The sequence below is a fragment of the Mobula hypostoma genome, chromosome 2, assembly GCF_963921235.1.
Source record: "Mobula hypostoma chromosome 2, sMobHyp1.1, whole genome shotgun sequence".
NCBI lineage: Eukaryota > Metazoa > Chordata > Chondrichthyes > Myliobatiformes > Myliobatidae > Mobula > Mobula hypostoma.
Window position 1 is genome coordinate 86675672 of NC_086098.1, and position 120408 is coordinate 86796079.

Consider the following 120408-nt stretch of genomic DNA (forward strand, 5'->3'; position numbering starts at 1 on the left):
GGGAATGGGGTTCAGAGGGATAATAAATCAGTCGTGATGGAATGGTGAAGCAGACTCAATGGGCTGAATAGGCTAATTCTGCTCCTATGTCTTATAGTCTAATTCACCAGTAGCCGACTGATGAGAGGCATTTGTTTAACCAATGATCAGGATTAATTTTAGGCTTCTGCAATCTCTAGAATGGTGTCTTTTAATTAATACTCTTTTGAATGTGCAACCACAAATGAAGCATCCTTGCACTGAGTTTCAGTTGTCATCCAGTTAGGGGAAACATGGCTGCAGTTCACCTAGTGAACCTAGGCTTTACCTCATTTTTTTTCTCCATTTGGGTGATGCCATAGCTTGGGGCAATTCTTGCTTTAAGTTCCTTGTATTATCTTGTCCACTCTCGGAATAGAGAGTGAATGTTTGTTAAAGCCAGGGAGCCACTTGTATTTATTGGCAGTAAAAACATTAATTTACTTTATATATTTTGCAATTTCAGTATTATTGAAGTGTAATCACTTTTTCAAAGAGAGGAAATAAAGGATCTAATGAAATACAAAATACTCTGCAGATGCTAGGGTTAAAGCAACACTCACAACACGCTGGAGGAACTCAGCAGGTCGGGTAGCATCCGTGGAAATGATCAGTCAACGTTTCGGGCCGGAACCCTTCGTCAGGACTGTAGAGGGAAGGGGCAGAGGCCCTATAAAGAAGGTGGGAGGAGGGTGGGAAGGAGAAGGCTGGTAGGTTCCAGGTGAAAAACCAGTCAGGGGAAAGATAAAGGGGTGGGGGGGGGGAAGCAGGGAGGTGATAGGCAGGAAAGGTGAAAAAGGAATAGGGAAAACACAATGGGTAGTAGAAGGAGGTGGAACCATGAGGGAGGTGATAGGCAGCTGGGGGAGGGGGCAGAGTGAAATAGGGATAGGGGAAGGGAGGCGGAGGGAATTACCAGAAGTTGGAGAATTGGAGAAGGATCTAATGAGGTGGGTGGGATTTCAGTATGAAGTCTTATCCAAAAAACATGCAGCATTTCTTAAATCTTGACACAGGGAAACTTGGACTATATTTTTGCTCTAAAATGGATCTTGAATCCATTATGTTCTCTAGGTCTCAGCATGATTCAGAAACAAATGTGAGTCACCATTAACCAGAATAACAATTTAATTGCGAAGATATGGCTTTGTTTAGTTGACACTGTCCCTGTGTTGCAGCTTTACTTGGGCTGGGCAATCCCTTTGTTTTTGGAAGTGGTTGAGGCAGATATGTTAACATCATTTAAAAGATAGTTTGACAGGTACATGGATAAGAAAGGCTTGTGACAAATGTGGGCAATTGATGGGAATCAGTCAGCATGGACCAGTTGGGCCTTATTACTTTGATTGTGGAGCCTTATTATATTGTAAGAAATAAAGAAGGTATGAGGAGGCATAGACACTAATTCACATTATGTCCGAATGCCACCCAGGAGGCTCTTTGCACAGTGATTTAGATTTAGATTTTGGTGAATTAGATTTTCAAATCCAGAAGCGAACTCTCAGGCTGCCCAATGAAGGATCCCCGGTACAGCAGAGGGCGCTGTTGCTGGAGGTTAATTTTCCCCATTCAATATCTGACAGGTTGGCACATCGACTCCTTGAGCACAGCGACGTACTGGGATGGAGCCGCGGCGGGCGGCCGGCTCGCTCATCCTGCCCGCGGGGCCTGGCTCTCTCTGTTTCAACAAGGACGAGTTCCTGAAGGTAAAGCTGCCGTGGCCCCGACCCTGGTCAATGGGCGTGCCTGGGTCGGGGGTGGTGGTGGCGGTGGCCCGGGCCTAGGCACTGGCAGCACGGGTGCCGCCTCCTCCCATCAGACCACAGCAGCCTCGGCCAACAACTAGCACCAACTCTGGCTTTAATCCCGTCAACTGCTCTTCTCCCCGGCCCAGATCAACACTCGGCAGCATCGATGGGCTCTCAGTTTAAAGAAACAACACAGAATTCCTTCAGTTCCCTGCACTGGAATCTCGGCTAGAGTCTATCATACACAGCAGAAAACAGTCGGGCAGGCAGCCTACGTGGAAGGAGAAACGTGTTAATGCTTCAGGCTGAAAACACTGGAAAAGAGTGGGGAAATGAGTCCGAAGCTGCAGTAAAGGTGGGAGAGGGATGGCTAGGACAATAGGAATAAATGCATAGGATGAGGTCAGGATTGACATTGGAACAAATTCAAGTTCAAATTTATTGTCATTTGACCGTACATATATAAGAAAATCAAGTGGAAACTGTTCAGCGGACCACGGTATACCCACAAAACAAGTATCACACACAGCACTTAAAGTATGACCACAGTTAAGTTAATAAAATATATTTCAAATTGCATGTAGCGCCGCACAAGTAAGCAGTAAACAGCTCACTGTCCTAGTGACAAGACCTTGGTGGTGGCAGGGTATTAATTAGTCTCAATTTGAGGGAAGAAGCTGTTACCCAGTTTGGCGGTCCCAGTCGTGATGCTTTTGTACCTCCTTCCTGACAGTAGTGGGTCAGAGAGATTGTGGGATGGGTTGTTAGGGATCCTCAACAGTGCCTTGGGCCCTTTGTATTTTATGCTCACAGTAAATGTCACACATTGTAATAGTCCTGTGGTCCTAGGATTAATTACAGGTTAATAAAGCAAAGAGAGCATATGGCATGGACCTATGAATTCAGTCCATTAAGTCTGTGTTGATTACTATCCACCTATGAACAGTAAACTTAAAATTCTCACACATGTATCAATCACCCTGAGTCTACCATTCATCTAAACACCAAGAAGTGTAATAGCAGGACTTACTTCAGCCTAGATTTTTGTTTCAGCCTGAAGTCTCTAAAATGGGCTTACTCCCTTTCCTCAAATTACTCTAGCACTTTTACTATCAACCTGCATTGAAAGTTACAAGTGTTCTCTCTTCCCTGTATGTTCTATTACATTTGGCACGACATCGTGAGAGGTAGCGTAACACTTTATACTGAAGTGTTAGCTTAACACTTTACAGTGTCCGCAATCAGATTAAATTCCAGCCACTGTCTTTAAGGAGTTTGTTCTATCTGTGACTGCATGGATTTCCTCAGGTTTTATCCCACATTCTTATGATATATGGGTTAGGGTTAGCAAGTTGTGAGCACGCTGTGTTGGTGACGGATCTGTGCTGGTCTTTTGATACAAACAACACATTTCACTGTATTTTTCAATTAACATAAAGCTAATCTTTATGCTTATAATCAATTATTCAATTGATTTTAATGATTGCTTCACTCACACCTAGATTTTCCTTTGTTGGCTTGATTTGGAATTCAGCTGTGACGTTGAGTTTTCATTGTGTCTATAGAAAGATCAACTATGCACATTTTCATGAGGCCAGTTGTGATTCTTAATCAACAATGGCTGACAAGGGAAGTTAAAGACAGCATAAAAGCAAAAGAGGGGGCATATAATTTGCAGATTGACACTGTGGTGAGGAAAGCAAATGCAATGTTAGCATTCATTTCGAGAGGACTAAAATATAAATATACAATGATGTTGAGACATTATAAAGCATTTGTGAAGCCTCACTAGGAGTATTGTGAACAGTTTTGAGTCCCTCATCTTAGAAAGGATGTGCTGAAACTGGAGAGGGTTCAAAGGAGGTTCACACAGTGATTCCAGGATTGAATGGCTTGTCATATGAAGAGTGGTTGATGGCTCTGGGCCTGTATTCACTGGAATTCAGAAGAATGAGGGGTGACCTAATTGAGACCTAGTGAAAGATCTTGATAGAATGGATGTGTTGAGGATGTTTCCTGTGGTGGGAGAATCTAAGACCAAAGGACACAGCCTCAGAATTGAGCATCGTCCTTTTAGAATGGAGGTGAGGAATTTCTTTAGTCAGAGAGTGGTGAATCTGTGGAATTCGTTGCCACGAGCAGCTGTGGAGGCCTTTACATATATTTAAGGTAGAGGTTGAAGGGATACGGGGGAGAAGGCAGGAGATTAGGGCTGAGAGGAAAGATTAGATCAGCCATGATGAAATGATGGATAGATAGGTCAAATGGCCTAATTCTGCTCCTTTATCTTATGGTCTATGACATAACAAAAATTAGTGTGGAGTTAGAGGATTGAGAAGCTTTTAAAAACCAACAGAAAGTAACTATAAAAACCAAAAGGAGAGAAAAGATGAAGCATAAAGATAAGCTAGGCAAGTTTTTTCAGCTATATTCATATAAAGAGTAAAAGAAAGGCAGGAGTGGGTATTGGACCACTGGAAAATGAAAATGGAGAGGTAGTAGTGGTGGATAAAGAAATGGCAGATGAACTTAGTATTTTGCATCAGTCTTCACTGTGAAAGACACTAGCAGTATGCCAGAAATTTGAGAGTGTCAGGGGGCAGAATTGAGTGTCATTGCTGTGTTATTACTAAAGAGAAGGTTCTTGGGAAGCTGAAAGGTCTGAAAGTAGGTAAGTCATATGGACCAGATGGAGTGCACCACAGGGTTCTCTGAAAGAGGTGACTGAAGATATTGTGGAGGCATTAGTAATGATCTTTCAAACCTCACTGGATTCTAGAACGGTTCCAGAGGACTGGAAAATTGCAAATGTCACTCCACTCTTTAAGAAGGGAGGGAGGCAGAAAAAAGTAAATTATAGGCCCCTTAATCTGAATTCAGTGGTTGGGAAGATGATGGAGTCTTTTAATAAGGATGAGGTTTTGTGGTCCTTGGAGGCATGTGACTTCCTCTTCCTGAAGTCTACAACCAATTCCATGATTTTACTGACGTTTAGTGCAAGGTGGTTGTTGGGACACCGTTCAACCAGTCGACCTATCTCACTCCAGTGCACCTCGCCAGGGCCATCTGAGATTCTACCAGTCGTGGTGTCATCAGTGAATTTATACATGGCGTTTGCGCTGAGCCTAACCACCACGCAGTCATGAGTGTAGAGAGAGTAGAGCGGTGGGCTAAGCTGAGGTGCATCTGCGTTGATTGTCAGCAAGAAGGAGACTGAACTTACCCCGTCACCTTAAATGCATGCCATCTAGTTTTAGAAAATTTCAACCCTGTGAAAATATACTGTATGTCTATACCTCTCATAATCTTATGAACCTCTATCAGGTCTAGCACTCTGGAGAAAACAACCCAAGTTTGTCCAGCCTCATAGCACATGCTCTCTAATCCAAGCAGGATCCTGGCAAATCTGTTCTGCAACCAAAAACCACCTTTCTGAAAATGGGTGATCAGAACTGAGTACAATACTCCAGATAATTTGATCTGTTATGTCTAAGAAAGACTTCTGACATTTATGCTATCTTTGAGGCACCAGAGTAATGTATCCATAAAGCCTTATTTATTTATGAAACATATACTTTTTATGAATAGTATGGATATAGTAAATGTTCATACTCAGAATTTTTATGCAGTAAAATCTAAATAGCTGTAATTTAATAGTCTGAAAGTCTGGCACCAAAGACTGACGGATGGGGGCCTGGAGGCAGCCTGTCCTGGTGGATGTGTTTGGTGTGCATGAGCATGTGGTGGGAGGGTGGGAAAGGGGCTTCTTTTGCTCTTGTTGCTGCTTGCGCTGTTCTGCTGAACATTGTGAACATGCTGTGTTGGCATCAGGATGTGTGGCAATACCTACCTGCAGGCTGTCCCCAGCGCATACTTGGTTCTGTTGGTTGTTAAGGCAAATGATGCATTTCACTCTATTTTTCATAGTAAATGTGATAAGTGAATTAACCTAAATCTGAATCCGTTTAGTAAACTGGAAATATGACATGTGCTTATTTTGTTTATTTACAGGATAATTTTGATGTGGATCATTTTGTGTCTGAATGTAGAAAACATGTCCAATTGGAGACACTTCGGGATGATTTGGAACTTTATTACAAGCTTTTGAAAACTGCTATGGTTGAACTGATAAATAAAGATTATGCAGACTTTGTCAACCTTTCCACCAACCTGGTAAATCTCTTTAAATGAAGTCTATGTGGTTCTGGCTGGTTTGCATTACCTTCACACTTTTACTAATTTCTTTTCCAGGTTGGTATGGACAAAGCCTTGAATCATCTGACAGTACCACTGGGTCAATTGAAAGAAGAGGTGATGGTATGTCACTATATTTAATCCTGTGTAATTAGTATTGATAGTATTGTGCCACTGACTAACAATGGGTTCTGAACAATAAAAAGTTGAATTTTTGACTGGAAGTATTTTAACTCAAGCCTTTGGATTAAGATACTGATTTTGGCAATGTTTACCTATATAGTTTTTGACAAAGCACATTAAATGTGAGAAATGGAATATTTTATCACCTTCGTTCAAATTATATCAAAAAGCAGATGTAGCGTTAAACCTCACAGTAGTGTGGCAGTTAGTGCAGTTGCTTTATAGGACCAGCTCACTGTTTGGAGTTTGATTCCCATTGCTGCCTGTAAAGAGTTTGAATGTTATCCCCATGACAACATGGTCTTCCTCCGGGTGTTCCACTTTCCTCCCACATTCTAAAGATGTACAGGTTAGGGTTAGTGAGTTGTGGGCATGCTGTATTGGCCCAGAAGTGGAGCAACACTTGCAGACTGCCCCCAGCACAATCTCCAGACTGTGTTGGCCGTTGATGCAAAATGACACATTTCACTGTACTGTATGTTTCAATGTACATGTGACAAATAACGCTAATCTTTATAGCCTCTTAAACTCTGCATCCAGCAGTATTAATTTCTGTATTCCACACACCCATTGGATTCTCTTGGTGAGATCACCAATTTCAGCTTGCTTTGATACAATATTTTGCTCTTGTGTAGTTCTTTAGCTCTTGCTACATGCAGGTATGTACCTTTCTTCTACTAATGTGGTATCAACTTTTATCACTAACAGCTTGCTTCACCAGTCTAAATCACTCAACTTCTTTCACCTCTTCCCTTTGGTCTGACTTAATATGATCCAAAAGCAAAATACTATAGACAAAATAAAAACATAAAGTAGACAATGATGTAACATCATTAGAGGGAAAAATAACCTTAACAATTCAGGTCAATGACCTTAGCCTGTTTCTGAAGACGCTCAGAAATAGGAATTTTATCAAGCAATATTAGTGTCACACAAGTGCCAGGCAACCACCTTTGCACTGAGTACCCTTACTGTTGGCTGGTTACTCATCATAAACATTCTGGGATTTAACTGTTGACCAGAAATTTTATTGAATCAGACAAATACTATCTGAAAGTTCAAGTCACCACATGCTTTAGTGTGCCATTAGTGTCAATGACCAGTACAATCTTAATATATGCTGGGGGCAGCTGCAGGTGTTGCCATGCTTTTGGCACCAAGGCAGCATGTCCTAACCCATACACCTTTGGAATGTGGGAGGAAATCAGGGAACCGGGAGGAAAATCATGCAGGAATGGGGAGAACGTAAATCTCCTTACAGACTGCAATGGAATTGACCTTTGATTGCTAGTGCTGTAATAATGTTACGCTAACTACTGTGGTACCATGCTGCGCCATAGCAGGAATGTCTCAAAACAGAGGCCATAGAATAAGGTGAGGGGATGGGAATTTTTTTTCTCAAGAAGGTGGTTGGAATATGACGCACTTGAATTATTAAGGATTAAAAGGCTATGGGGCAAGTTTTGGAAAATGGGATTACTATCGATGAGTACTCAATGGTTGGTTTGAATTTGTTATGCTGAAGGGCCCATTTCTGCACTGTATGATTACTTGACAAATACTGTGACTAAAGAACAGGCCATTGTGTCTGAATATCTACTTGACTTTCCATTTTCTTTCGACCATTTGCAAGGAATGTAAGGGAATGTGATAGAATAATTGCTGGAATGAATAAGTGTACTTCAACAATAAGCAAAACCTTGACATTGTTCAGAACAAAGTAGATTGCTTCATTGCCACCTGTCCATGACTCTTTAACTGGAATCTGTGTTTGGTTCTTTAATTATAATTGTTAGGTGCTATCAAGCTGCAACCAGGTAATCAGGGAACATAACAGCACAGCATATACCAAAGGGAAATGGTGGGTGGTGATCTCTTTGTGAATTACAGCAGACTGTAAATACAATGGACTAGAATAATTAAGTTAGACATCAAAAGAAGAATATATGTTGGGCGTTCCTGATTTATGTTTTTTCAAGTACTTTTTCAATTTGTCTTGTCCTCTAAGTCTGTATTTTTCTCTTTGGTACTTGCTTTCTATGACTTAATCATTTTTTAGACTCTTGCAATCTCTTGTCAAGCAAGGGATAAAACAGCTTGGAAATAGTTTAGTTCGATGGGGCTCAAAGGGGATGACAGAAACTTAATTGGATTAAAGCTCTCCACTTTCTCAACAAATGACCTGACCAGTTCCGGTCCACCACTGTCTGGTAGAACTGATCCTCGCCTCAAACAATTTCTCCTTTGGCTCCTTCTGCTTTCTCCAAACTCAAGGGGTAGCCACGGGCACCTGCATGGGCCCCAGCTATGCCTGCCTTTTTGTTGGCTACATGGAATAGTCCATGTTCCAAGCCTTCCCTAATAATGCTCCCAAACTCTTTCTGCACTACATTGACGATTGCATTGATGCTGCATCATGTACTTATGCTGAACTGGTCAATTTTATCAACTTTGCCTCCACTTCCAACTGCCCTTAAATTCACTTGTCCCATTTCTGTCACCTCCCTCCGCTTTCTCGATCTCTCTCTCTCCATCTCCGAAGACAAACTGTCTACCAATATCTTTCGTAAAAATACTAATTCCCGTTGCTATCTTGACTAATCTCTTTCTACCGTCTCCTGTAAAAATGCTATTCCCTTTTCTCAGTTCCTTTGTCTCTGCCACATCTGTTTCCAGGATGCGGCATTCCTTTCCAGGACATCAGAGGTGTCCTTCAACAAACAGAGTTTCCCTTTCCACTATTGATGCTGCCCTCACCCGCATCTCCTGCACTTCCTGGACATCCACACTCACCCCATCTTTCTGCTACCTCAATAGGGATAGAATTCTTGTTCTCACCTGCCACCCTCCACGTCCAATACATAATTCTCTGCATCTTCCACCATCTTCAGTGGGATCCTAAATTAAATTAATTAAGTAGGCAAATAGAGAGCAAATGTAGTGAAGTAGTGTTCATGAGTTGGTTCTAGTCTGTTCAGAAATCTGATGGTGGAGGGGAAGAAGCTGCTCCTAACACATTGAGCATGTCTTCAGGCTCCCTGATAATAGCAATCAGAAGAGGGCATGTCCTGGGTGATAAGGGTTACTAATGATGGAATTAAATATAAATTGAATATTTTCTAACCACAGAAATTTTTTTTCTTTATTAATCTTTTTATTGATTTAAAAAAAGCATAAATACAATCGAGGAGAATTAGTTCAAATATATATATCAGTAGCAATATAAACCAAGATTACGATAGATATTGTCAAAATCATAGATATTGTTAAACTAGTATAAAAAAAAATAAAAAAATGAAAATAACAATTCTCCACTTACCAGTTTATGAAGAGAAAGGAAAAAACATTGGGTTTTAAATGAAAAGAAAGAAAAACCCACTACGCTATATAAAAAAACAAAACAAAGGGGACTGGGCAGTCCATTTTGAGGATACAACCAAAAAAGAAGGAAAGAAAGACTTCCTAATCAAATCTAAAACTTTGAAAAAAAGGATTGAAAGAGTAATAAATCAAATTAAGTGAAAATATTGGATAAAAGGTCACCATATTTGCTCAAATTTAAAGGGTGTATCAAATGTCCAACTTCTTATTTTCTCTAAACTTAAACAGGACATAATGGAGGAGAGCCAGTAAAAGACCATAGGTGGATTAGAATCTTTCCACTTCAATAAAATGGCTCTCCTAGCCAGTAAGGTCAAAAAGGCTAACCTACGTTGAGCGGAACCAGGAATATTTCATGCTTCTGATGGGATAATCCCAAAAATGGCTGTAAGCAAATTAGGTTGTAGATCCAGATCCAAAACTTTTGATAGTGTTTTAAAAACGCCTCTCCAAAAGTTATCTAGCTTTGTACAAGACCAATACATATGAGTTAAAGCGGCCAGCTCAGCATTACATCTGCCACAAATAGGATTGATATTGGAGAAAATACGCGCTAGTTTATCCTTTGACATATGGGCCCGATGCACTACCTTGAACTGTTTCAAGGAATGATGGGCACAAATAGATGAGTTGTTAACGGAATGAAAAATTTTACTCCATTGATTATCTGAAAGTGACTCTTGAAGTTCCGATTCCCAAGCGCGTTTAATTTTATCATTAGATATCATTCATGAACTCAATGATCGTTTATAGATTATAGCTATCAACCCTGTTTAAAATGGTTTAAACTGAAAGAGAACATCTGTCATATTACACAAACACAAGGAAATCTGCAGATGCTGGAATTTCAAGCAACATACATAAAAGTTGCTGGTGAATGCAGCAGGCCAGGCAGCATCTCTAGGAAGAGGTACAGTCAACGTTTCGGGCCGAGACCCTTCATCAGGACTAACTGAAAGAAGAGCTAGTAAGAGATTTGAAAGTGGGAGGGGGAGATCCGAAATGATAGGAAAAGACGGGAGGGAGAGGGATGGAGTCAAGAGCTGGACAGTTGATTGGCAAAAGGGATATGACAGGATCATGGGACAGGAGGCCTAGGGAGAAAGAAAGGGGGAGGGGGGAAGCCCAGAGGATGGGCAAGGAGTATAGTGAGAGGGACATAATAAATAATAAATAACGGATGGGGTACGAGTGGAGGTGGGGCATTAATGGAAATTAGAGAAGTCAATGTTCATGCCATCAGGTTGGAGGCTACCCAGACAGAATATAAGGTGTTGTTCCTCCAACCTGAGTGTGGCTTCATCTTTACGGTAGAGGAGGCGGTGGATAGACATATCAGAATGGGATGTGGAATCCCCCCTCTCTCTGCTTTCCGCAGGGATTGCTCCCTACGCGACTCCCTTGCCCATTCGTCCCCCCCATCCCTCCCCACTGATCTCCCTCCTGGCACTTATCCGTGTAAGCGGAATAAGTGCTACACATGCCCTTACACTTCCTCCCTTACCACCATTCAGGGCCCCAGACAGTCCTTCCAGGTGAGGCGACACTTCACCTGTGAGTCAGCTGGGGTGATATACTGCGTCTGGTGCTCCCGATGCGGCCTTCTATATATTGGCGAAACCTGCCGCAGACTGGGAGACCGTTTTGCTGAACATCTACACTCTGTCCACCAGAGAAAGCAGGATCTCCCAGTGGCCGCATATTTTTATTCCACGTCCCATTCCCATTAAGGCCAAATTAAATAATAAAGGGCTACGAGGGCATCCATGTCAAGTACCCTTATGTGATCTAAAATATGGAGATTTTTGATTACCATTTACAACAGCAGCCATTGGAGCATGATAGATCAATTTGATCCAGGAAATAAATCCCGGGCCAAGATTAAATCTTTCCAAAACCTCAAAAAAGTAAGACCACTCCACCCTATCAAAAGCTTTCTCTGCATCAAGAGAAACAACACATTCAGATTCTCTAGATGGAGAAGAGTGAATAATATTTAATAATCTTTGAATATTAAAATGTGAATATCTGTTTTTAATAAATCCAGTTTGGTCGTTGGAAATAACAGTAGGTAAAATATTCTCAAGTCTAGTAGCCAAAACCTTAGAGAGAATTTTAAAATCCACATTCAATAGAGAATTTGGTCTATAAGAGGTGCATTCAGATAAATCTTTATCTTTTTTAGGAATTAAAGAGATTGAAGCTTCATAGAAAGTTTTCGGGAGAGTCCCAGAGGAAACAGAAAATTTTTTATTCTTTATGTAGGCTTTGGAGAGGGTCTAGAGGAGGTTCCTGAGAATGATCCCGGGAATGATAGGGTTAACATATGGTGAGCACCTGATGTCTCTGGGCCTGTATTAGTTGGAGTTTAGAAGAATGGCGGTGGGGGATCTCATTGAAATCTATTGGATATTGAAAGACCTAGATAGAGTGGATGTGGAGTGGATGTTTCTTATAGAGGAGGAGTGTCGGAACAGAGGGCACAGCCTCAGAATCCTTAAGACAGAGATGAGGAGGAATTTCTTTAGCCGGGGGTGGTATTCATTGCCATAGATGGCTTTGGAGGCCAAGTCATTAGATATATTTAAAGCAGAGATTGATAGGTTCTTGATTAGTAAGGGTGTCAAAGGTTATGGGGAGATTGGGGTTGAGGGGATAATAAATCAGCCATGATGGAATAGTGGTGCAGACTTGATAGGCCAAGTGGCCTAATTCTACTCATGTTATTATTTTCTGATTTTACATGAAAGGCGCTTAAATAAATATGAAATCGTGAATATATTTGTTAGTTCTTAAGAATACTAATGAAGGAATATGCGAAAAATATCCAGGGACTAATGCCATTGTTCTTTGACAGTTCCTTGATTCTGTCTGCTGTTTGCCATAGGAACTTTGGCAGAAAACTGATAGCTCACTATTCTTCAGCTCTTACAGTATTGTAGGTAAATTATATTGAATATTTGAAACATAGCGTAATATGTTGCCTTTAATGCAAATGTGAGGGAATGTACACCACTGTCGGATTTTTAACTATATTGATAAATTAGGCACTATTTTGAACAATGTGCTTCAAAGATAATGAATTTGCACCACTTGTATCCATCTACTCGTGTTTCTAACTTGTATGTCTCTTTCTTGGACCATTTTCTGTTTGTAATGCAGAGCCTGAAGCTGGCAGTTAGTGAAGGGATTCAAGCAATAGATGACCGTTTGGCAAAAGAAGATGATATCAGAAAGAAAAAAGTGAGTCGTTTAATATAGAGCCACAAGCATGTAACTGAATGGGCTTGATAGGTTTTCGGGATACACTTGTCAAAAAGTTGGCGTAATAATATTTTTTAATCTTATTCTGAATTAAAACATTTATACATTTTAGATTCTGTTTTTCAAAACTACTTTCAATTTAATAAGCACTACAAACAATGTTCATCTACACTGTAATCCATCTGCATTTCTTTGCCCATTTTGTTCTATCCAAGTCCTTCTGCAGACTCCCTGCTTCCTCTCCCTTCACCTATCTTTGATATGGTAGTCAGGTCTACTGCACCTATGTAAGATATGAAGTATCCAAGGTACATATAGCAAGGATCACAAACAAGAAAGTGATCATAACCATTATCTGTTCTATTGAAATTGGAAGTTGAATACATTTTGACTTAGAAATCAAGGGGAAAGCCATTACTTTTCATTGAAATATTTCCTGTGGGATCAATTATGCTGATAGAGGGCAGACAGTTTGATCCAATAATCCAGCAGTCCTTCAGTGCTGCGCTGGAATGTTAGACTGGTTTTTAGATAAGTGCTATATAAGCATTAGATAAGCACTATATGTACTTGGAATCATATGATCTATTTTACAATGCTTATCTTACACTCGTACAACTTTTTATTGTGTACCTTGGATTATATGTTGATTGAGGTTAAAAGGTTGGCATAAATTGTGGGCCAAAGGGTCTGTACTGTGCTGTAATGTTCTATATAGTTCAATAGTTTCATTTAATATCAAAGAATGTATACAATATACAAATGACAACCTGAAATTATCTTCTATTGGCCACTAAATCAATAGGGTTATATTGATGCAACACACATCAAAGTTGCTGGTGAACGCAGCAGGCCAAGCAGCATCTGTAGGAAGAGGTGCAGTCTCGGCCTGAAACGTCGACTGCACCTCTTCCTACAGATGCTGCTTGGCCTGCTGCGTTCACCAGCAACTTTGATGTGTGTTGCTTGAATTTCCAGCATCTGCAGAATTCCTGTTGTTAGGGTTATATTGATTTTATTTTCCCCATTTCCAGCAGCCATAATTTGTTTGACATATGTTTACCTCATTTCCCACCAGTCTACGCTGAACTCTCCCACCCCTCCCATGAGACAGGGCTATTTTCATGGTCCTCATATTTTACCCCAGCAGCCTCTGCATCCACCACATCATCCTATGATGTTCCTGTCAGCCCCAATGTGATCTTTCCTACTTCCCCCATCCTCTTTCTCTTTTTGCCTGGACCACTTTCTTTGGGACTCCATGGTCTGCTAATCCCTTTCTCCAACTTCTTCTTATCTCCCGGCACTTCCCCTGGATCCAAAGAAGGTGTAACACCCGTCCTTTCAAATTCCCCCTCCCCACTACAATCTGGCAACCTTAACAGCCCCTCCAGGTGAGGCAGAGATTCACATGCACCTCTTCCAACTAGGTCTACTGCATTCAGTGCTTGCAGTGTGGCCTCCTCTACATTAGTAAACATAGAAACACAGAAACATAGAAAATAGGTGCAGGAGTAGGCCATTCGGCCCTTCGAGCCTGCACCGCCATTCAGTATGATCATGGCTGATCATCCAACTCAGAACCCTGTACCTGCCTTCCCTCCATACCCCCGATCCCTTTAGCCACAAGGGCCATATCTAACTCCCTCTTAAATATAGCCAATGAACTGGCCTCAACTGTTTCCTGTGGCAGAGAATTCCACAGATTCACCACTCTCTGTGTGAAGAAGTTTTTCCTAATCTCGGTCCTAAAAGGCTTCCCCTTTATCCTCAGACTGTGATCTCTCGTTCTGGACTTCCCCAACATCGGGAACAATCTTCCTGCATCTAGCCTGTCCAATCCCTTTAGGATTTTATTTGTTTCAATAAGATCCCCTCTCAATCTTCTAAATTCCAACGAGTATAAGCCTAGTCGATCCAGTCTTTCATCATATGAAAATCCTGCCATCCCAGGAATCAATCTGGTGAACCTTCTTTGTACTCCCTCTATGGCAAGGATGTCTTTCCTCAGATTAGGGGACCAAAACTGCACCCAATACTCCAGGTGTGGTCTCACCAAGGCCTTGTACAACTGCAGTAGTACCTCCCTGCTCCTGTACTCGAATCCTCTTGCTATAAATGCCAGCATACCATTCGCCTTTTTCACCGCCTGCTGTACCTCCATGCCCACTTTCAATGACTGGTGTATAATGACACCCAGGTCTCGTTGCACCTCCCCTTTTCCTAATCGGCCACCATTCAGATAATAATCTGTTTTCCTATTTTTGCCACCAAAGTGGATAACTTCACATTTATCCACATTAAATTGCATCTGCCATGAGTTTGCCCACTCACCCAACCTATCCAAGTCACCCTGCATCCTCTTAGCATCCTCCTCACAGCTAACACTGCCACCCAGCTTCGTGTCATCCGCAAACTTGGAGATGCTGCATTTAATTCCCTCATCCAAGTCATTAATATATATTGTAAACAACTGGGGTCCCAGCACTGAGCCTTGCGGTACCCCACTAGTCACCGCCTGCCATTCTGAAAAGGTTAAAATCAAGTTAGATGCAGAGCTTGTTTTGCAGAGTACCTTATGTTCTGCCCTCAACAACCATCTCAAGCTTCTTCTTGTTGCATGTCAGTTTAACTGTCCTTTCGCCCCCAAACAGATCTGTCTGTGCTCCGACTTCTTCATTGCTGCAGAGAGGCCAAACGTAAATTTTCATTGCCTCACATTCTGCTTGGCTAGCTCACAATCCAATAATATGAATTTCAGGTAACACACACTCCAGTGCTGTCCTCACACAAACACTTACTTGAAAATCTGTTGTTTTCTGCCTTTGCTCCTTCCTCTCATTTCATCTTCCCATCTTGTTCTATTTGCTTTTCATCCCCTCCCCACCTGGCTCCACATCGCGCTGATCAGCATCTCTCCCACTCCTACTCCTACCCCCTACCTGGATGCACCTGCCAATATCCCTCCTCATCTGGCTCCACCTATTACCTACCAGCCTCCATTCCAGCACTTTATGTATTGCTGGCAATCTTTCCTTTTCCCTCAGACCTTATGGAGGGACTGTCTCAAAATGTTGACTTAAACCTATTTGTCTTCAGATATGCTGCTTGTCCTGCAAAGTTCTTCAAGCCTTATGTTTTTGTTTCAGATTCCAGCAGCCGCATTCATCTTTGTATGTTGTTACTCAGAATGTTTAGAATAATGAGTAAGACCACAAGGTATAGGAGCAGAGAGGTTATTTGGCCTATTGGGTCTGCCAGATCTTAGTCAGAATTAGTTAATTAGTAGAGATCTGTACTATGCGATTTGCCAGACACAGAATGCTGTACCAGAGAGAGTTTCATCCTGTAAGAAACGTGTTGCTAATACAAAATGATGCTTTAGTTGACTTAGTAGCCTCTTTGTAAAGTAATGGCACCTGACCTAAAATGTGCCAGGTGATAGGAGTTGCCATGTTACACAATGCCAGAGATGAGGGTTTTACCCAGCATCTGATTAAATATAAGCATGTTGAGATCTGACTTACTGACCCTAACACATTATTCAAGTTTTATGTTCAAAGTAACTGCAGCTCTGGACATGTTGGCATTAGGTTACAAACCCACTGCTTTGTGTTCACAAATATTGAGCCAGTGACAAATTTTGATGATGTATTAAAACATGAAAGTATTTTTCATGTGTTCTCGTTCAGATTCCATTAAACTCTATTACTTTGAAAACTCATCTGCATGATTAAACTCCTAGAAGAGATTGGTACGCCTTTAGTATTAGACATTGCCTTGGGACAGGACCTGTGAAAGAACTGAAAGACATGATTGTATATTGATAGCATCTTCCACAACCCTGGGATATTTCATAGAGCACTACAGTAGAGAAATAGGTCCTTCTGCCCATCTTGTCCATGTTGAACTGTCTACCTAGTCTCATTGACCCCTACACCTGGACCACCGACCTCCATATACTTCCCATTCATGTACTTAGCCAAACTTCTCTTAAATGTTGTAATTGAACCCACATCCACCGCTTCTGCTGGCAGCTCGTTCCACACTTGCACCACCCTCTGATTGAAGAAGTTCGCTCTTAGGTTCCCCTTAAATATGTCACCTTTCACTCTTTACCTCTAGTTCTAGTCTCACCCAACCTCTGGAGAAAGCCTGCATGCATTCACCCTATCTATGCCACTCACAACTTTGTATATCTCTATCAAATTTCTCCTCATTCTCCTGTGCTCTGGGGGATAAAGTCTTAACCTATTCAACCTTTCTCTGTAAGCCAGGTCCTCAAGTTTATTTCATATTCATTTATAGCCAATGAAATGTAATCACATTTATAATTTAGGAAGTGTAGTAGATGGGTTGAGGGCAATGTAATAACAACCAGGTAAAATATTATTAAGGGATAAACTTTAGACAGAATATTGAAGGGAAAGACTACCGAGCTTTTCTTTTTGCAAAGTACCATGAGATCTTTTATGTTCACATGAATGACCTGATGGGATGCAAGTTTAATGATCCATACAAAAACCAATCCTTTAAAGAGCAACACATCTTCAGTTCTGCATTAGTGTCAGTCTAGATTATGTGCTTGTTGAACCAAACTCTTCTGACTCAAAAGGAACATAGCCACCCACAGAGCTGCATTGTTAATACCGGTAGATTGATCATAAATTAGAGATGTAGAATATCTATTAACATAGATAGTTTCAGTTATTGATTGATTCTTTTTCAGTAATCCCATCTTTGGAAGTCGGCATTTTACTGCATTTGAGAGTTGCAGAGAACCAAATGAGAATTGTAATGTCTGAATCTTGATGACTAGAAATTGCTTGAACATCAAAAAAAATCAGTAATAAAGATCTCTGCTTTATATGTGTCTCCCTTTGCAGATGTGTGTGTTAAGACTGCTTCAAGTAATACGATCAGTTGAGAAAATTGAAAAGATCCTCCACTCTCAGTCATCCAAAGACATTTCTCCCTTGGAAACAAGTAGGTAAGTGCTAGATTCTCAAAACGTCACAATCATGCATGTGTTAAAGTAGAATAGTGCAGTGGCATGTCGGTCTTGTGTATCGTCTGCTGGCAAGTGAGTTCTATTATGCATAGGTCCAATGTGCTTCTAGGTTTTAGCGCACAATAGAGCAGACCTGGTAAACGTAGGTCTTTCCTGCAATATTGCTGAAATTAGGAGTTGGCAATGGAGATAGGAAGTGAGCGAGTGTACCTATCTAACTCTGTAAAAAAAATCTAACTCTGACATCCACCCTGTACTTTCAGGGTTCAAAAATAGTTTATTTTCTTTCTTCATTACACAAATGTAAAGGAGAACAAAATGATTGTTACTCTGGATCTGATGCTGCATAAAAAGCACAATAAATATAAACAATCCTGTAAAACATAATGTATGTAAGTGAGTATGGCTGTAAATGCATAATATTAACATTAGCTTATATACATAAACTGATTTTATTTTACACCAAGTGATGCTAGGAACAAGAATATCTGAACATAAAAATGATAAAGTGACTAAGTGAGTCTTGGCTAGAGGGACTCTTCTAGGTAGTGGCAGGGCATATGAAAACACAGTAGGGCTTCCAATCACCTTAAAACAGCGGTCCCCAACTACCGGGCCACAGAGCATGTGCTACCGGGCTGTGAGGAAACGATATGAGTCAGCTTCACCTTTCCTCATTCCCTGTCACACACTGTTGAACTTGAACATAGGGTTGCCAACTGTCCTGTATTTGCCGGGACATCCTGTATATTGGGCTAAATTGGTTTGTCCCATACGGGACAGCCCTTGTCCCGTATTTCCCCCGCTAAGGTAGAGCGTTCCTATGAAACCTTTTGTGCTGAAATGGCGTAAAGCGCAGAAGCATTTACCATTAATTTATATGGGAAAAATTTTTGAGCATTTCCAGACCCAAAAAATAACCTAACAAATCATACCAAATAACACATAAAACCGAAAATAAATAACCCTAACATATAGTAAAAGCAGGAATGATATGATAAATACACAGCCTATATAAAGTAGAAATATTGTATGTACAGTATAGTCGGGAAGATGAAGGCAAAACCGATTTGTGGGGAAAAAATCGGTACGTACGTGCATGCGCATGTTATGCATGCGCACACAGGTACTCGCACAAGGCTTCATGGTCATGGTAGCCTTTCTCGGGGTAAACACAAGTGTCCATATTTGACTGCTACTTTTGTCCCTTATTTGGGAGTGAGAAAGTTGGCAACCCTAGCTGTAAAAGACATGTTGAGGTGAGTTTAACCCTACTTGAACACTCCCCCACCGCCGGCTGGTCCACAAGAATATTGTCAATATTAAACAGGTCCGTGGTGCAAAAAAGGTTGGGGACCCCTGCCTTAAAACAATGCCCTCTCGTGGACCCTTGGAGAGAAAAATACAGGTGTCAGGCACATGATCAGATGGTGGGGTTGAAGGGGGTGAGAGTCAGTCATGCAGTTGGGTGGTGGGGAAGAGTGAGAATCATTGTGTTGTTCTGTACAGAAGACAATTAGTTGGATACAGGTTAGGATGCTGCCAATGCGCTGCCTAATTGGAAGGTGTGGCGTCAGCTGTATTTTTAGGTTGTGGTGGGAGTTCACCCACAGGCTTATGAAGAAGAAGTGATAGATGGTAGCGTAGCAGTTAGTACAATCTCTTTATAGCACCAGCGATCACCGATTGGGGTTCGATTCCCACCTCTTTCTGTAAGGAGTTTATGTGTTCTCCCCATGAGTGCGTGGGTTTCCTCCAAGTGCTCCGGTTTCCTCTCCCATTCCATTGACGTATGGGTTAGGGTTAATAAGTTGTGGGCATGCCATGTTGGCACCGGAGACTACCCCCAGCACAATCCTCACTAATTTCAAAGTTCAGAGTAGATTTATTATCAAAATACATGTATGTCACCATATTCAACTTTGAGATTCAATTTCTTGCAGGCATACTCAGTAAGTCCATAATAGAACAATAGCCATAATAGAATCAAAGAAAGTCTGTATCAACTTGGACATTCAACCGGTGTGCAAAAGACATCAAATTGTGCAAATACATAAAGAAAGAAATAATAACAAATAAATAAGCAATAACTATCAAAAACATGAGATGAAGAGTCCTTGCAAGTGAGTCTATTGAGTGAAATGCTTAAATGGCGCATATGACTATATGTTTTGATGTACACGTGACAAATAAAGCTAATCTTTAATAAGATAAATTGGTGGTGGGAGAGTGCTAATGAGGATCTAGATTTAACCTCTTTCTCAGCTATATTCCATCTTAGGCTGTAGTGTACAAATAAGTAAAATGGTGTCTGATTTAATTTGAAGATATCATTGACTTTAATGTGCTTATTGACTTCTTTTCTTTCTTCAGTGCACCCTTAGCTGGTCAGATGCTGGAAAGGATCGGTACAGAGTTTAACCAGTTACATTTTCATGCAGTACAAAGCAAGGGAATGCCTCTTTTGGACAAAGTGAGACCTGTAAGTGTCTCTGCATGTATATCTGGTTTGACAAAATTCAGCAGTGGTTGGGATATCAGCAGGAAACAACCACTTAATTGCACAGCTTCTTTATAAAATCAAGCTAATTTCAACCATAAGGAGAATGTATACAGTATACAGTAGATGCAATTAGTAGAGAACAGTTTGAAGGAATTTGTAAAATTCTGCTGCATGTGGACAATGGAGATATAGTCCATACAACATAGAACATTACAGCACAGAACAGGCCCTTTGTGCCAACCTTTTAACCTACTCTAACTCTGCCTCCTACGTAACCCTCCGTTGTTCTATCATCAATGTGTCCATCTAAGCGATTCTTACATGTACCAGCCACCCTGCTCCTCGCAGGGTGTTCCGTGAACCCACCACTCTCTGTGTGAAGAACTTACCTCCTTTAGTTTCCTTCAGTCACCTTGAAATTCTACCCCCTTGGTCCAGGCACCAATACCTATTTCTTTGTTTGAGTGATCACCATCGCGTCTACAAACAGTTTCATTTGTCACCTAAATGAATGACAAAGTTCCCTTGCTGAATTTCCTCCTGCCCTTTATGATTTTTTTACTTTAATTTATTGCTAATCACCTCTGAAATTTCCAAAGATTTAGAGACTCAAGAATCAGGGTTATCTTAATCTAGCATTGATCATAGAGGGTGGAGGAATCTGGTTTTAAAGAGTCTCGTGGGATTTGGCTGTCATTGCCATTAGTGTTTGTGCTGTGACTGATGGTCCAGCTAGTTTCTTTAAGCTCTCCAGTACACTGGAATGAAGACCTATCACATACACATCCAGCCTGAAATAAATAATAGGAATATATATTTTATTCTACTTATATAATAAAAAGGTACAGAACAATCATTCCACAATCTTGTAACTCATTTCATTTTCCGATCTGTACCTTAACTATCTGTTTCCATAAGACTTAATCAATATTATGGCCACACAAAAGCATAACAACTGCATCTTCTCTGTTTTCATTTGACCCCCTGAGAAAGTGCTTCACATTTCTGCTTCCCTTTGTGTGGAATGATTCCTGATATCATTCCTGACTGAACTATTCCGATGTTAAGCCTAAGTCCCCATGTCTGGGCTCCATTTCCAGAAGAAATAGTTTCTTTCTGTCTCTGGCCTAGCAACTGCTTTAACCAAGTTAAGCACCTCAATTAGCTGTTTGCTAGAATATATATGACTAATCTAATTTTGGGTGTATACTCCTTTAAGAATTATATCATGTGACCAATTACTCTCAATGCACATATTGTTATCTTTTTAGAGTTGAATGGGCTGGAACCAGAGAGCCTGTCTGAGAGTGGTCATTGAGGAAAAAAAGAAATATTCTTTGGTTTAATCAAGTAATTTGTTCATTTAATTTACTGCTAGTAGAAAGTGATAGGCCACCTACCATCACCTTAAGCATATTTTGTCCCTGAGTTTTAGCGTTCTGATCTTTCAGTATTGCACTATTTTTTCAATCCTGAATTTGAGTAGGTATGCTCAACCTTATTTGCAGCGAATAGCTGGGATCACAGCTATGCTTCAGCAGTCTCTGGAAGGACTACTATTGGAAGGTCTGCAGACTGCCAATGTTGAGATTGTTCGTCCCTGTCTACGGACCTATGCCACCATAGATAAAACGAAGGATGCAGAAGCACTTATTGGCCAAGTACTTGTGAAACCATATGTGGAGGAGGTGAGTGAGTGAATTATTATTCCAAGTAACTGAGGAAAAGTTTCATATTTCACCATAAATCTGACTTTTTTTACACACACTTCTGTTTCTATGCTAAGCAAAGCAGCTACTGTGTTTACTTGGAGGTGCATGATAAAGTAGGCCAAAGTCAGCATGGTTTCCTTAAGAGGAACTCTTTAAGGAAATAACAGGCTGTATAGACAAAGGAGAATCAGTGGATGTTGTTTACCTGGATTTTCAGAAGGTCTTTGACAAGGTGCTGCACATGAGGCTGCTTAACGAGGTATGAGCCCATATTACTACAGGAAAGATACTAGCATGCATAGAAGATTGCCTAACTGGCAGGAAGTAAAGAGTTAGAATAAAGGGGCATATTTCTGCTTGGATCCCATTGACTATTGGTGTTCTGCAGGGGTCAGTGTTGCAACCACTTCTTTTCATGTTATATGTCAGTGATTTAGATTACGGAATTGATGGCTTTATGGCCAAGTTTGCAGATGATAGAAAGATAGGTGGAGAGATAGATAGTGTTCAGGAAGCAGGGAGTCTGGAGAAGAACTTAGGCAGATTTGGAGAATGGACAAAGAAGTGGCAAATGGAATTTTGTGTAGGGAAATGTATGATCATGCACTTTGGTTGAAGGAATAAAGACATAGACTATTTCCTAAATGGGGAGAAAATTCAAAAATCAGAGGTACAAAGGGACTTGGGATTCCTGTTAACTTTCATGTTGAGTCAGAGGTAAGGAAGGCAAGTACAATGTTAGCATTCATTTCTAGAAGACTAGAATATAACAGCAAGGATGTGATGCTGAGGCTTTATAAAACATTGGTCAGATCACCCTTGGAGTATTAAGAGCAGTTTTGAACACCTTATCTATGAAAAGATGTGCTGGCATTGGAGAAGGCCCAGAGGAGGCTCGCATGAATGATTCTAGAAATGAAAGGGTTAATACATCAGCATTTGATGGCTCTGGGCCAGTACTTGCTGGAGTTTAGGAGAATGAGGGGGTGAGGGATCTCATTGAAACCTATGGAATATTGAAAGGCCTAGATTGATGTAGAGAAGCTGATATATTCTTTAGATCTTTAGCATAATGTAATTAGCAGGCTAAAGATATTATAAAACAAGGCTCCTGGCTAGGTCAGGAGTTCAGTGGTTCTCTCTCCTTCACTGCTCCCACTGGATGATCTCTGTGACTCTTGGACCACGTGCTCACCCTGACCAGCTACCACTTCCTGGGAATCACCTTGTACTTCTTCCTCCCCTCCTCCGAATTTCTTACTCTGACTTCTCATCTTTTTTTTCTAGTCCTGCTGAAGGGCCTCGGCCTGTCCTGGCCTGCTGAGTTCCTCCAGCATTTTGTGTGTGTTGCTTTGGATTTCCCGCATCTGCAGGTTTTCTTGTGTTTGTGATTATACTACTGGTTAGGAATCTTAAACTAGACAGCAGAAACAGAAGTACTCAGTTGGATTACTTTACATAGTTTAGTAATCTGTGTGACGCATTTCAGAATTCCCAAGCTGTGTGGGTTTAGAGGAGATACTTACATTTATTTTTGTAATTACCTTTCAAAAGGTTGGCATCCAAGTAAAAGATGAGATGTTATATGGCAAGTAATGTGTTTATCGGAAGATACTTATGAAGTATCTTTATTTACAAAATTTACTTCCATAGGATTAAAGTGGCTATTTGAATATAAAATTGCCTGAGGAATCTTTGACTTCAGAAGAACAAAGACTACTAAAAGTGCAGACATTTTCCAGGGAGTGTCTAATCTTGCGGTGTGGATTTTAATGTATTTTGGAAACAGAAGTGGCACCATAAGTTACATTGTACATTTTTTAGATGTTTTAGAAATAAATGAACATTGGCATGCATGTACACATTCTTGAGTCAGTCCAGGACATGATCTAAAAAGAATTAAGATATTTGACAGGATTTCAAATTTTGAATAATTCTGGGGAGAGAAAAAATTAGTAATGGAGTAAATTCTCCACAATGACATTTGAAATCTAATTTTGCTCTGACATGAGGTGTGACTATGGGAGACTGATGACGCAAGATAAGTTGAAACGGCTGTTTGAATGGCATACATAGTGCTTAGTTTTATAGATAAAACATTGTCTTAAAATTTAAGAAATCATGTTTTATAAAATAATGCAGTTGTGTTTAATATCTGGGAAGAAGGTGGCATAAAGTGGATAAATGTGGAAAGGTGTAAGGTTACTCAGTTTGAAATAAGGAAAAATCAACACGTGAGTAAAGTTAGTAATTTGAAAGGAAAATTCTAGGTGGGTTTTTACTCCAAGGGTGTCAGAGTATGAGGGAGGATGTCTCACTGGAAATGCAGGGAAGTACTGCTCCATTCCTGAGGGAAGGTTTTGCTTGGTTTGAAAACAAGTCAGCAAAAATATGCTAATTTGAATTTTGGGAGTGAGGGAGTAATATTGCTCATTGTTGCCTGGAGTTTTGAAGAATTAAAGATGATTTGATTGCAATATCCTCAAGCATCTTGATTGACAGTGGATTCTAACGGGCTACCGAAAATTTTAGAATTAATGGATAGAGTCTCAATATAAGGAGCTGGCATTTCTAGCTGAGTTGAGAAGTGCCTTCACTCAGGACCGTGGATGTTTGGAATCCATGATGGTAGTGGGCAGTATGTTCAAACCAGCGTAAAATAATTTTTTGGCAAGAGTAATAGGGAATGTGGATCTGAGGTATATTCCGTCTGGGTAGCCTCCATCCTGATGGCGTGAATATCGATTTCTTCTGGCAAGAAGTTTTTCTCTCCACCCCACCCCCTTCTATTCCCAACCCTGGCCTTTTACCTCTCCTCGCCTGCCTATCACTTCCTCCTGGGTCCTCTCCTCCTTCCCTTTCTCCTGAGGTCCACTCTCCCCTCCTATCAGATTCCTTCTTCTCCAATCCTTTACCTTTCCCACCCACCTGCCTTCACCTATCACCTTCTAGCTTGTATTCCTTCCCCTCCCCCCATCTATATATTCTGGCGTCTTCCTCCTTCTATTTCAGTCCTGGAGAAGGGTCTTGACCCGAAACATCGACATTTCTAATGACACTGTCTGATCTGCTGAGTTCCTCCAGCATTTTGTGTGTGTTGTTTTGGAATTGCAGCACCTGCAGGCTTTCTCCTGTTTGTTATCTGTTATCGGTGGAGTAAATGCAGCAGAAGAGTAGTGCACTGCACAAATGACCCATGTTCAATTCCTGCTGCTCTCTGTAAGGAGTTCATGCGTTTCATCCCATGACAGCCTGGGTTTCCTCTGGGTGCTTTGGTTTCCTCCCACGTTCTAAAGACGTACAGGTTACCAGGTTAATTGGCCACATGGGCGTAATTGGGCAGCGTGAGCTCGTTGGGACAGAGGACTTGTACATCAAAATAAATTCGAGGAGCTGTATGCTGCTGCCTGATTCTGTTTCCTACTTTAAAATGTACTGTCTGAAAGGATGGTGAGAGCAAATTAAAATAATTAGTTCAGATTTGGGGAAACAAATCATTGTTTGTTTTCCCAACCTGAACTAATTCCGTTTTTCATCAAGTTGATGGTGCAGAAGACTGTGGTGCAAGGAAGCTCTGTAGTTTACAACAGGAATTATCTGTAGATCAAGCAAGATTGCTTATTGAAGTGAAGCAGGTTCAATATTACAACAATTGTAAGAAATCAGAGTCAGGTTTAATATCACTGGCATTTGTCATCAAATATGTTGTTTTGTGGCAGCAGTGCATTGCAATACGTAATAAAAACTATAAATTACTGTATATATGTATATATATATATACTGTGTGTTAGATATATAATGAAATAAATAATGCAAAAAGAGAGCAAAAAATAGTGAGGTATTGTACATGGGTTCATTATCCATTCATAAATCTAGGAAGAAGCTGTTCCTAAAATGTTGAGTGTGTGCCTTCATGTTCCTATACCTTCTCCTTGAGGGCATGTTCTGGTTGATGGAGGTCCTTCAAAGATTAGGCACATTTATTCATATTTATGGGAAGGATGTGGAAGCTTTAGAGAGGGTGCCAAGGAGATTTATCAGAATGCTGCCAAGATTAGAGGGCATGTCTTATGAGGAAAGTTTGGCGAGCTAGCGCTTTTCTCTGGAACGAAGGAGGATGAGAGGTGACTTGATAGAGGTTAACAAGATGATAAGAGCAAAGGTTTTATTTATTTGGTAAAATAGTGGGGAGTAGATCCTTCTGGTTCTTTGAGCCCTGCTGCCCCAGTAACCCCTGACAAACCCAATTAACCCTAATCTAATCACGGGACAATTTACAATGACCAGATAACCTCCCTGCTACATCTTTGGACCGTAGAAGAAAATGGGAGGATGTGGAGGAAGCCTACACATCCCACGTGGAACATGTACAGATACTCCTTACAGAGGATGCTAGGATTGAACTCCAAGCTCCAGAATGCACCAAGCTGTAATAGCGTAACACTAATCACTACGCTACAGTTGCGCTCGATTGTGGACAGCTAGGGCCTTTTTCCCAGGAAGGCAATGGCTAATATGAGAAGGTGTAATTTTCAAGTGATTGGAGGAAAGTATAGGGGGTGGGCATGTCTGAGGTAGGTTTTTTTTTACAGACAATGGTAGGTACGTGGCACGCGCTGCCAGGGGTGGTGGTGGTAGAGGCAGATACATTAAGGACATTTAAGAGACTCTTTAGATAGTCACATGGATGAAGGAAAAGTGGAGGGCTATGAAGGGTTAGATGTACCCTAGAGTAGGTTAAAAGTCTGGCAGAACATCATGGGTCGAAGGGCCTGTACAGTGCTGTACTGTTTAATGTTGTATGTCTATGTTTTATTTACAAATTTATTGCCAGTAGACATTATAATTAAGGACTAGTGACCTTCAAGACACTATAATTTCTCACTTCGTTATATAACTGATTGTTACTGTTTCATGTAAGGGCACCCAGTAGGTGGCTAGCAAACACCTTGAAAAATCCAAAATTCCTGTGGCTTACTGAAGCACATTCTTCACTGTATCTTTCCAGCAAACTTGCTTTTCTTGTCACCATATGTGAAGAAGTTGCATCTGTTTAACTTTATTCTCTTCAGAATGAAATATTTCCTAAATGTAAAAAACACATTTGGAGAGCTGATGAAAGTTATCTACTGAATGTGGATCATTGAACAGTACAGCATAGTTCAACCATTTAACCTACTGTTAAATCAATCTGACCCTTTCTTCCCACATAGCTGTCTATTTTTCATTAACTATTTCTAATGTATTTGTCTCTACCACCACCCATAGCAACATGTTCTACGCTCCTGCTACTCTCTGTGTAAAAAAACGTACCTCTGACACCCCCACTATATTTTTCTCCAAACACCTTAAAGTAATGCCCCCTTATATTAGCCATTTCTGCCCTAGGAAAAAGTATCTGACTATCCACTCAATCTGTGCCTCTTAACATCTTGTACACCCCTGTCAAGTCATCTCTCATCCTCCTTTGCTTCAAAGAGAAAAGACCTAGCTCTCTCAACCTATCCCCATAAGACATGCTCTCTGGGTGGCCATTTAAATAGTTTCCTTTAATTTTGTGACTTGATGTCTTGATTCACGTTTAATTATTTTAAAAGTCGCATGGCAACTGGAACTTGCCTACATTTGTATTTAATTCTGAAGAACCATTTTATTTTTAAAAATGTAGCCATATTGTTGGATTCGGTAGCTTGTTAACAAAGTTTTTGTTAGCTTAAAAGTTAAGAATATTTCTACTTCCAGGTAATCAGTGAAGAATTTGTGCAATCTCCGGCAAATGGTCTTAAAAAGATGTATAGCAAACTGCTGGACTTCATTCCCAACCATTGTCGCCTCCTCCAGGTGGTGACTGGAGGAGCAATAACTGGGTGAGTTATCTGGAAATAAAATGCTCCTTTGAATCCTTACATAATTTGATAAGATGAGCTTCAGGAAAAAAACTGGTGACGTAAAATGCTGCAAATGCTAGAATCTGGAGCAACAAATTCTGGATGCTAAATGAACTCAGTCTGCACATTTGTTTCTACTACCAAAGTGCATGACCATGCATTTTCCAACGTTGTATTTCATTTGCCACTTTCTTGCCTATTCTCCTAATCTGTCTAAATCCTTCTGCATCCTACCTGGTTCCTTAATGCTACCTGCCCCTCCACCAATCTTCATATCATTTGCAAACTTGGCAACAAAGTCATCTATTCCATCATCTGAAAATTTGATATACAGCATAAAAACAAGTGGTCCCAACACCGACCATTGCGGAACACCACTTCTGGCAGCCAACCAGAAAAGGATCCTTTTATACCCACTCGCCGCATCCTATGTATCAGCCAATGCTCTAACCATGTTAGTAACTTTCCTGTAATACCATGGACTCTTAACTACGTAAGCAGCCTCATGTGTGGCACCTTGTCAAAGGTCTCCTGAAAGTCCAAATATGTAACATCCTCTGCATCCCCATTATCTATCCTACTTGTAATCTCCTCAAAGAATTCCAACAGGTTCGTCAGGCAGGATTTTCCCTGAATGAAACCATGCTGACTTTATCCTATCTTGCCCTGTGTCACCAAGTACTCCATCACCTCATCCTTAACAATTGACTCCAACATCTTCCCAACCACTGAGGTCAGGCTAACTGGTCTATAATTTCCTTTCTGCCGCCTTCCTCCTTTCTTAAAGAGTGGAGTAACATTTGCAGTTTTCCAGTCCTCTGGCACCATGCCAGAGTCCAATGATTTTTGAACAATCATTTGTAATGCCACCACAATTTCTTAATGCTACCTCTTTCAGAACTCCAGGATGCAGTTCCTCTGGTCCAGGTGACTTACGTACCTTTGGGTCTTTCAGCTTTTTGAGCACTTTCTCTCTTGTAACAGTAACTGCACCCACTTCTCTTCCTTCACACATTCCAACATCAGACGTACTGCTAGCGTCTTCCACAGTGAAGACTGATGCAAAATACTCATTTAGTCCATGGTCAAGGGTTTCCAGTTGTTGTTCAAACCAAACATGAGAATGGGGAAGAAATGTGATCTAATGACTTTGACGTGGAATGATTATTATATGGGGATGGTTTGAGTATCTCAGAAACTGATAATCTCCTGTAGTTGTCACACACAACAGCCTCTAGAGTTTACAGAGGATTGTGGGAAAAAGGAAAAAACATTCAGTGAGCGGTAGTTATGTGGGTAAAAATGCCTTGTTAATGAGAGAGGTCAGAGAAAAATGGCCAGACTTGTTCAAGCTGACAGGAAGGCAATAGCAACTTATGGCAGTGTTGTGTGTAAGAGCATCTCTGAGCACACAAGACAAGAGTCTTAACCAGAGTCTAAACTGGTTATGTTTCGACACTAGCAGGAAGCTGCACAGTAGTTTCTGATAAATGGTTTGATCATTCATATTGGGGTCAATTCTAACTGCACCATCTTTGGTGCCCTTCTAAACGCAGCTCCACATTTTTTACCTCAAACACAATGTGGAAGAAACTAGCCCTGTGCAAATGTGGCACAAATGTGGCTTAAATTTCTGCTGTGTTAGCAATGTTTTGTGTGACTAGAATTAATCATACCTTCAGCTGCACACAAGAGGAAAATTAATCCTGAACTATGCAAATAGGACCTTTGTTTAAATGCCACAAGTAATCATTGTATGCATAATTATCATAAAAAGATATTCTTTATTCCAATGCCTGACTGCATATATTCTGTCTTCCAGTGATAAGAACAAAGTGATTCCAGGATATGATTTTACAGTGAATTCTGTCTGGCCAGAAATGGTGCGAGGTTTAGAGGAAAAATTGCCATCATTATTTAACCCCGGCGATCCAGACACATTCCATGAGGTAAGCAGCTATCTACAACTGTTCCTATTTCAGTAGTAAAGAAAGAAGCTTGCATGTACATTTCTGGTTTCTCATTGTCATAAATAGAGTGGACAGGCAGAGACTTTTTCAAAGAGCGAAAATAGCTAATATGAGGGAATATAACTTTACAGTATTTAGAGGAAAATATAGAGGGGATATCAGAAGTAGATATTATATAGAGAGAATGGTAGGTGTGTGAAATGTGCTGCCAGGGGTGGTATTCGGTGCAGGTATGGGTGAGAAGGGTGAGATTGGTCTTGGAGAGGGTGACAGGATCGGCACAGCATTGTGGGGTGAAGCATCTGTACTCCGCTGTACTGTTCTATGTTTAATGATTTTGAATGTCCTTAAGTGCTTTACAATTGATTCGTAGGATTGCCTAGCACTTTTGGGCATCAGCTCCGTGCTAACCAGATCTCTTGGCATCCAATAATGCTAATTCGGTTTTGTTCTCCCCACATTCCCATCATCTACTCTGATTCTACTGTTCATCCACATATACTGAGGCAGTTTACAGTGGCCAATTAACCTACCAATCCGTGGGTTGTGAGAGGAAACTCATGTTCTTACAGGGAGGAGTAACTCTACATAGTCAACACTGGAGGTTAGGACTGAACAGGCAGTGCTGGAACAGCTGGCTGGAGCACCACCACCAGCTACACTGTGCCGCCCTCATGCTCTCTATAGTGTTGTTGCTATTATAATAATGGGAAACATGGCAACTAATTGGTGCTCAGTTAGGTCCCAAATCTTGAGGAGCACGCGCATAATACTTGGCACTTTGTGTGTGTCCCACAAGTTGTCATTGTGATACAAGAAGTTGTTCATCAGTTTTAGTGATGTTGGTTGGTCATCAGACCTTTATGGCCTTTGTTTTATTTCTATTGGAGATGCAGATTTGGCCTTTTGTATTTTATCTGATCTGACTCTGTAGCATTTCCCCTAGTACTGCCTCAGTAATATAATGTGAAATTTTGGTTTCAAAGCTGAAGTAACAGGACTTTTATCCATTGAGCTAAGGCTCGTGTCCATGTAAATGAAAGAAGTTTCAGTGGAATATTCACAGTTGGTTTGCTGAACATTATGCTTATACATCATGGTTCCTTCTAGAATTATTAATATGTGATTTTTTTATTATTAGTCACGTATACCTGCTGACATATACAAATAAATACCTATTAGACAGACGTTAATAAGGATAAGTTTGATATATCAGGTAGTGGGATCTTTCCTACAATACAACAGTGCTTCAATATATCTCACTGGGTATAAAAGCAACTTATGTATTTTGAGGTTATGATGGGCACCACTGTACTTATTTCTTGCTCTCCACCTTTTCCTTTTTCTCCTCATTTTTAGTTATCAAGCATCATCTGCAGTCTTGTGGTGAGACATGTAGTGAGATTGTGCGAATGACTTGGCAATCGTTCATGCACCTGTTGTATCCTTGCCTCTCTCTATTATTGTTACTTCATCCGATTAATTTTCCAGCTCTCTCTGCTTCTCCTATTCCGTCCTCATTCACATCCCTGCTTTCCATTGCTCCACCATTGATGGGTGTTCTTTAGGGCACTGAGGCCACAAGCCTGTGAAATTCCCTCAATAAACCTCTTCACCTTGCTCCTCCTTTAAGACACGGCCTAAAACTTACCTTTTTGATCTCTTTTGACTTGACCTTGTGGGCATGCTATGTTGGTACCAGAAGCTCGGTGACAATTGTAGGCTCTCCAGCGCAACCTCTCTGATTTGATTTGATGCTAACAGTGAATTTCACTGTAATTTTGATGTACATGGGACAAATAAAGCTCATCTTTATCTTTATAAACACTTTGTTTAATATTGTACCAGTAAAGTTCCTGGGTCCATTTTTTTTTTACTAATTCAAAGTTATTTCATAAATGCAAGTTGTTAGAACCCCCCTCTAACCATTCCCTATATTAAATGTTCCAGAAATACACAATTACAATGGAGTTTATTAGAAAATTTGAGTGGCAGTGTGCATCTCAAGCAAGTGTTAAAAGACTACGTTCACACTCAGCATACCAAAGTTTCCATGGCAAATGGAACCTGTCTGTCTATTATCAGATCCGGTAAGTCTGTGTTAGTGGATTACTTTCAATCGAGGTAAATGTCATAAATGAATCTTCTGTTTTCTGTGAACTAATACTGAACATTTGAAGTAGTTTAAGCTAAGGAAATTACATTATATAGAGATATGATATAGGTAATTAAATGCATTTTATGAGGTATTTCAGTTTTGAAGTGAATGTTTAGCTGATTTTCACAATACGAGTCATATTGTAAAAGTGTATTTGATATGGTTGTCTGTTGTATCCAACAATGTCAGGAGATTTTTAAAGTGGGAAAGTTGTTGCACTGGGGCATTTCCACTCTCTTGACCTCGGAAGTTCATGTCCTGTGGTATGAGTGGTTGTTACAACTGGGGCCTTCCTTGGTTTCAGTGGATGACCATGATTGCTTCTGTGCTTCGTCATGTCCTTCGCTTGCCACAGAGCGTTGCAGAACCACCTTCCTAGTTGATGGACCTTACGGTTGATTTCATCCGTACAGCCCATCAGAGCTGACTTCACATGCTAGGATAGGCATGTATGTCCCTACCTCACTGGGGTATGAGATTGGTTTAGCCCGCACGTTGAGGCAGTGTATCGGGGTGTGGCCACTGTTACATGCAAACAGCCACTTGTAGCCACAGGTGAGAGCTGAGTGTCTGGTGGGGACCAAGGGTAGGTGAGCTGCCCCAGATAGGGCATGACAAGCCCTTTACCAGAGGTGCTACCCCTCCCTAGACACCCCATACGTGCTTTAGTATGTTCTGGGCGCTGCCACTTTGAACAATATGTTTACCTCAGTGGTGCGACAGATAATGCTGTCTATACGGAGTGTCTGTGTTATCCTTGTAATCACATGGGTTTCCCCTGGGTGCTCAAGTTTTCCTCCATGTTCCAAAAATGTAGTTGGTAGATTAATTGGTGACTGTAAATAACTGTAGTGAGGGTGGCCAATAAGGGAACTAGGAGGGAGTTGATGGGCAGATGAGAATGAATGTGAAATGGGTGGAGAATGGGATGGAAGGGATTGATTTGAGAGCTGCGTAGACAAGTTGGGCCTCCTGTGCCAATAGAATACACAAATATGAATCTTGAGAATCAAACCAGGACTAAAGATCTAGCCATGGTGCTGGATTGCGTAAAGTTGTTTTGTAAGTGCTGGAGTATAGATGTGAACTAATCAAGGCTATTTCCACAAAGAACAGTGAAAAATCACAACTAAGTCCTCAAAAGGTAAAGAAGGTTGTAGTCAATTGAAATGAGCAGGGCTGAGATAGGTTTACTTTTTAATTAGACAGTGTTATTAGGATTGCATAACCATAGTACATAGAACATTAAACAGTACAGTATAGAAAAAGGCTCTTTGGCCCACAAGGTTGCACTGAACCAAAGAAATTACTATTTAAAAAATAATTTGGGTCAGTACATCATGTGTCAAAGGGCCTGTACTGAGCTGTACTGTTCTATGTTCCATGCATGTTTTAAAAGACAACTAAATTAGTCCCTTCTGGCTACACAAGTCTATATCCTTTCATTATTTACACATTAATATGCTTATCTAAGAGCCTCTGAAAATTCACTGTTGTATTTGTCTCCACTACTACCCCTGCCAGTGCATTTAAGTAATTTAGATTGTTTAATGTTATTTCCAGCCCTTAAATGTAAAGGAGAACAAAATTATTCCGGGTCCAATGCAGCGCAAAAAAACCCACAATTAGATAAAGGACGCAATAATAAAAAACCACAGCAAGTAGTCTTTAAGTACATAAGATAGCTTTTTTATGTAACCCTCAGGTCCAGCCAGCATATGTTCGCCTAGGGGAAGACAGCTTCTGGCCCCACCAAACTGAGAAAACTCGTTTGTGTGGATGCTGCTTGATGTGTTGCCCGGTTACAAATCCGAACCGCAAAGTATCAGACGGTACACCATATGCAATTAAACTTTATAAGTCCTAATTTGAGTATAGGGTTAGTAAAGAAAAGAAAAAGAAAAAGGGCCCATTTTGCAGAAAAAAGTCAAATGTGCACATTGGAGTTTACTGTTTGTCCACCATCGACCTCCTCCGAGCGTCGGTGACCTTCCGACCCTTGCTCCCCGTCCACTCCGTCCGGTGGCCTACCTGCTCTTTCCACATGCATCTTGTCTCTTCATCTCTTGCCGACAAAAGACTGCAAAATCCCTGCTTCCAGACCCACAAGAAAGAACAACATCCTGCTCATTGGCTAACATACATTCCAAAGGCCCCGTTATCTCTAGTCATTACCCAAACATTGCTGCTACAGGGAAACCATGACCTTAGCAGTGGAACATCACAGAGCAGCCATTACATTAGCAGTGAAACCTTACAGCGCGTTACAACTACACAGATAAATTGTACGTACGTAAAGTGACGGTAGGCACAGGAGTGTCTGTGCATAAGGTGACTGACAGGAAATGATAAAGTAGTGGTGGTTGGGGGTGTGGAGGGGTGGGTTAGTGGGTGGAGATGTTGATCAGCTTTATTGCTTGGGGAAAGTAACTCTTTTTGAGTCTTGCAACCACCACACGTGTGTGTAAAAAGAAAAAAACCTTGCCCTGCATATTTCCTTTGAACTTACCCCTTAAAATCTCTAGTACTGGAGTTTTTGACTCTGGGAAAAAGAAACCGACCCTCTATTCTATCTGAGCTCCTTGTAAACTTAGAAACTTAGAGATCAGATTTTCCCTCTGCCTTCACAGCTCCAGAGTAAATAATTTATCAATCAGCCACAATCTAATTGAAGGGCAGAAGGTAAAGCTTTCCTCTGCTCACATGGTAAGAATGGGCGTTAAGAATAAATTCTGTGGCTTGCACTTAATAGACATCAGGAAACTTGTCAATAGGAAAAATATGGAATGAAAGAGAAACCTGACCACTGTCAAAAAGCATGTATATACTGAATATTTTTTCATGTTTTTTTCGTTGAGTCGATACACAGTTCAAGAAACATTTGATCTTGTGGCTATTTCTGTTTTATCTAATCTTTTCATAGATTCAAAGAAATTGCAGGAAATTTGGAGGCGGCTTTGTCTGAAGGTTTGAAGGAAGCACCAGGTAATTACTTTAGTTCCAATGGAAGTATTTTAAATGAAGAATAAATGGAGTTAACCTCTTCAAAACATAACAAAACCAGTTCAAAGGTTTGTACTAACAATGTTTGATTTATTTGACTTAGATGGAAGCGATTTCAGGCTTCAGGTTACTTGCATTTTGTGGCAGAACCTTATGAAATGCTGGGATGATGGTATCTACCTTCCTCCACTGGCTCACCGTTTCTGGAAACTGACACTGCAATTGCTAGCACGTTACGTTAAGTGGGTGGACGAGGTGAGTGGCCCTTTTCTTTACCCCTTCAAGTTCCTGGAATCACAGAAAGGAGGTGGTACAGGAGCTTGAAGACACACCCTTGACATTAGGAAGAGTTTCTTCCCCTCTGCCATCTAATTTCTGAACAGACATTGAACCCATGAACACTACCTCACTATTTTAATTTTGTTTACTTTCTGTACTAATTTAATTTATATATAGATAATAGTAAGAATATATTTCCATATTGCACTGTACTGCTGCTGCAAATTTCACGACATATGTCAGTGATGATAAACCTGATTCAGATTCAGATTTGGAAACATCCTGTTGTCACGTGGTTATAGTTCAGATTGGCAATGTTCTTGACGGAGGAGTGAAGTTACTCAATTTAAATGTAAATATGGTTAGTCATTTATTGACACAAGCATCTGATACTCAAATTTTTGAATTGACCAGCTGGTTGTTTAAATTCTGTGAAGATCCAGTGACTGCTTTTGCAATTTCTTATCAGTCCACGCTTAGATTAAAGCAATAACTTAGATTTACATGGAGCTTGTAGAATATCCTTAGACAAATAGATTGATCTCAAATTACTTGTTGAGAATAAGGAAAACAAAAGTGATTTATTCATTTGTTGAATGGGTGTGGATGTTGTGGAAGTTGCCCATGAGTTTGCCATTTCAGAGCAAGACAACCATATTAGAGGTTTATAGTTGCCTGTATTCCACACTGGGTAAGGATCACACATTCCGACTGTGAAAGGGCATTAGTGATTGTTACAACGATCTAGAAGTTTTGTGGTTGAAGTCATTGATACTAGCTTTCTGTAAAATCTGCTTCATTTATTAACTGCCATGGTAAGATTTTTCTATCTGCGTCAGTTGTCCAGGCCTATGGTTGTGAGACTGGTAATGTAACCACAATAGAAATTTTTAAAAATACAGATATTGGAAATCCAAACCATGTTCTACAGGACAAGCAGCATACAGGGAGAGAAAAATAGAACTGAATATTTCAGAACTGTAGTCCTTCTATCAGCATTGTGATAGCAAATTACTGTTGTTTTCTGTATTATAGTAGCAGAGGTACTTCAGAGAATACAGCATACAGCTTTTAATGCTGCTGCCTCACAGTTCATGTAACTTCTGCTCAGTCCTACCCTCCAGTGCTATCATTGTGTAGTTAATAAGAAAAGGATTTAAAGACTCTCTATACCCTTGGTACAAAGTTTGCTTTATTTAACATAGAATGGAATGTTTGCAAAGATCAGCCCTTCTGCAAATGTTCGTTTGCTATAATTCTTTGTTATATATTATATCACTATAATATTCTATATATTCTGTGGCACAGAATGGAAGGGGGAGAAGAGGCGAGCTATTATGATAGGGGATTCTTGGCTAGGAGAACAGAAAGAAGGCTTTGTAGATGAGAACGAGATTCCTGGATGGTTTGGTGCCTCCCGGTGCCAGAGTCAGGGATGTCTTGGATTGCATCCACAGCATTCTTAAGTGGGAGGATGAGCAGTCAGAGGTGTGGTCCACTTTGCTACCAATGACATACATGGTCAGGGTAATGAGGTCCTGCAAAGTGAGTTCAGGGAGTTAGGTGCTAAGTTAAAGGACAGGACCTCCAAGGTTGTGACCTCAGGATTGCTACTCTTACCCTTTACCACGTGCTAGTGAGACCAGAATTAGGAAGATCATACAGTTTAATACATGTCTAAGGAGTTAGTGCGGGAGGGAAAGATTCAGATTTTGGATCATAGGCTCTTCTGGGGAAGGTGGGACCTGTATAGAAGGGATGGTTTGCACCTGAACTGGAGGGGGACTATTATTGGAGAAAGAGCAATTTTGATGGTATCAGAAAGGATCTGACAGGTGTTGATTGGGACAGGGTTGTTTTCTGGCAAAGGTGTATTTGGTAATTGGAAGATCTTCAAAAGTGAAATTTTGAAAGTACAGAGTCTGTATTTTTCTATCAGAATAAAAGGCAAGTTTAACAGACTTATGGAACCTTGGTTTTCAAGAGATATTGAGGCCCTGGTTAAGAAGGTGGTACATCGCAGGTATAAGCAGGTAGGAACAACTGAGGTTCCTGAGGAGTATTAGAAATGCAAGAGAAAACTTAATGAAATTGGGAGGGCTAAAAGGAGACATAAGGCTGCTTTAGCAGACAAGGTGAAGGAGAATCCTAAGGGCTTGTATAGATATATTAAGAGCAAAAAGATAGCAAGGGCAAAAAATTGGTCCTCTGAAAGATCAGAGTGGTAATCTATTGATGGAACTGAAAAATGTAGGAGAGATTTTAAATTGACTTCTTGCATCTGTATTTACTCGGGGTGCAGACACAGAGTATACAATTGTGAGGAAATGCAGCAACTCTATATAGATTACAGAGGAGGAAGTGATTGCTGTCTTGAGGCATATTAGGGTGGATAAATCCCCGGAGCCTGAGAAGATATTCCATCGGACCCTGTGTGATGCTAATGCAGAAACTGCAGGAACCCTAGCAGAAATATTTAAAACATTCCTAGCCACGGGTCAGGTGCTGGAGGATTGGAGGATAGATAATGTTGTTCTGTTTAAGAAAGGCTGTAAGAATAAGACAGGAAATTACAGGCTGGCGAGCTTGACATCAGTAATGGAAAAGTTATTGGAAGGTATTCTAAGGGATTGGATATATAAGTATTTGGATAGATAAGGGCTGATAAGGGATAGTCAACATGGCTTTGTGCATATTAGGTCATGTCTAACTAATCTTATACAGTTTTTCAAGGAGGGTACCAGGAAAGTTGATGAAGGAAAGGCAGGGTATACATGGACTTTAGCAGGGCTTTTGACAAGGTCCCGCATGGGAGGTTGGTCAAGAAGGTTTAGTCGCTTGGCACTCCAAATAAGGTAGTAAATTGGATTGGATATTGGTTTTGTGGAAGATGCCAGAGAGTGGGTGTAGATGGCTGCCTCTCTGACTGGAGGCCTATGAATGGTGGTGTGCTGGGTCTGTTGTTTGTCATCTATATCAATGATTTGGATGATATTGTAAACTGGATAACAAGTTTGTGGATGATACCAAGATGGGGTGTGTGGTGAACAGCGAGGAAGACTTATCAAAGCTGGCAGCAAGATCTGGACTAGCTGGAAAAATTAGCTGAGAAATGACACATGGAGGTTAATGCAGACAAGTGTGAGGTGTTGTGCTTTGCGAGGACCAACCAGGGTAAGTCATACACAATGAGTGGTAGGGTACTGAGGAGTGTGGTAGAGCAGAGGGATCTGGGAATACAGATCCATAACTTCTTGAAAATGGTGTCACAGGTAGATAATGTCATAAAGAAAGCTTTTGCACATTGGCCTTCATAAATCAATGTATTGATTACAGGAGTTGAGATGTTATATTTAAATTACATGAGACGTTGATGAGATCTAATTTAGAGGATTGCGTGCAGTTTTGGTCACCTACCTATAGGAAAGATGTAAATAAGATTGAAAGAGTGCAGAGAAAATTTACTGGGATATTGCCGGGACTTGAGAATGTGAGTTATAGGAAAGGTTGAAAAGGTTAGGACTTTGTTCCCTAGAATATCGAAGATTGAGGGGAGATTTGATAGAGGTATACAAAATTATGAAGGGTTCAGATGGGGTAAATACAAGCAGGCTCTTTCCACTGAGGTAGGGTCAGAATACATCTAGAGGTCATGGGTTAAGGATGAAAGGTGAAATATTTAAGGGGAACATGAGGGGAATCTTTTTCACCCAGATGAGAGTGAGAGTGTGGAATGAGCTCCCAGTGCAAGTAGAAGATGTCGTGTCAATTTCAACATTTAAGAGAAATTTAGATACATGAATGAGAAGGGAATGGAGGACTATGGTCTGGAAGCAGGTCAGTGGAAGCAGATTAATGGTTCGGCACAGTAGATCAGGGGTCCCCAACCTTTTTCGCACTGAGGACCGGTTTCATATTAACAATATTTTTGCGGACCGGCCGGTGGGGGGGGTGGAGGGGGGGATAGGGTTGCCAACGAACAAGAGTAGCTGTCAAATACGTTGGGTTTACCCCAAGAAAGACTACAATGACCATGAAGCCTTGCGCGGGCACCAGTGCGCATGCGTGTATGTGTCGATTTTTTTTCTACAAATCGGTTTTGGTGATTCTGTCGGGGGGGGTGTTAATCATGAACGCAATATAAATGATAAGTGGCTAATACACTCAATTTCGTTTCTAAAAGGGTTTATCTAATGAATTTAATATTAAACACACAGTGCATATTTTCCTCGCATGAATATAGCGATAAGTCAATTATCAGGGGAGCTTGAAGTAAGTGTTGAACGAACTTCCAGTAGAAGTGGTAGAGGCAGGTTTGGTATTACCATTTAAAGAAAAATTGGATAGGTATATGGACAGGAAAGGAATGAGGGGTTATGGGCTGAGTGCAGGTCGGTGGGACTAGGTGAGAGTAGCGTTCGGCACGGACTAGAAGGGCCGAGATCGCCTGTTTCCGTGTTGTAATTGTTATATGGTTATATAAGTCAATAGCATCATAACATTTTAAGTAACGTTTGGATATTAAACACACAGCACATATTTTCCCCATATGAACATATAAAATTATTGCAACACACCAATATCGCTGAATCAGTGGGAGCCCTGGGCTTGTTTCCCTGCAACAAGACGGTCCCATCGAGGGGTGATGAGAGACAGCGATACTCGAAGGGGGTTCCTTATGTCCAGTCTATTCCGCAATTTAGTTTTCATTGCATTCATTGCAGAGATATGTTGGAAATGGAAGCAACGTTTTCAGTGCTTTCGTGGCTATCTCAGGATATTCAGCCTTGACTTTGATCCAGAATGCCGGCAGAGGTGTTATGCCATACATGCTTTTCAGCCCGCAGTCATTTGCAAGCTCGAGGAATTGATCTTCTTCCCGCGCTGACATGGATGACGCGCGGGTCATGACCTCGCATGCATTCAAGCTCAACAGTAGGTGTGACAGGGAATGAGGAAAGGTGCAGCTAACTCATATCGCCAAATCATATCGTTTCCTCGCGGCCCAGTGGTTGGGGACCGCTGCAGTAGATGACCCGAAGGGCCTGTTTCTGTGCTGTTGTATTCTATGATACTATGACTCTTTAAGGTCAGAGTGAATACAAGAATATAGTGTAACTGCAATGCTTTTTAATTCTTAACATCAAATACTTTGCCTCACAGGTTGTTTTGCTTATTAAATACACTTAGTTTTTGATTTCACATTTTAATTATCTGATATAAAAAAATTTCAGTGTTATATAAATTTCAGTTCTGTTATCAAGCATCTTCCCCCACATTGTCAGCTTGCTTTCGGCTTGCCATCTGTCCCATGACTTCCAACTGTGTTGATTAATCATTCCTGTAGCACTCTATCAAAAATCTTTCTGAAATCTAAGCATACTGTGTGCTTTGTCAACAAAGTCTGGCATTTCCTGTGGAACACCAGTAAATCTGTTAGGTAAGCGCGTCCTGGCAATCTCTTGCATGCATTCACCACCCGACACACAGTGCATTTATATCTCAACAGCTCTGTAAACTGAAGAGCTGTTGCAATCGCATATATTAAACAGTTTGATTTATTTGCTTCCTCAAGAACCTTGGAGTGGAAAATTGCTAACTTGTTCTCTGAGCCTTTTCTCCAGAATTACTTGGACTAGCTCACTGCCCTCTCTCAAATGGTCAGACCCCTTTCATTTGCTCTTGAACCCATTTTGGTTTCTAGCCAGGTTTCATTTCGCTTTCCATTCCTGCAGCACACTTCCCTGTGTCATTTCAGATTCTCACCAAGCATACTACTCTGTTGTTGCATCCTTTATAGACCACCAACTCAATCTGTCCAGACCCCTTTGAATTTGTAAACACAAGAGATTCTGCAGGTGCTGGAAATCCAAAGTAGCACACACAAAATGCTGGAGGAACTCAGCAGGTCTGGCAGCACCTATGGAGAGAAATAAATGGGATGAAGGGTCTGGGCCTGAAATGTTGATGGTTTATTCCTCTCCATAGATGTTCCCTGAAATGCTGAGTTTCTCCAGCATTTTGTGTGTATTACCCTTTGAATTTGGTTTGCTATTTCCTGTTTTTTCAAATTTTATTTAGAGATTCAGCACGGTAACAAGTCCTTCTGGTCCAGTGAGCATGTGCTGCCCTTTTACAGCCATGCCACCAATTTAACCGACTAACCCTTATGTCTCTGGAATGTGGGAGGAAACTGAAGCACACAGAAAACCCATGCAATCACGGGAAGAATGTACAAATTTCTTACAGATAGTGGCTAAATTGAACTTAGGTGGTTAGACTGTCATAGTATTATGCTAAACACTACATTACTTTGGAGCCTCTATTGCTTAGGGTTTTCCACAGCCGCTGTCAGTGATGCTCCTTGTAAATTAATACAGATTTAAGCCTTTCTGCCCAGCTCATTAACATTCAAGATAAACAGCAATAGCTTTAACATTGGTCAAGTTGGCACCCTGCTGGCCACTCCTTGCCAAATTAACACAGTTTGAATCACAACCACAAACTTGCTTTCCCTGGTTTAATCATATTTTCAAGTGCTTGAATCCCAATCCATAACCATTGCCTTTGTTAATTAATCAGCCATGTCAAAATCTTTACTGGAATCTAAAGATATAATTGGTGCAATCTCAACAAGGTCTGGCATTTTTCCAGAACTCTAGTTAATTTGTTGGACAAACTCTCGTTTTCCTAAATGTAAGTGGACTCACACAGATTATATTGATTCAGCTTTTGAATACTTTTGACATATAATAGGGAAGTAATCTTTTAAATTAGTGGTGACTTTTCAGTGAAACTTGCTTGATTTTCATTTCTTTATCTACATTCAGCACTACAGTTGAGATAATTGTTAAAGGATAATATCAAAGAAACATGGATAAATTTATGATTTATCTTTGAACAGGCAAAATAGGAAAATAATCTCTCCTACATCAAAAAAGCAGATTGTGTAAGTACATTTTAGCATTGCAAGACATTAAGCTCCCACATGTGAATGGGAGATACAGTGGCATAGACCTACATGGGAATGGGAGGTTCATAGGTCTAGACCCACATGGGGACGGGAAGTTCATAGGTCTAGACCCACATGGGGATGGGAGGTTCACAGGTCTAGACCCACATGGGGATGGGAGGTTCACAGGTCTAGACCCACATGGGGATGGGAGACTCACAGGTCTAGACCCACATGGAAGCAGGAGGTGCACAGGTCTAGAACCACATGAGGATGGGAGGCTTACTGGTGTGCATCAGCAGATCATTTCAATACAGCGCTTACTTCACTCTCCTCATTAGGAGGAAAGCCTATCCCAAGAATTGGTGTAACCATATTAAAGTAAAGAGCAGAGCTTCATTTCCTTCAGCGCTGCTAATCAGGACTGTTGCCATCCTTTATAATTTACTAATGACAAACAAAATAATCTCTTGCTAAGGCAGAATTTTTACATCACTTATTTGATTTTAAAAATCTTTTTCATTCTTTTATTGTCACATTGCAACAAAACAAAGAAAGAACGAATTTCTCTATCAAATATGTACTTAATCCTTACAGAGTATGAACTCCACTGTAGCATAGTGGTTAGCACGACGCTATTACAGCTCGGTGTGTTGGAGTTCACTTCCGATTTCTTCTGTAAGGTTCTTGTGCGTTCTTCCCCCTGAATGTGTGGGTTTCCTCTGGGTGCTCTGGTTTCCTGGTTCAGTCCAAAGACATACTGGACTAGGTTAATAGGTCATTGTAAATTGTCCTGTGATTAGGCTTGGGTTAAATAGGGGGGTTGCTGGGCAGTGGGATTTATTGGGCTGGAAGGGCCTGTTCTGCACTGTATCTCTTTTTTAAAAAAAGTAAACTAACTCGAAAGGCAAATGCTTGTTCCGATAATTAAATATGTATTAATCTCAGCCTGTCACTGGGCACAGCTGAAGCTTATTTATATTGGGCATTCTAAGCATGAACATGACTGGAATAAAACCTCCAACCAAAACCAATGCAGCTGTTCACAGTAACATATAACTTCTTAATGGACCTCACACACATCTCACACGCACACTCTTTTAAGTTTACTTGCACTACAGTAACTGTGCAAGAGTTTCTTCACATTTTTAAATTCCAAGAATTATATACTTGATGGAATGTTATGTTGAAATTAAAGGGTTATCTGGATTACTTTTCTACACAAATGAGAAATCCTAACTAGTTAGGCCATGGTCTGGCATGGAAACACCAATGTTCAGTAACAGAAAAGTCTACAGAAAGTGATGGATACAGCCCAGTCCATCACAGGTAAAGCCCTCGCCACTATTGAGCACACATACGGTGCATGGAGCACTGCCACAAGAAAGCAACATCCATCATCGAAGATCTCCACCATCTAGTTCATGCTGTCTTCTCACTACTACCATCTGGCAGGAGATACAGGAGCCTTAGGTGCCACATCGCCAGGTTCAGGAACGGTTATTACCCTACAATCATCAGGGTCCTTAAATGGTGTGGAGAATTTTAATCACAACTCTGAACTGATCCCACAACCTACAGACTCACTTTCAAGGACTCTGCAATTCATGCTGTCAGGATTATTTATTTTTTATTTGCACATTTTGCCGCCTTTTGCACATTGATTGTTTGTCAGTCTTTACTTATGAATAGTTTTTCATAAATTATGTTGTACTTATATGCAGGAAATGAATGTCAAATTTGCATATGGTGCCATATAAGTTCTTTGATAATAAATTTACTTTGAAATTTGGAACTCTTTAAGATGGCTGTAGTTGTTGGAAATTGAATGGAATTGTTCAGATTGGATTTGTTGGTTTCATGTTCGGAAAGCGTAGGAAAGCAAAGGATGAAAAATTACTTTTAATAAAGTTCAGCCACAGTTTGGTTTTTCTGTGGTGCTGATTGAAAGGCCTGTCCCAAATTCCCATCTAATTGGTCACTTTTCAGAGTCACTGCACCCATCCAACATACTATGATAGAGACTATTTCCCATCCAGCTTAAAACAGAGAATCCACTGCAGCTCTCATCCTTTCACAAAGTATTTGCAAATATTCACCACTTTTAGCTATGTGAGATCTTTTTTCAATTCATTCATTTTATTGGGATGTGAATTTTGCTGCAAGAGTGAGCATTCATAGCCCAAATCCGTTTGCCCTTAAGGAGATTGTGGTGAGCCAATCACATTTTATTTACTTGTGCACTGCCACCACACTGTTCTAAAGTTTGAACAAAGAAATGCCATTTTTATACAGTAATGACTAGAAGTTACGGATATTAACTAATTGGTAACCTTGTATAAATTCCTTATTTGCGTAATCAATCACCAATCACACTATAATAATACAATTATTAATAGCCAATAGATTCTCCACATTAAAGGCCAATAATACTCCTGAATAATTAAAGTAACTGACCAATAGTAAGTATAGGAATGAAAGGGTTACTGTTTGAGGAATGTCTGACAGCTCTTGGGCTGTATTCCCTGGTGTTCAGGAGAATGAGGGGGGATCTCATTGAAACATTCCGAATGTTAAAAGGCCTGAACAGATTAGTTATGGCAAAGCTATTTTCCGTGGTAGGGGAGTCTAGGACAAAGGGCATGACTTCAGGATTGAAGAGTGTCCATTTAGAACAGACATGCAGAAAATTTACTTTAGTCAGAGGGTGGTAAATCTGTGGAACTTGTTGCCACGAAGGGCTGTGGAGGCCCAGTCATTGGGTCTATTTAAGGCAGAGATGGACAGATTGTTGATTAGCCAGGGCATTAAAGGGTATGAGGAGAAGGCAGGGGAGTAGGGATTACTGGAAGAATTGGACCAGCCCAAGATTGAATGGCAGGGTAGACTCGATGGGCTGAATGGCCTACTTCTGTTCCTATATCTTATAGTCTTATGGTATCACCCTAGAATCTTCATTTTCATCTTTTATCTTGTCTCAGTATGCCAAATTGCTCCAGTCCAAATCTTGAGTTGTTTAATGTGTAATATGGTCTCATTGTACCCCTTTCTGTCGTTCCTCTGTGTTTTTCCCCTTTGGTTGTGGTTGATTTAAGCTTTTAAGAAAAGATCAAGATGAAGAATGATTGCATCACTGGCACAGGAAGTTCAGCAGTATTCGCAAAGCAGATATGGCTTCTTGCATATCTACACAGATTGTTCAAAAGATGCAGTGACAGGTCATTCAGGTGTTTCTGTTTATGTCCAAATCTTTCAGGTGGCTTAAGAAAAGATTATCAAACAAAGTATCGGTTTTCATGTCTGAGTGACTGCTATCATTTTAGGCTTAGAATCAGTCAAAGAAGTACGCAATGATTATATACTTTGGTGCTCTGATTCATTCTTGGTCTTGCCATCTATTTAAAAAAAACAGGTATTTCAGATTGTAGGCCAGACATTCTCCTTGAGATTGGACAACAGCTGTTGAGGCTGCAGAGTCTGGGCTTGTGTGTTCATTTCTTATGGGTTCCTTCCTATGTTAGGTTTGAAGGAAATAAAGTGGCCAACATTGTAGCCAAGCAATCACTTAAAATTAAGGATGTAAATGTTGTGAAGCTTTTACATAAAGGGAAGATGAAAGTCACAATTAAGAAGTCTATTCGATCACTGTGGCAACAAAGTTGGAATGAGGAACAAAAAGCGTGGCATTTGCACAAAATTCTGAGATGGTGGGAACTCAACTGGGAGAAGGGAAGAAGTTATACTTGCATGCTTACATATTGGACATACTAGGCTGAATAATTCCTTGTTCAGAACTAATATGCATGATATGAGCATTTGGAGGGATTGCACTTGTCAAGAAAGTGTAGCATAGATCATTTTAATGTGGTTCCCATGAGGTGCAAAGAAAACATCTAATTGCTAAGTTGAGATCTCTGTGACAGACAAAGTTTGACATGAAAAGTGTGTTAGGATATCACTGCCATTGTATATAAGTGTACATTTGACTTTATGAAAAGCATTAGACTTATTTGAGTTTTTTTGGGGGGAGGGGGAATCTAGTGGGTATACTTTCTGTCTCTTTGCTCACACTCAAACTCAGTAGGTGACGGCGACGCACTTTATGTTGGTCTGCCAACTGCCATTAAACTTTACTAGAAAATGAAGAAGATGGCTCTGGTCCCTTGCTGTGCAACTGGAAGCTATGCTCTTCAAAGACCTCTCTTACCAGAGCTGACTGCACACTGTCAGTAAACTAGCCTAGCCTAGACATTACCTTAACCCTTGCCTTGCTGCAGCTTCCACAACTCTTCCAACTACTTCAGTCTTCTGGTGAAGATACTTAGTGCATTTGGGTAAGGTTTTCCAGGATTTGGAGCTGACAACACTGAAGGACTAATGATGTATGTCTGTCTGAAGGACACAGCTACTAAGGGTTCCTGTAGGTGATGGTAATTCCATGTCCTTGAAGCCCACATTCTTGCTGATGGTAGAGATTATGGGTTTGAAAGGTGCTGTTGGCGTTGCCTTGAAGAGTAACTGTGGGCAGTTTATAGATGATACAAAGGGCAGCCGGTGAGGGAGAGAATGAAGCTGACTGGGTTTCTTTCAAACTTTATGTTGGGTGAACAGAATTGGAGCTTTGTTTACCCGGAAAATTGGAGATAATTTAATTGCGCTCGGAGGTGTCAGAAGATGAATCACTCACTACAGGGTGCCCAGTCTCTCACCTGTTCTTCTAGCTACAATACTTATGAGGCTAATAATAAAAAAACTGCAAATGGTGGAAATCTGAAATAAAAACGGAAAATGTTGGAAAATCTCAGCAAGTCAGACGACATGTAGAAAGAGAAACTGTTAATGATTTTTAAAAAAATATTTATCTGGCTGGTTAAGTTGAGCTAATCAGTAAATCAGTCAGGACTTTGTAAGTGTGGGACTTGATAAAACCAGTTGAAAGTCAAGTGTTGGTGGTTACACTCATCTTATTTAAGATATCCAATGTAAGGCTTCTTTTTGTACAAGTGTTACTTGCCACTTGAATGTTAAACACCTAAAAATTAGCTTTATTTGTCACATGTACATTGAAATTAGAAAGGTACAGTGAAATGCGTTTTTTGCTTCAAACGCCCAACGGTCTGAGGACAGCAGAGGAAACCCATTCGGTCATAGGGAGAACGTACAAACTCCTTACCAACAACGGCGGAATTGAACTGGGAATGCTGGTGTTCTAATGCATTGCCCTAACCACTATGAGATGTGCTACAATTGATTCAAATGATACTAAGCTCCACATCTGTCCCCATTATCTATCTTTCTGACTTTATCCAATTTGCTCTCAATGGGTATAAGCCCACCCTTTTCTTCCCTTTGGAGCAACCTTTTTTGATTTCAAAGTGTGCTTTTGTATCATAGTGATTCAAAGTTCAAAATAAGTTTATTATTAATGTACCTGCGTTTATCACCATATACTGCTCTGAGATTCATTTTCTTGCAGGCGTTCACAGTCGGTCAAAGAAATACAATAGAATCAATGAAAAACTACAAAGACTCACAAACAACCAATGTGCAAAACAGGTTAAACTGCAAATACAAAAAAAAACAAGTAATAATAAATAAATAATACTGAGTACCTGAGTTTTAGAGTAGTTGGAAGTAACTCCATAGGTTGTGGAGTCAGTTCAGTGTTGAGGTCAGGGAAGTTATCCACACTGGTTCAGGAGGCTAATGATTAAAAGGTATTAACTGTCCCTGAACTTGTTGGTGTGGGACCTAAGGCACTTGTACTTCCTGCCCAGTGGTAGCAATGATAAGAGAGTATGGCCTGGATGGTGGGGGTCCTTAGGTGATGGACGTTGCTCTCTTGTAGAATCATTAAATTCTCAGTTTCCCTTTCCTACCTAACATTTGGTTGCATATATTTTCTTTTTCCACAGTTGAAAACTGCATCATCAGACAAGGACCTTACTCACCATGGGATCAAACCTATGCCAACCTTTAGCAACAGTGTGTCATCCTCTTCGAATGGAAGTGGTGAGGAGCTGGGAAATGGGCAAGCTGCTGATGTGAAAACTGTTCCACCTCTCTCTGTGAATCAACTTGTATACCTTGTTGCTGATTTGGACAAGGTTGAAGAGCAGGTATGGGAAAACTAATTTCATTGTATTTTCGAGAAGCGTGCTTTCAGTTTTAGAACTGTCAGAAACTTACATTGTCCTTGAAAATGACTTGTTGACGTTAAAGTGCATTTATATTGGTCACCACTCCTCCATCAAAAGTGAGATTAGCCTTTGAATTCATTTTTTCCAATTTACTAAATTGGTACAGTCAAATCTGAATCTTTATCTCCGGCTGCGGGTCTTCTGTTTGGGCGTTGGGGAGGCAGTGAGTCCTGTATGCCCTTATTGGAATATAGTTAACTCTGCTGCATTGTAGACTGTAAAAATCACCCCAACTTTATGTCATTGACAAGAAAGGAGAGTGAATTGAGTCAAAGTTTCTATTGCTAATTGTGGACTCTTTGTAGTGCCCTCCATGGCCAATTGGCATTTCAACTTTTATTCCTTGGATAGATACATGAGCAATGGTCACCGTGATATTATACTGTAGGTACAGTCCTATCAGGGTCTATATCTTCTTGGGGTGGGAGACAATGTATGTGCACAAATGCAGAAAATGTCTTACTTTGTCATTAAAATTTTTTTTTCAGCTTCCTGGCCTTTTAGATCTGATTAACCCAAGACTAGAAAATATAGGGTTTCAGAATTTCCCTCTCATTTCTGGTAAGACCTTTTAAGAAAAAATCGAGACAATTGTTGAGTGATGTGGGGGAATGATCACTTTCCTTCATGATTTTGATCTGCTTTGTACTACCATATTGTTTGAGGTTGACCAGGGAGAAAATCTGTGAGGATTTCAGGGTTTATTGAAGGGTTGGATTAGTGTCTTTCTGTATAAGACTTTGCTTGTCTCTTTCTGTCTAATTTAATGATTGATTGATTGATGGAAACATAATCATATGGCAAAATTTCAGTGATTTTGTTTCAACGTTTAACCGTGCTTCCAATTATTAAATAAAGAAGAATATTTGTGTATTGTAGTTTACAATCTTAGGGTTGTATACCAAATAGCTTTAGAATCAATAAACTGCTTTTGGAATGTAGTGGTTTTTATAGTTTAGGGAGTACAGCTACCAATTTGCACATAGCCGTGTTTTTGGTAGTAATTGAAGCATACACTTTAGAAAATCAAGCTCTTTGCATAAGACCGTGGAATCTTTTGCACCAAAATGAAAGTCTGAACAGGGCCATGTGATAAGCTAGATGGGTATTTTTTCCACAAGATGTTTGCTCTAAGCAGGGTGGAGCTATTTCTTTGAAATATGGCATTTCTCACCTTGTTGCTGCCCTCAGTATCATAATGGTAATTACAGGTAATCTGGTCAAACCCTAGACTTGTAACCATAGGTTCCTAATCTAACCTAATCCTATGCTAACCCAACCCAACCATAATTGCCTGTTTGCTCGGGAAATGCAGTTCCTTTCACATGTATAGGTAGAATAAAGACTTAGCTTGATTAAGTCTTTAAAAAATATTATAACACTTTTGCAAAGTGTCTTCTGTAATTTAAAGTGACTATTCTTTCAGCACACAAAGATACTTCACAAAGCTATGTGAAGTAAGCATCTTCAGAACAGTTGGTGATCTCCCTTCTCTTGGCCAAATAGTACCTTCGGGTTTTTAATAGTCAGCTAAACATCTAACCAATAGGACAATGAAAAATGGCATCTGGAAGAATGTGGTTTCCTCAGTGCCTCTTTCAGGTGTCAAGCTAAATTATACCCAGATCAGGAGATATTAAGGAGAGAGAACCCAATCCTTTATTTGTTTTATTTTCTGCAACAACTTGCTTTCTTAAATCTTGACTCATGTTGCCTCTGTAATCCCATGTGAAAAGAAATTTATTATTTCTTTTTACTAAGACCATAGTTAGACCCCACTTGGAGTACTGTGTTCAGTTCTGGTCACCTCATTACAGGAAGGATGTGGATACTATAGAGACAGCACTGAGGAGATTTACAAGGATGTTGCCTGGATTGGAGAGCATGCCTTATGAGAATAGGTTGAGTGAACTTGGCCTTTTCTCCTTGGAGCAAAGGAGGATGAGAGGTGACCTGATGGAGGTGTATAAGATGATGAGAGGTATTGATCGTGTGGATAGCCAGGGGCTTTTTCCCAGGGCTGAAATGGCTAACACAAGGGGGCATGGTTTTAAGGTGCTTGGAACTAGGTACAAGGAGGATGTCAGAGATAAGTTTTTCACACAGGGAGCGGTGGGTGTGTGGAATGCACTGCCTGCAACAGTGGTAGAGACAGATTCAGTAAGGTCTTTTAAGAGACTCTTAGATAGGTACATGGAGCTTAGTAAAATAGAGGGCTATGAGGTAGGGTAATTCTAGGCAGCTTCTAGAGTAGGTTACATGGTTGGCTTAACATTGTGGGACGAAGGGCCTATAATGTGCTGTAGGTTTTCTATGCTTCTATGTTTCTATTCCTGGTAGCGAACTCATAGACCAAAATCATATCCTGTCCTGACGAAGGGTCTCGGCCTGAAACGTCGACTGCGCCTCTTCCTATAGATGCTGCTTGGCCTGCTGCGTTCACCAGCAACTTTGATGTATGTTGCTTGAATTTCCAGCATCTGCAGAATTCCTGTTGTTTCCTGTCTCTTGTCACCACTTTAAAAAAGGCTGTGAAGAAAGCAGGGATCAAGTTATCCTTGAATTAAATATTGGCTAATTGATTATTCCCCAACTGATGTTAGTGTGTAATTGTGTTTATATTCCTCTCCCTATCAGAGGCACTGGCAGACTCTCAGACTTCTGTGAAAAACACTATACCTGCATTAAGTGATAAGATTGTTGAGGAAGTGAGCGAAGCCTGTTTCAGTTATCTTAAAAATGCTTCAGAAGTTCCCCGGCTCTACCGGAGGACTAACAAGGTGAGTAGTTAACAATTGTTTTGGCTTGTCATCCTTGTTTTTATTTTAAGTGGAAAAAATAAACATCAAAAGATGAACGTTATTAAACAAGGAACAATTACAACACAACCCTTAAGGACCGGATGATCGATCTGGGCTCCAATATGTAGTGACTTATCATCACAACTATTTTCTTGCCCGTAATTGCAACAATAAAATCAAATCCTGTAGTTAGCTGTAATTATGGCACATAATTATTTAAATTCACTAATGTTGATATTCTCTCTACTTAATTTCTGAATTTCTACCAAAGGTGTAATTTTCAGTTCCCAAAGGATCCTCCTTATCTCAAATGTTCTTTGAATTTCCAAAGGCCCTTCCTACAACATTTTATGCCGATTGTTGCTGCAACACTTGCACCTACAATTTTAATTGTAATCCCTCTTGGACTCCATTTCTTCCCCTTAAATGAGAGCCCCCTCACTAAGTTACTGATGATAGGTTATTAACCTGAAATATTAACCACTACCTCTGCTGCCTAAGTGTCTCCAGCAGACAATTTCAATATGTCCAATATGTCTTTAGCAGCAAAATATACCATAATTTTTACAGTGCTAAAGGGTACTTGGTGGTGCCATTCACCGGATTACTCGCAAGTTGAGAATATTTTTCAAATTGGGTGTTGTTTGTGAATTATAAACAAGGGGTGGGAGGACTGGGTAGGAGAGATGATGATAATCTCAATGCACAGGCTAAAGACCACCTTGATAATTTAAATTATTAGATGGTATATGGAGGAAGAAAGATACAATCAAACAGCTTAAGAGATGAAGTCTCAGAATGATGATAGTAGAGTTTCTTTATTGAGGTCATTTTGTGTTCTACCTATGAATTGATAGTTAATTCAGTGTAATTAGTTATTAGAAATTTCCAATGCACAAAAAATTAAATGCATGTCTAGTCTAGAAGTAACAATTGAGTGAAAGTGTGGTTCTTTCAGTCAAGAAGAAAAAAAATGCAAAGAAATGGCTGAGACAGTAGAAACAGTGATACTGTGGGATCAGACAACATTCCATCCTCAGTATGCTCCCCAGAACTTGCCATGCCTCAGGCTTACCCAGTTCCAGTATAGTTACAGCATTGATATCTGTTAACAATGTGGAAAATTGCCCAGGCACCCCTGTCACGAAAGGCAGGAGAAATCCAATCCACCTATTTACCCTTTTTAAGTCTATTGATTATCACAGAGTGATGAGAGCCACCCTCAAAGCACATTCACAAATACCTTACTTAAATTTGAACAGGAAGTTAACTGGACCACTTGCATGTCTGCTATTGATACAAGCATTGTCAGAGATTGGGTTTTCTGTGACCATTGTCTACTGTGGGGCACCACGGTAGCGTAGTGGTCAGCACAACGCTAACACACCTCAGAGTGTCTGAGTTCAATTCCGATGCCATTTGTAAGGAGCCTGTACGCCCTCCCCCTGTTGAACGCATGGGTTTTCCCCAGATGTTCCAGTTTCCTTCTACAGTCCAAAGAGGTATCAGGTGGGTTATTTGGTTTTTGTAAGTTGTCCTGTGGTTACGTTAGGGTTAAATTGGGGTTGATGGGTGGTGTGGCCAGAAGGGCTGATTCTGTGCTGTATGTCTGAATAAGTAAATTCACTGCCCTTCCTGACTCTCAAGACATAATTGTCCCAAGGCACAGGTTAGGAATGTGAAGGAATGCTCACCACTTGCTTGGATCAGTAACTCCTAAGAAACTTGACATTATCCAGGTTAAAGTAGCCCTCTTGTTTGGCACCCCATCAACCACTATAAACTTTCGTTCCCTCCATTACCAGTAAACCTGTAATATATACTATACCACCCACAAAATGCACTGCCTCTGCTCACCTAGGCTACTCCAACAGCTCTTCCCAATCTCAGGACCTCTACTACCAAGAAAAGCAAGGGCAGCAAACACCCAGGCACACCATCTTTTGCAGGTTCCCTCCAAGTCATACACCATCCCTCTTTGAAAATATATAGTCTGTCCCTTGTTGCTGGGTCTAAATCCTGAGAGTACCTTTATTAAGGAGGTTCAAGTAGGGAAGCTCATCACTGAAATCTTCAAATCTTGAAAAAGTGAATAGGTGAATTAAAAGAAACATGCACTGATCTGAATGGAGGAAGATTGATCAGGGCACCAATAGACAGTACTGGAAATGTTATCATTTATGTTCTAATATTGTGGTATTAGCTGCAGCATGGTTAGTGACATCACGCTGGTTGGAGTTAGCGTTGAATCCCAGCCCCACTCTAGACACTTGACCATTTAATCTGAATTGGCAGCTCCACTGCTGGTACTGACAGAGTGTTCTTCACTTGAGTGTAAAGTCTTTCGGAAGAGTAAAAATAAACCACACCTAAGGAGGATGTAAAGGATTCCATAACATTATTTTAAAGAAAATTGAGAGAATTTTATTTGCTATTTTTGCCAATATAATCCCTTAGCTAACATCACAAAGATGAGTAAACTAACAAAAACATTAATGGATTACTGTGCAGATGCTTTCTGAATTTACCTGGCTTAAACCTATAATCTCTCCACCATGTGATAAGGTCCATCCTTTTTGTCATGAAGTTTGTGTCTAAAGATGTTTCATTGTGTTTTGTTTTGGTCAGGAAGTGCCCACCAAGGCTTCCCTGTATGTAGAGAATGCTTTGAAACCTCTGTACAACCTTCAGAGTCAATATAAAAGTGTCGTAAAAGAAAACAGGATACAGGAGTGGTTATCGTGTGCTCTTAGAATTAGCACGGAAAGGTAAGCATTTCATGGTATATTGTCTCCTAAGTAGTCCACTTTATAACACTGCTACAGTATATGTCCTTCTGAATATCCAAAGTGCAGTGCTGAGGAAGCCTTGTACATTGGAAAGGTCCTTTTGATGTGCTGAATTGTATTCAATTGTATTCAATGTGCTGAATTGAATGTTCGGTGGATGTTAACAGTCATACTTGATGGGCTGAATCGCTTGATTCTTCTCCTATGTCGTAATCCCATGACAAATTTGAGAAGAGCACTGAGCTTTTCTGGTTATGAAATCGCTTCTTCACATTTCCACCAAGAATTCATTTCATTGCTGTTTCTGAACATTTATGGTGTCCACCTTTCAATTAATAAGGCACACAGCTCTGAATATCCCTCCCTAAATCAGTCTGCTTTTCCACCAACTTTTAGAACATAGAACAGCACAGCACCAGACAGGCCATTCGGCCCATGATGTGATACGAATCATTATACTACTAAAACTCTCATGCTCTGTCTGTCTGTTTGTCTGTTTGTGACCTCCAATCAGCGCAAACGCTGCATTACAGCGGCACTTTTTTTGGCTACATCGAATTAAAATGCGCTAACTTACAGCGTGTAGGCAAAGTTCAGGGTTATATATCCGTATAAAATTGCTCATTCGCCAAAAATCTACAGGCTGGCTTTCACCCGAGACCCAATCAGCCATCATGGAAATCGGGATGCCACAGCCTGACGCATGCGCACGGCCAGCCTCAGCAGCTTAGAGGCTTTGGTGTTACTGCTTCCTATCTTCTATCAAGCATTAGGGTAAACATATATGGATAGCCTAATTATGCCGCGTGGAAAGAGAAGGGGGAAATTATGGTCAAGAGATGATGCCAAACGTCATTGGGAAGCGGCAAGGAGAGGGAGAGAACAACAATCGGATGAGGCCAGAGCCGCACGACTCCAGGATCAGAGTCAGGACAAAAAAGGTGAGAGAAGACGAGACAGAGGAGGACAGACATGCACGTCTCCAAAATGACAACAACAGGCACAGATGGAGGAGAGAGGAAGAGACACAGGAGAAAAGGAAAGATCAACTCGAGAATATGCGACATAGAGTAATTATTGCGAGAGTTGCTGAAGACGACAATGGCTGCTTTCGACGACAATACCTCGACAGAGAAAGAGCAAGGTAAAATGCACGACGCGCATGCCGTCACATTTCTGCTGATGTTGGTTTGATGACCAGGGTATGCCCTCACTGTCATGCCTTCCTATTCACTGGAGAAACCGCACATTTCTGCTGTATGAAGGGACAGGTCAGGATAGGCAATTTGCAGCCTCTACCTAATGAACTCCTCAATTTGTACAGTGATGATGAACCTATTGCAAACGAGTTCAGGAAGAACATCAGACAATACAATTGCCTCTTCCAAATGACAACCTTTGGTGCCAAAGAAGTCATTCCAACTAGGAATCGATGGAATCCTTCTGTGATTATTCAAGGCCAAATCCATCATTACATCGGACATTTAATTCCAGACCCAACCCAGCAAGCCCGATTCCTTCAAATTTACTTCATGGATACTTAGTGCTCATTCTGGTCACATATTTGTCTTGCTATGCATCTTTCTTCTTTAATAAGCTGAGTTTTTCTTCTTTAATTTCCAAATCAAAGAGATAACAATAGCATTCAGGAAAATTTAATGTTCATTCTGGTCACATCAGACCGCACTACCCTTCTCTCAAAGGGTGCACCAACGGGTCACCCGGTTGTCTAGTTTATACTAAATGTGTTTCATCACGATGGCCTCCTCTACTGTAAAGATGAAGCCACACTCAGGTTGGAGGAACAACACCTTATATTACATCTGGGTAGCCTCCAACCTGATGGCATGAACACTGACTTCTCAAACTTCCATTAATGCCCCACCTCCCCCTTGTACCTCATCCGTTATTTATTTATTTATATACACACACATTCTTTTTCTCTCTCTCCTTTTTCTCCCTCTGTCCCTCTCACTATACCCCTTGCCCATCCTCTAGGCTTCCCCCCCTTCCCCCTTTTCTTTCTCCCTAGGCCTCCTGTCCCATGATCCTCTCATATCCCTTTTGCCATTCAACTGTCTAGCTCTTGGCTCCATCCCTCCCCCTCCTGTCTTCTCCTATCATTTCGGATCTCCCCCTCCCCCTCCCACTTTCAAATCTCTTACCAGGTGTTCTTTCAGTTAGTCCTGACGGAGGGTCTTGGCCCAAAACGTCGACTGTACCTCTTCCTAGAGATGCTGCCTGGCCTGCTGTGTTCACCAGCAACTTTTCCAGCATCTGCAGATTTCCTCGTGTTTGCCTCTGTAATGGCAACAACGTAGTAACTCAGTGTACTAGCAACGACATTGTAATTCCATGTGCATAATCCCACTCTACTGGACAATCTGAAAAGCCCACCTTTTTCAAATTCAGTCCTTGGGCTATTTTACTATGTCAAGTGCTAAATAAATGCAACATTCTTTGTTGTATCAGAAGGAGATCTGATCTTAGATTGAATATATTACGGCTATTGAGAGTTTGTTTTTGGTCTGAAAATAGCTAACAATAATAGCAGAACTGATCCTTTATGTTCTTTTTTGAGTGAGTGAGTCGATATAGACACAGTTAGGTAAACATGTACACCTACTCATTAATGCAACTATCTGAAGAGCCAAGCATGTGGCAGCAACTCAACGAATAAAAGCATGTAGACATGATCAGAGGTTCAGATGTTCTTCAGACCAAATATCAGAATGGTGAAGAAATGTGATCTAAGTGACTTTGTCCATGGAGTGATTGTTGGTGCCAAGCAGGGTGGCTTGAGTATCTCAGAAATTGGTGATCTCCTGGGATTTTCACATACATCTATCTCTAGAGTTTACAGAGAATGGTATGAAAAACAAAAAACATCCAGTGAACAGCAGTTCTGTGGGTGAAAACACCCTATTAACAAGAAGAATGGCCAGACTGTTTCAAGATGTCAGGAAGTATGCTGATAGGGAATAGATCAGCACATGGAATTATGACATTGTAGCCATTAGTGAGACTTGGTTGCAGGAGGGGCAGGATTGGCAGCTCAATGTTCCAGGGTTCTGTTGTTTTAGATGAAATAGAGCGGGAGGGATGCGGATGGTATTACTACTCAGGGAAAATGTCATTGCTCAATCAGAACAGACTGGAGAGCTCGTCTAGTGAGGCTTTATGGATAGAACTGATGAGTAAGAAAGGTATGAAAGGTAGGAACAAATGAGATACTTGGGGAATGTAAGAAATGCAAGAGAACACTTGAGAAAGAAATCAGGAGGGCTAAGAGAATGTTTGAGCTTATTCTAGCAGAAAACGTGAAGGAGAATCTTAATGGATTCTACAGATATATAAAAGGATTGAAAGGACAAAATTGGTCCTCTGTAAGAACAGAGTAGTAATCTATGCGTGGAGCCATAAGTGATGGGGGAAGAACTGAAGTGGATATTTTGTATCTGTATTTACTTGGGAGACAGACACAGTCTACAGAATTGAGTCACAGCAGCAGCGAGGCCATGGACCCTATACAGATTACAGAGGAGGAGGTATTTGCTGTCTTGAGGCAAATTAGGGTGGATAAATCCCCAGAGCCTGACAAGGTGTTTTCTTGGACTCTGCTGGAGGATGGTGTTGAAATTGCAGGGGCCCTAGCAGAGAAATGTAAACCACACTTAGCCACAGGTGAGGTGCCAGAGGGTTGGAGGATAGCTAATGATGTTCCATTGTTTCAGAAGGACGCTAAGAACAAGCCAGGAATTTTTAGGCCGGTGAGCCTGACACCAGTCGTGGGAAAGTTATTGGAAAGTATTCTAAAGGACCAGATATATGAGTATTTGGATAGACAGGCACTGATTAGGGATAGTCAGCATGATTTTGTGGTGGTAAGTTGTGTCTAACTAATCTTAAAGAGTTTTTCGAGGAAGTTATCAGGAAAGTTGATGAAGGAAAGACAGTAGATATTGTCTACGTGGATTTCAGCAAATCCTTTGACAAGGTCCCACATGGGAGGCTGGTCAAGAAGGTTTAGTTGCTTGGCTTTCCAGATAAGTTCATAAATTGGATTAGACATAGACTTCACAAAAGAAGTCAGAGAGTGGTAGTAGAGAGTGGTAGTAGATAGTTGCGCCTCTGACTGGAGTGCCACGGGGAATGGTGCTGGGTCTGTTGCTTATCATCTATATCAATGATCTGGATGATAATATGGTAAACTGGATCAGCAAATATGCAGGTGACACCAAGAATGGAGGTATAGTGGACAGCACGGAAGACTATCAAAGTTTATAATGGGACCTGGACCAGCTGGAAAATGAGACTGAAAAATGGCAGATGGAATTTAATGCAGCCAAGTGTGAGGTGTTTCACTTTGGGAGGACCAATCACAGAAGGTCTTACACGGTGAGAGGTAGGGCACTAAAGAGTATGGTAGAACAGAAGGATCTGGGAATTCGGGTCCATAATTCCTTGAAAGTGGCGTCACAGGTAGATAGGGTTGTAAAGAAAGCATTTGGCAACTTAGGCCTTCATAGATAAAAATAACCAGTACAGGAGTTGGGATGTAATGTTGAAATTGTATAAGATGTTGGTGAGGTCTAATTTGGAGTATTGTGCACAGTTTTAGTCATCTATCTGCAGGAAAGATGTAAATAAGAGTGAAAGAGTGCAGAGAAGATTTACAAGGATGCTTAGACCTGAGGTACAACTAGAGGTCATGGGATAAGAGTGAAAAGTGAAATATTAAAGAGGAACTGGTGTGGCAACCTCTTCACTCAGAAGGATAGTGAGAGTCGGAATGAGCTGCCAGCACAAGTGCTAGATGTGGGTTCGATTTCAACACTTAACAAAGATTTGGATAGGCACATAGATGGGAGGGGTATGGAGGGCTATGGTCCAGGTGCAGGTGCAGGTTGATGGGACCAGGCAAATTAATTGTTCAGCACAGACTAGATGGGCCAAAGGGCTTGTTTCTGTGCTGTAGTGTTCTATTACTCTATGAAGGTGACAGTAACTCAGATAACCACACATTACAACAGTGGTGTGTGCAGAAGAGATCTCCGAATGCACACGTGAAGTGAAACTTTGACATGGATGGGCTACAGTAGCAGAAAAGTACATCGCCCTCCACTCCTGTAACTAACAAAGTGGCCACTGAATACAGTGGCTTGAAATAGGGTTTAGAAAGTCTTACTGATAACTGTTAAAATAACCATTCCTTTGATGAACAGCAATGGTGGTACTTAGAATAGATGATTTGTCAAAGGGCAGTTGTTTTAATTCACAAAATTGCAATTAGTTTGAAGGCACTTGGTTTCTGTTTCCCAAAGTCATAATTATTGAAGAAACAGTGGTAATTAAGACTGGTCCTAAAGTGAAATCTAGATGAAGGGAGGATGATTAATCATGATTAATGTCATGATTAATCAGTGGCACTTTTAGAGCACAATGTCAAGGGAACAGTTGATCAATAAACTCATGCTTCTGCTTTTTTTCTCAAGGTATTATGAAACGGTTTCTGATGTCCTAAGCTCTGTTAAAAAGATGGAGGAGAGTCTCAAACGACTGAAGCAAGCAAGAAAATCTGCAGCTCCAAGCAACATGGGAACAAACAGTGGCATCAGTGACGATAACAAAATCAGGTTGCAACTTGCTCTGGATGTCGAGTACCTGTGGGATCAAGTAAGTCACCTATGATTCCCTAGTCCAATTAGGTTAGAAGAAAATTTTATAAATCCGATTACGTGGTATAAGATCGTAATACTTAAGTACTGGTCGGTCGTAGGGAAAGAGGTGCTGATTTTCAGTTTTGTTAGACTTTCGCAGTTTCATTTAAACTAATTCAAAAGGCATGTGGTTTATAAGTACAGCTCACTTATTAAGAAAGTTACATCTAGTACAAAGAAGTCGTACTTAACAAAGGGGATTGTGATGCTGAATCTGTTCTGAAGACCATAGAACTCCTGTACTCCTGCAACACCACCCCAGCCCTAGCAGGGGAAGGAGGATATAAGCAGCAATAATTTGTGAATTTCATTAAATGCAAATTTATGTTACCCCAAACTGCTGTAATGTTGGGTTACTGTTTAACCCCTCATTTGTGGTGTTCTGGTGATAAGAGATGGAGATGCTGCCCTCAGATCAGGGATAAGACAGGCCTCAGGTTAGGAAGCGTTGTGCCTTCCTGTGCCATCAGGAAAGCAAAATGAGATTATTCACAGAGAATATACAGTCACTTCTATGACACCAGAAACATGAGGCATTCAGACCTAATGGACTACAAGTCCACGCTGCATGTCAACAACAGCAACACTTCTCTATCTAATAGTCTGAATGTCTTTTACGCTCGGATTGGTGCATGGAACGATGTTCCGGCAGGGAAGGCCTCCTTGCCCCTGAGAAGCAGGTACACGTCTTGTAGCAGCGGATACAAGGAAGACCCTGCCAGGGTCAACCCATGTAAAACTGTGGGGCCTGATAACATACCAGGTCAGGTGCTGACGGACTGTGCAGCCCGTTTAACTGAGTTTCTAACATCTTCATCATCTCTCTGGAGCGATCCATTGTCCTCTCAGGCTTCGAGGTGGCTACCATCATCATAGTGTCCAAGAGGGCAACAGTAACCTGCCTCAGTGACTACCGTCCAGTGGTACTGACCTCAACAATAATGAAGTGCTTTGAATGACTGGTTATGGATCACATTAAATCCCATCCTCCTGCTTCATTGGATCCTTTCCATTTTGCCTATCACTCAAATCAGTTCACTGATAATGCTATAGTGTCTGTACTGCATTCCTGTCCCACCTGGAAAATCGTGCCTCATATGCCAACATGCTGTTTATTGACTTCAGCTCAGCATTCAGTACGCTCATATCTCAGAAGCTGGTGGGTGAACTGTCCTGTTGTGTATCAACACCTTTCTCTGTAACTGAACTTGTTGACAGAATGGCCACAGCCAGTCCATGTTGGCAGAAATATATCTACCTCTATCACGCTGAGCTCTGGCGCTCCCCTGGGCTGCATGCTCAGCCTGCTGTTGTTCACACTGCTGATGCATGACTGCATTGCTGGATCCAGTTCAAACTAAACCAGCAAGTTTGCTGATGACAAAACTGTGATTGGCCTCATCAACAACGATGACGAGAAGATGTACAGAGAGGAGGCAGAGCGGCTGGTAGAAAGGTGCGAGCACAGCATGGACAGCACCAAAGAGGTGATTGTGGACTTCAGCAAGGTGCAGGGTGACCGTTCCTCACTGCACGTACACGGCTCCTCCATGGAGAGAGTTAGGAGCACTAAGTTTCTGGAAGTGCACATAACGGACAATCTCGCCTGGTCCCTCAACACCACCTCCACTTCTGGAAATGATGGAGGCGAGTGACATTCCTTTCACCCCACCCCCCACCACCAGTTTTAACAGTATTTACCGGGGCACCACTGAGAGAGTCCTGACAAGCTGCATCACTGTCTGTTACGGCAATTGCAAGGCACCTGACCACAAGTTCCTACAGAGAGAATCCTCGGGGTCTCTCTTTCACCCATTAGAGATATTTATCAGGAGCACATTAGCATTGTCAGTGATCTTTTCCATCCGTCCAGCAATCTCTTTGACCCCCTATCATCAGGCAGGAGGTACTGTAGCATTAGTACAAGATCTGTTAGGATGGGAAACAGCTTCTTTCCCCAGGCTGTAAGACTACTGATGGGGTGTATGGGGTGTCAGGGAGGGGTAGCACCTCTGGTGGGGGAACATGTCGCATCCTTTTCAAGGCGGTTAGTCCACCTTTGGTCCCCACCTGGCACTCAGCTCTCACCTGTGGCTCCCTATAGCTGTTTGCATGCAGCAGTGGCCACACTCCGGGCAACAGCTTCGACAAGCCGGCTAAACCAGGTGAGGGTAGCCGACAGGTCTCAACCCTCGGTGAGATGGGGAGTTGTCTATCCCAGCACGTGAAGACAGACTCCGGTAGATTGAGCGGATGAGACCAATGGAAGGTCCAGCAGTCAAGAAGGCGGTCTTTGCAAGTGTTGTGGAACGTGTAGAGCAGGACAAGACATTGCGCCTAGCCCCGTCTCCAGCCGTCTCGACTCTGTCTTGCCAGTGGATTCAGATGGGAATTGGGAAGAGAAAGTGAGGCTGACGCTGCACAACTCTCCCTCACTTAAATCCAAATCACGCGCTAGTCTCGACACCATCTGATGTCAAGGTCTGCATCGACGTCGGTGATGGACTAACAAGACTACTGAACTCCCTGCCACCACCCAGATCTCAACTTGTATCATGTATGCACCTTAATATTTGTTAATTTATTTGTGATAATATTATGTAATAAGGTCTGGAGGGATATTGTCTCATTTGATCCTATACACGTGTACGCTTAAATGACAGACAACAACGGACCCAGCACCGATCCCAGTGACACATCACTAGTCACAGGCCTCCAGTCAGAGAGGCAACCATCTACAACCAGATTCTAGCTTCTTCCTTGAAGCCAATATGTAATCCAGTTTACTACCCCATCTTGAATGCCAAGCACTGAACCTTATTGAGCAACGTCCCATGCAGGATCTTGTTAAATGCCTTGTTAAACTCCATGTAGACAACATCTACTGCCTTGGCTTCATCAACTTTCCTGGTAACTTCCTTGAAAAACTCTTTGATTGGTTAGACACAACTTACCACACACAAAGTCATGTTGACTCGCTAATCAGTGCCTGTCTATCCAAATATTCATTTATCCAGTCCTTTAGAACACCTTCCAATAGCTTATCCATTACTGATGTCAGGCCCACCGAACTCTAATTTCCTTGCTTATTCTTAGAGCTTTTCTTAAACAACAGAACAGCATTAGCTATCATCTAATCTTCCAGCGCCTCACCGTGACTAAGTAGGTTTCAAGTGTCTCCACTAGTGCAATTCTCCGCACAGCAGTTTCTGCACTAACCTCCCACAGGGTTCGAGGGAATACCTTGTCAGGCCCTGGGGATTTATCCACCTCAATTTGTCTCAAAACAGCAATTCCTCTGTAATTTGTATAGGGTCCATGACATGCTGCTTCATTGCCTCTCTTCTATAAACTCGGTGTCTGTCTCCCAAGTAAATACTGATGCAAAAAATCCATTTAAGATCATACCCATCTGCTTAGGCTCCACGCATAGATTACCGCTGTGATCTTCCAGAGGACCAATTTTGCCCCTTGCTATCCCTTTGCTCTTAATATATCTGTAGAAGCCCTTGGGATTCTCCTTCACCTTGTCTGCTAGAGCAACTGCATGCCTTCTTTTAGCCCCCTTGATTTCCTTAAGTATTCTCTTGCATTTCTTACACTCCTCAAGTACCTCATTTGTTCCTTCCTGCCTATACCTGCTAAGCACTTCCTTTTTCTTAACTAGGGTCTCAATATCTCTCAAAAATAAGGTTCCCTAAATCTGTTATCCTTGTCTTTTATTCTGACTGGAACTTACAAACTCCGTACTCTCAAATTTTCGCTTTTGAAGGCCTCCCACTTAGCAAGTACACCTTTGCCCGAAAAGGACCTGCCCCAATCCGCATTTGCCAGATCTTTCTGTTACCATCAAAATTGACCTTTCTTCTTCAACCCAAGGATGAGACCCATTCTTTTCCATAATTACATTGAAACTAATGGCATTATGATCATTAGATTAGATTATGAAGACACGTAGTCCTCTTTTATTGTCATTTAGTAATGCATGCATTAAGAAATGATACATTATTTCCTCCGGTGTGATATCACAAAACACAGGACAAACCAAGACTAAAAAAAACTGACAAAACCACATAATTATAACATAGTTACAACAGTGCAACAATACCATAACTTGATGAAGAAGTCCATGAGCACAGTAAAGTTCAAAGTTTCTCAAATATCTCACATCTCACGCAGATGGGAGAAGGAAGAAAAACTCTCCCTGCCATGCCGACCACAATCCGACTCTGAGTCATCCGACAACTTGGAGCTCTGATTAGCTGTCTGACACCGAGTACTGAGTGCCATCCCTGTCCGAGCGATTCGACCACTTTCTCGGTCGCCAAAAGCAGGCAAGGCCGGGGATTTTGAGGCCTACCCTCTGAAAGATTCCCAACTGCGCAGTAACGACAGCAGCGAACAAGCGTTTTAAGAATTTCTCCAGATGTTCCTCTGTGCTTTCATGTCCATTCTCCATCAAATCAGAATTGCCCACGGCCCCTGTTTAACAGATACAACATCATTTTTCACCGGAGAGCTGCGCACGCGTGGTGCACTGACATCTTCTCCTCCCGCCATTAGGTGCTAAGTATTCCTCTACACAAACCTCTGTCACCTGCCCTTTCTCATTCTCTAGTAGGAGATCTAGTATTTCACTCTGTCTAGTTGGGACTTCTATGTACTGATTAAGAAAACTTCCCTGAACACACTTGACAAACATTTTCCCAGCTCCTTTACAGTTGGGAGTCCCTGTCAATATGTGGAAAGCTAAAATCTGCTATCACAGCCTTTTATTTCTTGAAATGATCTAGTTCACATCCCTCTGCAACTCTAGTTTAAACCACACACATCCCCCCACCGAGTCCAGAACTAGTAAATCTTCCTGCTAGGGTATTAGTCCCCCTCCAGTTCAGGTGAAAACCTTCCCTTCCATACAGGTCCCACCCTCCCTGGGAGAGAGCCTAATAATCCAAAAATCTGAAGCTCTCCCTCCTGCACCAACTCCTTAGCCACCTCTTAAACTGTACGATCTTCCTATTTCTGTCCTCTCTAGCATGTGGCATGTGTAGCAAACCTGAAATCACAACTCTAGGGTCCTGTTCTTTAACTTAGCACCTAATTCCCTGAACTCACTTTGCAGGACCTTGTCACCCAGACTACATATGTCATTGTACCGATGTGGACTATGACACCTGTCTGCTGTGGACTCAGTCCAAGATGTCCCTGACCCTTACGGGAATCTTGTTCTCATTTACAGAACCTCCTTTCTGTTCCCTAACCAATGAATTCCCTATCATTACAGCTCATCTCTCCCCCCACCCTTCCCTTCTGAGCCACAGAGCCAGACTCAGTGCCAGAGACCCAACTGTTTTTCTCTGTCGGGTAATTCCCCTCCCCCACCTACCGAATTCTTTCCAAAGTAATATATGTTTTGTTGAGGGGAACACCCACAGGGCTACCTATCCCCCTTGGATGCCTATCCCCTTTCCTCTCCTGGCTGTCACCCACTTACCTTATCCAGCACCTTGAGAGTAGCTACTTTCTTGTTCGTTCTGTTTATAGACCCCTCAGTCTCCCGAATGATCCAGAGTTCATCCATTTCAAGCTCCAACTCCGTTACATGGTCTGTTAGAAGCTGCAGCGGAATGCACTTCTTGCAGTTACAGTCATTAGGACACCAGAGGTCTCCCTGCCTTCCCACATCCTGGAAAAGGAGCATTGCAGTATCCTGTTTGGCATCCCCTCTGCTCTGAATGTGCAATAAGGAAGATACAAAGGAGAAATAATGAAAAAGAAATCTACCTACTGCCTCAATGAGCCAAAGTCACAACTCCCCACTCCTAATGCTAGCCCATTCACACAATGGCTACTCTGCCTAACTTTTATTGGCCTTTGCCAAGTGCCTAATTATGCACAATCCAATTTTTCCTAGGGAACTGTTGCACCCAAAATGTGCCAACTGTCCACACTCGTTACTTTTACCTCTTCCGCTAGGCAATCCACTGACTCTTCAGGACAGCGCTGTGCAAAATCTGCTGACTGCACCATTCACTTCTTTTAACCCCTCTGTCCCTCTGTGCGTTCCAATGACTTCTGGGGACTGAGGCGCGCAGAATGAGCATTTTGCACATTGCTTGTTCTGTAAGTATTTGTATATGTATACTTTTTCATGAATTTATTGTATTTCTTTATTTTCCTATAAATACCTGCAAGAAAATGAATCTTAAAGTAGTATGTGGTGGCATCCGTTAGTCTCACGAGACCATGGATCTGTGCCTGGAAGGTTTCCAGGGCATAGGTTTGGGCAAGGTTGTATGGAAGACCGGCAATTGCCCATGCAGCAAGTCTCCCCTCTTCACGCCACCGATGTTGTCCAAGGGAAGGGGAAGGGCAAGGGCCGATACAACTTGGCACCAGTGTAGTAGCACCGTATGTATATGGTGACATGTACATACTTTGATAATGAACTTTCTTTAATTCTCAGAAGTTCAAAGCTCAAAGTACGTTTATATGCTACCCTGAGATTCATTTTCTCGCAAACATTCACGGAGAACGAAGAAGTATAATGGAATCAATGAAAAACTACACACAAAGATTGATAAGCCCCCAAAGTACAAAAGAAGGTGAACTGTGCAAATGCAATAAATAAATAAATAATGCTGAGCACATGAGTTGTGTAGTCTTTGGAAGTGAGTCAACAGCTTGTGTTCAGTGATTAGTTCAAGTGTTGAAGAGAGTTAAGTTATCCATGTTGGTTCAGGACCCTGATGATTGTAGGGTAATAACTGTTCCTGAACCTGGTGACCCAAGGCTCCTGTACCTCCTTCCTGATGGTAGCAATGAGAAGAGAGCATGGCCCTAAAGGTGGGGATCCTTGATGATGGATGCTGTTTTCCTGACTTGACTTTGATCAATAATATTTGCCTTTCTATTTCCCAGGTGCAGAAACTGGGCTTGCAGATGTCATCCTTCACACAGTTTGCAGCTCTGCTGGATGTAGTTCAAGCTGCGAAAGCTATGGCTACAGTGGAGCCTGTCTGACAGACTGCCAAAGCCAGGAGGAAACAACAACTTCACCATCCAGTGCAACTTCATAACAAATGGTTCTTTGGACCTGCTGCCTTACTACCACAGTTTACACCTCTAATTCACACCGTGGGCATGTTTTAATCTCCCCTCTCCCCCCCCCCAAAGTCAGAGCTGTGGTAAAATATTCATGAAGGTGGACTGCAGCTTGTAAATCTCTGAAGAATGCTTGTGGAGTTACTGAATGATAATTCTTTCTTGTACTTGTAAGTATCTGGAGATCTGGACAACATGTTGAGGATACATTGTCTGCATCAGGCGAGTGCAATTTTTTATTTTCACACATTATAAATGTGATTGGAATCAAATCACCAAACACGAGAACTGTGGTTATTTTACCAAGAGTTGAGAAAAATGTAAAGCATAATTGTAATTTCTGCTATATCAGTGATTTACCAACATATTTAAATAAATTAACAAGGAAATCTGGAGCAATTTCTTGTCTGAGTAATGGTTTAATGCCAAACGTGGCTGAGCCATATAGTAGATAGGTATTTGAAATACTGAGGTGTTATTAAGGGAAGCTACACTCAGTGGCCACTTTATTAGTCCTAATAAACACCATGTTCATGGTGTTCTGCCTCTGCAGTGCATCCACTTTAAGATTTGACATGTTATACATTTGATATGCTCTTCTGCACATCGCTGTCATAATGCATGATTATTTGAGTTACTGTCACCTTCCTGTCAGCTGGAACCAGTCTGGTCATTCCTCTGACCTCTCATTAACAAGGTATTTTCACCCACAGAACTGCTGCTCACTGGATGCTTTTCGTTTCTGCACCATTCTCTGTAAGCTCTAGAGAGCGTTGTGCATGAAATTCCCAGGAGATCACAGTTTCTGAGATACACAAATCACCCCGTCTGGCATCAAAAATCACTCCATGATCATAGTCACCTAGATCACATTTCTTCCTCCATCTGATGTTTGGTCTGAACAACGACTGAACCTCTTGACCATGTCTGCTTGTTTTTGTGCATTGAGTTGCTGCCACATGATTAGCTGTTTAGATAATTTCATTAACAAGCAGATGTACCTAATCAAGTCAAGTCTTTTATTGTCATTTTATTATGTACATGTAGGTTTCAATAGGTACATTTAATGTCAGAAAAATGTAAATAATATACAACCTGAAATTCTTTTTTGCATATATAATGTATATAGAAGTGAGACAACATTTCTTCAGACCAGGATTTAAAGCATAACACAACTTATGAAGATGAGGATAAAATCTACAGATGGATCACACATAAAGAACTAAAGTGTATTAATAATAAATTTTGTAAGCTACAGAACAGATTAAGAAAAAAATGCATTGAGTATATGCTATGTAATTCTAGCTAATATTAAAAACAGATACTATATAACTGGAATCATCTGGAAGGGAAGGTTTTGAAACTGGGGTTGGTAGCAACTAAAAATTGCAGGCTGCCCCTGGTGGAGTTAGCCCAAAGCTGTCCTAGTCACAGGGTGAATTATGTATAACTCTGAGCCATCCAGTCCCTATGTTCTGACTCTTATGGGGCCTACCAAGCAGCAATGGAGGTACAGAGGTCACAGGCAGTATGACACTTAGTACTGTCAGCTATAAGGTGGCAAAGCTCAGCCACTTCGGGGACCCAACTATCTGATGGGTCAAGCTCCCTGTTATAGCAAACTGAAACAACCAATGTCTATTGGTTAGCTGACACAGATTCCCAAGCTGACTTTCACTGATTGGTCTTTTACTATCAATATCTTGAATATTCTTGGGTAAACTATTTAAATAGCTATTCTTTGGGATGTAATGTTGAATTCTGAGATTTTTGTAGTTGTGTGGTTTTAATGAATAAAGTTTGATTTTGAGTTCCGGCTTTGTCTATCTCCTGGCTTTGGGTCTCAGTAGTTATAGGCGAGCGAACACAACAAATTGGCGATGAGGTCCTGTGTTATATTGACATGGCAATTTCAGCAGAAGATTTGCACGCAATTCGGCAACAGCAGTAAGCTCAATTTGAGCTGGCCTAGCTGAAGTTTAACCAGCTTGACCGGGTTATTGGTGAGTCTGGAATTCAAATGAGTCAGTTGTTGCGTCCATTCCCTACTTCCAGTTTGACGCTGGATGTTTGAATCATGGTATGAAGATATAATTCTGGGCTGAGTTCATCAGTAAAGACGACTCATGGAAGACACGTGCTTTACTCCAAAAATTGGGTACTGCTGAACATGAGCGCTCTTTCAACTTTGTCTGCCTAAGAATCGTTGTGGCTTATCAAATTTGAGGAAATTGTCCAACAACTAACAAGCATTTTTGGAGAGCAGTCATCTCTCTTCAGTGTTTGCTGCCGTTATTTAAAACTCATTAAACACAACGCCGATTATTTCATCTCATATGCCAATGTGATCATTCGTGAATGTGAAGAGTTCAAGCTGGGTAACGTGACTGAAATACAGTTCAAATTGCGGACTTCAGGCACTTATAGACATTCACAAACGCCTCCTGGCCAGACTGGAGCAAGACCCTGATAGGACTTTACAAGCTGTCTGTCACTCAAGAATGTCAACACTTGATCAACCTGAAACACGATTCCAAACTGGTCAGACAGAGTCATGTCAATGCAGTTTCCAATGGCCCAGACATCATCACTCAGCAGGTCTCCAAACAGCTTATTGGAACTGTGGTGCGTGACATATGCAAGAAACTGCCAATACAAGAAACACATTTGCAGCAAATGCCAATGCTGTGGTTACAAAGAAAGCTTTTGCCATCCTTCACTGCCTTCTAGGTCAATGAAATACAAGGACAAGAATTTTCAAAATCTATCTAAAGCTACAAGGAGTTTAATGATCATGTTCAAAGTAGACTTCGGCTCCAGGAGGTAGTACACCAACATATTTATCAACAATCAGTTGGTCAAGCTACAACATGATATGGCATCAGACATCACCATTATGTCCAAACTCACATGGTGGGCACTTGGGTCCCACCAGTCAAATCAAATCATTGAGTGCCTGCAGTGTATCGGGAGGAGCCCTCCAGCTGATTGGTGAACTGTACTGCCTGGTGAAGCTGAATGATAATCAAGTCAGTGATGTGTGTTACTAACAGACCAACAAGATCCGAATATCCTTGGCATTGACTGGATGGACAAGCTTGATCTCTGGAACGTCCCTCTGGATGAGGCCTGTATGAAGACACTGGCTGTTCAAGTCATTCAGTTGACACCATACCATCATCAGTACGTGAGAGCATACCACAACAATTGCAAAAGCGCTGTGCAGCAATGTTTCAAGAAGGTTGAGGTTGCTGCACCAAACTGCAAGCAGAATTCCATTGCCATCCAGACACAGACACTGGTACTATATGCAGCCTTACCAATCTTGGAGCAAGAGTTAGATGACCTGCACAAGCTGGTGTGATCAAAGCTGTCAACTACTCACATTGGGCAGCTCCAACAGTCATCATCATGAAAACCAATGGTATGGTGAGATTGTGTGCAGACTTCAGAGCTAGTATCAAAGCAATCCTAGAGACACACTAGTACCCATTATTGATACCAACAGATCTTTTCGCAAAATTAAACAGTAGTTGCTACTTTGCAAAGTTGGATTTGGCTGGAGACTACCTCCAGGTAAAAGCAGTGGAAAATTCACAGGAGCTTTTCACCATTACAACATATAAGGGGTGGTTTTTAATTCCTTTGCTTGCCTTACCGGGTAAAGACAGCTCCTTCAATTTTCCAACAGCTTATGGTCACCATGCTATGATGACATCATTGTGATGGGCATGGATCAGACAGAACTATGCCAATACCTGAATAACATTTTGAACAAACTGACAAGACTTTGGATTGCAGCTTTGGACAGAAAAGTGCAGCCTTCTAATGTCTTCAATCAAGTATCTGGGATTCATCATAGATGAGCAGTCATTGCTGAGATCCCAAAATCATAACTGCTATCTTACAGATGCCTCTATCATCAGATGTCAGCACTGTATGATCATTTTTGGCATGATCAGTCATTATTCAGCATTTCTTCCAAGAATGCACTGGCTGAGGGAGCCACTTAATGCTGTACTCAACAAGGGTGCCATGTGGAAATGGTTCAAGTAGTGCCAAGAGACCTTTGATCAGGCGAAGAATATGCTGTCATCCAACCTTCCCTTGATGCATTTCAACCCAGAGCTGCCAGTCATTGTTGCAACGGATGCTTCCAACTATGAGGTGAGAGCTGTCATATCCTATATCATCCCTGATGCTTCTAAAAAAGCTTTCATGTATGCAGCCAGATCACTGATTGCAGCAGAAAGGGACAATGGACAAATGGAGAAGGGTGCCTTGGGAATCATCTTTGCTGTGAAAAAATTCCACAGGTTGCTTTATAGCAGATGCTTCCTTCCTTACTGATCACAAGCCACTGTTGTTCATCTTTCTAAGAAAGGCATCCTAGTGGATACAGCTAACCTTTACAAAGGAGAACAATGATGTTAGTAGCCTATGATTTTGAAATCAAGTACACATCAATCCAGGAACTTGGTCAGACAGATGTCCTCTCCAGACTTGTGAATCAGCAGGTCACTGAAAATGAAAATGCAGCCTTAGCTGCGATTTCAATTGATTGCAAAGGCCACCATGTTGTATTGGATGTTGCTGAAGGTCTTCCAGTCGGGGTTGACAAGATCTGAGCAGAAATGGCTGCAGGTCCTCTTCTTCAGCGCACTTGCAGGTGGATCGCCAGTCAAGGTTGAGGAAGATGTCGTACCCTTCTACTGATGTCAGACCCACCATTGCTCTCAACTGTGGACTCGTGCCTAGGGTTCGGAGACAGAATAAGTGATTCCACAAACACTTTGGACAGAAGTACTGAAACAATTCCATAGTGGTCATTGGGCATCAATCAAAGGAAAGCCCTGGCAAGAAGCTTTGTGTACTGGCTGGGCATAGACAAAGACCACGTCTGTATGCAAGCCGTGTACTCAGTGCTCCATGGCAGCAAAGAATCCAAGGAGAGCCCATCCGCAACCATGGCCTCAGGATACCACACTTTGGCCTTGAGTACATATTGACTTCATTGGCCCAATCAGCGGGTGTACCTACCTTGTCCTGGCTGTTGCCTGTTCCAAATAGCCAGAAGAATTATCTATGAAGTCAATTACAATAGAGGCTACCATTCAGCTGCTGCTGCAAATCTTTAGCCACTTTGGGATGCCAGAAATGCTTGTTTCTGACAACAGCACTCAATTCAGTTCACAACACTTTGCTGCATTCTGCCAGAACAGCAGAATTACCCACATCTGCTCACCCCTGTATCATCCACAGTCCAATGGCAAAGTAGTGAGAGGTTTGTGGATACCTTCAAATGGTTGTGGTCGCTTCTGAAATCAAGAGGGGAAGGAGCATTGGCTGAGGCTCAAAACACATTTCTGCTAACATATCGAATTATGCTGCATCCAGGCCTCGCGGGGGTGGGGTGGAGTTGGTGGGGGGATTTCTCCAGCTGAAGCACTTTTGGGAAGAAAATTGTGCACAGGTTGGATGCAATGCTGCTATAGTGTCTTAACATCCAAGACAGCAGATGGTCAGGTGCATAAAGCCAGCCACACAGGCCTTCATCAGTAGATGAAGTCATTCAAGCCTGGAGCTGCAGAGTGGGGCATTCAGTATCACAATGCCAAGACTCCTGTCAAATGAATGGGGAAAGTGCTTTATGAAGTTATCGTAGACGGAGATCACTGGCGTTGTCACATCATCCATTTGCAGCCACGTGCTCTCGAAGGCACAACAAGTTCATTGGGCAGATCATCAAACATAGAGCTGGACCTTTAAACAGGGTTCGATTTACCCAGACTATACCAACCACCAGCACCAGCACAGCTGCAAACAGCAGCGCAACAAGAAAATGACAGCCTGCAATCACTAAGAAAGACTGATCGCCAGTGTAAGCCAGGTGTTCTGTTCCAAGTCAACCCCCAGCTCAAATCGTACAGGTATTCATCTTCAAAAGGGGGGGTGTTCTGGCGAGCCTATTGGTCAGCTGACAAACAATTCCAGGCTGACTTTTACCGATTGGTCATTATTCCTATCAATGTTTCAAATGTTGGGTAAACTACTTAAATAGTTATGCTTTGGGATACACAGTTGAGTCTTAAAATTTTTATAGTTGCATGGTTTTACTGAATAAAGGTTTATTTTGATTTCCAGCTTTGTTCCATTTCCTGGCTTTGGGTCTCATTACTGGTTAGAGGCTCGCAAACACAGCACTCCCGTTGGCACATGCACACACTTTGTGTCCCTTCGACTCTTAAGGGTGCAAAATGATCTGGAGTTATAATCTTTCTGGTTTTATGCAGCAGCTTTTGAAAGTTTTTCCCATCTGGGATTAATGTTGAGTGGATATTGACGTAATAAGCACAAAGTCCCAGCCTAAAATCCAGCTAATGTATTATATAAGGGGCTAAACACCATAGCTTGACAACCATGTGGGGAATAGGAGGTGCTCTTCAGCACCTGTGATCTTGCAACCTGCAGCTTTGGTCCTGGTTTTCAGCATCAAACTAGCTAGCTGTGCAGGGGTCCAATAAGACACTCTGAATTTCAGCTTCTGAGCAGAGGGCCTCGAAATCATCAGATCCTCTTCACTCCAAGATATTATGCTTGACTCTTAAATGTGATTTGAAACAGACGGGCATGCCTTTCTTTCATGGCTAGTTAGGGAAAGTTAACAAATGTATGGATTTTGGTTTCACTAACATCTGGTAATTTTTCTCACCTCTCCTTTCTTTTCCCATTCCCCATTCTGGATACTTTCTCTTCCCACACCTGCCTATCACCTCCCCTGGTGCCCCTCCTCCTTCCCTTTGTCATATGCTCCACTGGCCTCTCCGATCATTTTCCTTCTTCCACTTATCACCTCCCAGCTTCTTTCTTCATCTGTCCCTCCCCCTCCTTCCTATTCTGGCTTCTGCTCCTGATGAAGAGACTTGGCTTGAAAAGTCTGTTGTTTATTCCTGTCCACAAGGTGCTGCCTGGCTGAATTCCTGCAGCGTTTTGTATGTGTTGCTCATGTAGGGTTCTCAGTAATATTAACTGTAATGTTAACTGTTAACTGCTAGTTATAAAATGGCTCCTCTGAAGTGTAATAATGAAATGGCTTCTTTGCAATGTTAACGATGGGGTAATATTCTCTGTAGCTGAAATGTTTGGGTTATAGTTATAGATAACGGAGGAACTAACCAATGGAAGCTATGTTATTCTATCTGTATGTGTGGAGGAGAACTGAAGAGGAAGGACGTGCTGGATGCGCTGTGCTTGACCACTGTGGGTGGTCCCAGGCAGCGGGTCAAGGTCGGAGGAGATCGACTAATGGATGGAAGATCCCGTTAATTGAGCTCCAACGGTTGTGCACGAAGTGGTTGAACTCTGATAAGTTTGGCACCTTTTACTTTCCTTTTATATTGTATCTCTATTAGTTACATAATTCCAATAAGATCTATAAAGTGTAATCTGTAAATCGTTCGTTGTGTGCTGCCTGATATTTGATGTGAGTTTGTACCAGGGTGCATTACACAGCAAATACGCAAACGTGAGAGACACGGTTTGGCGGGCGGACGGGGTTTCCCCGAGATTGGCACGAGCCGATAGCCCTGGGCATTACTCTCATAATTTCCAGAATAAGACATGAGTGGGATTAGGCCATTCGGCCGGCCCACTGAGTCTGCTCTGCCATTTAATCATGGCTGATCCCTATCAATCACATTCTCCTACCTTCTCCCCATAACCTTTGAAACACTTACCAAACAAGAACCTATCAACCTCTGCTTTCAATATAACCCAGAATTTTTGGCCTCCACAGCCTTCTGTAGCAATGAATTTCACAGATTCACCACCCTCCGACTCTACAGAATCTCTTGTGTTTATGAAATGCTGGCCTTGCCAACAATGACCATATCTCAGAAAAAGATGAATAAATAGCAAAACGAAATCCCTCAAAATATTCCACAAGGTCAGGCCCTGAAAATTGACAACTACTGCACTCCTGCCCTAATCACTCTCCCTCCTCCACCATACCTCCAGACCCTTCCTCTGCATTATCAAATCCTCCACTGATATAGTGTTGAAATGATTGGATTTAGATATAGGAAGGCTTCCAAGATTGTATTTTCTCTCTGTCTAATGCACTTAAGTGATGACTAGATTTTAACTTACAACGGCCAAATAAGTACATTGATACTGCTTGTTCAGCGCCTTGCTGGAGCCCTTGTTTATGCTTATATGATGTTGAGTTTTACATGTTTGGAGGATGATGTTTAAGGCAGTTTTTGAGGTACCAATAGGATTAATTTAGCTTTATAGTGCTCCTTACCAGGAAATCCCTCCAAATCATAAACACTGTCATAAGCATATGCCCTTTCCACTGGTGCCCCACTCCCTTCCCTTTCTCCCATGTCACTCTCCTATCCAATTCCTCCATCTTCAGTCCTTTTACTTTTCCCACCCTTTGCTTCTCAGATTCTTACTTTATTTCCCCCTTTCCCTACCCACCTTCCCCCGCTTCATATTCTGACTTCTTCCCCCTTCCTAACCAGTCCTGATGAAGGGTTTCTGCCTGAAACGTCAACTGTTCATTTCTCTCCCTAGATGCTGCCTGGCCTGCTGAGATCCTCCAGCATTTTGTGGATGTTATTCCAAATCCCTGCTTCTGCAACTTTTGCAGTTAGGCATTTCAGGAAAACCAAGGTCAGAGTCTCAGGAAGAAGACTATGTTCACCACCATATTCTCTTGACAGATTAATTTGTTCACAAGTTTTCAAATAATAACGTTCTTATTTGAAAACTAAGAAAAGGAATTCTCCTTCAACAGTGATCGTTCACAAAGTTATATTTTTTTGCGAAAGTTCTTCCAGATGTTCCTTTGATTTAATGTCCCTAATTTCTTGGGTATAACCTCTCATACTTAAATAATAGCACAGAATTCAAAATTCTTCTCCTGATCTAATCTGATCTTGTCCTGATAGAAGGTCTTGACCGGAAATGTCACCAATGTATTCCTCTTCATATATGCTGCCTGACTGCTGAGTTCCTCCAGCACTTTGAGTTACTCTGGATTTCCAGATCTCCTGTGTTACAGAATTTGAAATGCTTGGATCTAGTATTCAAAGCTCTCAAACGTTTTAAAATTGGGTTGATTGATGTATGGAACTGATTTGCTGATGGCCTTTGAAAGCAACGATGAGGAAACATTGCTGATCTTGACTGTTTCTGCCTGGAATTCCTGGAGCATAGGTGAATGGCCTTGAGAACAGGCAGCGTGTACTCACATGGTTTATATTAAACCGGATTGTCTACAGCTACTCTGGAACAAAATTAGACTCCAGTGCTAACTATAATATCCTTTTACTTAACAAGAAATGCAAAAAATTATGCAAAATACCAGGCTTAGTTTACACTAATCACAAAGTTGGAGATTTAAATATATGATTCAGACAGGCCTTCACTGAAAGGATGCTGTGCTGTCACCAGCACCATTATTCAGACAGGACCTTTAATCTGGACAAGGTCTGTTCTCTTAAGTGGACATAAAAGGCAAAAGACTCATTATCAGCACGTGTCATAATTCTGCGAAAGTTGCCTCACAAAATGCTGGAGGAACTCAGCAGGTCAAGCAGCACCTCTGGAAAAGAATAAACAGTCAACATTTTGGGCCTTCGCCACTTCCAACCCTCCCAGCTTCTTACTACATCCCCCCCCCCACCTACCCATCTTTATGAAAATAATCACAAAGAAAACAATTAAACAATCCTATAAAACACAATATACAAGTAGCTGTTATATACATGTAGCTGTTATATACATGGACTGATAGTATGTACATAAAGTGATACTAGGTGATGTGTATGTAGTGATGGTGGGTTAATGGGTGTAAGTGTTAATCACCCTGTCAGCTTGAGGGAAGTAACTGTTTTTGAGTTTTTGAGTTCATGAGACTGAGACAAACAGTCCATGAGCAGGGTGGGTGGGATCCTCCATGATATTGCTGGCCTTTTTCCGGCATCTTTCTGTATATATGTCCTTGACAGTGGGTAGACTGTTGCCAGTAATGCATTGGGCAGTTTTAACTACCCATGCAGAGCCTTCCTGTCTGAGACTGTGTGCAGTTCCCATACCACACAGTGGTACCTTCTGTCTTCTATTCATTAACCAATTCTTAATCTGTGCCAGTATATTGCTGCCATAGTGCTCAAGAGATTAGATGGGGTGATATGTGTTGCAGGTTGGGATTCTGCTCTAAGGCAGAGGAGGCTCAGGGTTGACATTATAGACATTTATAAAATTATGAGGAGCATACACATTGTGGATGGTTCTAGGTTAATGGAGTCTAAAACTAAAGGGCATAGGTTTAAAATGAGAGGGGAAAGATTTAACAGTGATCTGAGAGGCAAGTTTTTCCACACCAAGGTGGTGGGTGTATGGAACAAACTACCAGAAGAAGTGGTGGAAGCAGGAACAAATACAGCATTTAAAAGGCATTTGGACAGGTGCATGGATAGGAAAAGTTTAGAGGGATGTGGGACAAAGGTGACAAGGTTCCACACGGTAGGCTTGTTCAGAAAGTCAGAAGGCATGGGATCCAGGGAAATTTGACCAGGTGGATTCAGAATTGGCTTGCCTGCAGAAGGCAGAGGGTCATGGTGGAGGGAGTACATTCAGATTGGAGGGTTGTGACTAGTGGTGTCCCACAAGGATCTGTTCTGGGACGTCTACTTTTGGTGATTTTTATTAATGACCTGGATGTGGGGGTAGAAGGGTGGGTTGGCGAGTTTGCAGAAGACACAAAGGTTGGTGGTGTTGTAGATAGTGTAGAGAATTGTCAAAGATTGCAGAGAGACATTGATAGGATGCAGAAGTGGGCTGAGAAGTGGCAGATGGAGTTCAACCCGGAGAAGTGTGAGGTGGTACACTTTGGAAGGATAAACTCCAAGGCAGAGTACAAAGTAAATGGCAGGATACTTGGTAGTGTGGAGGAGCAGAGGGATCTCGGGGTACATGTCCACAGATCCCTGAAAGTTGCCTCACAGGTAGATAGGGTAGTTAAGAAAGCTAATGAGGTGTTAGCTTTCATAAGTCAAGGGATAGAGTTTAAGAGTCACGATGTAATGATGCAGCTCTATAAAACTTTGGTTAGGCCACACTTGGAGTACTGTGTCCAGTTCTGGTCACCTCACAAGGATGTGGAAGCATTGGAAAGGGTACAGAGGAGATTTACCAGGATGCTGCCTGGTTTAGAGGGTATGGATTATGATCAGAGATTAAGGGAGCTAGGCCTTTACTCTTTGGAGAGAAGGAGGATGAGAGGAGACATGATAGAGGTGTACAAGATAGTAAGAGGAACAGATAGAGTGGATAGCCAGCGCCTCTTCCCCTGGGTACCACTGCTCAATACAAGAGGACATGGCTTTAAGGTAAGGGGTGGGAAGTTCAAAGGGGATATTAGAGGAAGGTTTTTTACTCAGAGAGTGGTTGGTGCGTGGAGTGCACTGCCTGAGTCAGTGGTGGAGGCAGATACACTAGTGAAGTTTAAGAGATTACTAGACAGGTATATGGAGGAATTTAAGCTGGGGGCTAAAATGGGAGGCAGGGTTTGAGGGTCGGCACAACATTGTGGGCTGAAGGGCCTGTAATGTGCTGTACTATTCTATGTTCTATGTGAGGAAATGGGACTAGCTCAGGTAGGCACCTTGAGGTAACATCTGCAAGTTGGGCCGAAGGGCCTGTATCCCTATTGTACAACTTTATTACTCCTCTGCCAGTACTGTGTATTCTAATAATATCCAAGTGGTGTCTATGTATAACTCCCACTAATATACAAGTGGTGCCTAAGTATAACTCCCACTAATGTCTCTGACTATCTTCTAGCACCACCTTTGCTGCTTCATGTTTTTCAGAACTAAAATCCTTTCTTTCTACCTGCCATTATCCTGTTCTTTACTGTCTGAGTTTACTTTGACTGTATTTCCATTTTATTCTTGTCATCCACTTGTCTCTGACCAATGAGGATAAGTGAGTGAGCTGGGGCTTTCCTTTTTCGAGCAGAGGAGGATGAGAGGTGACTTGATGGAGGTGTATAAGATTAGGTGAAGCATAGACAGAGTGGATAGTCAGTGCCTTTCTCTCAGGGCGGCAGTGGCCAAGACTGGGACATCCATTTAAGGTAACTGGAGGAGGTTAGTTGAGATGTCAGACATAGGTTTTTACACGGAGAGTGATGTGTGCCTGGAACACACTGCCACGTGCAAGTGAGCATAAGAATAGGATGATTCGGCAGGTGAAAGTGTGGCTGAGAAACTGGTGCAGCGGGCAGAGGTCAGATTTATGGATCACTGAGATCTCTTCTGGGGAAGGTATGACCTGTACAAATGGATGGGTTACACCTGAACCCGAGGGGTCCAATATCCTTGCGGGCAGGTTAGCTAGAGTTGTTTGGAAGGGTTTAAACTAATTTGGCAAGGGGATGGGAATCAGAGTGATAGTGCCGAGGATGGGGCAGTTGGATTACAGAGGCAGTGAGACTCCTAGCAAGAAGAGGCTGATGAGAGGGCAAAATTGCAGCGATCAGGATGAGTGGCAATGTAAAAGGTGGACAGAACCAATAAGGGTGAATACATGACTGAAGGGGTTATTTTTAAATGTACGCGGTATACAGAATAAGATAGATGAATTGTAGCACAGTTACAGATTGGCAGGTGTGATGTTGTAGGCATCACTGAATCATGGCTGAAAGAAGATTATAGCTGGGAGCATAATGTCCAAGAATACACATTGTATCAGAAGGACAGGCAAGAAGGGAGAGGGGGTGGCGTTGCTCTGTTGGTAAAAAAAATAAATAAATCATATCATTAGAAAGAGATGACAGGTTTTCCAGAAGGTGTTGAATCATTGTGGATAGATCTAAGGAAATGCAAGGGTAAAAAAAACCCTGATAGGAGTTGTATACAGACCCCCAAACAGTAGAACGGATGGAATATGAAAGTAAGCTAGCCGATATATTAAAGAAGATACCAAAAGTTGTTTCAGATACATAAAGTGTAAAAGAGAGGCAAGAGTGGGTATCGAACCGCTGGAAAATGATGCTGGAGAGGTAGCAATGGGGGACAATGAAATGGCAGATGAATTGAATAAGTAATTTGCATCAGTCTTCACTGTGGAAGACACCAACAGTATGGTGGAAGTTCCAGGTGTCAGGAGTCATGAAGTATGTGAAGTTACCATAACTACAGAGAAAGTTCTTGGGAAACTGGAAGGTCAGAAAGTAGGTAAGTCACCTTGACTAGATGGTGTACACCCCAGAGTTCTGAAAGAGCTGGCTGAAGAGATCATGGAAAAATTAGTAATGATCTTTCAAGAATCACTAGATTCTGGAACAGTTCCAGAAGACTGGAAAATTGCAAATGTCAGTCCACTCTTCCAGAAGGAACCTTCTGGGGCAGGTGGGACCTGTCCAAGAGAGACGGGTTACACCTGAACTATAAGGGGACCAATATCCTTGCAGGGAGGTTTGTTAGTGCTTTTGGGGAGGGTTTAAACTAGATTTGCAGGGGGATGGGAACCAGAGTGCCAGAGCAGATAGTGGAGCGGGGGTGAAAATAAATGATGTTAAAAGTTCATGCAAAGTCACAAATAGAAGGGTTGTGTGTGGTGGTAATAATCTTCTGAGGTGTTTCTACTTCAATGCAAGGAGTATTGTGGGGAAGGCTGATGAGCTGAGGGCATGGATTGACACATGGAATTATGACATTATAGCCATTAGTGAAACTTGGCTACAGGAGGGGCAGGACTGGCAGCTTAATGTTCCAGGGTTCCGATGTTTCAGACGTGATAGAGGCAGAGGAATGAAGGGTGGTGGGGGGGAGGGGTGCTATTGCTAGTCAGGGAAGATATTACAGCAGTGCTCAGGCAGGACAGATTAGAGGGTTTGTCTACCGAGGCCAGATGGGTGGAGCTGAGAAACAGGAAAGGTATGACCACATTAATGAGGTTGTATTATAGACCACCCAATAGTCAGTGAGAATTGGAGGAGCAAATCTGCAGAGAGATAGCAGACAACTGCAGGAAACATAAAGTTGTGATAGTAGGGGATTTTAATTTTCCACATATTGATTGGGATTCCCATACTGTTAAAGGTCCAGACAGGTTAGAGTTTGTAAAATGTGTTCAGGAAAATTTTCTAAATCAATATATAGAGGTACCAACTAGAGGGGATGCGATATTAGATCTCCTATTAGGAAATGAGTTAGGACAGGTGACGGAAGTGTGTGTAGGGGAACACTTTAGTTCCAGTGATCATAACACCATTAGTTTCAACTTAATCATGGATAAGGATAGATCTGGTCCTCGGATTGAGGTTCTAAACTGGAAAAAGGCCAAATTTGAAGAAATAAGAAAGTATCTAAAAAGTGTGGATTGGGACAGGTTGTTCTCTGGCAAGGATGCGATTGGTAAGTGGGAGGCCTTCAAAGGAGAAATTTTGAGAGTGCAGAGTTTGTATGTTCCTGTCAGGATTAAAGTCAAAGTGAATAAGAATAAGGAACCTTGGTTCTCAAGGGATATTGGAACTCTGATAAAGAAGAAAAGAGAGATGTGTGACATGTATAGGAAACAGGGAGCAAATAAGGTGCTTGAGGAGTATAAAAAGTGCAAAAAATACTTAAGAAAGAAATCAGGAGGGCTAAAAGAAGACATGAGGTTGCTTTGGCAATCAAGGTGAATGATAATCCAAAGAGCTTCTACAGGTATATTAAGAACAAAAGGATAGTAAGGGATAAAATTGGTCCTCTTGAAGAGCAGGGTGGTTGGCTATGTATGGAACCAAAAGAAATGGGGGAGATCTTAAATGATCTTTTTGTGTCTGTATTTACTAAGGAAACTGGCATGGAGTCGATGGAAATAAGGCAAACAAGTAGTGAGGTCATGGAACCTATACAGATTGAAGAGGAGGAGGTGCTTGCTATCTTGAGGCAAATCAGAGTAGATAAATCCCCAGGACCTGACAGGGTATTCCCTCGGACCTTGAAGGAGACTAGTGTTGAAATTGCAGGGGCCCTGGCAGATATATTTAAAATGTCGGTATCTACGGGTGAGGTGCCGGAAGATTGGAGGATAGCTCATGTTGTTCCATTGTTTAAAAAGGGCTCTAAAAGTAATCCAGGAAATTATAGGCCGGTAAATTTGACGTCGGTAGTAGGTAAATTATTGGAAGGAGTACTAAGAGATAGGATCTACAAGTATTTAGGTGGACAGGGACTTATTAGGGAGAGTCAACATGGCTTTGTGCGTGGTAGGTCATGTTTAACCAATCTATTAAGAGTTTTTTGAGAAGGTTACCAGGAAAGTGGGTGAAGGGAAGGTAGTGGATGTTGTCTGCATGGACTTCAGTAAGGTCTTTGACAAGGTCCCGCATGGGAGATTAGTTAGGAAGGTTCAGTCACTAGGTATACATGGAGAGGTGGTAAACTAGATTAGACATTGGCTCAATGGAAGAAGCCAGAGAGTGGTCATGGACGATTGTTTCTCAGAGTGGAGGCCTGTGACTAATGGTGTGCCACAGGGATCAGAGCTGGGACCATTGTTATTTGTCATCTATATCAATGATCTGGATGATAATGTGGTAAGTTGAATCAGCAAATTTGCTGATGTTACAAAGATTGGAGGTGTAGTGGACAGTGAGGAAGGTTTTCAAAGCTTGCAGACGGATTTGGACCAGCTGGAAAAATGGGCTAAAAAATGGCAGATAGAGTTTAATACAGACAAGTGTGAGGTATTGCACTTTGGAAGTGTAGAACATACAAAGTAAATGGTAGGGCACTGAGTAGAACAGAAGGATCTGGGAATACAGAGACAAAAAAATTCCCTAAAAGTGGTGTCACAGGTCGATAGGGTCTTAAAGAGAGCTTTTGGTACTTTGGCCTTTATAAATCAAAGTATTGAGTATTAGAGTTGGAATGTTATGGTGAGGTTGTATAAGGCAATGGTGAGGCCAAATTTGGAGTATTGTGTGCAGTTTTGGTCACCAAATTACAGAAAGGATATTAATAAGGTTGAAAGAGTGCAGAGAAGGTTTACGACGATGTTGCCGGAACTTGAGAAAGTGAGGTACAGAGAAAGGTTGAATAGGTTAGGACTTTATTCCCTGAAGTGTAGAAGAATGAGGGGAGATTTGATAGAGGTATATAAAATTATGATGGGTATAGATAGAGTGAATGCAAGCAGGCTTTTTCCACTGAGGCTAAGGGAGAAAAAAACCAGAGGACATGGGTTAAGGGTGAAGGGGGAAAAATTTAAATGGAACATTAGTGGGGGGGGCTTCTTCACACAGAGAGTGGTGGGAGTGTGGAATGAGCTGCCAGATGAAGTGGTAAATGCGGGCTCACTTTTAACATTTAAGAAAAACTTGGACAGGTACATGGATGAGATGTGTATGGAGGGATATGGTCCAGGTGCAGGTCAGTGGGACTAGGCAGAAAAATGGTTCGGCACAGCCAAGAAGGGCCAAAAGGCTTGTTTCTTTGCTGTAATGTTCTATGGTTCTAAGGATGAGAGGCGGAAGAAAGGAAACTATAGGCCAGTTAGTCTGACATCAATGGTTGTGAAGATGTTGGAGTTAATTATCAAAGATGAGGTCTCAGGCTACTTGGAGACTTGTGATAAAATAGTTCATGGTTTCCTCAAGGGAAAATGTTGTCTGACAAATCTGTTGAAATTCTTTGAAGAAATAATGAGCCTTTTCTGGCTGACGCTGGTGACTATTGGTATTCCACAGGGGTCTGTGTTGGGACTGATTCTTTTTACGTTATATATCAATGATTTGGATGATGGAATTGATGGCTTTGTTGCAAAGTTTGCATACTATATGAAGATAGATCGAGGGGCAGGTAGTTCTGAGGAAGTAGAGAGGCTACAGGAGGACTTGGATTAGGAGAATGGGCAGAGAAATGACAGTTGGAATAGTGTCAGGTAGCGTATGGTCATGCATTTTGGTAGAGGAAATGAAAGGGTTGACTATTTTCTAAATGGAGAGAAGATACAAATAAAACTGAGGTGCAAAGGGACTTGGGAGTCCTTGTGCTGGATTTCCTAAGGTTAATTTGCAGGTTGAGTCTGTGGTGAGGAAGGTAAATGTGATGTTAGCATTCATTTCAAGAGGACCAGAATATAAGAGCAAGGATGTAATGTTAAAACTTTATAAAGCACTGGTGAGGTCTCACTTGGAGTATTCTGAGCAGGTTCGGGCCCCTTATCTTCGAAAGGATGGGCTGAAACTGGAACTGGAAAGGGTTCAAAGGAGGTTCATGAAAATGATTCCAGGATTGAATAGCTTATCATATGAAGAGCGTTTGATGGCGCTGGGCCTGTATTCACCAGATTTCAGAAGAATGAGGGGTCACCTCATTGAAACCTATCAAATGGCGAAAGGCCTTGATAGAGTGGATGTGGAGAGGATGTTTCCTGTGATGGGAGAGTCTAAAACTAGAGGACACAGCCTCAGAATAGAGGGGCATACTTTTAAAACGGATGTGAGGAGGAATTTCTTTAGCCAGAGAGTGGTGAATCTGTAGCATTCTTTGCCACAGGCAGCTGTGGAGACCACGTCTTTATGTATATTTAAGGCAGAGATTTATAGATTTTTGACTGGTAAGGGCATTAATGGATACAGGGAGAAGGCAGGAGATTGGGGCTGAGAGGAAAAGCAGATCAGCCGTGATGAAAGGGTGCAGCAGACTTGATGGGCCAAATGGCCTAGTTCTGCTCCTGTATCGCGTGATGTGTGGTAGAGGCTTTTAAAATAGGGACGTATAAAACTCTTAGATGGGCACATGGATCTGAGAAAGATGGAGGATTGTGGACAGTATAGGAAGGGATGTATTGATCTTGGAGTAGGTTTAGTTAGATCAGTACAATATTGTGGGCTGAAGGTCCCATACTATGGCTGTACTATTCTGTGTTCAATGAGAAGGAATGTGGAACAAAACAGGCCCTTTAGCCCACAGTGTTGTGCCAAGATCAATCTTACTCTTCCCTCCTGCATAGTCCCCCATTTTAATTTATCTATGTACCTCTCTGTGTCTTTTACATGTCCCTAATGTATCTGCCTCTACCATCATCCCAAGCTGTAGGTTTCATGCACCATCACTCTATTTAAAAAAACCTGAATCTGTCTCCCCACCCCCCAAACATCTTAAAGTTATGCTCCTTCGTATTAGCCATTTCCTGCGGAAAAGTCACCGGCTGTTCACTCTGTCTATGTTTCTTATCAATACACCTCTATCAGGTTACCTCTTATCCTCCTTTATAGTAGTCATACTTTATTGATCCCCGGGGGAATCACTTCAAAGAGAAAAGCCCTGGCTTGTATAACCTGTCTTCATAAAACATAGAACGCAGTACTGTACATAGGCACTAGAGAAGCATATTCAACCTCTAGCTAGCTGTACCTTGCAACTTTATAACAGCAGGCTTGTATCTTATCTGATTCTTAGTTTAGTCATCTTTAACTGTTTTGCATGACAGAGGTCTTCCCACCACCACCCACCATGCTCCTGAGATCTACCCTTATCTCCACGTGAGACGGTGTCTTTTGAGGGTGAGAGGCTCTGATCCATTGGGTTGCTGAAGAAAACCACATTGTCTTCCATACCAAAGGCAACTGGTATGTGCTAGCACCTTTCTGGTCAGGGTGTGATTTCAGCTTAAGCTGCTTATGTGGACAGCCATTATAAGTGAGGAACTTGGTCCCATTGGCAAATGTTTCTGCATGTAGATGTAATAGTCTCAATATTAGATAATCTTGGTATATCAAACACTGAGTATCTCATCTTCAGATTACGGGTGCACATTCCTTTATCTGAAATTCTGGAATCCAAAAAGCTCCAAAAACCGAAGCTTTTTTCGCCAACAGCTGACGTGACTCAGGAATAACGTGGCAGCACTAGCAGAGGCCGCCAGACGTCAGTTGTGGCTCAGCGCTCGTACTGGTTACACGTGCATTTGTTGTTCGCTGATATTTTGTGTTCACTGTTGACTTTGTGTTTAATTTCGCTGTGAAAATGTCAAAAAGAGCTGCAGATACCCTATGGGTAACAATGAGAAAAAGAGAAGGAATCTTCTCTATCAATAAAACAGAAAGTAGAGTTATTGCAGAAGCTTAATCGTGGTGTGTCTGTGCGGCGTGTTACTGAAGAAAATAGTGTCGGAACTACCACTGTATATGATTTAAATAAACAGAAAGACAAGTTACTGAAGTTTTACAGTGACAGTGACGTTCTACATTTATTCCAATAAGTCATTTACCATGTGTTTGATTCGGTTCGTTTGAAGCTGTATATTTTTATGTTTTATTGAATGTTTTTGTTGGAAATAAAATTTCTTCTTGTCATTATTCCCTAAACAATACAGTATAACAATTATTTACATAGCATTTACATTGTATTAGGTATTATAAGTAATCTAGAGATGATTTAAATATACAGGAGGATGTGCGTAGGTTTGGTGCGCCGCTGGGTCCTAAATTCCACCACACTGAGGCAGGTTAAATAAGGGACTTGAGCATACGTATTTTTTGGTATGGGGGGGGTGGTCTGAAATCCGTAAAATTCTGAATTCCGAAATGCAACTGGCCCCAAGGATTTTGGATAAGGGATTGTGGACCTATTACTTTTTTTCATATCTCTGAGGACAATTTATTTCATTTAGTCTTAAAATGTTATGTTAATAGTATCATCTATCCTGATCAAGAAACACAGAAGATGTATTTGGTCCATTGCTCTTAAACTAGCTCAGAAAGAACTACCTGCTTCTTTCCCTAGATTAGTTTATCAACTAAACAGGAATACATTATGCATTAGAAGTTCTTTAATTTAGATTTTAAGGGAAGTTCCTTTACTCTTCCAAGAAACAGCAATGCGTTCAACACTCCATCATAAACTTGGAAAAAGAATGGCTTGTTAAATCTAATCTCTGTTGTGGTTGTGTTGCCAACAGCAAGATTTTCTGCAGTGATCTGCTCTTCCTCATCTTCCGTAACTTCAAAAATAACGCTGTGTAAAACCTAAAAAAAAATATACAAGACTTTTAATGATGTGAGGAGAAACAAATGGAAATCCAATTTGTGTATCAGCCTTGATGTAGCAAGTTTTCCAGGTGTTTCACATGAAATTTTCAAACAAAATTTGAAACTAAGCCACATGAAATGTTAGGGCAGTTAGCTGAGATTGCCAATTGAATAGGAGATTTGTGCAACGGGGGAGAGATGGGAAAATTTTAAGGGTGTTTGAAGATAAGCTTTATTTGTCACTTATCGATCGAAACATACAATAAAATGTTTTGTTTGCAACAATAACCAAGACAGTCCAAGATGTGCTGGGCACATCCCACAAGTGTTACCATGCTTCAGGCATGCTGCCACTCTATATCTTTGGAATGTGGGAGAACCCAGAGGAAACCAGGGAGAATGTACAACTCCTTATAGACAGCGGTGGGAATTGCATCCCGATCTTACAGCTGGCACTGTAAAGTGTTATGCTAACTGCAACTAAAAACATCACTAAAAATGTATTTTCTGAGGAAAATTATGTTAAATTATCGCTGCAAATGGTGATAGGGAGAGTGATGGCAAGTCAAGTTTAGGGGAGGAGCTGAGATGGTGTGTTGCAGAATCGTTGCAGATGGAGTTCCGATACCCGTACAGCTGGCCGGGGAGCGAGGATGGATCACTCTGGGTGCCAAAAGGAGAAATTGGGGCCCTGGCAGAGAAGTTCCGATGCTCATTCAATAGACCCAGGTGTGAGGATGGATCACTCTGGGCACCGAGCTGACGTGAAGAGCTTTGGGCTGGGTGACAAAATCAGGGTTTAGAGAGAGTTGCTGGGTGGCGAAATCTGGGCCCAGAACGAGTCACTGGGTGGCATGGTCTAGGCCTGGAGCCATTAGCAGCAGCAGTGCCTAGGTCCTTGTGCGAGGTATGATTACGCTGATTGGACAACTTAAATACTGGCCCAGATCAGAGGTGAAATCCGATTTTGCTCGCTCTCTGCACTCTTTACTCCTCTCTCCAGGGCACTGAAATCTTGCACTGCTCTGTTGTTTAGTCAATTTAAACACCGGCCCAGATAGACTGAAAAGTTGGGATCCAGAGCAAGAGCTGATTTTGCTCACTCTCTGTGATGGTCATCTCCATGGCACTGAAGCTATGATGGCTGTCTCAGCTGCTGTGCTCCATGCCCGCTAATTTGATGAACTGATAAGCGAGACTTTGGGCCTACCCCGAGTTGCTCCGGGGTTTTGATCTGAGGACTCAATTTTGCTTGGAATGTTGTTGTTTGCTTCAATTGTTTGCATGATTTGTAGTTTTTTTTTTCTTTTTCTTGCGCATCAAGTGTTGGTCTTTTATTTTTATTACTTTTCTGAAAAATTGGGTTCTTTCGAGTTTCTTGCTTTGTGGCGACCTGTGAGCAAACAAATCCCAAGGGTGTACAATTTATACATTCTTTGATGATATATTTGATATATTTATCATAATTGTATGGCTAAGAGAGTTGTAAAAGAGCACCTGAAGGCTTTATGTGTCAATGCAAGGAGCATTCGTAATAAGGTGGATGAATTGAAAGTGCAGATTGTTATTAATGATTATGATATAGTTGGGATCACAGAGACATGGCTCCAGGGTGACCAAGGATGGGAGCTCAATGTTCAGGGATATTCAATATTCAGGAGGGATAGACATGAAGGAAGGGGAGGTGGGGTGGCGTTGCTGGTTAAAGAAGAGATTAACGCAATAGAAAGGAAGGACATAAGCCAGGAAGATGTGGAATCGATATGGGTAGAGCTGCGTAACACCAAGGGGCGGAAGACACTGGTGGGAGTTGTGTACAGGCCACCTAACAGTAGTAGTGAGGTCGGAGATGGTATTAAACAGGAAATTAGAAATGTGTGCAATAAAGGAACAGCAGTTATAATGGGTGACTTCAATCTACATGTAGACTGAGTGAACCAAATTGGTAAAGGTGCTGAGGAAGAGGATTTCTTGGAATGTATGCGGGATGGTTTTTTGAACCAACATGTCAAGGAACCAACTAGAGAGCAGGCTATTCTGGACTGGGTTTTGAGCAATGAGGAAGGGTTAATTAGCGATCTTGTCGTGAGAGGCCCCTTGGGTAAGAGTGACCATAATATGGTGGAATTCTTCATTAAGATGGAGAGTGACATAGTTAATTCAGAAACAAAGGTTCTGAACTTAAAGAGGGGTAACTTTGAAGGTATGAGACGTGAATTAGCTAAGATAGACTGGCAAATGACACTTAAAGGATTGACGGTGGATATGCAATGGCAAGCATTTAAAGGTTGCATGGATGAACTACAACAATTGTTCATCCCAGTTTGGCAAAAGAATAAATCAAGGAAGGTAGTGCACCCGTGGCTGACAAGAGAAATTAGGGATAGTATCAATTCCAAAGAAGAAGCATACAAATTAGCCAGAGAAAGTGGCTCACCTGAGGACTGGGAGAAATTCAGAGTTCAGCAGAGGAGGACAAAGGGCTTAATTAGGAAGGGGAAAAAAGATTATGAGAGAAAACTGGCAGGGAACATAAAAACGGACTGTAAAAGCTTTTATAGATATGTAAAAAGGAAAAGACTGGTAAAGACAAATGTAGGTCCCCTGCAGACAGAAACAGGTGAATTGATTATGGGGAGCAAGGACATGGCAGACCAATTGAATAATTACTTTGGTTCTGTCTTCACTAAGGAGGACATAAATAATCTTCTAGAAATAGTAAGCGACAGAGGGTCCAGTGAGATGGAGGAACTGAGCGAAATACATGTTAGTAGGGAAGTGGTGTTAGGTAAATTGAAGGGATTGAAGGCAGATAAATCCCCAGGGCCAGATGGTCTGCATCCTAGAGTGCTTAAAGAAGTAGCCCAAGAAATAGTGGATGCATTAGTGATAATTTTTCAAAACTCGTTAGATTCTGGACTAGTTCCCGAGGATTGGAGGGTGGCTAATGTAACCCCACTTTTTAAAAAAGGAGGGAGAGAGAAACCGGGGAATTATAGACCGGTTAGCCTAACGTCGGTGGTGGGGAAACTGCTGGAGTCAGTTATCAAGGATGTGATAACAGCACATTTGGAAAGCGGTGAAATGATCGGACAAAGTCAGCATGGATTTGTGAAAGGAAAATCATGTCTGACGAATCTCATAGAATTTTTTGAGGATGTAACTAGTAGAGTGGATAGGGGAGAACCAGTGGATGTGGTATATCTGGATTTTCAAAAGGCTTTTGACAAGGTCCCACACAGGAGATTAGTGTGCAAACTTAAAGCACACGGTATTGGGGGTAAGGTATTGGTGTGGGTGGAGAATTGGTTAGCAGACAGGAAGCAAAGAGTGGGAATAAACGGGACCTTTTCAGAATGGCAGGCGGTGACTAGTGGGGTACCGCAAGGCTCAGTGCTGGGACCCCAGTTGTTTACAATATATATTAATGACTTGGATGAGGGAATTAAATGCAGCATCTCCAAGTTTGCGGATGACACGAAGCTGGGTGGCAGTGTTAGCAGTGAGGAGGATGCTAGGAGGATGCTAAGAGGATGCAGGGTGACTTGGATAGGTTGGGTGAGTGGGCAAATTCATGGCAGATGCAATTTAATGTGGATAAATGTGAAGTTATCCACTTTGGTGGCAAAAATAGGAAAACAGATTATTATCTGAATGGTGGCCGATTAGGAAAAAGGGAGGTGCAACGAGACCTGGGTGTCATTATACACCAGTCATTGAAAGTGGGCATGCAGGTACAGCAGGCGGTGAAAAAGGCGAATGGTATGCTGGCATTTATAGCGAAAGGATTCGAGTACAGGAGCAGGGAGGTACTACTGCAGTTGTACAAGGCCTTGGTGAGACCACACCTGGAGTATTGTGTGCAGTTTTGGTCCCCTAATCTGAGGAAAGACATCTTTGCCATAGAGGGAGTACAAAAAAGGTTCACCAGATTGATTCCTGGGATGGCAGGACTTTCATATGAAGAAAGACTGGATGAATTGGGCTTGTACTCGTTGGAATTTAGAAGATTGAGGGGGGATCTGATTGAAACGTATAAGATCCTAAAGGGATTGGACAGGCTAGATGCAGGAAGATTGTTCCCGATGTTGGGGAAGTCCAGAACGAGGGGTCACAGTTTGAGGATAGAGGGGAAGCCTTTTAGGACCGAGATTAGGAAAAACTTCTTCACACAGAGAGTGGTGAATCTGTGGAATTCTCTGCCACAGGAAACTGTTGAGGCCAGTTCATTGGCTATATTTAAGAGGGAGTTAGATATGGCCCTTGTGGCTACAGGGGTCAGGGGGTATGGAGGGAAGGCTGGGGCGGGGTTCTGAGTTGGATGATCAGCCATGATCATAATAAATGGCAGTGCAGGCTCGAAGGGCCGAATGGCCTACTCCTGCACCTATTTTCTATGTTTCTATATGTAATTGAATCATGAACTGCTACACCACTGTGTTGCCCTAAAGACAGAGCAGTCATTCATGGAATGCTGAACACTGCAGGTGGGCAAGGAGTCAGAATCAAAGCAGTGAAGGTGTTTAGGCAGACTTTAGGAATGGAGAATTCTTTAGAAAAAGTGGGGCAAGGATGTGAAGGGATTTGAAAACTTCCGTGACCACTAAAATTCAAATGTGTTGCCTTGCTGGAAACTGACATCATGGCTTGCCTTTGCAAATGAAGATTTAGGAAGGGGGCTGCCCATGTCTGCTGCAGGCATGCTGGAGGCTGACGAGGCCAATACGGGACAGGCAGGTCTGGCCACAGCGGCTGCAAGGGAAATTCTGTTCTGGGTTTGGTGCTGCTGTGTCACAGTTCTTCCTCCTTCTCCCTTTGTCCTCAGTGTCAGCCTTGCGTGCGTTCTTGAAGGAGGAGACAGACTGGTGAATGGTGTGTCACCAGACCTCACGATCGAAGGCTAGATTAGACCACTGGCGATGGTCAATGTGACAGGCACCAAGGGATTTCTTCAGAGAGTCCTTGTACCTCTTCTTCGGTGCCCCTCTGTCACGGTGGCCAGCGGAGAGTTCGCCATACAGCACAATCTTGGGCAGGAGATGATCCTCCATCCTGGAGAGGTGCTCTGCCCAGCGCAGCTGCGTCTTCAACAACATGGCCTCGATGCTGGTGACCTCCGCCTGTTCGAGGACTTCAATGTTGGTGACGAAGTCCCTCCAGTGGATGTTGAGGATGGTGCGGAGGCAACGCTGCTGGAAACGCTCAAGGAGTCGTAAGTGGTGATGGTAGGTGACCCACGACTTGGAGCTGTACAGGAGGCGGTCAGTACAATGGCTCTGTACTCCCTGATCTTCAAAGGCTTGTTGTTCCAGACTCTTTTGTACAGCCTGCCGAATGTGCTGTTTACCTTTGCCAGTCTGTTGAGATGGTGCATCCCAGGTAGCTGAACTGGTGGACTGTCTTCAGCTCTACCTCACCGATGGTGATGTGGGGAGGGTGGTAATCTTCCTGAGGTGCGGGCTGATGGAGAACTTCTGTCTTCTTCAAGCTGACTTCCAGTCCGAAGAGCTTGGCAGCCTCTGCGAAGCAGAATGTTATACGCTGCAGGGCTGTCTCTGTGTGGGCAACAAGGGCAGCATAATCGGCGAAGAGTAGCTCTCGGGTGAGTTGCTCCAATATCTTGGTATGGGACTGTAGTCGCCTCAGGTTGAACAGACTGCCATTGGTGTGGTATCGGATGTAGACACCGTCCTTGTCATCAAGGTCTTGTGGCCCTTTTGAGCATCATGCTGAAGAAGATGGTGAAGAGAATCAGCACGAGGACGCAGCCTTGCTTTACTCCGTTGCCTATTGGGAAGGGTTCTGAGAGCTTGCTGTGTCTGACTTGGCCACTCTGATCTTCGTGTAGCTGGATGACCATGCTGAGGAACTTTGGGGGACATCCCAGTCGTTCCATAATTTGCCACACACCTTCCCTGCTCATGGTGTTGAACGCTTTGGTAAGGTCGACAAGCATCACGTACAATCCCTTGTTCTGTTCCCGACATTTCTCTTGGAGCTGTCTGAGAACAAATACCACGTCGGTGGTGCTCCTGTTGGCTCTGAAGCCACACTGGCTCTCTGGGAGGTGTTCTTCTGCAATGATGGGCACCAATCTGTTCAGGAGTACTCTTGCCAGGATTTTTCCTGTGATAGAGCAGGGTTATCTCCCGGTAGTTGGAGCAGTCAGACTTTTCCCCCTTGTTCTTATACAGGGCGATGATGACTGCCTCACGGAGGTCCTGTGGTAGTTTACCTTGTTCCCAGCAGCGGACAAAGAACTCGTGGAGTTTGGTGTGTAACACTGGGCCCCCATGCTTCCAAATCTCAAGAGGGATTCCATCAACTCCCGCTGCCTTGTCATTTTTCAGCTGCTCTATGGCCTTGAATGTCTCTTCTAGGGTTGGAATCTTGTCCAGTTCTATTTTCTCTGGGTGTTGTGGGATACAATGAATTGCTGAGTCTTGGACCATGCGGTTGGCGCTGAAGAGAGTCTGGAAATGTTCCGACCGCTGGTTCAGGATGGACGCCTTTTCTGTGAGGAGCGCCTGACCTTCTGCACTGCGCAAGGGACTCTGGACCTGGTGTGAAGGGCCGTGCACTGCTCTCAGGGCTTCATAAAACCCTCTGTAGTCACCGGTGTCTGCGCAAAGCTGAGTTCTTTTTGCGAGGTTGGTCCACCACACGTTCTGAATCTCTCGAAACTTGCGCTGGAGGTTGCTGCGTACAAGGCGGAAGGCTGCTTTCTTATCAGGACAAGACGGCTGAGCAAGGTGCGCCTGGTGGGCGGATCTCTTCTTCGCCAGCAATTCTTGTATGTCCTGGTTGCTTTCATCAAACCAGTCCTTATTCTTCTTTGTGGAAAACCCTTCTTCAGAGGTTTGCAAGGTGGTGTTTTTTAGGTGTTCCCAAAGCACTTCTGGAACTGACATAGGTCAGGAAGAACAGGACAAGTTAGAAAAAAGATAGCAGAGCTTTGAGTGAGGGCAAACTTCATAGTCTGGCTAGGAGAGTTTTGAAAAAGTTACATCTGAAAATCAAAGATATCAGCAGCAGATGAGCTGAGAGAGGCCGGTTGGCAGACTTAGAGTGGGGTTTGGTTCTGGAGGGCAGAAGAATATCTCCACATCAGAGAGCATACATTGATGACAGTTTGACTCAGCCTTGGACATCAACCAGGGATGCAGTTTACTAAGATGAACTTTTTGTTGCACTTTCAGGGTCACCTTGTGTTCTGATCTCTTCTTGGATGTGGTTGAGGGGTTGTCCCTTACCTGTTCTGGCACCACATTTTGGGCCCTGCTTAACCTGGAGAAATTGGCTTCAGCACCCAGCGTATCTGGAATCTGGCTGAATTGCTCCTTCACATTGTAAGTGCTTTTCCACGCAATCTGTGGCATCACGAGCCTCACAAACCTGCAGCAAAAGAACATTGTCACAGATATCAAAAATATTGATCATACAGCACATCCAAACTTCGGTGTGAAATTGGACTCGGAACACAGGGCAGAGTAGACTGAGGTTCTTTGGCCATGAGGTAATGTTGCAGATATATTAAACCCCGGTTTGACCAGACTTGGAATATTGTGTTCATTTCTGGCTGCCTCACTATAGGAAAGGTGTGGAAGCTTTAGAGAGGATGCAGAGGAGATTTACCAGGGTGCTGCCTGGATTGGAGAATGTGTCTTATGAGGATTGGTTAAGTGAGCTAGGGCTTTCCTCTTTGGAGAAAAGGAGGATGAGAAGTGACTTGATAGGGGTGTACAAGATGATAGGAGGCATAGATTGAATGGACAGCCAGAGACTTTTTTCACCAGGGGAGAAATAGCTAATACGAGAGGGCATAATTTTAAAGTGATTGGAGGAAAGTATCGGGAGAAGTCGAAGGTAGATACAGTGAATGGTGCTGTAGTGTTCTATGATTTTTATTCACTGTTGCCCTTCCATTCCATGGAGTTTGATATCAGACCCTGGCTTAACAGAGGGAGTCAGTTCAACTTCAACAGTTCCACCAATATCCTTCTCACGTGATTCTGAAAACCTTCTAAACTTGGATATTTTGTAAAATGAATGTGATCTGGAGATAAAAATATAGCAGACTAGGTTAATGTGACATAAAAAAACAGCAGAAGAAACAGAAAATGATGGAAATTCCCAATAGGTTAGGCAGCATCAGTGGAAGGAAAATACAGTTAATGTTTCAGTCTAGGACCTTCTGTTAGAGCTCTGTGTTATGAAATGCGAACTCTGTTTCACCTTCTTCTGATGCAGCCTGACTTGTTGGGTGTTTCTGTTTTTATCTCAGGTTATTTTGACCTTCACCTGAAAACAAACTAAATACGTATCTCACAGAGATAGAACTGATAACAGGAAAATTATATGAAACTTGAAAAAATATATAATCTTGAAAAACTGTATTGAGTCTGATCTCTATATTATCAAAAGGATTTTCCAACCTTTTTTATGCTTTGGATCCCTATCATTAACCGAGAGGTCAGTGGACCCTAGGTTGGGAATCTCTGATCTAGAAGCACAAGAAAGTTCACAAGGATGATGACTGAACTGAATTAACAGGGTGAGGCATTTTTATCTCTCAAGGAGAAGAACTTGTGCTAATCTAATAGAAAGAAAGAGTGAGATGTATTTACATATCACCATTCATAAGTTTAGGTCCTTCTACAGCACAACAGTTTCTAAGTAATTCATTAGATAACAGCTTAAATTTTTGGCTGATTTCTAGCATTACATTAGGACCCACAGCTTATTTAAAAATAGTAAAGGTACTGAACAGCTTTGATAAAGTTAAGATACAGAAGATATGTCTATTAAGAGACTCTTAGATAGGTACATAGAGCTTAGAAAATAGAGAGCTATGCGGTAAGGAAATTTTTGGCAATTTCTAGAGTAGGTTACATGGTCGTCACAACATTGCGGGCCAAAGGGCCTGTAATGTGCTGTAGATTTCTATGTTCTATGTCTTTACTTTGAAGGACTACAAAACTAGGAATCATAAATAAAAAGTGATTATAAGAGCCAATGGGGAAATTTCTTCACCCAGAGTTGGTAAGAATATAGAACTCAGTACTACAATTGCGATTGAAGCTGAATTCAAAGAAAGCCTCGTAAACATTTGACAGAGATGGGAGTGGATGAATATGCTGAAAGGGAAGATGAAGAAGACAGGAAGAGGCAGGTGTGGGTTTGTTGGGCCCCTTCTGGATCCAATTGTGTGTATCTGAATAAATCTATAAACACATGTATTTACGAGGAATACTGCAGATGCTGGAAGTTCAAGTAACACACATCAAAGTTGCTGGTGAACGCAGCAGGCCAGGCAGCATCTCTAGGAAGAGGTACAGTTGACGTTTCGGGCTGAGACCCGTCGTCAGGACTAACTGAAGGAAGAGCTAGTAAGACACTTACTAGCTCTTCCTTCAGTTAGTCCTGTTAAAGGGTCTCGGCCTGAAATGTCGACTGTACCTCTTCCTAGAGATGCTGCCTGGCCTGCTGCGTTCACCAGCAAATTTGATGTGTGAACACGTAATTAGTTCTGATTACCCAGTCTGAAAACGCTTCAAGGTTTTGTAGACAATCAGCGTTTTTGCCATGTTCTCCACCATGGCTGGTTGGTTTGTCTGAATTAGCATCATATACATTGTCTCACTCAGTGGGAGTTTAACCAGTGTGTATACAGGAGTAGTCTTGTACTGAAGCCAGCCACACCAAGTTGTCATAGGAACTTGGGCTTTGTCCCCTGAATCGTTGAAGAAATCGTGAAGTTCTGTCCCATGGCATTGAGATCTGGTTTTCCATTTTCCTGAGGGAAGAAAAGTTATTTTAACACATTAGAGAAAGGACAGTGCCATTTCTGTAGAAATACTGGCCCTCTGTTCCAAGCTGATCTGACTGAAAGACCTTCACCACTGTTCTCATTACTACCATCAGGAAGAGGTATGGGAGCCTGACAACTCACACTTGGTATTTTAGGAACAGCTTTGCCATCAGATTCCTGAACAGTCCATGAACCCTCAAACACTATCTCATTATCCCTTTTTTAGCACTGCTTCTTTTCTAATTTATACTATTTTTATGGCATGTCCTATAAAATCACGAAATGTCATGGGCAGCACAATAGCGTAGCAATTAATGCATCATTTTACAGCGCCAGTGACCCAGGTTCGGTTCCTGCCGTTGTCTGTAAAGGGTTTATATATTCTGTCTGTGACCATGTGGGTTTCCTCCGGATGCTCCGGTTTCCTCCCATGTCCAAAGATGTATGGTTTAGTAGATTAATTAATCATGTGGGTGTAACTGGGCACCACAGGCTCGTTGGGCCAGAAGGGCCTGTGTCTCCGAATATAAAAAACAAAATAAACAAATAAGTAGGTGATAATAGACCTGATTCTGAATATTGGATGGAGAGAAATATTTTGTATTGTGCTTTCATACCCTGAAAGGGTAAAGTTTTGAATGGGACAATAGGGAAACTTCTCTGCACTTCTTAAATAATGCCAGGAGCGCTTTAGTCTCCACTAAATAGGGAAAGGTTGACATTGGATGTACGTGTTAGCTGGGGAATGTATGATGATAGCTTCCCAGCATTGTAAAAGTTCATCATCACATGTTCCTAGCATAATTAGTTTACTGTTAACTGTCAATGGCATTGCAGAACTTGCCACTTAACTTCCCAGCACTGAACCAATCCATGATGGATTCCCAGCAGAGGAGAGTGAGGGTGCCTGGGAGAAGCCAGGTCCTTGGATCTCCAAGTGCTAGAAGTATGGAAGGGGAGGGCCGAGGCACCCATCTCTACACAATCTCACTGTGACTGTCTGAACACTATCTGAGGAAGCTTCGCTAGCTATGGAGGAACAAGAAACTGAGTGTAGAAAAGACAGGAGACTTTGTAAAGGGAAAAAATGGAATTGAACAATTCCTCGGTGACAGTTTTGCAGAGCTGCTGCTTCACAGCACCCAGAAACCTGGGATTGACCCTGACCCCTGACCTCTGGCACTGGCTGCATGTCCTTCCTGTGATTGGGTGCTCCGGTTTCCTCCCACATCCCAAAGACGTGCGGGATAGTAGCTCAAATATATCTAGTAGTTTAGTGAACTACCTGCAAAACGTCGTTGCGAATTGCCAACACCATCTTAGCATTGTAGGACAGTAAGCTGCTGTAAATTTCCCTTGATGATGTTTAGACAAATGGTAGAATGTGAAACTGTTGATGGGAATGCCAATTCCATCATGGGAATGCCATCCCAGTATCCAGAGTACCTACTAAAGGTGATCCCTCAAAAAGGCAGCATCCATCATGAAGGATCCCACATCACCCAGGACGTGCCCTCTTCTCATTGCTGCCATCAAGGAGGAAGTACAGGAGCCTGAAGACACACACTCAACATTTCCGGAACAGCTTCTTTCCTTCCACCATCAGATTTCTGAATGGGTAATGAACCCATGAACACTACCTCAGTTCTTTTCCCTCTCTTTTTGCACTACCTATTTAATTTTCTTATGTATATATATTTATTGTAATTTATAGTTTTTATTATGTATCCCAATGTACTGTTGCTGCAAAAATGTCATACAATATGTCAGTGATATTAAACCTGATTCTGATTCTGAATGTGGGGAGAATGAAAATGAGATTAAATGTAGGATTAGTGTAATTGAGTGTTTGATGGTTGACATGGTCTCACTGGGCCGAATGGCCTATTTCTTTGCTATATGACCCTACAAATTTAATATTATGAGTTCCCAAGTGAAAAACAATTCCTCATCTCTCCTTCCCAGTACTGAATCAATGTAACAACTGGCTTCCTAGCAATGTCCCAACTCATTAACGTAGCTTCCAAGCAAGATAATAGTATAGCATTTAATAAACATATTACATGTTGGATATCTTGAGGAACACACACAAAGTGCTAGGGGAGCTCAGGAGATCAGGCAGCATCTATGGACTGGAATAAAAAGTTGTCAGTTTAGCCCTTGAGCTCTTCCAACTATCCCTCCCAAGCTTCTTACTTCATCGTTCTCTGCCTCACACACCCACCTTCCTCCTCACCTGGCTTCACCTATCACTTGCCACTACTCCTTCTTCCCCAACCCCCACCTCCTTATTCTGGCTGCTTCTCCCTTGCTTTCCTGTCCTGATGCAAGGTCTTTGCCCAGATCATCAACTGCTCAGGAATAGGCAGCATCTATTTCTCTTCATAGACGGTGCCTGACCTGCTGAGTTCCTCTAGCAGTTTGTATGTGTTGCTCAGTATAGAGTTTTAGATGCTTACACTATATTAACTAATCATCAACTTATCATGATTCTCAGCACAGAATCAACCAATCATTATATTTGAAGAGTCCGACAACTTCTCACCATAGATCCTTAACACCATCAATCTAATATTATTAGTTCACAGCATTTACTTGATGTATTGCCGTAGTTTCCCCGCATTTAAAATCTGTTATCATAGGTTGGAGTGCCAGACCCATGTAGTACTGTAGTAGCTGCTCAGCATTGAACTGATTTATTGCTATAGGTTCCCAGCGTAGATCTCAAGTATACAGCCCTGGTTCAAGTTATCATGATAGATTCCCTGTACTAAAGCAACTTGTCACCACGTTCCGTCAGGATAGGTTTCTGACACCGATATGGTTTGCTAGGGGTGAATATGTGTACATTGCAAACACTAAACAACTTACACACTCTAAATAGTACAGTGCTTAGCGTAACACTATTACAGCACCAGTGATGTGGGTTCAATTCCACTGCTGTCTGTAAGTATGTTCTCTCACGTTCCAAACACCTACGGGTTAGTAGGTTAATTGGACACATGGGTGTAAATGGGTGGCGTGGAACATTGTTACCTTGTTGTGTATCCAAATAAAAATTTAAAAATAAGTTTCCAGCTCTATTCACTCTCACAAGCCTCATCTATCACTGTAGGGCAGCATGGTAGCATAGCAGTCAGTGTAACGCTTCACAGCGCCGGGAAACCAGGCTCAATTCCCACCACTGTCTGTAAGTTCTGCCCATGACCACCCGGGTTTCCTCCCACATTCCAAAGATGTATGAGCTGGGGTTAGTAAGTTGTGGGGATGCTGGGTTGGTGCCAGAAGTATGGCAGCATTAGTGGGCTGCCCAGCACATTCCCCGGACTGTGTTGGTCGTTGACACAAACAACACGTTTCACAGTATGTTCCGATGTTTTGGTGACCATGTGACAAATAGAGCTAATCTTTCATCTTTAATCATGACTGACCTCTGACTGCACCCATGACTCGTTACCACTTAGCTCTATCAAATTTTAAACATTTTGAGGGAGCAGGTTCCTGATTTTCACAACCCTTGATGTGAAGAAATTAATAACAGCACGGCTCAATCCAATTTTTATTTTTAGTCCCCACTGTTAAGTGGTCCTCTTGAAGATCAGAGTGGTCGGCTTTGTGCGGAACCAAAGGAAATGGGAGAGATCTTAAATAGGTTTTTTGCGTCTGTATTTACTAAGGAAGCTGGCATGAAATCTATGGAATTGAGGGAATCAAGTAGTGAGACCATGGAAACTGTACAGATTGAAAAGGAGGAGGTGCTTGCTGTCTTGAGGAAAATTAAAGTGGATAAATCCCCGGGACCTGACAGGGTGTTCCCTCGGACCTTGAAGGAGACTAGTGTTGAAATTGCGGGGGCCCTGGCAGAAATATTTAAAATGTCGCTGTCTACGGGTGAAGTGCCAGAGGATTGGAGAGTGGCTCATGTTGTTCCGTTGTTTAAAAAAGGATCGAAAAGTAATCCGGGAAATTATAGGGCGGTGAGTTTAACGTCAGTAGTAGGTAAGTTATTGGAGGGAGTACTAAGAGACAGAATCTACAAGCATTTGGATAGACAGGGGCTTATTAGGGAGAGTCAACATGGCTTTGTGCGTGGTAGGTCATGTTTGACCAATCTGTTGGAGTTTTTCGAGGAGGTTACCAGGAAAGTGGATGAAGGGAAGGCAATGGATATAGTCTACATGGACTTCAGTAAGGCCTTTGACAAGGTCCCGCATGGGAGGTTAGTTAGGAAAATTCAGTCGCTAGGTATACATGGAGAGGTGGTAAATTGGATTAGACATTGGCTCAATGGAAGAAGCCAGAGAGTGGTGGTAGAGAATTGCTTTTCTGAGTGGAGGCCTGTGACTAATGGTGTGCCACAGGGATCAGTGCTGGGTCCATTGTTATTTGTCATCTATATCAATGATCTGGATGATAATGTGGTAAATTGGATCAGCAAGTTTGCTGATGATACAAAGATTGGAGGTGTAGTAGACAGTAAGGAAGGTTTTCAGAGCCTGCAGAGGGACTTGGACCAGCTGGAAAAATGGGCTGAAAAATGGCAGATGGAGTTTAATACTGACAAATGTGAGGTATTGCACATTGGAAGGACAAACCAACGTAGAACATACAGGGTTAATGGTAAGGCACTGAGGAGTGCAGTGGAACAGAGGGATCTGGGAATACAGATACAAAATTCCCTAAAAGTGGCGTCACAGGTAGATAGGGTCGTAAAGAGAGCTTTTGGTACATTGGCCTTTATTAATCAAAGTATTGAGTATAAGAGCTGGAATGTTATGATGAGGTTGTATAAGGCATTGGTGAGGCCGAATCTGGAGTATTGTGTTCAGTTTTGGTCACCAAATTAAAGGAAGGATATAAATAAGGTTGAAAGAGTGCAGAGAAGGTTTACAAGGATGTTGCCGGGACTTGAGAAACTCAGTTACAGAGAAAGGTTGAATAGGTTAGGACTTTATTCCCTGGAGCGTAGAAGAATGAGGGGAGATTTCATAGAGGTACATAAAATTATGATGGGTATAGATAGAGTGAATGCAAGCAGGCTTTTTCCACTGAGGCAAGGAGAGAAAAAAACCAGAGGACATGGGTTAAGGGTGAGGGGGGAAAAGTTTAAAGGGAACATTTGGGGGGGCTTCTTCACACAGAGAGTGGTGGGACTATGGAATGAGCTGCCAGACGAGGTGGTAAATGCGGGTTCTTTTGTAACATTTAAGAATAAATTGGACAGATACATGGATGGGAGGTGTATGGAGGGATATGGTCCATGTGCAGGTCAGTGGGACTAGGCAGAAAATGGTTCGGCATAGCCAAGAAGGGCTAAAAGGCCTGTTTCTGTGCTGTAGTTTCTATGGTTAAACAGGAATAATTTTTGTCCTCCATCCACCCTGAATTGTTCATTCATTTCATACAGGAAAGAAGGGGTGCTGAGCTGTTTATTTTTACCCAGAAGTACAGTATTATTTAAGTAAAAAGGGGATGAAATTTTACATGGAAACCTCATTCAAAATTTTAAATTCCTGAAGTGTTTTTACTAGATTCGTGAAACATCCAACCTGTAAACCTGTTCAAGTGCCAGGTCAGATTAATCACCATGCTGTGTTACTATCAATAATGGTCTTTCAAGCCCTTGAAGTTCAAGTTTTTCACAAGTACAAGGACAACAATGGGTACTTTTTAAAAAGATAGTTACTAGTAAATGGATCTACACATTTCATTTACTTAAAGTAGGGTTATACACTGTTGGTGAATTTCAATTCCTATGGTTAAAATGTTGATTCTTGTTTCAAAACCCCATTTTTAGTTTCAGCAACAAAAGTGATCAAGTGCAATAGACTTAAGAGCAAGAAAAGTATCTAAAGAACTGCCCCACTCATAAAATGCTGGAGGAACTCAGCAGGTCAGGCAGCTTCTATGGAGAGGGATAAACAGTTGATATTTTGGGCCGAGACTCTTTGTCAGGACTGAAAAGGAAAGGCATGAACATAATTTTTTCAAACCTGGTAATTACTCTCTCCTCCCTTTCTCTATTTTTCTATTCCCCTCTTACCCTTCCCTTCACCTGTCCATCACCTTCCTTTTGGATCCCTTCATCCTCTTAATTCCATGGTCCATTGTCCTCTCCTATCAGATTCCTTCCTCAGCCCTTTACCTCTTCCACTTATCACCTCCCAGCTACTTACTTAATGCCCCAATGCCACCCACCTTCCCCCTCACCTGGTCTCACCTGTCACCTGCCCAGCTTCTTTCATTTCCAGTCCTGGTGAAGGATGAAACGTCGACTAATAATTCCCCTCCATGGATGCTTCCTGTCTTGCTGGGTTCCTCCAGCAATTTGTGGACATTACTCAAGATTTCCTGCATCTGCAGAATCCCTTGTCCCTGCTCAGTTTGCTGCTTCCTGTGAATTTACAGTTTGGGTAAGAACAAGACAAGATTGACTTCTGCAAGCCACAGGAAATTCTGGGCTCAGTTATTTGCCTGGTTTTCTGATTGTGCCCTGGAAACACTTGGCAGTCGGTTGGATCATCCCCTAATCTTCAGCTCAAGGTCAGTCCTTGTAACTGTCCTTGAGCAGAATTATCTGCAGCTTAATGTGAAAAAGACTAAGGAGCTGGTGGTAGACCTGAGGAGAGCTAAGGTACCGGTGACCCCTGTTTCCATCCAGGGGGTCAGTGTGGACATGGTGGAGGATTACAAATACCTGGGGATACGAATTGACAATAAACTGGACTGGTCAAAGAACACTGAGGCTGTCTACAAGAAGGGTCAAAGCCGTTTCTATTTCCTGAGGAGACTGAGGTCCTTTAACATCTGCCGGACGATGCTGAGGATGTTCTACGAGTCTGTGGTGACCAGTGCTATCATGTTTGCTGTTGTGTGCTGGGGCAGCAGGCTGAGGGTAGCAGACACCAACAGAATCAACAAACTCATTCGTAAGGCCAGTGATGTTGTGGGGATGGAACTGGACTCTCTGACGGTGGTGTCTGAAAAGAGGACGCTGTCTAAGTTGCATGCCATCTTGGTCAATGTCTCCCATCCACTACATAATGTACTGGGTAGGCACAGGAGTACATTCAGCCAGAGACTCATTCCACCGAGATGCAACACAGAGCATCATAGGAAGTCATTCCTGCCTGTGGCCATCAAACTTTACAACTCCTCCCTTGGAGGGTCAGACACCCTGAGCCAATAGACTGGTCCTGGACTTATTTCATAATTTACTGGCATAATTTACATATTACTATTTAACTATTTATTACTATTTTCTATTACTATTCTATTACTATTTGTTATTTCCATGACTATTACTATTTACTATTTACTAACAGTAATATTACTATTGCTATTTCTATTACTATTTATTAGTTATGGTGCAACTGTAACGAAAACCAATTTCCCCCGGGATCAATAAAGTATAAAGTAAGTAAGTAAGTAACTTACTTAACTTTTCAACTATGTTTACAGTATGGTGAACTCACAGATCAGCTCCAAACCAACCAACAAGACTGGGGGCTTCCTCAGGTGTCCTCAATTGTTGAGAACACAGACATAGAATACTACAGCACAGTACGTGCCCTACGGCCCACAATGTTCTGCTGACCTATCAACCTACTTTAAAATCAATCTAATCCTTATGTCCTACATAGCCCTACATTTTTGTATCATCCGTGTGTCTGCCTAAGACTCTCTTATTCACCCCTAATGTATCAGCCTCTATCACCACCCCTGGCAGGGTATTCCACATATCCACCAATCACTGTGTGAAGAACCTGCCTCTGACAACCCCCTATATTTTCCTCCATTCTCCTTAAAATTATGCCCCTGGTATGGGAATGTTGGGTGCTTTTTGGACAAGACATTTCATTCCTTTGAAATCTTCTCATTCTCTAGAGCCTAACCTTTAAAGTGAATGAAACTGGCTACCACCAGTTTAGTGCTGGGGCTCAGGCCGGTCACCAGGCTGTCCAGCCGGCCACCCGTCACTTGGTGGATGACGTTGTTGATTGACTCCTCTGCCAATGGGGGCTGGCTGAAGTTGGTGGCTCCCAGCCATACCTCGGGGTGCAAGAGCCGGAGGTGCTGAGTGAAGGCCCGCTGGAGCCATATTCTGTCCTGGAAGATCATCCAGGTGCCGATGGACAATGAGTCACGATGCTGGGCAAGGACATCCCGTAGGAGCAGCCAGAGCTGCAGCTGCATGCCCAGGGAGTGCCGACTGCCGCTGCTGCCATCTCCACACTGGCTGTGTGAGAGGCCCGAGATCATCTGAAGGTTTTCGAGGGTTGATCCGTCTGCACCCAGGGACAGTGCAGCCAGGACCACCTGGAGGTACATGGGCGATAGTACCGTCACCCCTGACCCTTCCTGCGAGGTCCAGTAGGACAGCCAGGATTGGCCTAGAGAGGCCTGGAGATCGTTTAAATAGTTCCATGTCTGGAGGCTGGGCTTCACCTGTTCCTTCTCCTCCTCTTCCCACCACATCCTCCAGGAGCCATTCACCAGGGTCTCGTTATTTCCAATCAACTCGGGCAGGAAGTCAGCTTCCCCATCCACCTCCAACGGCGACATCGATTGATTGCAGACAATTAGAAAAAATGGGTGGATGTAGGGCCGGACTCTTGCCTCTACTTCCATGAGGGTGCCGATCCAGAGGAGGGTGAGGATCCATATCATAGTCATCTTCTTCTCAACCAGCACTGGAACCCGAGAGGAGAAACATCCATTAATTAATTCACAGCTTTACCATAGCTCAAACACAAGAGATTCTGAAGATGCTAGAAATCCAGGGCAACACACACAAAATGCTGGAGGAATTCAGCAGGCCAGGCAATATCTATGGATAAACAGTTGAAGTTTCAGGCCAAGACCCTTCATTGGGACTGGAAAGGTGGGGGAAGGAAGCCAGAATGAGAAGGAGGGGGGGGAGGGTTAAGAGTACAAGCTGGCAGGTGATAGCTAAGATCAGATGAGGGGGCAGGATTGGGGAGAGGGGATAAAGTGAGAAGTTGGAAGGTGATAGGTATATGAAAACCTAATAATATCAATTGGCACTTGGTCTTTTTTTGACATATGAGTAAGAAGAAACTATTTTATGTTTGTATTTGTTGTAATCTTTTCTTTACATTTATAGTAATTGTTTTTTTACTTTTTTGACCACGGGTGGTGTTTTTTAAGAAAAACATATTTCTTTTGGTTTGCCTTCTGGAGAGATGGGGGTAGATTTAGCATTGGCCACTTTCCGGCTTTTTTCTGGTATTTTTGTTCTTACTTTTAATTTAGATTTTTTCTTTAAATGGGCTGACTTGAAACTTCCAAAATGTCTGAAATGTCATGACTTCCGGTTCCTCTTTGAACCTTTCTTCCTCTTCTGGGGTCATGAGTTTGTATTCTGGTTAACCCTTTACATACCTTCTGCTCAATTTCAGTACTATGGATAAGATTACTAATTTGGTTTCTTGGAATACAAATGGTTTAAACCTCCCGATTAAGTGGAAGAAAATTTTTAAAGTATTCCATAGGATGAATGTTCATATTATTTTCCTACAAGAAACTCAAGTGCGGAAAGAGAATAATCAGCATTTTTTTTTAGGATTTGGAAGGAAAAACAGTACCATTCGAATTCACAGGCCAAAGAGAAAGGCATTTCTATTTTTATAGCTCCTTCAATTTCGTTTGTGCTTTATGAGACTATTTCAGGTCCGAGTGGTAGATTTTTATTATTTACTGGTCTGTTATTTAACAGAAAAGTTGCTATGGTTAATGTTTATGCTCCAAATGTTGATTGTCCTGAATTTTTTAAACATCTCTTTACATCCCTTCCTAACTTAAACAATTATATGCTGATTATGGGTGGAGATTTTAACTGTTGTTTAAATCCTTTGATGGATAGATCTATGTCTAACCAGGCACTCCTGAACAAATTGGATACTCTTATTTACTCTTTTATGGTTGACTCTGGAATTTCAGAAATTTGGAGATTTCTACATCCCAACGATAAAGAGTTTTCATTCTTTTCGCATGTATATCATCGTTATTCTAGAATTGATTACTTTCTTATTGACTCTCAATTAATACCACTTGTTACTGACTGCAAATATGACTCCATTGTTGTCTCCAATCATGCGCCATTGAAACTATCTATGAAGATAGAGCTCTTAATGATAGCGGAGTCAAGGGATATGGGGAGAAGGCAGGAACAGGGTACTGATTGTGGATGATCAGCCATGATCACAGTGAATTGCAAAGCTGGCTCGAAGGGCCGAATGGCCTACTCCTGCACCTATTGTCTATTGTCTATTGTCAATGGATACATCTTCTAGTACTAGACAATGGCGAATTAATACCACTCTGCTCCAGAACTTGGACTTTGTTAATTTTATTGAGGAACAGATTAATTTTTTCTTCACAACGAATTTTATGGAGCGAATTTTCTGCGGGGTACTATGGGACACTTTTAAAGCATATATTTGTGGACAAATTATTTCATATTCTGCTGGATTGAAAAAGCGAACTAATGATGAAATACTTAAGCTGGTTGACAAGATCAAAGAAATACTCTATTACTCCTATTCAAGAGCTTCCTAAAGAGAGAGTCGAACTTCAAATAGAACATAGTCTATTACTATCATCTTCGATTGAAAATCAATTAATTAAAACTAGGAGTCAATTCTATATATAATAGGCATCCGTTAGTCTCACAAGACCATGGATTTGTGCCTTGGAAAGTTTCTAGGGTGCAGGCCTGGGTAAGGTTGTATAATTCTATAAACATGGTGATAAAACTGGGAAAATACTGGCTAATCAACTGAAATCGGCTTCGGTTAAATGCCAGATTGTTAAGATTCGTAAAAATGACGGTACTCTGACGGTTGATCATGTTGAGATAAACAAATCCTTTCAAGAATTTTATACTTCTTTACACCAATCAGAATTTCCTGATGACTCCACTTTAATGCTTGAATTTTTAAAGAACTTGAATATTCCAAAATTACCACCTAATGAATGTTTAAAACTAGATGTACCTATTACGGTAGAAGAAATAAAAAATGCTATTTCTTCAATGAATTCAGGTAAAGCACCTGGTCCAGATGATTATACAGTAGAATTTTAAAAATTCTTCTCTACTATACTTTCGCCTTGGTTATGTAGAATCTTTAGGGATGCAGTATCTATAGGTAAATTACCTCAATCTTTTTATCGAGCTTCTATTTCCCTAATTCTTAAAAAAGATAAGGATCCTACTGAATGTGCATCCCTATAGGCCTATATCTTTGTTGAATGTGGATTCTAAGATTTTTTCTAAAATATTGGCAACGAGACTGGAGAATATATTACCTCAAATAATTTCTGTTGATCAGACTGGATTTATTAAAAATCATTACTCCTTCTTTAATACTAGGAGATTAATGAATATTGTTTATACTTCTTTATCTAGAATTCCAGAATGCGTCATCTCATTGGATGCTGAGAAAGCTTTTGATAGAGTCGAATGGACATATTTGTTTAATTTACTTGAGAAATTTAATTTCAGTCCGATATTTATATTTTGGATTAAATTGATATATATCTTACTCCTTTGGCTTCGGTATTTACTAATAATCAAAGATCTCCCTTTTTTCAGTTATTCCCTGGTACTAGGCAGGGTTGCCCTCCTAGTCCATTATTATTCGATATTGCCCTGGAACTGTTAGATATTGCTATTTGTGACTCTCCTAATATATTTGGTATTACCCGTGGGAATAAGACACATAAATTATCACTATATGCAGATGATTTACTATTATATATTTATAACCCTGAGAAATCCATTCCGGCAGTATTATCTTTGCTTGCTCAGTTTAGTAGTTTTTCTGGTTACAAATTGAATCTTGGTAAGAGCGAACTTTTACCATTAAATATGTAGGTTCCATTTATAGATATTCACCATTCAGATTGATTACTAACTATTTTACTTATTTGGGGGGTTAAGATTGCTAAGAGACATAAGGACCCATTCAAGCTTAATTTTTCACCGTTAATTAGTCAGGTTAAACAATCGCTTACTAAATGGTCCCCATTGTCTCGATCACTGATTGGCCAAATCAATGCTATTAAAATGATTATTTTACCTAAATTTTTATATTTATTTCAAGCGGTACCAATTTTTATTCCTAAATCTTTTTTTGATACTATTGGTTCTAAGATTTCCTCTTATATATGGCAGAATAAAAATCCCAGGTTAAGTAAAAAATATTTGTGGAAGTCCAAGAAAGATGGTGGTTTAGCATTGCCAAATTTAAGATTCTATTACTGGGCAATTAATATTTGATATTTAATATTTTGGACACAAGATTGGGATATAAGCCCACAATGAGTAAACCTTGAAGGATATTCTGTATAAGGGCTGTCATTGGTTTCTATTTTAGGAACTTCACTTCCCTTTGTATTTACTAAATTGAATAAACAATTGGTTAATCCAATAATTAAACATACATTATAAATATGGTTCCAATTTCGTAAATGTCTTGGTTTGAACAAATTCATATAATCAAGCCCTATTATATCTAATTTTTTTCCAACCCTCGGATATGGATCAAGCCTTTTTAATATGGAAAATGAAAGGTATAACATGTTTCCGTGATTTATTTCTGAATAACTGTTTCATGTCTTTTGAACAGTTATCTAATAAATATAAACAACAGGAATTCTGCAGATGCTGGAAATTCAAGCAACATACATCAAAGTTGCTGGTGAACGCAGCAGGCCAAGCAGCATCTATTGGAAGAGGCGCAGTCGACGTTTCAGGCCGAGACCCTTCGTCAGGACTAACTGAAGGAAGAGTGAGTAAGGGATTTGAAAAGTTTTGAAAACATTTTCAAATCCCTTACTCACTCTTCCTTCAGTTAGTCCTGACGAAGGGTCTCGGCCTGAAACGTCGACTGCGCCTCTTCCTATTGATGCTGCTTGGCCTGCTGCGTTCACCAGCAACTTTGATGTATGTTGCTCTAATAAATATAACTTGCCCAGATCCCATTTTTTTAGGTACTTACAAATAAGAAACTTTTAAAATACCATGCTGCCTACGTTTCCGATTTCACACTCTACTGATATCATAGACAAAATTTTAGGTTTAAATCCTTATCAGAAGGGATTAATAGCAATTATTTATGATGCAATTATGAAAATACAGCCAGGTATATCTGATAAAATTAAAAATGAATAGGAAAGGGAACTTCAACTTCGCCTACCTATAGAGAAATGGGAAAGAATCTTTCAATTAGTTAGCTCTTCCTCTATATGTACTAAACATATGCTGATACAATTTAAGGTAGTGCATAGGGCCCACATGTCTAAAGATAAACTAGCTGGTTTTTACTCCCATATAAATCCTATTTGTGACAGGTGTCACCCTGGGGTGGCTTCTTTGTCTCGTGTTCTGGTCCTTCCCTCTCGGAAAAATTTTGGAAAGATATTTTTGACATTATTTCAACAGTTTTGCGTTTTGATTTACAACCCCATCCTATTATGGCAATTTTTGGTTTGCCAATGACAGAACATAGAACTTTATCCTCCTCAGCTTGTTGGATGATGGCATTTGTTACACTAATGGCCAAAAGATCCATTTTATTGAATTGGAAAGAGACCAACCTTCCTACTACATTTCAATGGTTTTCCCAAACTATATTATGTTTAAATTTAGAAAAAATCAGAAGTGTCATTTTTGATCCTCCGGTTAAATTTGAAGAGACTAGGAAGCCATTTATTCAACGTTTTCATATGATGTAGTTTGACCTTTTTCGAATCCTTTTTACTAACTTAGAATATATGAATAGAGGAACACACATCAAAGTTGCTGGTGAACGCAGCAGGCCAGGCAGCATCTATAGGAAGAGGCGCAGTCGACGTTTCAGGCCGAGACCCTTCGTCAGGACTAACTGAAGGAAGAGTGAGTAAGGGATTTGAAAGCTGGAGGGGGAGGGGGAGATGCAAAATGATAGGAGAAGACAGGAGGGGGAGGGATAGGGCCGAGAGCTGGACAGGTGATAGGCAAAAGGGGATACGAGAGGATCATGGGACAGGAGGTCCGGGAAGAAAGACGGGGGGGGGTGACCCAGAGGATGGGCAAGAGGTATATTCAGAGGGACAGAGGGAGAAAAAGGAGAGTGAGAGAAAGAATGTGTGCATAAAAAAGAGTAACAGATGGGGTACCACCGCTTTATTTTCACCATGGATGTCCAGTCCCTATATACTTCCATCCCCCATCAGGAAGGACTCAAAGCTCTACGCTTCTTTTTGGATACCAGACCTAATCAGTTCCCCTCTACCACCACTCTGCTCCGTCTAGCAGAATTAGTCCTTACTCGTAATAATTTCTCCTTTTGCTCCTCCCATTTCCTCCAAACTAAAGGTGTAGCTATGGGCACCCGTATGGGTCCTAGCTATGCCTGCCTTTTTGTTGGGTTTGTGGAACAATCTGTGTTCCGTGCCTATTCTGGTATCTGTCCCCCACTTTTCCTTCGCTACATCGACGACTGCATTGGCGCTGCTTCCTGCACGCATGCAGAACTCGTTGACTTTATTAACTTTGCCTCCAACTTTCACCCTGCCCTCAAGTTTACCTGGTCCATTTCCGACACCTCCCTCCCCTTTCTAGATCTTTCTGTCTCTGTCTCTGGAGACAGCTTATCCACTGATGTCTACTATAAGCCTACTGACTCTCACAGCTATCTGGACTATTCCTCTTCTCACCCTGTCTCTTGCAAAAACGCCATCCCCTTCTCGCAATTCCTCCGTCTCCGCCGCATCTGCTCTCAGGATGAGGCTTTTCATTCTAGGACGAGGGAGATGTCTTCATTTTTTAAAGAAAGGGGCTTCCCTTCCTCCACTATCAACTCTGCTCTTAAACGCATCTCCCCCATTTCACGTACATCTGCTCTCACTCCATCCTCCCACCACCCCACTAGGAATAGGGTTCCCCTGGTCCTCACCTACCACCCCACCAGCCTCCGGGTCCAACATATTATTCTCCGTAACTTCCGCCACCTCCAACGGGATCCCACCACTAAGCACATCTGTCCCTCCCCCCCTCTCTCTGCATTCCGCAGGGATCGCTCCCTACACAACTCCCTTGTCCATTCGTCCCCCCCATCCCTCCCCACTGATCTCCCTCCTGGCACTTATCCGTGTAAGCGGAACAAGTGCTACACATGCCCTTACACTTCCTCCCTTACCACCATTCAGGGCCCCAAACAGTCCTTCCAGGTGAGGCATCACTTCACCTGTGAGTCGACTGGGGTGATATGCTGCGTCCGGTGCTCCCGATGTGGCCTTTTATATATTGGTGAGACCCGACGCAGACTGGGAGACCGCTTTGCTGAACATCTACGCTCTGTCCGCCAGAGAAAGCAGGATCTCCCAGTGGCCACACATTTTAATTCCACATCCCATTCCCATTCTGACATGTCTATCCACGGCCTCCTCTACTGTAAAGATGAAGCCACACTCAGGTTGGAGGAACACCACCTTATATTCCGTATGGGTAGCCTCCAACCTGATGGCATGAACATTGACTTCTCTAACTTCCGCTAGGCCCCACCTCCCCCTCGTACCCCATCTGTTACTCTTTTTTATGCACACATTCTTTCTCTCACTCTCCTTTTTCTCCCTCTGTCCCTCTGAATATACCTCTTGCCCATCCTCTGGGTCACCCCCCCCCGTCTTTCTTCCCGGACCTCCTGTCCCATGATCCTCTCGTATCCCCTTTTGCCTATCACCTGTCCAGCTCTCGGCTCTATCCCTCCCCCTCCTGTCTTCTCCTATCATTTTGCATCTCCCCCTCCCCCTCCAGCTTTCAAATCCCTTACTCACTCTTCCTTCAGTTAGTCCTGACGAAGGGTCTCGGCCTGAAACGTCGACTGCGCCTCTTCCTATAGATGCTGCCTGGCCTGCTGCGTTCATCAGCAACTTTGATGTGTGTTGCTTGAATTTCCAGCATCTGCAGAATTCTTGTTGTTTGCATATGAATAGAGGAGTTGAGCTGACGATATTAATGAATGTATTCGATCTAATATATTGGTTCAGCGTTGTTTTGTTCTGTTCGCCTTTTTTTGGGTTTAGTCATTAGTTCTATTTTTTTTAGGTTTTTTTCTGGGTTTTTTTTGGGGGGGGTTTCTTTGCAATATCCTTTTCTTTTTTTTTCATGATTAACTATATCAAGAGTTTGGAAGCCTATTACACTTGTACTATTTGTAGTCTTTTTTTGTGTATGTTTATTAACAATAAGGTAATTCCAATCTCTTTGTTTCACTATTGTTATTATGTTTATGAACTTGAAAATTAATAAAAAGATTAAAAAAGAAAAGAAAGAAAAGGTAACAGGCTGAAGAAGAAGGAATCTGATAGGAGAGGACAGTGGGAGAATGGGAAGCAGGAGGGACACCAGAGGGAGGTGTTGGGCAGATGAAGAGAAGGATTAGTAGGGGAGCCAGAATGGGGAATGGGAAAAGAGAGAAGGGGCAAGGGAAAAAATTACTGGAAGTTGGAGAAATCAGTGTTCACGTTATCAGGTTGGAGGCCAGATAAAATATAAGGTGTTGCTCCTTCAACTTGAGAGAGGCCTCATTGTGGCCGTAGAGGAGGCCATGGACTGACATGTCGGAATGGGAATGGGAAGCACAATTAAAATGGGTGGCCACTGGAAAAACCTGCCTGTTGTGTTTTCCATAGTTTCCATTTCTCCCATGGTCCACCATCCTTGGCTACCAGACTCATTTCTACTTCAACCCTCCTCTTCCTCCTATCACCTCCCAGCTTCTACTCAATTCCCTTGTCCACTCATCCCTCCCCATTGATCTCCTTCCCAGTACGTAACCTCCCAAGAGGAACAAGTGCTACACCTGCCCCCTACACCTTCTCCCTCACTACGATTCAGGGCCCCAAACAGTACTTCCAGGTGAGGCAACACTCCCCCTCTGTGTCTGTTGGGGTTATCTACTGTATCTGGTGCTCTCAGTGTGGCCTCCTGTATATCAGTGAGCCCAACATAGATTGGGAGACCGCTTTGCCAAGCACCTAGACTCAGGCAACCAGAAAAGCCAGATCTCCAGTGGCAACTCATTTTAATTCCACTTCACATTCCCATTCCGACATGTCAGTCCCATACTGACTGTCGCAATGAGGCCACACTCAGACTGGAGGAACAACACCTTATATTCCATCTGGGTAGCCTCCAACCTGATGGCGTGAACATCAATTTCTCAAACTCCTGGTAATGGCACCCCTCCCCCTCCTTCATCATTCCCTATCCCTTTTTCCCCTCTCTCACCCTACCTCCTTACCTGCCTGTCACCTCCCTCTGGTGCTCCTCCCCCTTTTCTTTCTTCCATGGCCTTCTGTCCTCTCCTAACAGATTCCCTCTTCTCCAGCCCTGTATCTCTTTCACCAATCAACTTCCTAGCTCTTTACTTCACCCCTCCCTCTCCCGGTTTCACCTTTCACCTTGTGTTTCTTCCTCCCCTCCCCTCCACCTTCTTCCTCTGACTTCTCATCTTTTTTTTCTCCTCCTGCTGAAGGGTCTCGTCCTGAAATGTCGACTGCTTACTCTTTTCCATAGATCTGCTAGGCCTGCTGAGTTCCTCCAGCATTTTGTGTGCGTTGCTTGGATTTCCAGCATCTGCAGACTTTGTCTTGTTTGTGACTAGTCCTGATGCTCCTGTACCTTCTTGCTGATGGTAGTGGGTCAAAGAGATTAAGGGATGGTTGGTAAAGATCAACAACAGTGCTTTGGGACCTTTGTGTCCCGGTAAATGTTAAAAATAAGGGTAACATTGTTCTCGGTGATTCTCTTGGCAGATTTTACTATCCTCTGTAGGGTCTTGCAATCCGATACCTTGCAACTTCCATACCAGACATTTTCGATGGTGCTCCTGTGGAAAGTTGTTGGAATGCAGGTGGGCAGCCTTGCATACTTAGATCTCCTGAGAAAGTGTAGATGCTGCTGTGCCTTCTTCACTAATGAGATGGTGTTGTGGGTCCAGGTTAGATATGTACACACCAAGGAATTTTGTGTTCTTCAGAGCCATTGATGTGCAGTGAAAAGTGTTCGACCTGCGCCTTCCTGAAGTCCACAATCATCTTTTTTGTCTTGTCCACGTTGAGACTCAGGTTGTTGTTCTCGCACCATTTGACAACCCTTGTACCTCCTCTCCATAAACAAACTCATCATTGTCACCGATGATGTAGTATCATCAGTGAAATCAATGATGTGGTTTGACCTATTGTTGCCAACTCAGAGTGACTGGGGTCTTTCTGCCAAGAAGTCCAACATCCATTTATAGAAGAGGGTGTTGAGTCCCATCAAGGACAGCTTGCCCACCAGCCTTTGAGGGCTGATCGTGTTAAACGCTGAACCTAAGTAAATGAGCAATATCCCAGCATATGATGGCATCGTTTTCTAGGTGGGATAGGATGGGGTGGAGGGCCAACTCCATCCTCTTTCCAAAGTTCAAAGTAAATATATTGTAAAGTACATATATGTCACTACAGCTGGCTGGTGGCGTAGTGGCATCAGCGCTGGACTTCGGAGCGAAGGCTCCTGGGTTCAAATCCAGCCGCCTCCCTTGCACACTTTCCATCCGTGCTGGGTTGAGCATTGAGCTAGCAACTTGGCCTCGTAAAAATAAGAAAACCTGCTAAAAGAAACCACCGTCATGATGGCGTCCTGATGACTCCACTCGGAGTTAAGGCTTTCTTCTGTTCTTCTATGTCACTACATACTACTCTGAGATTCATTTTTTCCCATCATTCATAGAAAATCAAAAGAAACACTATAGAATCAATGACAAAATTCACACACGACGGAGACAGACAAACAACCAGTGTGCAAACTGTCCAAATACAAAAAGAAAAGGAAAAAATAATAAATAAATAATTATAATAATAAATAAGAGAATGTGAGTTGTAGAGTCCTTAAAAGTGAGTCCATAGGTTGTGGAATTGGTTCAGTGTTGGAATAATTGAAGTTATCCTCTCTGGTTCGAGAGTCTGATGGTTGAAGGGTAATTAACTATCCCTGAACCTGGTGGTGTGAGACATGAAGCTCCTGTACATCCTTCCTGAAGACAGCAGTGAGAAGAGAGCACGGCCTGGGGTTGTAGGGATCCCTGAAGATGGTTGCTGCATTCCTGCTGTAGCACTCTTTGTAACGTGATCAGAATTGGGAAGGGCTTTACGTGTGATGGACTGGGCTGCATCACTAGTCAAGGGTATTGGTGCTCCCATGCAAGGCCTTGATGCAGTTAGTCAATACACTCTCCACAGTGCATCAATAGAAGTTTGTCAAAATTTTAGACGACAAGCCAAATGTGTGCAAACCTATTAGAAAGTAGAGGTGCTGCCATGTCTTCTTGCCATGGCAGTTGCATGCTGGACCCATGACAGCTCCTCTGAAACGATGACGCTGAGGAATTAAAAATTGCTGACTCTCTGGTAATGCTGTAGGCAGGTGAGCAGAATTGCTCCAAATTCATTCTCACCAATGTCTTACACAACTTCAGCATAACATCCAAACTACTGAATACAAGACATTCTGTAGATGTTGAAAATCTTGAACAACACACAAAAATGCTGGAGGAACTCAGTAAGTCGGGCAGCATTTGTGGACATTTTGGGCTGAGACCCTTCATCAGGACAACTCCTGTACTTTATAAAGACCAATGTGCCAAAAGCTCTTTTATGACCATATCTTCCTATGATGCCACTTTCAAGGAATTATGGATGTATATTTTCAGGTCCTTTCATTTGACTGCGCTCCTCAGAGCACTACCATTCATTGTGTATTTCCCACCCTTGTTTGTCCTGCCAAAATGCAACACCTTGGACTTGTCCGCATTAAATTATATGTCACCTTCAGCCCATTTTCTACGCTGGTACAGATCAGCCTGAAAGCTTTGATAGTCTTCCTCACTGTTCACAACACCCCCAGGTTATCCACTTAGGACAGGGGCAGCAAATTATTTTTATCTTTTACTGCTTTTGTGAGTCTTTGCAATTCCTCTTCAAAGGGCAGTGGAACCTTTGGGTATCTTAGGGCAGAGTTAGATAGTATTTGATAATTAAGAAACAGGGGTCAAATGTGGTGGTGGGGTGGGGAAAGTTACAATTGGCTCAGCTGTGATCTTACTAACCGGTGAAGAAGGTTCAAGGGCCCAGATGACCATCTCCTGCTCCTGTTGTGTCTGTACTTACGAGCTGATACTGGCAGACGGGTGCCAAGCCCATCTGGTGGTGATGAATGTGTTAATCAGACCAAATCCAGTCCAGGCACGCCTGGTAGCTTCTGGGGTCATGTTTGTGCCTGGGTGTCCTTGGAGAGGGAGTATGAGGTTTCTGTTTGGACAGTGGTGCGTTTCTGAGAACAGTGGCCCTCCCCAGGGAATTGAATGATCATAACTGTATTTTAATTTGAAATTGTAAATAGTATTGTAAATTCCTGCTCATTGTGTGTATTTTATGCGTGATTAAACTTTTGTAATTTTGTAAAATAAAAGCAAAGTGAGACTTCAGGACCAGGCAGTTGAAGGTGCACCCACTAGTATTTGGGTTAAGGGGACTGAGAATACATGGGAATGTTTGGAGGCAAGTGCTTAGGGAATTGTTTAGCTGGACGGAATCACATAGAGTATGTAGGAAGGAAAGTTATTAGAAGGCAATGATTTTAAATTTAATGTGTTGCCAGAGAATCAAAGATTATCATATAACCATATAACAATTACAGCACAGAAAGAGGCCATCTTGGCCCTTCTAGTCCAAGCCGAACTCTTACTCTCACCTAGTTCCACCGACCTGCACTCAGCCCATAACCTTCCATTCCTTTCCTGTCCATATAGCTGTCCAATTTAACTTTAAATGACAACATTGAACCTGCTTCAACCACTTCTGCTGGAAGCTCGTTCCACACAGCTACCACTCCCTGAGTAAAGAAGGTCCCTCTCATGTTACCCCTAAACTTTTGCCCTTTAACTCTCAACTCATGTCCTCTTGTTTGAATCTCCCCCATTCTCAATGGAAAAAGCCTATCCACCTCAACTCTATCTATCCCCCTCATAATTTTAAATACCTCTATCAAATCCCCCCTCAACCTTTTACGTTCCAAAGAATGAAGACCCAACTTGTTCAACCTCTCTCTGTAACTTAGGTGATGAAACCCAGGTAACATTCCAGTAAATCTTCTCTGTATTCTCTCTATTTTGTTGACATCTTTCCTATAATTCGGTGACCAAAACTGTACACAATACTCCAAATTTGGCCTCACCAATGCCTTGTACAATTTCAACATTACATCCCAACTCCTATACTCAATGCTCTGATTTATAAAGGCCAGCATACCAAAAGCTTTCTTCACCACCCTATCCACATGAGATTCCACCTTTAAGGAACTATGCACCATTATTCCTAGATCCCTCTGTTCTACAGCATTCTTCAATGCCCTACCATTTACCTTTATGTCCTATTTTGATTAGTTCTACCAAAATGTAGCACCTCACATTTATCAGTGTTAAACTCCATCTGCCATCTTTCAACCCACTCTTCTAACTGGCCTAAATCTCAATGCAAGCTTTGAAAACCTACTTCATTATCTACAACTCCACCTATCTTAGTATCATCTGCATACTTGCTAATCCAATTTAACACCCCATCATCCAGATCATTAACATATATGACAAACAACATTGGACCCAGTACAGATCCCTGAGGGACACCACTAGTCACCGGCCTCCAAACTGACAAACAGTTATCCACCACTACTCTCTGGTGTCTCCCATCCAGCCACTGCTCAATCCATTATACTACTTTTTTTACTTCCACAATAACTTCCCTCAAGGTCCTAGGGAATATCCTGTCAGGACCCGGAGACTTATCCACTTTTATATTCCTTAAAAGTGCCAATACTTCATCTTCATTAATCATCATAGTTTCCATAACTTCCCTACCTGTTTCCCTTAACTTACACAATTCAATATCCTTTTCCTTCATGAATACCGAAGAAAAGAAATTATTCAGAATTTCCCCCATCTCTTTTGGCTCCACACATAGCTGTCCACTCTGATTCTCTAAGGGACCAATTTTATCCCTCACTATCCTTTTGCTATTAATATAACTGTAGAAACCCTTGGGATTTATTTTCACCTTACTTGCCAAAGCAACCTCATATCTTCTTTTAGCTTTTTTTAAGATTCTTTTTACATTCTTTATATTCCTCGAACACCTCATTTACTCCATACTCATGCTCATCCTGTCTTTCAAGATTATCTGGGAAGATTTTTGTTGTTCACAGAATAACATAGCACAGCATGGCTATTCAGCCCATTGTGGCCACACTGACTACTTGGAGAGCTATCCAATTGGCTCAGATACATTACTGATATCTAAAAGACTCTTAGGCACATGGACAAAAGAAACATAGAGGGCTGTGTGGGAGGGGAGGGTTAGATTGATCATGAAGTAGATTAAAAGGTGGGCACAACCTTGTGGGCTGAAGGGCCTGTACTGTTCTGTACTGATCTATGTTCTAGGCTCTAATTCCATTCCTTCCATGTCCTTCACCTTGGCTTTCAAGTGCTCCGTTTTGCAAATTATTGTTTAATTCACCTCCATCATGCTTTCTGACAGTGACTTCAGGATCAGAGCTGCACACTCTGTTTTCTCTGTCACAAACCCATGTCCTCTGGTTCTTGACCCTTCCACCAGTAAAAACAGATAATCTTTATTTGCTTGAATTTCCAGCATCTGCAGAATTCCTGTTGTTAATCTTTATTTACTTCATCAAAACAATTCACTTTGAAATGGCATGTCTTACTTCAGATCAGAGAAGGCTTTTATTAAGTCCCTACAGCTCTTGGAGAGACATCCCACTCCCCTGCATTTTCTCCAAAACTCTACAGACTATTTCACTTCAAAATACTCCCCGTGACCGTGTTAGTTTCTTCGAGGTGCTCCGATTTCCATCCACATTCCAAACAAGAAGAGCAGTCAGGGTTGGGAAGTTGTGGGCATGCTACTTTGGTACTGGAAGTGTGGCGACACTTGCAAGCTGCCCGTAGCACGTTGCAAACGCTGATACCAATGACACATTTCACTGTATGTTTTGATGTACATGTAACAAATAAAGATAATCTTCAAACAAAAACTACCTCCTTAGTATAATCAATGTGCCCTGCTGGAGGCCAGGGGCTCAGCTTACAACAGAACCAACCCCAACTCAGAAGGAATGCATTACAGTTAACTTTGAGCTGAGAAAGTCACTTACCGTTTCTGAGATTTTGACTTGTTTATTTTGGCTATTCTGTGCATATCTCTTATAAAGTGATCTTTCTCCCTGCCTAGTAAATTATTGACTAGTCAGCTGTCCATGTGTATGCGACTGGTGGAATAAAGGGTATTTCTCTGAAAGGGTCAATAGAAGTTTCATCTGATCTTAAATGCCATATTATTTAACCCTATCAGAGAAGTTCCCTTTATTTCATCCTTCACCTCACCTGCCTTCTTGGTTTCTCTCTTTCCCCAATTATAATGAAGTTTAGAAGGAGCTTAGAAATTCTAATGAGCTTAGGAAAATAGAGGGCTTATGCGCTAGGGAAATTCTAGGCAGTTTCTAGAGTAGGTTAGGTGGTCGGCACAACATGTGCTTGTAATGTGCTGTA

At 41.9% G+C, this 120408-nt stretch overlaps 2 protein-coding genes across 3 annotated transcripts; one reads left to right on the plus strand and one right to left on the minus strand.

Annotated features, from left to right (window-relative positions):
• The first annotated feature begins 1595 nt into the window (after positions 1-1595).
• Positions 1596-68925, plus strand: cog2 (component of oligomeric golgi complex 2). Of its 2 annotated transcripts, none has more exons than XM_063039927.1 (18): positions 1596-1724; positions 5778-5939; positions 6018-6083; positions 12687-12767; positions 17675-17778; positions 20173-20281; positions 21811-21990; positions 27757-27881; positions 29725-29851; positions 31823-31962; positions 34954-35015; positions 35137-35288; positions 48180-48383; positions 48953-49025; positions 51102-51244; positions 53894-54033; positions 59550-59730; positions 66696-68924. In XM_063039927.1, the coding sequence occupies exons 1-18, from the start codon at positions 1641-1643 to the stop codon at positions 66795-66797; spliced, it is 2235 nt and encodes a 744-aa protein (XP_062895997.1). In that variant the 5' UTR covers positions 1596-1640; the 3' UTR covers positions 66798-68924. The 2 variants fall into 2 exon arrangements, with proteins under 2 accessions (XP_062895997.1, XP_062895998.1); XM_063039928.1 differs by lacking the exon at positions 1596-1724 and adding an exon at positions 1733-2121 and having other exon boundaries at positions 66696-68925.
• Positions 68926-86328: 17403 nt separating this feature from the next.
• On the minus strand, positions 86329-120050 carry LOC134342009 (angiotensinogen-like). The gene is made up of 5 exons (XM_063039954.1): positions 120015-120050; positions 104629-105426; positions 96460-96718; positions 94176-94317; positions 86329-86919 (listed from the first exon to the last, which is right to left on the minus strand). Exons 2-5 carry the CDS (start codon positions 105407-105409, stop codon positions 86713-86715), a joined length of 1389 nt encoding a protein of 462 aa, XP_062896024.1. The 5' UTR covers positions 105410-105426; positions 120015-120050; the 3' UTR covers positions 86329-86712.
• Between the last annotated feature and the right edge of the window lie 358 nt (positions 120051-120408).

What these genes read in the sequence shown, in the direction of transcription:
- cog2 (XM_063039927.1), top strand. Translation starts at nt 1,641, where the DNA reads ATGGAGCCGCGGCGGGCGGCCGGCTCGCTCATCCTGCCCGCGGGGCCT. An exon ending in ACAAGGACGAGTTCCTGAAG is followed by an intron (nt 1,725 to 5,777) that starts GTAAAGCTGCCG and finishes GTTTATTTACAG; the next exon opens with GATAATTTTGATGTGGATCA. An exon ending in TGGACAAGGTTGAAGAGCAG is followed by an intron (nt 48,384 to 48,952) that starts GTATGGGAAAAC and finishes TTTTTTTTTCAG; the next exon opens with CTTCCTGGCCTTTTAGATCT.
- LOC134342009 (XM_063039954.1), bottom strand. Translation starts at nt 105,409, where the DNA reads ATGACTATGATATGGATCCTCACCCTCCTCTGGATCGGCACCCTCATG. An exon ending in TTGAAGCGTTTTCAGACTGG is followed by an intron (nt 94,318 to 96,459) that starts GTAATCAGAACT and finishes CTTTTGCTGCAG; the next exon opens with GTTTGTGAGGCTCGTGATGC. An exon ending in AAAATGTGGTGCCAGAACAG is followed by an intron (nt 86,920 to 94,175) that starts GTAAGGGACAAC and finishes ATTTTTTTTTAG; the next exon opens with GTTTTACACAGCGTTATTTT.